General features: G+C 33.0%; 7 protein-coding genes and 1 long non-coding RNA gene across 21 annotated transcripts in view; 6 read left to right on the top strand and 2 right to left on the bottom strand.

Moving 5' to 3' along the window:
- Positions 1–24,013, top strand: part of LOC148620977 (T-complex protein 1 subunit eta-like) — a 33,112-nt gene extending 9,099 nt beyond the window's left edge. For all 3 annotated transcript variants that reach the window (XM_088574925.1, XM_088574924.1, XM_088574926.1), the window contains exons 4-12: positions 2,256–2,381; positions 4,016–4,068; positions 12,202–12,373; positions 13,803–13,967; positions 15,899–16,032; positions 18,742–18,894; positions 20,508–20,659; positions 23,043–23,231; positions 23,708–24,013. In XM_088574925.1, the coding sequence (XP_088431051.1) occupies positions 2,256–2,381; positions 4,016–4,068; positions 12,202–12,373; positions 13,803–13,967; positions 15,899–16,032; positions 18,742–18,894; positions 20,508–20,659; positions 23,043–23,231; positions 23,708–23,928 (1,365 nt within the window). In that variant the 3' untranslated portion in view covers positions 23,929–24,013. The remainder of the gene's footprint in view (positions 1–2,255; positions 2,382–4,015; positions 4,069–12,201; positions 12,374–13,802; positions 13,968–15,898; positions 16,033–18,741; positions 18,895–20,507; positions 20,660–23,042; positions 23,232–23,707) is intronic.
- Positions 19,338–47,627, bottom strand: LOC148620976 (protein FRA10AC1 homolog). 2 transcript variants are annotated; one of them, XM_088574927.1, is made up of 13 exons: positions 47,556–47,627; positions 43,702–43,763; positions 42,831–42,917; positions 42,306–42,351; positions 41,604–41,680; positions 41,217–41,300; positions 40,663–40,747; positions 39,472–39,517; positions 37,355–37,468; positions 36,391–36,433; positions 35,449–35,543; positions 34,097–34,211; positions 19,338–19,611 (listed from the first exon to the last, which is right to left on the bottom strand). In XM_088574927.1, the coding sequence occupies exons 1-13, from the start codon at positions 47,580–47,582 to the stop codon at positions 19,515–19,517; spliced, it is 978 nt and encodes a 325-aa protein (XP_088431053.1). In that variant the 5' UTR covers positions 47,583–47,627; the 3' UTR covers positions 19,338–19,514. The 2 variants fall into 2 exon arrangements, with proteins under 2 accessions (XP_088431053.1, XP_088431054.1); XM_088574928.1 differs by lacking the exon at positions 19,338–19,611 and adding an exon at positions 27,151–31,012.
- Positions 47,594–56,536, top strand: LOC148620975 (exosome complex component CSL4-like). 2 transcript variants are annotated; one of them, XM_088574931.1, is made up of 8 exons: positions 47,594–47,644; positions 49,075–49,196; positions 50,546–50,617; positions 51,459–51,547; positions 52,675–52,708; positions 54,297–54,347; positions 55,102–55,183; positions 56,402–56,536. In XM_088574931.1, exons 1-8 carry the CDS (start codon positions 47,623–47,625, stop codon positions 56,515–56,517), a joined length of 588 nt encoding a protein of 195 aa, XP_088431057.1. In that variant the 5' UTR covers positions 47,594–47,622; the 3' UTR covers positions 56,518–56,536. The 2 variants fall into 2 exon arrangements, with proteins under 2 accessions (XP_088431057.1, XP_088431056.1); XM_088574930.1 differs by lacking the exon at positions 47,594–47,644 and adding an exon at positions 47,817–47,863.
- Positions 56,537–62,197: 5,661 nt separating this feature from the next.
- On the bottom strand, positions 62,198–63,478 carry LOC148620974 (uncharacterized). Its single transcript, XR_015920830.1, has 2 exons — positions 63,253–63,478; positions 62,198–62,454 (listed from the first exon to the last, which is right to left on the bottom strand). It is a non-coding gene; the product is annotated as an uncharacterized LOC148620974 (long non-coding RNA).
- Positions 63,479–65,240: 1,762 nt separating this feature from the next.
- LOC148620973 (serine protease HTRA2, mitochondrial-like) lies at positions 65,241–81,398 on the top strand. Of its 2 annotated transcripts, none has more exons than XM_088574923.1 (8): positions 65,241–65,309; positions 67,530–67,891; positions 68,590–68,788; positions 70,778–70,972; positions 71,905–71,937; positions 74,239–74,353; positions 74,836–75,028; positions 81,085–81,398. In XM_088574923.1, the coding sequence occupies exons 2-8, from the start codon at positions 67,566–67,568 to the stop codon at positions 81,248–81,250; spliced, it is 1,227 nt and encodes a 408-aa protein (XP_088431049.1). In that variant the 5' UTR covers positions 65,241–65,309; positions 67,530–67,565; the 3' UTR covers positions 81,251–81,398. The 2 variants fall into 2 exon arrangements, with proteins under 2 accessions (XP_088431049.1, XP_088431048.1); XM_088574922.1 differs by having other exon boundaries at positions 65,306–65,447.
- A 2,119-nt stretch (positions 81,399–83,517) lies between these two features.
- Positions 83,518–108,794, top strand: LOC148620972 (galactocerebrosidase-like). Of its 9 annotated transcripts, XR_015921049.1 has the most exons (19): positions 83,518–83,697; positions 85,502–85,570; positions 85,989–86,052; positions 87,835–87,923; positions 90,578–90,742; positions 91,512–91,550; positions 91,832–91,959; positions 92,917–93,034; positions 93,664–93,701; positions 93,971–94,095; positions 95,133–95,272; positions 95,709–95,798; positions 97,202–97,288; positions 100,808–100,949; positions 101,316–101,493; positions 102,174–102,329; positions 103,816–103,985; positions 105,388–105,464; positions 107,230–108,664. XR_015921049.1 is itself a non-coding variant. In XM_088574914.1 (18 exons), the coding sequence occupies exons 1-18, from the start codon at positions 83,554–83,556 to the stop codon at positions 107,437–107,439; spliced, it is 2,073 nt and encodes a 690-aa protein (XP_088431040.1). In that variant the 5' UTR covers positions 83,518–83,553; the 3' UTR covers positions 107,440–108,794. The 9 variants fall into 9 exon arrangements, 8 of the variants coding, with proteins under 8 accessions (XP_088431040.1, XP_088431041.1, XP_088431039.1 ...); XM_088574914.1 differs by lacking the exons at positions 101,316–101,493; positions 102,174–102,329 and adding an exon at positions 102,776–102,953 and having other exon boundaries at positions 107,230–108,794; XM_088574915.1 differs by lacking the exon at positions 101,316–101,493 and having other exon boundaries at positions 102,174–102,342; positions 107,230–108,794.
- Positions 108,795–127,864: 19,070 nt separating this feature from the next.
- LOC148620971 (uncharacterized) lies at positions 127,865–129,730 on the top strand. Its single transcript, XM_088574912.1, has 2 exons — positions 127,865–128,703; positions 129,312–129,730. Exons 1-2 carry the CDS (start codon positions 127,942–127,944, stop codon positions 129,354–129,356), a joined length of 807 nt encoding a protein of 268 aa, XP_088431038.1. The 5' UTR covers positions 127,865–127,941; the 3' UTR covers positions 129,357–129,730.
- A 5,110-nt stretch (positions 129,731–134,840) lies between these two features.
- LOC148620970 (uncharacterized) lies at positions 134,841–139,295 on the top strand. The gene is made up of 3 exons (XM_088574911.1): positions 134,841–136,433; positions 137,713–138,003; positions 138,543–139,295. The coding sequence occupies exons 1-3, from the start codon at positions 135,266–135,268 to the stop codon at positions 138,815–138,817; spliced, it is 1,734 nt and encodes a 577-aa protein (XP_088431037.1). The 5' UTR covers positions 134,841–135,265; the 3' UTR covers positions 138,818–139,295.
- Positions 139,296–144,179: the final 4,884 nt, after the last annotated feature.

Genomic DNA, 144,179 nt, shown 5'->3' with positions numbered 1-144,179 from the left:
GGCGTGTTACATGCTGGGGTTGTCAGGCTATAATACGGAAAACCTGACCACAAACCATAGTGGTGCACCGTGTTGGGAAAGATGCCACGTTCCTCGCACGTTAAAGAACCCTACTGTGGTATTCTCCCGGAGTAGGAACCATAGGGCTCCACCACAGGAGGCTAAATTGCCCGACCCTACCCACCTCTCCCTATTTCCAGTGGCAATCAAAATTTGTCGACCCCATTGTCCTTGTGTCCTATCCCTTTTTCATTTCATCATTTCATGTTCATTTTGTCATCCATTTCATGTTCATTGTCTGAATATAGCTGAAATATTGCTGCTCGGACGTTAAACCCCAACAAACAAACAAACAGTTGGAAGTTATTTAATAATTAAACTCGTATAGGGAATTGTGTTTTTTGCAGTTTTATGTCAAGAAACATTAAATGTAACAAGCATGATCCATTTAACATACTTATCAGTCAAAATCTTCATCCTATCATAAATGTTTTATGATTAATAAACAGGAAGTGAACCGTAGTGATTTTAATCAAGTAAAATGGGTGGGAAAGTTCTAGTTTATAAAAAGTGTCTAGTTAAAGAAAATCTTGCGTTAATCAAGAAATAAATTTCTAAGAGAAAAATTAGTTATCGTAGAGTACAGTGAAGGATAAATACTCATTTAAAATAGTTTTTGAATGTAAATGCAAATTAACTATTGGACAGGTTTAAAAATATGGGTGGAAAGGTGAAATGAGAGACCTTTACATACAAGAGATTTGCAACTAACTGAAATCTTGTATTACAAAAATGTAACATGCGACATAACAACTAGACTTTTAATGATCAGAACTAAAACAGAAGTATTGCAAATATTGAAATAAAGCCTTTAGTTTTCAAATCTATGATATCATAGCTTTATGTTCATAATACATTTTTCTTTCTACCAAACAAACAAAAAAAAAGTATGTACTCCTTTTTCATAGAAAAATGAAATTAATTCAAAACTTAATTCATACTTTTACCTGTGCACCTGGTCCATGCTTCCAGTTTTTAGTGGAGTCCAAGTTGTTCATTTGCTTTCATTACTTTGTATGTATAATTTTAGTTATTTGTTGTGTATGTCTGTTTTCATGTCTTTGTATTCTTTTGATTACCACTATAACCTTGGTTCCCTTGATTACTCTTTACCTATCACAACTTTTTTTTCCTAGAGGTCAGTCAATAAAAACTTCAGTTTCCATTTTTACGTCTTCCGGGTGTCTGCTATAATTTATTTTAGATCATTTCATCAAAATGGGGGGGGGGGGGAGTTTGAATAAATTAATGGAAAAGATTAGGGAATCTTGTTCTTTGCCACTTCATAATTATATAGATAAATTGGCTAATTAACAAGTTTCTTAACTCTGTGTATTATATGTCACTGGTGAAATTGAACAATATTTGTGAATTGAGATAATGTTTAAATAGTGAAGACAGTGTTTACTTAGAAATCAGAAGTAAAGATTGACATTTAGTTTCTACAAATTGAAAAAAAAACAATTCTAAATAATATGGGAAACATAGATATATGATTTCAGTTTTATTTTACATCATGTAATCTTAAGTTTGTTCATGCTATAATTTTTCAATAGAATCAAGAACTTCCAGTGCTAACAGCATTTTTGATTAAGGGTTTAATATTGGACTTAAGGAACTTCAATTTTGGCTACATTTTGCATTCTTTGTTGACAAATTTATTGACACTTTTATTTTCTTAAAGAATTGTAGCATTAAACTTTTAATTAAATAATAACCATAGACCAGTCCGCGTAACTGAACAAACAATATCAGGGGTTTCATTATTTTATTTGCAATGCAGGTACCTTTGGTTTTGTAGGAGGTACATCATTTTGTTTAATAAAAATGTATGAAATTTTAAAATTCTGGCGGTACCTTTCAGTAGTTAAAAATGGTAAAAGTACCTGGTACCGCCTCTTATTGAAAGGCCTGCAATATTAGTTTTCATGTTAAATCTGTGGTACTTTAAATGTTAGTTTACACAGATTGTTAGATTGGTTGTTCCGATCAATTACCGTCATCACTGTTCACCAACCAGATTTCCTGAGATTTGCTTGAAATCTTATGACTTTTAACTTAGTTTGTACATCATTATTGCATGTCTTTAAATCTAAATAATGAAATATGTTTTAAAACATATGTTGTTGTTTTCTTGTCTGTCAAACACTTAAATTTTCAGTTTAAAATGTGTACTTTTTTTACACACTCTAAAGGTTGGTGATGGTACTACATCTGTGACTTTGTTAGCTGGAGAATTTTTGAAGGAAGCAAAGCCATTCATTGAAGAGAAAGTCCATCCTCAAGTCATTGTCAAAGCATTTAGGAGAGCAGCTACTGAGGTATTGAAAAAGATGCATGAATGTTCGATTTTTACTATGCCAGTGTTCCAGCTAGGCTGTTTTCATAAGGCAGTCTGCCAGCCAAATTTCATTGTGCCCTGCCCTTTTTAGCTCACCTGGCTGATGGCCATTTAAGCTGTTGCCATCACTTGGCATCCGTCGTCATTAACAATTTTTCATAATTCTTCTCCTTTGACACTACTTGACCAATTGGACCCAGACTTGATGTGAATATTTCTTGGGTATCCTGCATAGAACTTATGCGGGAATTTTGCAGGAAAACATAGCCATCATTACTTAAAATAAAACATGGGGCTCAGACAGTAATTTTTCGCATATATCTCTTTAATACAGTTAGGTTTAGCTAAATTCTGACTGGCTTAAATTGTTCAGCATGATGAGATCAATCTGTGGTCAGATTTTTTATTTAATCTGTTAAGCCATGTTGGAGTTATTGCCAATATCTTTAAAACTTTATTAGAAAGAAAATTTTAATTGATGAAATGATCCTTATGATAAGTCCTATCTTCATTTCTAAATTGTTGGCCATCCACTTGTTACAGTTATTGCTCTTGAAATACAAAAAAATATGATTTTTGCCGTTTTCAGCTAATATCTTGGAAACTATAATCAAAAGGATGAAACTTTCAATCAATGAAATGATCCTTTAGACAAGTCCTATCATAGTCTTCAGCAAGTCAAAATTGTTGGACAACTCATTAGAGTTATTGCCCTTGAAAGGCAAAAATTTAAGCAGGTGTGCAGATCGGGCTACTGGGAGCCTCTTGTCTGACTCGCTGACCTTATTTACCCTTCACAATACATATAACGAAATTAATAAATTCAAGAAAATAATTTTATGCACATATAATGAGAACAGCTGTAGTGTTGCATCTTGGTTCAATAGAGGTAGTGAGGTGTTTTCTCCAGTCCAAATGTTGAACTGTCATGTGGTCATAGAAAAAAGATGAAACAGATCATGTTAAACAATACTGAACATTTTTTAGAACCTGCACCCTGCCCCTTTGAAATCCTTTCTTGAACACTGTTTGCTAGTTTGTTTTGTCAAGGAAGTTGCCATTATACACATATTTTAGTTGGATGTTCAACTGTTTAGTAAGTTATCTTGTAAGAAATTAAGATTAAGTCATATCATGAAATTTGGTAGAATAACACATTGTAAATAGAAAAATAAATTCCCTGCTAACAGAGTTTAGATAGGAATCCCCTTGTCAGTCTGCCCATCCATGTACACGTATCTAGTAACTTCTACTTCAGTAGTTTTTTGTTACTACTTGTACATGTAAGTTTAACTCCTCTTCCACCACTGAATGTATTTGTTGAAGTTTTATAGGAATGTTAGGCATGTTTTGTATATTTAAGACATAAATGATATGTATTTTGACTGATGCCAATAAAGAGATATACTCAATTTAAAGTATTCATGGATAAAACCTCATACCTTCAACTCCTGTGTATTTATGGTTAATTACTGTATGTAGATGTGATAAGTAAGTAAGGTCCCACTGTGGGTGAGGATTATCAAATTTAAGATTTAACACGACTAAAAGGGTGTATTCTCTTTCATTAAATCTGCAATGATCATTGTTTACATTGTTTCAATATTATTCCAGGCAGTAAAGAAAATAAAAGAGATATCAGTGAAAATCAATAGAAGTGATCCAAAGTAAGTATGATATACTACCAGTGTTATGCTTTAAAGAAATATTCAAGAATGAAATGCTGAATTTATTAGGGGTTATCAATATTACTAACATCAAAAAACATTTAACAAGTTTTTTTCACTGATATACAAAAAAATATAGTAGCACTTGCTGGTTCTATTCCGGACGACTTTTTATGAGCAACTCAGTGGGTGTTGGTAGAAAAGTAGAGGACGCTTACCCTACCAGTGCACCTGGTCCATGCTCCCAGTTCTAAGTGGAGTCCGATTTGCTCATTTGCCTTTTGTTACTTTGTATGTATGATTTTAGTTACTTTGTGTTCTTTGTTGTGTATATGTCTGTTTTCCATGTCTGGTCTTTGCCCCTGAATTACATTCTTTTGATTACTGCTATAACCTTGGTTTCCTTGATTACTCTTTCTTTATTAAAAATGGTAATGCTCACCCAGTTTTAAGCTCACCTGGCTGTAGGCCACTTCAGCTGTTGCCATCACTTGGCTTCTGTAGTCATTATAGCGAAAGGCCACCTTTGCATTTAGTTGGGCACTTATGAAAATTCATTCCTAAGCAAACGAAAATAAATAACCTTTAATGCAAAATGCACTTTTGTCAAATACTCTTGGCTATTCATAAATAGAATAGTATCTTTGAAATATATGCGGATAGCTGTCTTCCAGAACTCTCCTATCTGAAGAAAGATCATTAGCAGTCTTAATTGTTTTTTTTTTTTTTCTGATAGCTTCCAATTAGCTGATGATGTCACTAAGTCTTGTTTGGTACCGATACAAGTACTGCATATAATATGTAAACAAAGAATATTCCGTAAATATATGATCCTGTTTATCTAAAAACATGCTGTCTTGTCAAGCTTACGATTACACAAATGATAAAAAAAGTAGTATCGAAAGAGTTTTTTTTACCAATAACACAAACTTTCTTCAGAAGTAACCATTAGATTTTCCTCAGACATACCATATTTACGAACTACAAGTCAATGTGGAGTTAAAGTCGATTTGCCTAATTTTGACCAAAATCAAGGAAAAAAACATAGATAAGTCAAGGGTCAGACGTGTGCATGTATATCGCAGGTGTCAGCTGAGTTGATCGGCTTGTTTTCAACAGCATATTATTCCAGCGATGTTGCTGACAATAATATTTCTGAATTAAATGAAAAATTATGTTTTTGTTAAGGTGTACTTTGTCCGGGAGTTCAATTATTTTTATTGAATGGTGTGTCAATGGCTCTGAAGCCTTAGATCATCAGGTGTACGAAATCGTAAACATAACAAACGTGGGCACCCATGTGTGAAATAAGCGAGAAATTTGTTTGATAAATTGGTCATAATTACGAACAGTAATTAATAAACAATATAACCTGGTATGACGAAATACAATAAAAGATAATTGTTACCTGCTAATTTGGTTGCAATTAGCCATTTAGACACTTTAACTAATTATGGTTTGAGCCACGTGAGAATGTGTTATAACATACCGTAAATGGGTATAAATTTGCATTTTCAAGGACCGATAACTCCAGAACACTGGATAATGTTTTTCCAGTTAAAAAGAGTTTTGTTAACATATCTTCTATAGTTTGTTTATATATTTATGTAGCTGTCTTTGTAAGAATCATGCGAAATCTGAAAAATGTGATACACCCTAAAAAAGGCTAAATATTTTTATTTTTGTAATTAAATTGTTTTATGGGTCTATACTATGAAATGTGTAATTATTCATTCAAATCTGCCTGCTCTTAGCCAGCAGTCCACAGTATTGTAGAACTGCCTAATTTTGGTCTTGTAATCTGATGCTTTGTAACATTTATCACTTTAAAAAATTGTCAAGCATCTGTAAATCTATACATCTAGAAATAGCTCAAGCCAAGGCCTTCAGGATGCAGTAAAAATTTTCTGGAAAAAATTACCCACAGCATATAGGGTTACCATAGAAACCATGCAAAAATATGCGAAAATTTGCAAAAAAGTTCATAAAATCAGGTTTAAAAATATCAAATTTCCCGCAAAATATCTGAAATGTTTATTTCAATCCCTGAAACTGTTCAAACTTTTCCCTTCAAAAACCCCTTCCTCATATGGGCATCGCCGGTTAGATTTTGAGCTATTTCACTTTGTAATCCACTTATTAAATTTAGCATGGTAAAAAATTGACTTACTTTCACTTTCACAATGAAGTCAAATTGTCATTGAAAAAAAGCCCCTTCAACATTGAAAATATATAAAACATTGCAAAATACTTTTAAAAGTCCCCTTTTTTCAGAAAATGTTTTATCAACAATAGATTCTTCATTTTTAATCACTATAGCAACCACCGGTTTCCATTTATGTCATTTTTCATCCCTAGCCAAAAGTGCGAAACTAAACTAAACTGTGGAGTGCTGGCTTAGGAGATAATAAACATTGAAAATCCAATAGATTCTATTGTATTTGAGCTTCATTTACAGAGTTATCTCCCTTAATTTTGAAATCAACAGTGCATTCTGTATAATTTTTATCTCCTAAGAACACGGATTATATGAAAAACTGAATGTTAATTTCTGTTTACTATGGCAATTCAAACAAAATGTCAAAAATAAAAATATGTTGGCTTTTTACCCATGAATCACATTTTGCGTGATTCTTAGCTGGAGTGCTACTTAAACAGTTTCAAAGTTTTTATTAACATTGTCGTTCATCATAAAGGATAGCGGCAATGATCAATAATATTCGAATTCAATTGCTGATTTGACTGTTTGAGTGATGGCTTTCGTTGATTGCAGTTTACCAAAAAAATTTTGAATTTAAGCAATTAAAAGTAAACTAAACAAATCTAATGAAATGTATTGTAGATGAACATCTTTTCTTGAAAAAATCCTTGTATAAGTCGAAGTGGACGATAAAAAAATATTGACATATAGTCCGGAAAAGATGATACTAGTCTTTTTGCTACAGTCACGTTGTTCATCAATGTTGTCTGACTATTGCTTACACATTGTGCCTCAATCTCTGCTTCTGTATATTTGGGGTTGAAATTTTAAGGGGAAAGTCCCAAATTTGTGCTTTCTTTGAACTTCTGAATCATTTACCTATTTACTTTTACTTTACAAACCGACTTTGTGACTCATAGCTTAACCAATCTTTGTAGTGCCCATATGTGTGGAAATTTAAATTCCATTATTATAAATCGCAATTAATTAAGTTAAGAAAAGGAAATTATTTTGTTTCAATTTTAATTTTCATGAACATTTAGCAGATAAATTTTGATATTTATGAGTGCACAATAACATGGTCTTCTCCTTTAGCAATTCTTCGAACATCTTATCTGAAATTGGATGAAACTTAACATGATTGTTCCTTAGAGTATCATGCACAAAATGACCATTTGAATATTTGATCTGTTGAAAAACATGGTTGCAGTTACTGAAAATAGAACAGTTTTTTTGCATATATCTTCAAAACCTCAAGGTTTAGCTTAATTCTGACAATGGTTAGAAGTATTCAGCATTATGGAATATATCTGTGATCAAATTCTCGTTTTAATCCACTAAGCCATGTTGGAGTTATTGCCCTTTGCAACATTTTTTTGCTATTTTTAATATTATTTTTTTCAAAAATCTTCTCTCACACTACTTGTTTAGCCAAATTCTTTCAAAGCCGAAATGATCCTTATAAATAGGACTACAAAAGACTTCAGGGATAAAAGTTGTCAGATGACTCCTCATAAGAGTTATTGCCCTTGAATGATGAAAAATGACCAGATGAGCGGTTTAGTCTCCTGTGAGCCTTTGGAATTTGGTTTTTATTATTATTTTTTTTTACAGTTTTCAGTCAATCTCTTGAAAACTGTGATAGAAAGAAAAATAATTTCAATTGCTGAAATGATCCCTTTAAGGCCTACAATTAGATTAATGTTGTTGGAACAACTTCTTGTTAGAATAATTGCCCTTGAAAGTCAAGAAATGATATTTTTAGCAGTTTTCAGCCGATATCTTGAAAACTCTTATTCTGTGAAAGTACTTTGATTCATGGATACCCATTTTTGTAGATTAGGGAAAAACACAAATTTGGTTTTGTGGTTTTCAGTATACACATCAATGGAAACAACCTTTTCTTTGGAACCCAAATTTTGTGGTTTGGCCTTTCAATGAAAACAATGAAAATTGGTACCTAACGAAAGATAGTACTTTCACAGTAGGTAGAAAGAAACTTTATTGGTTAAATGATCTTTATGATAAGTCCTACCTTAGCCTTTGTGAGTCAAAATTGTTGCACATGTTCTTATACAGGTTACTGCCTTTGAAAGGCATAAATTTAGTTAGATGAGCAATTCAGGGTCCTGAAAACCTCTTGTTGCTTGGAATAAAGCACACCCTTTCCAACAAAATCAAATTGATTGATGAACTGCCATTTATAGATTTATTGTTAAGAAAACAATTTTCAAATCACTCTCTGTTCTTTGAATCTTGTATATGCAAATATGTTTTTGACCCTTAATTGCATCTCTACATAAAAACTAAGTCATTTTGAGTATTGTGCTACATCAACTCATGTCTATTAAGTGCCGTACATTGCTATTCCAAATCCAGCCCACTGGTATTGTAATGGCTGATTATTTCTAATGCTGGTAGTTTAGATTGTCCAGTCACTCTTCAATATGTTCTTAGCTAGCTTTCACAAGTACTACAAGCATTTTTTTTGAAGATATCTCTTTTTATTTAACCACAAAAAATTTGGGGTTGTATAATGGTATGGGGCAGTTGTCCTCCGTCGACACTTTTATAATTACTAGAGGACCCCTGCGCTCTATATCTTAAGAACGGTTATGATTTCAAAGTTTATACTTGACACGTATATTAACCAACACCAGAGAGTGTGTCATAATGTATGTACAACTTTCTAGGTCAAAGGTCAAGGTCAGAAACTTTGGTTTCAGTTGACAACCCCATGTCCTGTGGTAAAGATTGTGTCCGCTCTATATCTTGAGAACTGTTATGATTTCAAAGTTTATACTTGGCACGTATATTAACCAACACTAAAGAGAATAATGCTTCATATCAGCTTATTTACCACATTATTGACAGCAGGGCCCTCAGAGATGGCTCCCATTTCAATGATATCTGGTTTTTTTTAATGGTTGAATTGGCGAGAAAAGTCAAAGGGGCCCTATTACAGTCGACTCCACTTAATCGCATATCCCTTTATTGCATATTTCGGTTATTAGCATAATTTTTTCCTTCACAAAACCATTTCCCATTTTTCTATTAGGGAAAAAATCGCTTATTTGCATAGGCCTTGCAGGTGCATTTCGGTTTATTGCATAGAGAATTTTCTCATCCAGGTAAAGACAGGTTTTCCCAAATTCTATTTTAAGCCTTCGGGTCATAAATATGTCAATCATATTTATTGTTGTAAAAACTAGATTATCATCAATCAGGAGGTGTTAATAATGGATTAAAAACATAATGGACATAAAAGACAATTTAAATGATTTCAAATTACATTAAAATAAACAAGCACCTAGGTCAACAATGACTTCTGACAACATGCCAAACATCACCTTATGATGCGGCTTGGGGTTCGGTTTGGGGTATTTTTTGTCCCTATTTAAATTCTTCCGACTACAAATGATTATAAATGTAAATTTAATTTTCTTTAATGGAGTCGACTGTACTAGGAAAGGCAAATCAATTTCAATATATATATGTTTTATATATTACATCAAATGTCAGAAATTTCTCTTTTATCTGGATACACTTCATTTGTAAACCAGTCATATGTTGAAAACTCAGGACAACTTTGAAAAAGTAGATTTTTTCTACTGTCTGCCCTTTTTATGCAAATTTGATGATTTTTGGGGTACTTGAAATTGAATATCTTGGAAATGTGTCATAGCACATCCCTGAAAGTTATCTGTTATTTAGACAATATATATAGACACATTTTTACATTTAAACCAAACAGCTAGTCCCTTCTTTTTGCAAGTTTAAAGCAATTACAATAATTTGCTTAAAAATGTGACCCTTATCATGCACTAATCCAAATATATTCGACCTTGTATGGTTTCAGAGTTGCGTAGTAGAGTTAGTAGTATAGATTGTATACTGCCTGGTGAGAAATTTAATTATTTTTCAATTTCTACAACTAGCTGAGTAACTAATATAAAGAAGAAAGGTTCAAAGACATAATAGTTTTGAAACTTAGGTTTATTGTATTTAATGTGTTTTTTCAGTGGATTTTATTGTCTGTTCGTTTCAGCTTTTCATTTACCTTAAATTAAAGGATTATAAAACCCACTGCATATTTCATGCACCCGTCAACAGTTAGATGTTGGTAGTTAATGTGTTTTGGTGTGGTTATATTACCTTTTAGTTCGTTTTTTTTTTTTTTTTTTTTTTTTTTTTGAAGAATTGTCATCTTTCTGATATTTTTTTTTAGTCTCATTTTGTTGATTTTGACTGAAGGGAACTTCAGATTTGTACTCAGTCCGCCAAATCAGTTTTCCACACTTTTTCATTATGCTTGCAGTATCCATATGATATTTGGTAGTTGTATAATGATTCCCCTCTGACAAGAATCAATACATATCATGATTCTTGGTGCTCAAAACAGTCTTTGTGGTATAAATTTCTGACAACAAGCCCAAGCTCAAAAATTTTAAAGAACTTATATAGTTATCATTGGCATGTTAGCCAAATTCTGCAAGCTCACCAGCGTTTTTTAGCATGGTTTTGACGTGGCTGTTGGTCAATTTCTGTGACTGTCAAAATAGGAAATAAATTGTTTTGTGATTAAGAAACAAAAGATGTAGTTGTCTTATTCATGTTTTTCACTTAGGTTAAGCTAAATGAGAATGTGATCAGAATTGTAAAAATAGTCCCAGTATTGATTTCCAAATTGTAACTGAAACAATTGTGATTCATCAGTGGATCATTACCCCTTTATATTTGGTGCATTAACTACAGGTCAGGTTCAGATTTTGTAACTGTTGAGTTATGTTCCTTGGACTTACAAAATTAATGCAAACTTTTCTTGTTTACAAATTATGCTTAAAGTTTGCATTTTCTTCAACAGATTTTTTTCCAGCAGGGTATTTTTTATTGCCATGCAGTACTCTCAAATACTTATGTTTTTTGTCCGAGCTTTCAGATGATGCTTATAGGTGTGTTTACACTTAGTGAAGATCTTTTGGTGATCTCTGAAGATATTTACTATTTTGGATTACAAACAATGTAGGTTATGTTTGAATATTCATAAACATGACCGTGATTGGAGTTCAGTTCCACAGATTTGGCAGCAAGATTAAATATAATAGTTGTTAGTCTTCGTGTTCCATCTGTGGTACATTAATGGCAGTATCATCGATATTTGCCAGGGTTACTGAGAGTTGTTGGAGATCTAGAATTCTGACATAGTTAATGTAACCTACATAAATAACAGACATTTTAGATCACATGGGTCAGTAGTCAGAAGAGTCACCACTTTTAAAGGGATCAAAATAGGTTGTGAGGGTTTGGTAGCCAGCTGGGCTACCAAACTTAAAAATTTTGTAGTTGAGAGAAAAAACTGGTAGCCCAGACCTTTTCATTAAATTCTGACTCTTTTTTTACAAGACTAGTCTACTAGGCATGCAATTAAAATCTTAGGACTTCCCATTCCAGTAAATACTTTCTCACACTTTTCATATTACTATATTCTTTATAGTAATCATTTTTATTTGTTATGGTAGAGGGGCTTTTGCCCCTAAAAACGTATTTCCACATGTAGAGTGGAATAAACTGGATATAAAAATCTTCACGCAAAATACAATAGGTACGGAAAAGGAAGGAATGAAATCCAGCGATATTATGCTGGTCAAAATTGTACTAATTATTGACCTGTTACCAATAACAAACAAAATTTGACAACAGATTGCCAGCTAGGCAAGCTGACAGTACAATGGCCATTTAGAAAATTAAATTTAGTAGCCACACTACATTTAAGTCGCCCTTAGGGACTGCTTATTTTGATCCCTGTTTTACCACTTCACAGGTACATGTAATTTATAACTACAAAATGAGATTACCTACATGCCAGTATGAATTCAGCAATTTATAAGCTGTAATAGTAAAATTGTCAAACTATGTGTATTTTTTTTCTTCAGGGAAATGAGACAATTATTGGAGAAATGTGCTGCAACATCATTAAGTTCAAAATTAGTAGCTCATCAGAAAGATTTCTTCACAAAAATGGTGGTTGATGCTGTGATGTTGTTAGATGAACTTCTTCCATTGAACATGATTGGGGTGAAAAAGGTTACTGGAGGTGGTCTAGAGGTAATATTTTGTCTACCAGACCTCATCTAGTATTATATTCTTTGATGCTGCACATTTAAAATTTGTACTCTTTCAATGCTAAGAAATGTTTGAATAAAATGAATAATCAGAGCTGTTTGCTTGTAATGAATGTCAGTATTTCACACAGATTTTTAAATAAAATTATGCAATATGGATTTTCTATGGAAAAAAATTGTTGTTGCTTCTAGTTTTGGCAGTCGGTGTGTTTAAGGCACTTTTTTTAATGGGAATGAAGCAGACTAGGCACCCAAGAAAAAAGGCCTTTAGAAGAAGTTTATGGGTTTTTTTTTTTGCAATTAAACAATGTTTCTTAGCCGTCTCTTTTCTGTTTAAACTGTAATAAGACACTTTCGGGAACATTTTATATTACAAACCTGCCATCTTACAAGATTTAATCGTATTTTCATGATTTTGACCATTTGTCCAGCTAACACGATTTTTCAGATCAAAATTGACCCAAACCCGATTTGGTCAAATTTACCTAAAAAAACTCGGAAATCTAACCCCTTAATTCTTGTATCAATTTCATTTCTTTGATTTAGAAGAGTCATAAATCTAACAAAAGGTGTTAGTTACTGTTAAAACAGGTTAGGGTACGTTTTATAACAGGTAAATAATCTCCAAGGTGCTATAAGCTGATCAGGGTTTGACGCTCAAAAGTGAAACTTGGCAATAAAAGAAACACTTGCTAAAATTTGCCGGCATGATGTAGGTTCAACTCACTAAATTGAAATTCCACTCGCATTTAGCGAGTATTTCCAGTAAAATTCGATCCCTGTCATTTTGTAAAATTAATTTCTACTCCACAGTTAATTTGTTAATACTGTCATTTAAACAGGTCTAAAATTTGTAGAACCTATGTAACAAATTTTAGAATTATCATTGTTTATACAAATGAGTTACCTCCCCTGCAGGCTTAACATTTTCTGTAATTTCAACGGTGCAAAGCTTTGTTTGCAATAGTTAAAAGAAAGGCTTTTTTTTTTTTTTTTTTTTTTTTTTTTTTTTGATATTTGTTATATTTCCTCATATATTGTACCTCATGGTATGCATTTACAGCTAGTTGAAAAGGACCAGTTCCAATCTTGATACAAATCTTGGTAGGCTACTAAGTAGTTAAAATAGCTCTCTCTGTAGAAATCTACCCTACATTATACCAATGTGTCCTACTTAACTACCACATAACACCTGTGTGATCTTTTGGACACTGTCTTTTAATTTTGAATAGCTATCAATTATGATGACCTTGACCTTTAAATTAGCCATCCTCCATCATAATTGACAGCTATTCAAACTTAAAAGGCAGTGTCCAAAAGATTACACAGGTGTTCTGTAGTAGTTAAGTGGGACACATTTGATATTAAATCATTTTAATTTCAATTAAATGTTATCTTTAAATTCTTTGTAGGATTCTGTACTTATAGCTGGGGTAGCATTTAAAAAGACATTTAGTTATGCAGGATTTGAAATGCAGCCAAAGAAGTACACAAACCCTAAAATAGCCTTGCTTAACATAGAATTGGAATTAAAGGCTGAGAGAGACAATGCTGAAGTTAGAGTGGACTCTGTTGAGGTTTGTTATGACTAAGTGTAATCATAGACGGGACAAATAAATGTGAAACTACTGTTGTTAACTGATTTTTAGCTCACCTTCCTCTGACGTTACTTGACCAACTGGAACCAAACTTGGTATGAATGTTCCTAAGGGTATCCTGCATACAACTTATATGGGGACGTTGAAAAACGTGGCTGTCATTTCTTAAGATAGAACATAGGAGTCAAGACTGTAGTTTTTTTGCATATATCTCCAAAACCCTTTGGTTTAGCCGTACTCTTTCAATTGATGAAATAATCCTTATTATAAGGCCTTTAAAAGTATTCAGGGATCAGTGTTATCAGGCGACTCCTCTTAAGAGTTATTGCCCATGAAAGAGGAATAATGATGTTCAGTTTTCATTAATATCTTGAAAACTATAATAGATAGAAAGAAACTTTCAATCGCTGAAATGATCCTTACGATGAGTTGGATAACTAACTCCTTGTTAAATTTATTGCCCTTGAAAGACAAACTTTTACCAGGTGAGTGATTCAGGCTCCTGGAAGCCTCTTGTTTACTTTTTAATTTTAGTAATTCTGATTTTGCAAATGTGGATTTTACCATATTTTTACCATGTTTCTTTTTTAACTGTATATTTACTAACAATTCTGTCAATTTCCGATTTTTTATTGTCTCTGTCAATATATTAGTTTAATCAAAGCATTAGTTAAAATTTGTTACAAAACCAAAAAATCCAAGTTTTGAAGTTGTATGAAACAATCCTCATGTCTTTTTGTCACTCACTGGGTTTAGAATGTTAATAAATCTGCTCAACATATAGTGAAATACAAGTTGTTAAGTACTGTGAAAGTACTTATATTCATGGGTATCAATTTTCATGATTTAGGAGAAATGCACAAGTCTTGAATTTCATGGTTTTGATGATCCAGTCAATACAAAGAAAATAATCCTTTTTTCGTTTGGAACCATATTTCATGGTTTACCATACACTTGAAATCCATGAAAATTGGTATTCCACAGTAAATAGAAGTTGTAGTCTATCATATGTGTAATTTTTGGTATGTGAGGGTGTCCCCTGAAAAACTAGTTTTGATGTCGGTCATCTACAATTTTTTCAAACTTCTTCTCCACAGAAAATACTGAATAGATTTGCATGAAACTTAAGATGATTGTTTCTTAGAGTATACTGCATGAATTTGTTGACCTATGTTGGAGTTATTGCCCTTTTTGGATGTTTTTTGCTGTTTTTGATTTTATTGCATTCAAAAATTTTCTCTTCAGAAACTACTGTACAGAATTCACTGGAAGTTGGTATTTTTGAATTTTAGGGTATCCTGAACAAAATGACAGTTTGGACTTTTTATCAGTTCAAAAACATGGCAGCTGTCACTAATAAGGGGTCAGACAGTACTTTTTTGCATATGTCTCCATAACCATTCAGACGTCTCCATGTAAGAGTTATTGCTCTTGGGGAAGATAAAAATTACTTTTTTTTTTTTACATTTTTCAGACAATGTCTTGAAAACTGTAATAGATAAAATATAACTTTCAATTGCTGAAATGATTCTTATTATAAGGCCTACAAAAGTCTTCAAGGATCAAAGTTGTCAGATGACTCCATGTAAGAGTTATTGCCCTTGGAAGGCAAAAAATTAGGCTTTTAGCTGTTTTCAGCAAATAACAATAACAGAATGAAACTTTAAGTTGATGAAATAATCCTTATGATAAGTCCTACCAAAATCTTTATGAAGTCAAAATTGTTTGACAACTCCTTGTTAGAGTTATTGGCTTTTACAGGCAAAAATTTAACCAGGTGGGCGATTCAGGCTCCTGGGAGCCTCTTGTTTAGCCTGAACAACTTGATTGCTGCTCTTGTTATGTCAGTTGAGGACATACTGCTTGTTCTTTTCTAATCTTAACATTGAAAAAAATGTTTTTCTTTGCAGGAGTATCAGTCAATAGTAGATGCAGAGTGGAAAATTCTGTATGAAAAGTTAGATATATTGCATAAGAGTGGAGCAAAAGTAGTATTATCCAAACTGCCTATTGGTGATGTTGCTACACAGTATTTTGCAGACAGGTAAATAATCTTGGATAATGATACTCTAAACAAGAACTATATTAAAACTTAACTTGGCAACAGCCATAGATCAGTCAGCAAAACTGAACAAACAATGTTAGTTTTCGTGTTACATCTGTGGAACATTAAATGTTGGTGAACACAGATTGTTATTGGTCGTTCTGATCAATAACCGTCATCACTGTTCTCTGATAAGGTTTCCTGAGAGTTGTTAGAAATCTTGTGACTTCTGACTTAGTTTGTGAAACCTACACCATCATAGCATTTCAATATTGCTGTTCTTGATAAAATAATATGTGCTTTTTACCACTTTAAGGTTGAATGATGGCACCATTTCAAAAGATTTTGATACCTTTTTTTTGACAGTTTAGACACAGTTTCAATCTGTGCCAAATTGTCAGAGGGTCTGTCTGTCATTTGGTCAGACAGGCTGATTGGTTTTGTCTGTCCGAAATATTTTTACTATAATAGTACAAGTGGGCGATGTATTGACATTTACCATTTTACATTTGTTGTTGTATTTTGTAATAATGTATGGTGCACAACTCATTTGTTGTTTTTAATTTCTGTATTGTCTCAGCCTTTTTCGTGTTACTTTGTTAATTTGTTCATGTGAAATGTTGAGAAAGTTTGAATAAAGTAGCATTTTTTTTTTTATTAAACTTTTATTCTTGGGCTAAAGAAAAAACTGCATCCCAGTGTAAGAATAAACGTTTCCATATTCCTATTCCATTAAAACTCAATCCCAATGCCTATCGAAATTGGTTGCATTTGTTTAATTAGATAAACTGTAGGAATAAACGTGTCCATATTCCTATCCCAGTTATTACTGAATTTCTGATCAGGATGATTTTCCTCCTATCTCTGTTCAGCCTCTGTTATTGAACGTTTTAAAGACTTTCCAAGGATTCCCCCTTTCACAATTTTGAGTTACACTTTGGTATGAAACAGGAAATGAAACGGTATTTAATCGTAATCGCACATGCCCCAAGAAATAATTAATCCCGGAACTGATCATGTGACACGTCAGACATTTGGTCCGGGAAAATATCGTAGTTGGTTGGTCCGACAACAACTTTACCTGTCCGGGCCAACGACATTTGGGAAAGGCTGCAGTTTTTTTAGGTTACTCCCTTGTTAATTTGAATGTGCTCTTATGAAGTGTAGATGTGCCTACTATATTGTCATTTTGGTGAAACAAATTTTGTAAAAGTAATGGAATATACTATTATCAACATTTCTCAACAGTAGAAAACTTTGTTGATGCATCTCCTTGGAAAATGCTTGGTGATTTATATGTTGAGAATGTTATAATGTGAAGATACAAATGTTGTAGGAGTTAATGGACATAAGTCACTTAGATTCACATCAGCGGTTGGGAAAACTTGACTACATAAAACTTTATTTATTAGATGTCATTGAAAACTTGATTGACAGTTTTATGTTCTTGATATACTGTGTAATTCAGGTTTTAACTTAATATATTGATAACCACTGATCAGTCAGCAAATTTAAACAATTTAGTTTTCATGTTACATCTGTGGAACATTAAATGTTAGTGAACACAGGTTGTTATTGGTCGTTCTGATCAATGACAGTCATCACTGTTTTCTGATGAGGTTTCCTGAGAGTTGTTAGAAATCTTATGACTTTTGACTTAGTTTGTGAAACCTACATAATACCCTTTTGTGACAGTCTAGACAGAGTTTTTTTGTTTTTTTTCGGTTACTCCCATATTAATTTGGATGTGCCTACTATATTGTCATTTTGGTGAAACAAATTTTGTAAAAGTAATGGAACTTACTTTTATCAACATTTCTCAACAGTAGAAAACTTTGTTGATGCATCTCCTTAGAAAATGCTTGTTGGAAAGTCCAGATACAAATTTTGTAGGAGTTAATGGACATAAGTCACTTAGAATCAAATCAGCAGAAGGGGACACTTGGCTACATAAAGCATATTTACTGGATGTCATCGAAAACTTGATTGACAATTTTATGCTCTTGAAATATTTCAGCATTCTGGTTGTAATATATTAATATCCACTGATCAGTCAGCAAAACTAAATGAACAATTTAGTTTTCGTGTTACATCTGTGGAACATTAAATGTTAGTGAACACAGGTTGTTATTGGTCGTTCTGATCAATAACAGTCATCACTGTTCTCTGATGAGGTTTCCTGAGAGTTGTTAGAAATCTTGTGACTTCTGACTTAGTTTGTGAAACCTACACCATCATAGCATGTCAATGTTGCCGTTCTGCATAAAATAATATGTGCTTTTTACCAATTTAAGAGTTGAATGATGGCACCATTTCAAAAGATTTTGATACCTTTTTTTGACAGTTTAGACACAGTTTCAATCTGTGCCAAATTGTCAGAGGATCTGTCTACACCATCATAGCATGTCAATATAGCTGTTCTGGATAAAATAATAATGTGCTTTTTATTAATATTAACAGTTGAGTGCTGGCCCCCATTCCAAAGATCTTAAGTTTGTGAAGCCTACATTGCCTCCCATAAATCAGGATTATACCATTATACTTACCCTACCTAGATTGATCTACTTATAAAAATATATGAAAACTTTCCTTATTCGTAGTATGCTTTATTTTGTGTACTAAAAATTAAAAGATGATTAGTAATGAATTTGATGGAAGTTTAGTTTTTTCAAAATGGGTCAAGAATTATGTAATATTGTTGTGATTTAGAGATATGTTCTGTGCCGGTCGTGTAGCAGAAGAAGATCTGAAGAGAACAATGAAAGCCTGTGGTGGCTCTATTCAGACAACAGTCCAGAATCTTTCACCAGATGTGTTAGGAACTTGTGCTGGATTTGAAGAAAACCAAATTGGAGGAGAAAGGTACATTTATAGTTTTGAAACAAAAGTATAATTATTATCATTTTAAAAACATACTAAATTAGTGCATAGAAAGTTTTTGATAATTGTCTAAACTTCATATTTGTTCACCTACTGACTTAAAATCCACTGGAAATGCCAGATGAGTAAATGCTTGCATCAGCCACAGGCATTAGTTTGCCATTCTAATTTTTATACGACCTCAAAAAATTAGTGGTCTGATACTGGTACGGCACTGTCTTTGTCATCCGTAGACACTTGTGCAATAACTTTAGTTGTGGTTGATTAATTGTTATGAAATTTTTATATGATTTTACTCACCCATTGTTTAATTTAAAGTTTGTGCTGTATTCCCTAAAGGAATTAAAATAGCTGGTTTTTTTTTTCGTTTTTTTTTTTTTTTTTTTTTTTAACTCAAGTAGAATGCTTGTTTTTTTTTTCTTCTGATATTGCTCACCTGGCTGAAGATCTGTCTGCGGTCAAATTTTCATTTTAATCTATTAAGCCATGTTGGAGTTATTGCCCTTTTTAGCTCACCTGGCCATGTGAGCTATTGGCATCACTTGGCGTCCGTCGTCATCATAAACAAATTTTCAAAACTCTTCTTCTCAGAAATTACTTGACTAATTTGAACCAAACTTGTTATGAATGTTCCTTGGGGTATCCTGCATAGAACTGATGTAGGCATTTTTCATCCATTGAAAAACATGGTCGCTGATACTAAAAATAGAACATAGGGGTCAGACAGTAGTTTTTCGCATATATCTCCAAAATGATTAGGTTTAGCCAAATTTTAACATGGGGGTTAAAGTGTTCAGCATGATGAGATCTATCTGTGGTCAAATTTTCATTTTAATCTATTCAGCCACATTGGAGTTATTGCCCTTTTTCGACATTTTTTTGCTTTTAATGTTCAAAAATCTTCTCCTGACACTACTTGACCAATTTGAACCAAACTTGGTTTGAAGGTTCCTTGAGGTAACATGCATAGAACTAATGAGGGGATTTTTGATCCGTCAAAAAGCATGGCCACCATTACTAAAAATAGAACATAGGGGTCAGACAGTAGTTTTTCGCGTATATCTCCCAAAACAGTTAGGTTTAGTCAAATTCTTTCAGTAGCTGAAATGATACTTATTTTTAGGACTACAAAAGTTTTCAGACATAATATTTGTCATATGCTTTCTTATAAGAGTTATTGCCTTTGTCAGGGGAAGGTTGTTTTTTTTTTTTTTTTTTTTTTTTACAGTTTTCAGCCAATGTCTTAAAAAGTATGATAGATTTAGTCTTTCATTTACTGAAATGATCCTTATGATAAGTCCTATCAAAGGTTTCTTGACTGCGGCTGTATTACACCACACTCTGCAAAGCTTTTTATCTGTTGATAGCAGCCATGCTAAGCATGTATTCAATTTATTATATCACCTATATATGAGAAGTTAAAAATACCCCCACAAACAAGGTAAGGGTAATATACCTTTTGTCCATTTTGGTTGGGCCCCTGTTTTACTGCAACAGTATTCTAGTTGATCATTTTTTACTATGAACTTCTATATTTGATAGAATTGAGTTCAATTCAAAGTGTCAAGCAAAATACTTATCAATAATTTTTTTAGGTACAATATGTTTACTGGATGTCCACAGGCAAAGACGTGTACCATAATTCTTCGTGGTGGAGCAGAACAGTTTATTGAAGAAACAGAAAGGTCTTTGCATGATGCCATAATGATTGTTAGAAGAACAATGAAAAATGATGCAGTTGTAGCAGGTAAGCTTACTAAGAATTTGTTCTTCCACTATGTTGCGCATACTTTACAATTCTTACAAGGTTTGGATTAGTATGCAACATATTGCTGCCATTTTATATTCAATCATTTATATTATAAATTTTCCAAGAAGTGCTATTATGTTTTAACCTTCATCAGTTAGGTAACTAAAAAATAAATCACGAGAACTCCATTTTATCATTGTTTTACCATGGACTGGTCATATATGTCACATTGTTTTACCATGAGCAATAGTTTGGGGTTAAAAATCTACGTAAATGGCCAGCCCGTAGTAAAACAATGATAAAATGGAGTTTCAAAGATTTATTTTAATTCTAATAGGACTATACTCGGCGTCACATAAATATCATACTGTTAAAATTTGAATAAAAATATTTTCTACGACTTTATTGACACCAACCGTCGTTTAAATTGTCTTAAATGACTTGCTCATTCGTTTAGCCAAACAGCTTCTCAAAAACAAGTCACTTATTAGCTTAAATCATGCGTAACAAATCCTTACGGGAAAATCCCATACTAATATCCGCCATGTTGGTTTTTACGGGACGATTTGTTTACAAACGAAGTTCGTAAGTTCCCGTCAAACTCCGGTGACAATCGTCTGCTTGATCAACTTCTTGGTATTGTACGTTATTCACGTAAAATAGATCCGAGATATCCGAAATAACGCCGAAGTGCATTCTGGGTTCTTCGGTTTTTGGACAAACCATTTAAATGTAAACAACATCTCCTAGCAACCCGATCACTGTAAACATGGCCGACTTTTTACAATGTAAATATTGCCACCTAGAATTAAAATCTGACCGGAATTTAACGATTCAATGTTTAGGGAGAAGCCGTTTGGCTAAACGAATGAGCAAGTCATTTAAGACAATTTAAACGACGGTAGGTGTCAATAAAGTCGTAGAAAATATTTTTATTCAAATTTAAACAGTATGTTATTTATGTGACGCCGACTATAGTTTCTTCATATTTTTTTTTTGGACACAGCCTATGAGTTGCAAGAAATGTTGGTCATGTGTTTATTACTTTTTTTACCACAGCTGTGGTATAAATAGTTTGAAGCACATCATATTAGAATATGCAAAATATTGAAAAAAATTAATTTGAAATAGCCTAACTTTGGGTATACTTACGACATGAAAGTCCCATGTCTATGCAGATATATTTTCCTGTTCTATGTTCTTTTTGTTTTGTTTTTTTTGGTGCTATTGTCTGAGTATATAAATCTTAATAATTTTTTTTCAAAATATTTTAACTTTCCTACTGCACGCCCTTTTTATAGTAAATATGAACTCAATGAAACCTATGTAGAATTTTTTTTTTTTTTTTCATCTTTAATAATACCCTTTTTTATCCAATCGGAACTCCTCATTACACAAAAGAAAAACATTGGAGGCACAAGGCGGAAGAATATGTCTGGAATTTTGACTGATCTGATTCAAAAATTATAGTTTTACTCGTTGAAATATTTACCATTACCTTTTTTCCTAGCTCCTCGCTTTGTGCCAAAATTCTTGACTGATTTATTGTTCTTTATTTCTAGTGATATATAACCAAATTTTCTAGCACCACCTGGTGAATAGAACTACTTTGAGTCGCGTTTGACTACATTTCCAGCACTTTTTTTTACCTAGAAATTCTCCTTTCTGCATCTGAGGTTATTTTTTAGTGTAGCGGAAAGGTCTGAGTAGTTCCAATTGCTTTTTTTTTTTATTGTGTACCTCATTTGATTCTGGTAAAACAAATGTATCAATTTCAGTTTTTTAATTTTTGGCCTGAATTCAGATTTTTTTTTTTTGGGGGTTTCCTTATGAAAATTCCTGCCTGCATTTTTCAATCAGATAACTGATAAATGGTTTTCCAGTTATAAGGGGTCAAAGGAACCACATCCCAGAAAAACTATTATTGTGTTCACTCTTGCCCCATCTGTTTGAATTTTAACCACTGTGGTTGTATCATGCTGTGCTCTGAGAAGCTTATTATTGTTTATATGAACATCAAATAATAGCTGTTCCTAACTTCAAACAGACAAATCAAATTAAAATTGGAATTTATTAGGTTTTGTTTCGATAAAATTCTGAAAACATTTTCTCGAAGGTTGTATGCACTATAGAAAAGCAAATGCAGTTTATAAATTCAAGTGGACTATTATGCTTTGGAATTTTTTTTAGGATTTCATGGTTATGCCCAAGACCGGAAAATTTTGGTTTTTGTAAAATATTCCCCAAAATAAGAAATACATGTTGTTGGAACTACATTGTAACATGTCTTGACCAGCATAGGGGGTTATGTAAAAAAGTGACTCATGTTTCCATTCATTTTGCTAGTCAGATTTATTATGATAATCAACATCTTTATCAGGTGGTGGAGCCATTGAAATGGAACTGAGTAAACATTTACGGAATCTATCAAGAACAATAGCTGGTAAAGAACAATTACTGATGGGGGCCATGGCAAAAGCTTTGGAAGTTATTCCACGACAACTGTGTGAAAATGCTGGCTTTGATGCTACCAATATTCTCAACAAATTAAGACAGAGGCATGCACAGGGTAGGTTAAATTATAATATACCCAATTGTTAAAACAAAGTTAACATGCATAAAAAAGAGGATTTTATGTATCAATATGAAATCACCAACTGTGAAAGCAGGTCTAGTAGCTGCTTGACTCAATTCCTTAAATACATTTTGAAGATGTGCACCTCATATTACAAATAAATTTGATAAGATAACTTTTTCCTACATTTTTTGCATGCTGAACTTAACAATTTTTGTCACTTCATCTTTTGAATGATACCTACTTAGTGTAATATGAACCCACTTAGATTAATATGTTACTCAAAAAGTATTGAACCAACATTACTTTATAGATAGCATTGTTTTGTGGATTGTTTCCAATGTAATAATAATACGATAATTAATTGGAAGAGTGAATAACCAAAATATGATCACGATTTCTGAAGAAAGCGTTGATTTAATGTGTGTTTATGGGTTAAATCCTCAAATAGAAATCTTTTTCTTCTATAGGTGGTACTTGGTATGGTGTAGATGTACTTAATGAAGATATTGCTGACAACTTCGAGAATTGTGTCTGGGAACCTGCTATAGTGAAAATAAATGCATTAACTGCAGCATCGGAAGCTAGCTGCTTAATTCTTTCAGTTGATGAGACAATTAAAAATCCTAAATCACAACAAGATGGACCACCAGGTGGTGGAATGGGGCGTGGTCGTGGACGGCCAATGTGATAGTGTTGTAGAACTTCAAATTTAAATTAATATTTATGTCTCGTAACAAACCATTCTTGCTCTTCGTCATAAAAATAATCCTGTGTTCTTGCATTTGCTTTGTATTTTTTCATAAACATAGAAAAAAATCACATTATAAAAACTAATAAAAATTTTACAAAACAAAATGTTTATTTATCATAGGATTGAACAGTATTTTCGGCCATTCATGCATGTATGAACGGATCTCGGAGCTCCCAAACTCAACCTTTGGCCGTTCATGTAATGTTTAGGAGTGGAGAGATAGTTGGCATTGAAAATACGAGATAAAAACAATTCAACAGGAATAAAAATTTTAAGGAATTACAATAAGGAAGAAGGAAAATTACAATAAGGTGTTTTCAAGGGTTCAGTCAAGACTCAGTTATAAGTTTCTTTCCTTGAGCTGAAAATTACTCTCTGTAAGCAAACTTCCGGTAAAATCAATGTGCATGTAATAAACTATTATTACGGCTATATTATGCTGTTCAGTTTGTTGCCTATCCTCCCAAGTCAGGGTTTTGAGTCCACCCTCGCTCCCTCAAACCCCTGACATCACTCATTCATATTTAGCAGGTATCGTCCAGCCAATTCCGATTGGTTGCTTCTCCGGGTGAGAAGCACCAATGAAAATCTATTTAACATAAAATTTCTGTGGAAAGGTAAACAATAATACGAGGTAATGGACGATCAGATATAGTAACTAAAAGTTGTATGATGTCACAAATGATGCAATATGAACAAAAATGATAACTGCAGATTCTGTTTAGAGTCTTTACTGAAAAAAAATGACGTTATGTGTAGCCACTTTGTAAGTTATATCGAAGAGTTTCTGTCATGAGTGATTTGATTGGATTTTGGATCCGTGTTAAATTTAAGTAACGCACTAGATGGCGCTGGATGATACCCGCTAAATATGAATGAGTTATGTCAGGGGTTTGAAGGAGCGAAGATGGACTCAAAACCCTGTCTTGGGAGGATGTCTGTTGCCTCACTCTTTCGAACTACACAGCCACCATATTGGTTTCAAGTTGAAACTTGCATGTATGAACCGTCTTGCGAAGTTCATTCATGTATGAACTTTCTGGCAACGACGTTCTCGACCAATCAAAAACGGCTATAAGCATGAAGAATTTCATGATTAGAATTATTTGTTCATGAAAGATGGCAGGAACCAAAAGTATCTGTCATTGAAGAACTAATTTTTAATGGGAAAACAATTTAGGTTTGTTCTTTCGGCATGTCATAACTTTCCCAAAATGCTATTCAATAAGGCAAACTAAATATGATCCATGGGCCAGGTGTCAAAACCCTTCCCAGTACAGATTTTCACAGACCTATATAAGGTGGTAGATATTTAAAAACAACTGTGTTGTCTCTTTGCCAAAAAGGCATTGCCATTGTTGGAAATTAGGTTACAGCTAGTTGAAATAGACCAATTCCAATTTCAATACAAATCTATTTAGGTTACTGAATAATTTAAATGGCTCTCTAGGTATAAATCTTCCATACATTATACCAATGTGTCCTTATCTACCCTAGAACACTTGTGTGATCTTTAAAGTTTAAATAGCTGTCAATTATGAAGACCTTAACCTCTATATTATACCAACCACCAGTGTGTTAGGGTAGCTTGTACTCTACATTTACAGCTATTTGAAAAGGACCAGTTCCAATTTCAATACAAATCTTGGTAGGCTACTAAGTAGTTTAAATAGCTCTCTAGGTAGAAGTCTGCCCTACATTATACCAATGTGTCCTACTTTACTACCACAGAATTTTTGTGTGATCTTTTGGACACTGCCTTTTAAGTCTGAATAGCTGTCTGTTATGATGGGCTTAACCTCTACAGGTCAAGTAAATACTCACTGAGGCCATTTAAATAATTGTTCAATTTTCGATACTGGTACATTTTCAAGTTTATATTTTATGGCATCTTGTATAAATGGTCACTGTAAACCAAAGAATAAAATAAAAATGATAATCACTTTACAACATTTCTTAAACATTTTTTTTAAACTGTTTAATATTACGTGTAAGGAGGACTGTTGCATGCATTTATATTGCAAGCTGAAAACATGACCATTTTGCATAAGTTTAATGAATGTTACCATAATTTTAAGCTCTTTCAACTACTTCAGCTAGAGAGAATCTCAGTTTAAGGCCTGTGTGATCTTTTGGACACTGTCTCTTTTAAGTTTGAATAGCTGTCAATTATTATGGTGGATGGCAAATTTTAAGGTTAAGGTCATCATAAATGACAGCTATTCAGACAGTGTCACACAGGTGTTCTGTGGTAGTTAAGTAGGACACATTGGTATAATGTAGGGCAGATTTCTACATAGAGAGCTATTTAAATTACTCACTAGCCTAGCTGGATTTGTATTGAAATTGGAACTGGTCTATTTCAATTAGTTGTAAAACTATTGAAAAGAATAAGATGCACAAACATTGTTAAATTTATTTTTGACTTAAAAATTCATTATTACAATTTTGCAAAATGGCCAGGTTTTTAACTTGCAATTTCCCTTTAGTGGAGAAAATCCACGTCTTCCTAAATATTGAACCAGTGTGCATTTTCTAAAGAAATCCCTTGAAATTTATCTCATTGTGTCTATTTTCTTTGGTTTCCTGTGAAAATATATTTGAGATGCCCCAAAATGGAACGATAGCAATACAAGTTTTGACAATGATTGGAGTGGCCTCAGTGACTTGTATTAATTGAATGATTAGTGAACATCTAGGACTATCTCAAACCTTTACAACACACAGTATTGCTTGACATTTACATATTTTTTAGAATTTCAAGTATGAATGTGCAACAAATTTTTTTAAAGAACTTTTAACATTTCAATTAAAACCTCAAAATACGCTTTGTTTAACCCATTAATACCAACATTTAAATTTTAAAAAACAATGTTATTCAATCAGAAACAAGTAAATCATTTAAATGTAGAGTACAAACTACCTAATCACACTGGTGGATGGTATAATAGAGAGGTTAAGGCCATCATAATTGACAACTATTCAAATATAAAAGACCTGTCCAAAAGATCACACAGGTGTTCAGTGAAAAATAAGGAGGACACATTGCTATAATATAGGGCAGATTTCTACCTAGAGAGCTATTTAAACAACTCATTTGTATTGAAATTGGTCTATTTCAACTAGCTGCAATATATTGTGGCAAAAAATACTGAAGCATAAATAAATACATGTGTAATTGGACAATTCAAATACATGAAAACAAGAAACAAAGTCTTGAAACTTTGTAGTTGCACAATTACAAATAGATATTAACACTGAAGATAAGAAAAATAAGAGATCACACAAAAAACTAAAAGAGTAGCAATATTACTCCCATAAACTAGGAGTGACTTCAGGTGCTCCAGAAGGATAAGCTTCAGGCTCGTAGCTGCCGTGACGCAAAAAAGCTTTTGCCTGCACTTAATTTTGCCAATTTATTTTTTTTTTGGAGATAAAATACATCCAGGAGAGGCATAAATGATGCTCTAAACGCTATCTCCGCGGACCCCCTGCTATAATTTTGCCTACACTTCAATTTGGCCTCAGCTACGCACCTGAGCTTGTCCTGCTATGCCAGGGGTCCATCAAAAACAACAGTAATTCTTCCAGGTGAAATTGGCAATTTGTTACCACTAACCAATAGTAACAGATGGTCAGTTGATAATGCTTACCAATTGGACAACACTAATTATTTTGTGGTATTTTAAGAATCACCCTGTCTGTCAACCTTTCTTGTAAGCAACACCTCTTAAACTACAAAATGGATGATGTTGAAGTTTGACAAAATGTTTCAACAGCTGGGCATTATAAATAGATGAACATGAAGGAATATACATGTAGTTAAATGTCGGAGGACTCCAAACTTGAGGATTTAAATTGTGAAGGCTACTCCCTCTGCCATTCAAGATATTTTGATGAAACTTTATAGGAAGGCTAGGCATTAATTATATTCTAACTCCAAAGAGAGACAATCAAACTTGAGGGTTTAACACATTAAAACCTCACATTCACAACTTGAGTGTTACTGCTATAAACTACCATTTGGGGAGCTTCGATCAAATTTGAAAAGAAAGAGCAGGATTGAAATTTTCAAGAAATAAAAAAGCATGACAGCCCATAAAAAAAAAAATAATAAAAAGGCTTATTATTGTCCTAGTACCGGTACTTTTTGTTATATTAAATAATGAAGTTAGAGTGCTTTGTGCGGAAGGAAAAAAAAAGCAGGAGCAGGTCCTATACTTTCTCAAAAATAAAAAAAGCAGGATAAAAATCTTATTCTAGCTCCTCCCTTTAAAATTGAATGGTTTCCCCCTTAGCACTGAAGTTTTGATATTATTGAACTAGAGTAGCTCAAAATGTTCCTAAGCCTCGATGAGTGGATTTATCTATTTGAAACAACAGAACTTATTTGTTTCTTCATGAAAATTTTAATTGACCCTTTGAAGCATTAAATGGCCAAATGGATTTTTTTTTTCGGAAAATTGCTTTCACATTCTGTCGTTGTGTTATCAACAGCGACAAAAATAGTACTGATTGTGGTTTGGAGTAGTGAACTTCAGAAATGGCAGCAAAATTGTTCTAAAAAGCTTAGTTAATCTCCCATAAAAAGTGTCCAATATGATTTGTTTGTCAATATTGGTCCCATAATGTACATGGTTAAACAGGCTGTGGGGTATTAGTCCCAATGGCAATGTTTGGTTTGCATTACAAAAGACCAAAAGTAAGAAAATACTTCTCAATTGCATGAATTTTTTTTTCATAAAGTACTTTAATGGGTAAAACAACAATACATTAGTGAAAACCCTCAGTTTTCTTGAAAAAATGTTTTCACAAAAGTATATTTTCTTTCTTTCGATTATACACTGAAGCAGGAATTTGACATGAAAAAAAGAGTGCATTCCACGAACATTGACGACATAGGGTATTTTGACTCCTGTTAATTACATTTTTTTTTCACAAATATGTGATTAAAAGGTTTCTACTGTACAAGTAGTTGGATCACCTCACAGCCTTTTAAAGGAAAGGTATGGTAAGGCCCATATTTTGCCCCTTGCATGACTTGAAATTTGATATGAACTTTTTTTTCTGTAATTTAGACTTCAATGATTGAAAAACAGTTGGAAATCTGCCAGTTCCTAATCAAATTTGCCAAAACTGGGCACTTTTTGTAACATTTTAGCAATTTTTGAGTGCCTCTACCAACTTGTCCAAAAATGGTTGTTCATGATTTCTTAATGCCACTTTGATAGGTGTCCAAATCAGTTAAAATATGGGTCACGTTGATGGAGACCTTTGAAATTGGCATTTTATATCATTAAATACATCTTTTATAACCTGTAAATATGTTTGTGGCAGTTATCTCTATAATATTCCATTATTTCTGCAAATAAAATAAAGACCTAGCCATCAAATGAACTGAAGATTTGAGGGACACCTTTTTGGATGATTAGTAATAAATTAGCATTTAGGAAATGAAGTTCTAGCAGTAATGTGCTAAGCATGTTCCATTTAATACAATTCAGTCAAAATATCCATCAATATTTAATGACTAATAAACAGGAAGTGAAGAGCAGTGATTTGAACCAAGTAAAATTGGTGGGAAAATTCTAACTGATAAAAAATGTCTTAATCTGTTTGAGAATGTTAAGGGAAAATTCTGACTGATAAAAAATGTCTTAATCTGTTTGAGAATGTTAAGGAAATTTTATTCTTTAGCTGAAATTATAGTTCCATTAGAGTATAAATACAGTGTAGGTTAATACTCTGTTGAAATACTTTTGATTGTGAGGAATATGATTGCAAATTAATTTTGGACCAGTTTGAACAAAATGGGAAATAGGTGAAACAGAACAAAATTTGTAAATGTGTGTGAAGTTTGATACAGTTTATCTATCCATTACAGTTTTCAGAAATAGGTAATTGATTGATATTCAGTATATACATGTTAGGAAAAACAGCTCTAAATGATATTGGAAATGTAAATTTATGATTCTAGTTTTATTTTACATTGTGTAATCATTTGAATTTTATCCATGCTGCAATTTTCACAAGAACAAAAAAAAAACAGTGCCAACAGTACTTCAATTACTTCAAAATTATTTTTTTCTTAAAATAGGTGGCCAAATATGACCCTTATCGTACCTTATACTTTTCAACCATGCACTTGGTATAAAAAGTACTGCAGAATTTTAGATTAGGAGGGTGCATAAAAATTTTGAGGTTAAATTTTTGAAATATTCTTCTAGATTGGGTGCAATATAGATATCTTTCGTAGTTAAATTTGCGAGAAATTAAAGTTTCAACCTAAAACCGCCTAAATCTACCCCAAATTTTAGGGGGGAGCACACACCCGCCAAGCCCCGCCTGAATCTGCCTCTGGTACCTACTTAATTTATGATACCATCAACTTTTTTTTTTTTTAAATTAATGCTATGGGAATTAAAAGGCTATAGTGTCAATGAACACACAAATTGTACCTGTCCTATATTTAAAAAGCCAGTATTAAAATAGTGGAAATTATGTGAGTAAATACACATTAATGATTTGTCAAGTTCCACCAATATAGGAAAAACTTAGTAACAGTTTTCACATTAAACAAGTATTTTGATGCTGGACTGTATATATCTCTGTTGAACAGTGGTGACAAAACATGTAGCATTTGATAAATCTAAAGGACAACTGGTACCCTGACAATATTTCCACGACAGTTGTGTTTAATTTGCTAAGGCATGTAATCTGACATGAAACAATACCCTGCCATGTTGTGTTGTATTTTATATCCAAGAACTCATGCTAATCTTCAAATCTAGATACTGCCAAGGAATGGATAGATGGAGAGATAAAAGCAGGGATAATATTGTTTCTTAATGCAACTCTGTGTATAGAAGTAACACTGACAATTTCCTATACTACACCATGCCAAGTCAAGATCTCTAAGTTGGTGTCAGCACTACAGGGGGTCATTTCAAACAATGTAGTTTTAATTAGCAATGTGAATTATAAAAACATATCCTCAAAGTAATCATCAAACTCTTCTTCCCTGTAAATGAAAAAAAAAAAATAATTGCAGAATATCAGAGATCAATGTTGCCTCATGTGACACAAAATGTATTAAGAAAACTCTGCAATTTTGTGGTATATGTATCATAATAATGTACAAATATACCAGGCAGCTTAAAAACACAGTCAAAAGGTAGGCTAGATCCTTCAATACAGTTCAATATACATGTGCAGGAGGACCTCAATGACCAAATGAACTACTGTCCACAACTACAACTGTATAATGATAGTTTGCTACATCCAAATTTAAAGTAAAGTTCCTCTTCCATTTTTGGGTTTGGATCTTTCAGGATCAAAATATCTATAAGTCACCAGTCTATCACTGAAACTTCCCTACTATTTCTGAACACTACAACAAAATATAGTTCAAATGTAATTCCTTTTATATCATCCAAAACCTCTTTTATAACCAGAAAATTTCTTTCTTGCAATTATTCAGCTCAATAATATTTTATTATTCTGCAAATAGAACTGAGACCTAGTCTTCATATCAACTGAAGATTTGAGGGGCTCCTTTTTGGCCTTGAAAAGATATTTTAGTATTAAATTTGCAATTAGGAAATTTATTTCTTATAGTAATGTGTCAAGAAGCACAAAATGTGTTAAGCATGTTCCATTTAACACACTTATCAAATTCTCCATCATTAATAAAGAGGAAGTGAAAAGCAGTGATTTTAACCAAGTAAAAAAGGCGGGGAAATTCAATTTGATAAAAGTGTCACATTTTGGAATTCAATCATTGATTACCAAAACTTGACAATGTTCATCAAGAAAATCATTTTCTTAAGCTGAAATTAGTTTTATTTGAGTATAATAACCTTATACTATAGTTTTTGAATTTTAATGCAAATTAACTTATGGACAATTTTAAAAATTTAGGAAAAAGATGAAATGGAACAAAGTTTGTATTTGTGTGAGAAGTTTGATCAGAAGTATGGATTGATATTCAGTTTATACATGTAATGGTATTTTACATCATGTAATCTTTAAAATTTTGTTCTTGCTACAATTTTCACAAGAATCAGAAACCTCCAGTGCTGACAGGACTTGTTTCTGGCCTCTAATTCCTAAACCGTTCAAGTTCAATCCCAGGCCTCATTTTGTCGTATGGCACCTTGTGGTATAATTTCATAAAGATCTCTACACTTATAATGTTATACAAATCATTGAACGGAGATGAAGCGTCTACAGAAAACAACAACAACGATGATGACAGCATGATATCATTATTTCTTGATAAAATATTGGTGGAGCGGAACGAAACTTAAACTTGATTTGTAACTATTCATACTTGACCCACATACAAAACATCAGCCCAATATCTGCAAGCATATTGAAAAAAAGTGCGGACAACTGATTTTGTTACAGACGCACGCACGGACGCACGGATGGACAGACTGATTACTATAGGGTGCCCGCCACTTAGTGGCGGGGCCCTAATTAAGAGAGGGTAGCCCCACTTCAGGGAATGATTTTAAGTCCATGTTTTTTATGTGAGACCTCAAAAAACTTTGGATAAAAATATATAGTAGGAAGAGCAGATATTCAATTCTAAATTACGATTCTTTTAAAGTTTCATTTTTGTCATTTAGTGGTGTTTGAGGGTGTAATAGATAAGAGATGACTACTCCCATGGCCCCATGTTCAAAATGACAGAATATGTTTTGTATGTGAAACCCCAAAATTGATCTGAATCAAAATATAAAATAACAGGTGCACAGAATTCATAGAATTCCATTCAGTGGTGCAGGAGAAGTAACAGATAAGAGATGGATCCTTCCTGGATGCAGTTATCACCAACATGATAAATCTTAGTCTGACTTTGGCAGCATGGAACCTTGTGATACCATTTTGTAAAGATCCATACATATATACCTAAGTTATCTCTTTTATACTCATGCAAGTAATTGTTTTGAAAATAAATGTTTAGGGACAATGACAATACTGTAAAAACATGTCTTTACATTTTAGCAGTTGTATGTAATCGAAATTAAATTCTTAGTTGGAATATCATGCATATGTAAAGGTAGTTCCTTTGTAAACCTTCTACTTTGTTTGCAGGATGTAAAAACATTAAATGATACTGTATGGAAGAACCTAAATAAATGTGAAGTATCTCCATCTCTATTAATAAGCCCTTGTTACATGTGCTTCATTCATACTTTTTTCCCTAAATTGTGTTGAAAAATTTACAAAAGTGATTCTGGAGCATACAAGAAACATCTGGAATTATTTATAGGGTACTAAGGGTGCACTATACAGTTACATTTAGGCACACTGTTTTGCACACAAAGTTACCCCCGTCAAATTTTGTAAAACTTAAAATTTAAAGTTGAAATTTGGTGGATATATTGTTTAAATGTAGATAAAGCATTTATAAATAGACAGATGTAATATATGTTATGGTAAACAGGTGTAATTTAAATGAAGAATGGTATCCGGAACGTTTCAGTCCCCTGCCGCATTAGGTTGTCTCCTCAGCATCAGATGGCTGATTTTCAAAATACCTTATTTCGCACGAACTTTTGGGATTAAAATAGTGAGAGAATGAATCGAAAAGGGTCTTATTATTTTTACCTTTTTTCCACCTACACCATGCATGCTTTCATCCTATGTCTAAGTGCCTGATATTTTATAAAACATCGTATTTGGCTGTTAGTTTTGGAAAGGCACCCCTGACTTGTACTAAAATTCAGTGTTACCATGGCTACAGGATTTCATAAAAATAATCACTAAATTATTTATAAATGACTTGAACCTCCACACACCAAGAATTTCAAAAATATGCACTTTTTTATGACAAAACACTAGAAATTTCTGTGCGGACTGCCTCAAAACAGCTTTATTTCAATAAAATGAGACCAAATTTTCAGAAATGACCTAACTGTATTGTACTACCTAAAGTACGCTACAAATCACAAACATTGATTACACAATCAAATTTATATCATGAACATGTTTGAGATTGGCTTCATAAAAGAAACAAATGACATGTTTTTTTTTTTAAATAATATGATCTTCAAAGTCCTGATTGTATGCCATTACTTCTTTACTACAGGCTTACCTTGACTTTTCATCAGGCAATTTAGCTGGACCACTCCAAACCGATTTATCTTCATTTGTCGTTTTTGAAGCTGATGGTTCTTCAGGTTTTGTCAAAACTTCTTTCTCATTTGAATCTGCAATGAAGTAACAAAGTGAAATATTTCAAAATTTACAAGAATAAAAGGTAAAATTTTGTGTTTTTCAAATGTTTATAATGAGAGTAATAGAGAATAAAGGAATTTTTCTTTTTATCTTCAGCATACTAATTCAAATACAAGTTCTCTTCATGAGTAAAGTACAGTTATTAACATAAATTTGTATGATTTATATCAAAGGCATGATTTCCTTCTGTACATTCCAATTATGAAATTATTATCATTTTCTCAGTATCTCCTGACACCATGTGGAAGAGAAAAGTCTTTTTCATGAATACACAAACTACCACACTCATGTAATATAACTGATAAAACTTTGAAAGCAATGCTAGCCCAATTCTGTGTTCCTCAAATTAATATACATTACATGTGCTGTATCCATATCTGCGAATACGGAATTTTTCAGGTTCTTAGCATTCTCTTACGCTTTTGTACACTTCCTGTCGGAAACACGCAAAAGTCAAGCAATTATTTTTGTTGTTCCTAGCCATAAATGAGCACAGTGTAAGTCATTTTATGAATCCTCAGCATATATTTGTATAACTGCAAGTGTTTATTAAGTCCTGTTTCAATAATTCTTATAATACCTTCATTTATTAACTTTTACATGTGGGTACAATTTTAAGGTGTACCTACGATTTGGTATGCGATCCCGGCTTCGTTGCCTATTATTCGTGTATAGGATTTTTTAACTATATTTTGTTCTAATGACAGTCATTTGTAATTTTTATAATTATTTTTTATTATGTTTAAAGATACAGGATACTAGTTATTTTTGGTGTAGGCTGTCAATTTCCCATTCCTTGGCGGGTGGTTGTCTCTTTGACATATTTCCCATTTCAATTCTTTATTATAATGTTAGATTTTCAAAATGAGGATTTTTATCATGTATTTCTCAGCAATTTGATGATTTGGTTTTCTTTAATTTTACTAAAAAACATGGATGTAACTTAACACTAAAGCATTCTCAGTGAAACTTTTTTATTGATATTACAAATATTTTTATGCACTCAATTACACATGTGTTTATGTACAATGTATGTTTAAATCAGTGAAGTCAAAGATGGACAGTATTGTAAAATTTGTTTAATTTTTCTCTTTGTAGCTTTTTACCATATGTTTATGAATACCATAAAGAATATCGGGTTAACTGTCTGCGTTGATTTATTTGCCCCGCTGCAATACATGTAATCTAGAGGCAGAACATTACAAAGACCTTGATTGCAGTACTGTGTCTCTTTTGTCCTCTGTTTTTTGTTAGATTCCTGAGCTTTATCTTTATTTTTAGGCTTTTGTATAACCTCTTTCTTCCTGTAAAAAGTATGTTGTAAACATTAAATACACTTTGTTAATATTCAGTGTCTTTCCTACGGCTTCCATTTTATGCATATAGAGTATAAGCCAGCTTTCAGCTTGATTGATCCATACGATATATTCTCTTCAACTTAATATTGAATGTGGTAGTTACGGTATATACAGGTATTACTTCTATAGAACTGACCATAAATTAAACTCGGAATGTTTCATACTATTCTATTAAAACACATGTTCAACTATGCATCATGTAGAGAGTGAAAAGTCTTTATTAATTGTAAATAATTGGGGTAAATGTATTTAGTACATATCATCAGTGATTTTTGTATACCAACATGTATTGGTGTGTATTAGGAATACAACTTTCTGAAAACTTTACAAACCACTTTAGAAATTTGACCAAAAAATGTTTTCAAATAACCTCTTTTTTCTTGATTTATGAGTTTAGGTTGCCCTGTAAACACGAATATCAACTTCAGGTAAATTAAATTTACTGAAAAAAAAATCATTCATAAAGTGTCTCTAATATTAAGACTGTCATTAACCCTATCTGACCTTCAAATTAAATTCATTAAGATTAACCCTATCTGACCTTCAAATTAAATTCATTAAGGATATATATCTAGATCTGCAATGGAGGTTTTTTTTCTAAATTACTATAGTTATTATGATTGCAGATATAAATTGCTTATCAAACTGGCAATAACAAAATGTTACAATACTTCAATTATGATTTTAGAATGGGTCTTTCTTAAACTAAAGTTGTGATAACTACATGTATTTCTATATATTTTCCGTACTATATACGTGAGCATGTTAAGCAATCAATTGACATAAGACTTACCTATGATGATAATTTAACTTGTAAGAACAATCTGGGCAAAGTCCTGAAATTACAATACAGTTATTAAATACAATATAGAGTAGGATTGATTATCTAAGTTAAGAAAGGTTCATTTATAAACAATCAATAACTTACAGTACAGATTCTCTAGTGCTTGTGAAGAACATGTTACATGTACATGTATTTCTATTTATTGTGAAAGTACTATTGTTCATAAGGTACCAATTTTTGTGGTTTTCGTGTGTAGGTTAAACCATGAAATTTGGTTCCCAATGAATAGTAGATTCCCATTGATGTACACTGAAATCTTCAAAACCACAAATTCAAGAATCCACAAACTTGTGTTTCTTCTCTGATCAACCAAAATTGATATCCACAAATTGAAGTACTTTGACAGTACAACAAAAATTTAAAAAAAAAAAAAGAAGGGAAAAATATAATAACAGGACAGGACTATGCTTATTCTCCATCCAATAGATGTGCTGAACTCATTTATTCTGTTGCTGTTATAGAATACTGTAAGTGTAATGGGGGAGCTAAGTTATACATTAACCACCAAGGATCCAATCCTAGACTCGTTGGTGACAGTCCAGTGACAAACTGATTCTGCTTTCATATTATGAATGACTAACTCAATAACTCTCTGAACACCACCATGGTTTTTGTTTTAAATGGGTGCAAAAAGTTATTGGAGATCATAATGTATCTCACAAAATCATATCTTTGCCATCAAGGATTGACCCCTTAGACTCCTCAGTGACAAGCCAGTGACAAACTCATTCAGCTAAACAATTATTCTTTAACCCAATTAAGTCAACTAACTGGCTATTTAAAGCAACTACATCTTAAATGATATGCTGTGCTGCCAAAAAAGTTTGACATGACTGGATGTCAAGACCTGGCTATAAATTTTGCATATGCAAATATACAATATACTCCAGCCATGTGATCTAACAGTACATACTTAATTTTACCAATGCATTTTTCTTTTCTCCATGTTCCATGTAACCAAAGTTAACTTCCCAGCTCCTTAAGCCTCCACATTCATTACATTTCTTATTCCCACAAGAAAATTGTCCTAAACAAAGACACAATAGACAAATAAGTATATTATGTTAGTCATCAGATTTTAATCACACTTTGGCCAAGAATAATAAATGGTCCATGAAAAAATATTGAAGTAAAATGATACCAACTTCATCAGTTTGAACAGTTGGTTTATTGATATGGGAACTTCCATCACAAGTTTTTTTTCTGATTTTTTTTTTTTTCAATTTCACAGATCCCCCAAAAACATTGATGATGATGACATGTTTAAGTACACGATAAAAGCAAAGTCCCTCTAAAAAGATCATCTGAAAATGAAGTATTTGATGCACTGAAAAAATTGGTGATTAATTTGTTTCTTAGAGGTAACAGTTTAACTACTCAAACAGTAGAAATATGATCATACACCATTCATAAAACAATACTCTATATGTAAAGGTAATTTCAATTAATTAATATAAATAAACATAAGGTGACTAAAATAATATTAACATTTGGTGCCTTTTTCAAAATGTCTCTCACAGTTAGAAAAAAAGAAAATATGCAAAAATTTGTACAAAAAGGTCCAGGTTATTTTTTCTAGAGAAGGCCCAAGTGGTATTTGAGGCAATTTTATAAATTTTATTTTTATTACTTCCGGTAGTTTTATTATTTTTCATCAAACTGATTTACATGTAAAATGGGCAATTACATAAAATATAATTAATACTTGTATTATATCTATAAGGTATACTGGATAAATCTGGAAATGAAGATTGTCCAGTTAGTATTATATCACAAGACCAAGAATAGAAGAAATGAACCCACAAGGTTGCGTACAAATATTCAGTGAGAACAGATTCAAAATATGTATTTTGTTTTAATACAAGGATTTCAGTGCTGTGCTTTTGAAAGATATTTAGGTCTTTAAATATGTTATGTTCAGATATATTGGATGTACACAGAGTGTTTTTAACTGTTGAAATGGACTTATCCTGCACCAAATTCTACTTCTAACTACCCACAGTAAAAAGGGGAGCAGTTATGCACATGTCGTAAAAAAAATAAAGAAGTATATATTGATATTGATAATAAAATGTTGGTCAGTTGTAAGTCTCACAATAAAAATGGCAAACTGTAGTTAAAACGAATGGAAGTGTACTACGGTAGTACTCCATTACAGTTGTGGTCAAGTATTGTCATTTTCATCATTAAGAGGAAAAGCTGAAGTGTAATAATGTTGCTCATAAATATTTTTTAGGGGATCATAAGTAAAGATATGTATATTCTTCTTATATAAATCTAAATTTTACCATAGAGAGAGGAGAAATATTTTAAATCAAGAGCAGGCTAAAGGAGAATCAGTATCTCCAAAGTATTCTAAAGGATTCTGTACAAAACTTAGAAAATAAAAACCACATTTTTTGTCTGTGTTTGGCATTATGAAACCAATTAAAAGTTTATTTCTTCATCCTCAGGTACTTTTCATGATGGTCAAAGAAGTACAACTGCATTTGTTTCTTTCGATATGGTAAAAAAAAGTGCTAAAAATTGTCTAAAGCCAGAAAAAATTATGAAAAAGATGTTATTATTACTTAGTGGTGATGTACAATTAAAATAGATAATTGAGGGTAAAAAAGAACTACTCCGCCTTTTCTCAATACACCCAAAAAAAAAAACAACTTCAAATGCAGAAACAAGAAATTCTTAAAATATTTGGAACAATGATAAAAGGACCAAAGTAGTTCCATCTAACAGAAGCTGAAATTTTAGTAAGATATCTCTGGATATAAAGAACAGTAACTCCTCTTAGAATTTTTGTGTGAATACAGGAGCAAAGAAAAATGTGAAGGAAAAAAGTTCACCTAATTCAACTATAATTTTAGAGCCAGACCAGACAAATGCCATATACCGGGTAGATTCCCTTTGTCTAGTGTATATAAAGTATTTCTTTTGTACAACAAAAAAGACTGGGTAGTACCCAAATATTTGTTGGGGTTGAGAACCAAGAAATTATATTCAACTGTCCATCCTAAAAAATTACACATTTTTCACCTTTTCCATCCACAACTTCTTTTTCAATTCTCCATCTCATTGCAATCTAAAACAAAAATATAAAAAACTGAAAATGTTAAACTGTGAAGAACATTTCATTTTAATGTCTTCTGAAACCTGTGCATCTAACAATGATATAACAAAATCATATTTATTTCCTCGAATATACAGGCTAAGAAGCAATCACTTCATTAAGGGATTCAATTGCATTTAAATGAAGAAGACAAATGTTGTGACACTGCAATGAGATGGGGAAGGGGGTGAAACAGCTTACTTCATTAGACATTTTTATCTAAGGAAATACAAAGAGCATGTGCCAAACTCCTAAATATCTACACTACTTTTGCCTATAGTATTATAACAACTCCTGGCAAAATATTTAGTTGTACAAAGTATGCCCTTTCTAAAATATGTTTTCACTTAAAAAATATTTTTTTTAAATTTGTCATTTCTGAAAGTAAGTTGAAATTTTCACAGAAGCTAATGTAAGTGAATCTTCCTCTTTACATTAATTTGAGCAACATTTGGTTAAAAATACAAGTAAACCATTTTTTAGTTGCAGTTATTGAATAAGCATGCACATAATTAAGCTGAATGAAACTGAGTGTCATGGATGAGGTTGGTGATAATACAATAAAATGTATTTAACTTACAAAAGTGATTAGTACAAGTCATTGAAATGAAAACAAATATAAATAATGATATAAGTGCCTTGAAGTGTCATGGACCCAAATTTTCAATTATTCCGGATGCTTTCATTGGAAATGAGATGTTATTATTTACACCTCTGATAAATGACCATATATGAATTTTGTTGTGATCAAATATAGAACTTATTTTTGTATTTAGTTGACAAAATCTACTGTTTTTTCCAGTTTTGTTTACATTTTAATTAATTCAATTCTTATTATTATGTATTTCTATTTAAAGCCATAAATATGTGATGAATAAGCTATTACATGGCATATTGCCCTGATACCTGCCCTTAACTGTCTCAGGTGTCATATTGCCCTGATACCTGCCCTTAACTGTCTCAGGTGTCATATTGCCCTGATACCTGCCCTTAACTGTCTCAGGTGTGATATGGGAGTCAAAAGGCTGACACTATTATGTAGATTGCTGTGTAACAACCTATAATCATTATCATGCTAATCGCATGTTATATAAAAGTAAACAAAAGAATAACATCACCTTATTCTCCTTGTACCTGCTGAGATCTGTGATACAATACTCTTTAAATAATTTGTCATAATATTTCTTTGCTAACTGCTTTTCCCTTAAATATATAAATCAAATATCACTGCATTTTTTTCGTTCATTCATCTGTAACAATCTTAGTCCCATAACCTTACTTTCAGCCATGGTTATTTATTTTTCTTGTAAAAATAGAGACCTTAATGTATTGATCATGAATACTTCATGTTTACATGTATACACAAATGTAAATAGCATTTAATTTAAGTTTAAAAAAACGTAAAAAATCAAACAAGCCAAAAAATCTCTAATTCAAGTACAGATTCTAAATGTCCCAAATTATATTATCCACCTGGTAAAACCACCCTGTACATCAGCTTCTCACAATTTTGGACACTGTAATCTAGGAATTTCTAATTCATACAAAAATACAGTCTCACGAATGGATAAGTGGTCATACATTCCTATAAAACATGCTTTTATACATCAATCAAGTCCTAAATATAATATGTAGGCCTAGAGTATGTGTATAATTTGGAAAATGAGGTTACCATGTCTCCTCAGATTCATCTTCTTCATTCCATAAAAACCTGTGGTTTTCTTTGATGATGTCGATGTCTCTTTTATCCCTAGAACTAAACAAAAATTATCAAATTCATCTACAAAGTAAATATATCATAACATTACTTCTCAAAGATACAATTATTAGTGGATTTTTTTATGCTCATTTCTGCATGTATGTTTTACCGTAGTTCTCTTCACAGACTTGTTTTGCTTAAGTTGTCTTTTTTGGTATTCCTATCTATGTTTTGTCCATGATGGATATAATTTGGAATTCATTTTATTTGTAATATGCTTTACAAATGCTTTGTGACTCCTTATTTTAATGAAAGAAGGATGGATCTTATCAACTTATGTCGCTATATTTTTAAACCAACCCATCTCTTTTGAAGTCAGACTTTGATCCTCCATAATATAGTATGTAGTCATTGATGAACTTCTTGTGACGTGCAAACTAATATAATGTCAAGGAAATGTTCTTAAGAAAAAAATACAGCATGTATACATTTGTATATTAAAATGAATAAAGTCTGGAAGCCTATTACATAGCAAATCCTTATCCAGAGTTTTTGGTAAGGATGAAAGATTGTTTAAGTTGACGACAGTACATTTATAAAGAATTGGGAAATCGATGGAATTTTCTATTCAAATATGTATCAGTTATATATCTTCAAGGATTCAAATTTACTTTCAAGAGTGGCGGGTCCTGAATTTTTCCAAATTAAAAATCAATGGTTTACTTTATTAAAGTAATGAGTCAACAATGAATTGTCAATGAATAGGGTTAAAAATCAAGGATATACAAATATAGGTGACTGAAATTACAAAATTTCTAAGGTCAGAAATAGGAGGTCTAGAATCTCAGACCTACACTATACTTCATTCCTTGCTCTCCACTACATCACCAATTTGAAAAATAGGATAAAAATAAGAAAAAAAATTTAGTACTAAAAAAAATACATTTAGATCCAAAATGAAAAGGAACAGAAAGTGTTTCATTGTGAGAGTGTATTTTCATGTTTTTTTTGTATTTTTGGCTTCCGGTTTTAAGTCTGAAGTGACAATTTAAACAAGGATACAGCATCCATACTCAACATGTGAAATCTCTGGTTCTTCCATTCTTCCCTGTAGATAAAAAAGACATTATACTGAGAAATATACAATAACAGACTGGTTACGAAATTTTTAAAAATAAAAAATATACAAGGTCCTATGACCAACAAACAAAATGTGATTATGGCTTCAATTTTTACTTGTATAAATTTCATGTGATCAACTTAAAGTTAATGAGGATTCAACACTTTCTTTATCACAATTATAAATATTACAATGATTACTTTTGCTAAATGAACTATATAAATATATATATATATATATATATATCATTTCTTTTTCAAATCTTGTCTTTTTTTTTTGTTAGAATGATTTACAATGGTTTATCTTATAACCACTTTGTTAGTGGTGCAGGTTGTGTTATTTATTCAGGTAAGACTTCTTGAAAGTTAAAAATTTAAATTCATCATTTTTAGTGATCATATTTCTTGATCATTTTTACTTTAATAACAGCAATACTAATGAAATAATTAAACAAACAATATACTTACTTGCTATATTCCTCTTCTAAATGTCTTTTGTTAACTATCTTTTCTGCTGTTTTCTTTTTTGTAGGAATCAGATCATTTCTTGTTTCTCTATATAAAAAACAATGATGGTGTCATATAATATTTTAACCGCTGCAAAATATTGACCCTGGGGTTATAAATATCATATATTCTACCCCCTACTGCAATATTTTAACGTCCCTGTTATAATATTGTACCCCACCCTACCCCCCATGCCATAAATTAACCCTTTACTGCAATATTTCAACCACTTGGTCCAATAAATTAACCCCCCTTAATGACATTTTCACCCCAGCTTCAATATTTTAACCTCCCTGTTATATTTTACCAGGGGCGGATTCAGGCAGGGGCATGGTGGGTGTGTGCCCCCTAATATTTGCAAAGCATGGGTTGTCAAGGGTAGATTTAGGCGTTTTAGGTTGAGTTGAAACGTTAATTTCTTGCTAATTGTACTGCAAAAGATTGCACCCGCTCTAGAAGAATATGCCAAAATATTAACCTCAAAAAAAATTTATGCCTCGCTCCGCTGCGCTAAATTTTAAGTGTGCACCCCCCCCCCCCCAATCTAAAAAATCCTGGATCCGCCCTGGTTTACCCCATTACATTTCCCCCCTGCTGTGATATTTTAGCCCCTCTGTTGTGATAATTTAACCCCTTTTTTCATTCAACTTGCATTAGGGGGTTCAAAATATCTGTGAGGATTAAAATATTATACGGGGGGGGTCAAAGTTTCGCTATGAAATTTTAACCCCATGATCAATATCTAATGTATCAAATGACATAAGTATCACTATAAGTAACATATAATATACATGGGATTTTCTAGACTTGATAAGTTTCATCAAGAACATACCTTATCCTCTCAGCTTCAGAATCTGTCTCAAATTCTGACCCATAACCTCCACCTTGGTGTATCTAAAAAAATTACCATTTTTCAGATTAGACCTCCTTAGTATTTACAAAAATGCAACAAATTTTAACAAAAATGGACAAACTCAATTTTAGAGGACAAACCACAATAGACATTCTGATCATGCATGTGTAATTAGTAAAATGAGATGATGACTCCCTGTTACATTTTTTTTGTTTTGACCTCCATACAGCAAACAATAAACATGACATATTCAGTAGAAGATTTGATAACTGTTTTTTTTTCTACAATGACTTGTGCTTTTAGTCCTGAATTGCCTCTGCTCTCAGTTCAACTGATGGTCTCCAATAGGTTTATATATTTTGTTAGATGAATTTTTATCAGTTGAGCTGATTTCAGCAGTTGGCATTTAATTCTGAGCAATCTTTTGACCTTTGCTCACAATAATTTTGGCTTGTTAGCAAGTTCATAATCATGGCAGTGTTAGCACCCATATTTTTGCATCAATTTTTCTCAACAAACTTTATCATCAAAGACTAATGGTAATTTATTATAAATCTGTCTTCCTTGTTTATAATTTCTTTATTCTATAATTTGGTTGTTTTAACTACTTCTTGGACAGCTAGGTGTTTGTGATATCACACCATGGATGATGGGTTATAAATTAGCCATATAAAATGCATCATTGCAATTGGTTGTTGTGTGATTATGTATTATTTCCTATAAAACCTGATTGGTCGAATGCACATTATGATGTTTCAAATGTTGTTCTCCTCAGACACTATTTGTGGCATCATAAACAGACAATCGCTTGAATTTTTCACCATGACAGAATGTCAAGCAGCCAAAATATTCTGAAGAAATCAGAGAGAAAAGGGTTTAAAAATTTGTGAAGGTTGAACATCACAAAATATCAACTCTTTTTAATTTCGACATCATAACAAACTTGCCAAGGATCGTTTGTTATGATGTTGAAATAAAGTAACTCGAGTTAATATTTATTTTGCAATATTGAACTTTCACTCATTATGAAACCTATAATTATAAAATCAATATCATTTTCATAATAGTTTAGTTGCAGTTTTGGCACTTACAAAGTGTTAACTTGATAGAAACCTGTTCTGAAATACCCAAATTACAACTGCATTAAATTTTACCATAATTTTTCCTAAAATATATTAATCTTTTAGCAAAAATTAAATCATGTTTCTGTCATCTCAAAACTAGGCACCCTGCTAATGAACAGTTTCCAGATATCTTGGTTGCTACTGCTACAGATTAATTAGTCAAATTAGTACCTTGTAGATATTTCTATAACTGATTGCAGCACAAAGGAGGAGTTACTTCTATATACATAATTCAAACTTCAGATAAACACATATGTACAGAAATTTGTTTTTAATGATTCTGACTGAAGTGATTAAACTGAGATGCACAAGAAGAATTACAATGTAGTGTCAACAGCTAGACTTCTTTATATGAATGAATAACATGTTGAATTTCATAAGGCTAAAGCCAGAAGTCTTTCCCTCTAAATTAACTTCTTATGTACAGATTGAGAGAAGTGCATGAATCCAAAATACTTTTACATCTGTAACATTTCAATATCTTGGGAACCTAGGTGGTTAGGTACTCAGAATTTGGAACAGTGGTAAATTTTGGCAAGCTGAACAATACTATTCCAAAATACCGGAAAAGATATGATGCCCATAGCCACTGCAACCGATTTTTCCTACTAAAATTTCAAAATTGTGCAATTTGAATTAAATTTGGTTTTTAGGTTGAAACTAGTATGCCTGCTCTAAATTTTGAGGTTTCACGATAACTTATTTTCCCCACCAATACTTCAAAATGCTGCAATTTGGAAGAAATTTGGTTACGATATGCAGAGTCTGAAATTTAAAGTTTCAAGTCAATGTGTGCATGAGACTTAACCCACATTCTGAGAAATGTAAACTTTAATTATGATCTTTGCATATGTTTTCAACTGGCATGTGAAATTAATAAAAAAAAAAAAAAAAAAAACATGTACAGCACGTGCTGAATTACTTCCTCTAATTCATGTATGTATGAAAACACTGTAATGCAGCAGAGTTACATGTGTACTTTATGTGAATATCAGACTTCTGGATTAGATCCAGACACTTTGAGAAGAAGTGATGCCAGCCAAGGTTCCTCAGAAATAGGGGGTGCTGGGACATTTGCCAATTTTTTGTCAATTTTACACATGAAAATGACAAATTTTCCATTAAAAAGGGAGTGCTAACCCCCTGCACCCCGTCTGGATCTGCCACTGGAATTAAACGGGTAAAACACTTAATTTAATTCTTCCCAAGTGTTTAACCACAATTTACTAAATCTCTTTCTATTTGTCTCAATGCTCTGAACTTTCTCCCTCTGTTTGTATGCAAATTTACTTAGGTAATGATGTCAAAAAAGCATAGGACAGTTCTGACTAGTGAACTTTTCTTTTTTCAACAAGGATCTAAATGAGAAGGATTATATATCCTCATCTCAATCCCTAAAAAATCTAGAAACATTTAGAAATATGGAAATTCAGAACAAAATCTTTATATGAGTATAAAAGAATTAAAAAACATAGATATCATAATTATCATGGATTATCTGTATCTCTAGGCCATTGGATAAGCCTTAGGCTTCTACAGACTCCTCATTGTTTAAGGTATACTGGTGATTTTTCTCCATGCATATATAATTAATACAAGTACTTAAAACTAGAAAAACATATATGGGTGTGCACCCAAACCTGAACAAATAAATGTTAGGATTCCAATCCTCATCATTAAATGCTGATTCAAATGAATTCACTGATTTCACAGTTACTGTAGAATCGGATTAACTGTTCCATTGATCCACAATTCTTACAGAGATGGAATGTAAACGTTGTAGGGTTCCTTTGGATTTCTAGTAGAACTCAAATCCGCTAATGAGAACATATTCATCAACTCTATGAATCAATTTAAAATGTATCATATATTGTATCTACCTCTTAAGTGGATAAACCTAAGCACATAGGCACTCTTCATGACTTAAGTACCTGCCTTTGTAAGAATCATGCAAAATCTGAAAAATGTGATACACCCCAAAAAAAAAGCTACATATTTTTATTTTTGTAATTAAGTTGTTTTATGGGTGTATATTATGAAATGTGTAATTATTCATTCCAATCTGTCTGCTCTCAGGAGATAATCAACATTGAAAATCCAGTAGATTCTATTGTATTTTAGTGTCACTTACCAAGTCTCCCTTAATTTTGAAATCTACAGTGTATTCTATATAATTTTTATCTCCTATGATTACGGGTTATATGTAAAACTAAATATTAATTTTCTGTTTACTAAAGCATTTTAAACAAAATATCAAAAATAAAAATGTGTGGGCTTTCCAACCATGTATCTCATCTTGCATGATTCTTAGCTGGAGTGGTACTTAGGTGACAAATGTCTTTGACAAGTTTTGTTGCAAACTATATGCTACACATAACTTTCTTCTATAGACACCAGTTGTGTATTCCACTACACTTACACCATAATATTATTAATGAAAATACATGTATGTTAATCCCTTTTGAGATTCGGCGCTGGAGATTTATTTTTGTTTTGTTTTGAGCAACGGTGGTGGTCAAAACAAAAAATATCTCCAGCGCCGAATCCCAAAAGGGATTACATGTATGTCCGTCATAGTGTCAATACAATCAAACGTATGGTTAATCAATTACAAAACCCGTTGAATTTTACTAATAATGTTGGTACATTGTCCTTATATGTTAATCAAACTTCAAATCTAAGTCTTGAATAAATAACTTAATTAGATACCTCAGCTAAATTTAGTGTACGCTCCATCGAAAGTGAAACTGAAAGTAGAACAGGATATTCTTTGGAAATGACCTATTTTCATACTTACGGTATAATGCCTTACGTCTATCATCCGATTTATATTACATATGCAAAAGATAATTTCTAATCATTAATAAAAGGTTAAGGATATGAAATATTGTGTTCAAACGATATATATTTAATAATTACATAATCAAATTGCGGTATTTGAGATTTTCAATTCATTAAATACCCCTTTGCCTTGATAAACTAATCCATGATGGCTGCGCCCAGGATTTGTGTTCCAGGTTTAAATATAATTTATTCGAAACTTTATTAAAACCTAGGTCTTCTTGAGACTGGTTTTGTTTTTACACAGAAGCTTAAAAGTTCATCAATGATTGATGTGTGGGAGAGCTTTTAGCATCTCTTAACTGTGAAATATTCTTGTTTAGCAAAAAATCCACACAGAGCGTCTAATGCATGGCGTATAAACTTTAATATTGTCATAACTTAATCATTTTTTAAGATAATTGAAAAATTCTTTTGGTTCTTAAAATTGAAAGTAATGGGCGTACATAAATATTCAGTTATTTAGATATGCACTTGTAATGGGGGAGCATGATTTGACTCACAAAATTATACTATGCCATGATCAAGGATTTCCTCTTTCCCTGCAACCCTCCTCTTTTTTATTTGGATATTGATATGTCGGGGTCAGAATGATGTGCCATACAAAAAGTTGGCGATTCAGCAGTACTGCGGAGTACCACCCTTCAACCGCTTCTAACAACTTTCAAGTTAAAATCCTGCACGTCACACCTATCTAGTTTGATTCCGGAATCATTTTCCAAGATACCGATACCATATATGCTACTAAAATTACATTTTTTATTGAAGTTTTGATCATTTTTCATGAGAGACCCTACTTTGTTGACATTTTGAATTGTAATACATTTGAAGCAGCGTGAGACGAGATTAGGCAAAGAGGAGAGTTGCAGGGTCAGAGGAAATTTGGGCAAATCCAACCCTAGAGGGCCAAGTCAATTAACTGGCTATTCAAATCTCACTACTTACTACAACGCAGGTACATGTAGGGTGTCCTGTCATACACTTTTGAAGACTATTTGACAAAATTCTGCATGAATTATTGACTTAAATTTAAATATAGACTTATATATTAGTGTATAAATCACAGAAATGAAAATTTATACCAAAAGTATGAATTAATTTATCCTTTGAATACTCTTCACAGGTCCATAATTTGTTTTGGTATAACAAAGTTATGAAGATTTTAAATTTGGGAAGTGGTCTTTGTTTTATATTGTTTATTCACTTACCGATTTGACACATTTTTTTTGTAGCTCTGAAATATGGGTCAAGTTGTCTTATGGTCTTAAAATAAACTGCTCTCTGCTTAGTTTTTCCAGTGACAGTGCTGGTAACTGTTTCAACTTTACTGTACAAATATATTTGTATGTAGAGTATTGATGAATGTGTTGTTGTTTTTTTTTATTAGGACAGAGGATTTGTCATGTAGATAGCGGGACATCTGGTGGCAATGGTACTTATCAGAGAAATGGATTTATTTACTCAAGCTTAGCTGGTTATCTAAAAACAGACAAAAATGAGAATGGGCAGGTGAAATTACACTTCTGTCAGTGATGGCAGTTACTTAATATGAGGCAGGTGTAACCCTGTAAGAATGAAGTTGACTATAGTGATTTTTTTTTAATAACTATACTTATAAGTTTTACATCAACCAGGATTTATTTTTCTTCATAACTTAACAAAGCTTTAAGATGTAAGGTTTAAAAAGTTAAACATTTTGTTTTTGTTAAATAGGAAACTAGTAAAGATCAGACTAACTCACTGTCAGACTGAAATAGGGCTCTAAGTACATCTAAGGTCGCAGATTAAATTTGTTTTGATTATCATTATCTTTACTTTATACACTATAGATAGTAACTTAAAAAGAAAGGTGGAGTATATCACTATATAGAGGCAACTATTTCACTGTATTATGGTGTTTTGGGGCAACATGCAGCCTGCCTAGTGGTGTGAGGGTGTCCTCATTGTTCATTTAAGATCCATGGGTGGCCTTGAGTTGACATTTTCATCTTGGTTTTTCACCATATACATTCATCACTATATCTTTTCTGTATTTTGATAGTTGATGAACATGAATTCTTCATTGTAATGTAAGTTTTTGGATTTGCTTAATTATCCTTGTGTAATAAATTAATGGATTACGAGCAACCAAAGTATATATATATATATGTATATATATATACCAGTATATATAGACTAATGATGAATGAACATTTGATAAGGTTATGTTTTTATACATACGCATTTATATAATGGTGATAGGGCTGTCCGTTAATTCCTTCCTATCGTTACACTTGCTAATACAATGACAAGGGGGACCCATCTCTTATCAGTTACTCCTCCTATACCACTGAATGCAATTGAATGAAACTTTCACAGAATGTTTATTACATGTTCTTTAACACATTCCTATTGTAAAATTTTATCCAAATTATTTAGTGTTTTTACATGGGCATCATTTGTTAATACATGTATGGGGATTAGGGAGACTCATCTCTTATATTTTACTTTTCCTGTACTTCTGAATTGAATTATATGAAATTTTCACAGAATCTTAATTACATACTCCCATTGTGCACCTCCTATTTTAGATTTGATTTGAATCAATCTAGGGGTTCCACAGCAAAACATGGAATTTGTCATCAGAATATGGGAACATGGGGGTCCCATCTCTTATTTGTTACTCCTCCTTTACAACTGAACTGAATTTAGTGTAGTTTTCCCAGATTCTTTATTGCATGTTCTCATTGTGCATTTCTTATTTAAGATTTTAATTCAAATCAATCTGGAAGTTGAAAGGTGCATATGATCAAATTGCAAGTGAGGGGGTATCAAATTGGTGAGCATTGGTTTATGTATACAAATGTATATTGTTACAGGTTTTGATTGAAGTAAAAACAGATATTGAACAGAATGTTGTACCAACTGTAGATGCTATAGTGACTGCCAGAGTAGGTTTCTTTACATTAGATACATGTAATATGGCCTGTTATAATATATTTTCATATTTCTTTAATAATCCTAGGTAGAATATCAACCCTAGGACCTGTGCTGATATCAATGGTGGTGGATGTACTAATTCATGTGATATGAAAAATGACATGGAATATTCTATATTTCCTTCCATACTGATAGTTTAGCACACACGTGTGCATATTTGAGCAGATAATGGTCTGTCAAGAAACATTAGTGAAATGAATGGGTTCAGTATACTAATCAAACCCATTCAGAAATAAATTTAAGTTTTCATTCTGCAGTGAAGATATTTTCCATATGAGTATATATAAAATATTTGATTCCTTATCAAATATTTTAAGATGATTTTCTTATAATATACAAATACCTCTATTCAGTCCACCCAAACACACACATATATTGACTAACACAGATGTAATTCCTCTTTCATGCATATTATTACTTAAAATAAATCTACATATTTTAATTCAAATATCAGTGTATATTTTAAATTTTCAATTTGGGTATTTTATATGTAGGTGAAAATGTTTATGTTGTAGATTGTATCAGTCAGTTAATGAACTGAGCTCTGACTAGGGAAATGCTTGGCAAAGCCTAATATTTTAAGCCACATACTAATACAATGTAGTTTCTTTATTCTTTTACACTAGGGTAATAAATTAAAATGTATTTGATTAGATGGTCATGGATAACAAATCTCATTTAACTACCAATACAATCAATTAAGAGACATAATACAACAAAATGTATGCTGCTTTTGAGAAAACAAATACAGAGCATACAAGTACAAATGTCCTTTTTTTTTGTGTATTTCAGATAACAAATGTAAATCCCAGATTCTGTAAATGTCTTATACTCAATGTTGGTAAAGTTGCTTTAAGAGAACCTTTTAGAGGACAGTTAAGGTAAGTTAGAATTTCAGAAGTTTTCAGCAGGCTGTAAATGCCAGCAATCAATTTCACAAAAAGTTATAAAATCTACTGTAAGTTTTAATGATTCAATGAGATCTTCTGTTCTACAATAGAACTTTTGTCTAATTTTAAATGTACAACTTTTGGTAAAATCCACCCATGCATCATTGAAACTATAAGTGTTTTGAACAAAATAATCGCCCTTATGGTATTTCAGTTCAAGTAAGGGCTCCCAAAATGACCAGTATTTTCTGTGACTCTATAGTGGCTTGGGCATCTAGTTTTTTCCCTTTGTCACTTCACAACAAATAGTTTTCCATACTTTTTTGTACTTTTTTCCCTTTGTCACTTCACAACAAAGAGTTTTTCATACTTTTCTGTCCTTTTCCCCTTTGTTACTTCACAACAAAGAGTTTTCCATACTTTTCTGTCCTTTTTTTCAAGATGCTTGTAGATGTTGAATTGAGTTTTGACTTTAAGAGAAAGTTACTTAACATTTTTTGCAGAATTTTTTTAACTAGGACCCTTTGATTTCAAAACAATTATATTTTACCCGAGCCCAGGTTGCTCATTTACTTTTGTTACTTTGTATGTATTATTTTTTACGGTAGTTTATGTTCTTTGTTGTGTATGTCTGTTTTCCATGTTTGGTCTTTGTCCCTGGATTACATTGTTTTTATTTCCGCTAGAATCTTGGTTCCCTTGATTACTCTTAGATGCTTTCATAATATTGAACTGAATTTTAGAACCATCTCCATTACAAATTCCACACTGATCCAAAATGGCGTCGGTTTTTAGTTCATATAGTTTCAGATAGGGGTGAGCAGCTGCAAAATCTATTACCATATCATATATCAAGGATTTTCAAAATGTATACCTTATCAATTATTTATTGATATACAAAAAAGATCACGTTTAACCATACAGTCTTGTTGATGCTTGTTGAAATAAATTATATCTTGTCCATTCACACAATTTTTGAAATGATTTCTTGACAATAAGGTCTAATATCTGCTTCAGATATGCTCATACACATCATTGATTTACATATGTACACTTTATGAGCGTTGCACTTTTTGTTGATTTCAATTAATCTTTTTTTTGTTTTTTTTTTTTTTTAGAAAAGAAGATGTAAGAGCAACAGAAAAAGACAAGGTATTAATCATTAGCTACTAAAAATTCCAATCACCTCCCAAAGAAAACAGGTCTTCATTGTCTAGTTGCAATGCTTCATTAACACCAAACTAGACAAAAGTATCAGTCTTTCAAATTTTATATGTGTATTAATATCTAAGTAAGAGCCTAATAGTTCTAATTTGGTAACCAAATAATGCGTAATATACATATAGAAAGCAGTAATTAATTGGAATCTTCCATTGTGATGTATATTAATATTTCTTATGTGACATGATTTTTGTTGTTTTCAAAAAATCTTAAAGACATCTTCAATATTTCTTTCCTGGGGTATTCACAATATAAAGTCTAACAACACCTCTCTGGGGCTCACTTCAGGGGTGAACATGTGAACTGATTTGTTTAGTTGCCTTGGCCTGAGATATTCCCAAATCTATTAATGTTAACCCCAGACTTGATCTCCAAATGGAATATTGATAGATCTTTTTTGCCAAGATAATCCTAAATCTAACCCCTGATGACCAAATGGATTATTCATAGATCTTCTAAGTGAGATAATCCTAAATATATATTTATATAAGCCTCAGACTTTACCTTCAAATGCAATAGTGATAGATCTGCTTGGTAAGATATCCCAAATTTGTTAATATTTGCCCCTGTCTTCACCTCCAAATAAAATATTGATAGATCTTCAAGTGAGATAATCCCAAATATATTAATGTAAGGCTTAGACTTTTCAATCAAATGAAATACCGATAGATCTTTACAAGATACCCCAAATCTATTAAGGTTAACCCCTGACCTAACCTACATATGAAATATTGATAAATCTTCTAGTGAGATAATCCCAAAATATTAATGTTAGGCTCAGACTTCACTCCAAAATGAAATATTGATAGATGTTCTTGGCAAGATATCCCAAAATATTAATGTTAGGCTCAGACTTCACCCCAAAATGAAATATTGATAGATGTTCTTGGCAAGATATCCCAAATCTATTAACGTTAGCCCCTGACTTATCCTCCAAATAAAATATTGATAGATTGTATAGTGAGATAATCCAAAATACATTAATGTTAGGCTCAGACTTTACCCCCAAATGGAATACAATTAGGGCTTCTTGGTGAAATATTCCGTAGTCTATTATGTTAACCCCAATACTATTTATGTTAACCCCTGACTTGACCCCTAAGTGGATTATTGATGAGATAATCCAATATATGAATATAAGGCTCAATTAACTTTAAGCCCAAATGGAATATTGATAGATAACCCAAAATCTATTAATGTTAGGCTCAGATTTGACCCCCAAATGAAATATTGATGGAGCTCTTGTCAACTGATTGGGGACAAAGCTTAGACAACAGACTAAACACTATTTATAACACTAATTAAAAACATACACTGAGAAATTAAAGAAAAAATAAGCAATTTAGACTCCACTAAAAATTGGGAGTATGGACCAGGTGCACAAATAGGGTAAGGGTCATCTGCTTTTCTGGAAACACTTGCTGAGTTGCTCCATTGGCTCAAAAAGTTTTACTATGCCTAACACATACTCATATAAGTGAGATTACACTATGCTTGCAGAATAATACTTTTTTTTCAGATTGAGATGTACAAATGTTTTAGACCAGGGGACATAATAGTTGCTAGAGTAGTATCCTATATTTGTATTTAAACATAATGTATTGATAATTTAGCTGTAAAAGAATGGTAACTCAACAATTGAAATTTCTAATACATGTAGTATTATTTGATTAAACCTTGTCTTTCCAGTTTGACTTCATGTTAAATTGTTTATTTCTATCTTGTTAAACCAGAAATTTCAATGTATTTTGGGAATTTGACATCTCCCTTTTGAAATTATAATTGCTGTGTATTTTTTTCACAAAACTCAATTCAGAGAGTCACATTTGAAAATGTGTTTATGTAATATGACAGTCTATGGAAGAGCACACTTTTTGGTGCATATTGGAAAAAAGTAAGTACTAATATAAAAATCATTCAACATCAATGAAGAAAAATATTCTTATATACAAAAACCTAAAAATTCATTTACTGATTATTATTTCAAGGGGAATTAATTTGTTTGGATTGCACTGTGAAAAAAAATTGGCTATTTAACTCTCAAAAAGATCATAGTCATACTTTTGATATTATTGAAAAAATCTATACTTTATCAATTCAAAACAAAATCTTTTTTTATAATTTTAATTCTATGGAACTAAATATTTTATCTTCAATATATAGCTCAAAAGGTGCTACTATTTTCCCAAATTTCTCTGCATAATGTATTTCTTAGATGGCAAGCCATAGATATTTTATTCTACCAGGTGTAACAAAGAGGTAATAGCAGTAAGAGCAATGGCTTAAAGTCATATTCTTTTGTACTTTTCCTTATCTAATAATAGCTTTCACTAGGTGATGCTCATTCTTATTTATTAACAACAGCAGAGAATGAATTGGGTGTTGTCATGGCAACCAGTGAAGCAGGTACTATTTTATTTCTTTAAGCAACTTCTGCTTCACAGAATCTGTAAAACGTCAGGGATCCAGAAATTCCAAACAGAAAGGTGGCATAGTCAAGTGTTTTCTGGTGATTTCTTTATAATCAACAAAATTTTCCCAGCATGAAGGCCCCTCTTGGATCAAATAAAGGGAAAAACTATTGTTTTTGCATTGCTCTGCCTACTTTTTTTGGTCAACAATTTTAGTATTAGTTTGTTGATATTTATAAAATTTTATAACAAGATTTGAAACTACAAAAGGAAGACTGGATATGAATTTTTAGGTTATGACATAAACAGTTTTGAATAAGGGGCCAAAAAGGGTGTCTTAAACGGGCATTTTCCTTATGTCCATAAAAATAGTTTGAGTAAAAGTAATTGAATCTTGTATAAGTTTTACTACAAGGTGCCATACCACAAAATGAAGTCTGGGATTGATTTTTGGGGTTTTGACTTGAGCCAGGCAAGTATCAGGGTACTTCAAAGGGCCAGAAACAAGTTTCTCTGATTTCTGGATGATAACTAGAATGAAAGGAAATGGACTGCTTTTAAATTGTACCACAAGGTGCCACATCCCCACAGGAACATTGGGATTGATTTGCAGGTTTTGACTGAAACCATTTAGGAATAAGAGCCAAAAACTGACTATTTCATTTCTGGTCAAACTTTTATCCTGTTTCAAATGTCTTATCATAATAAAAATTCAAAGCTCTGTCTAGTTTGAATGGTGCTTCCATACTTGCCCCAACCATTCAGGGTTTGACATCTTAGGTTGTATCAAGCTGCCACTGCAAACCATTTAATTTTCTTTTGTTGAGAATAGCCATGTGACAATACCTGAAAAGACTGGTAAAACAGTTTTTAAAGGAATCAAATATTCACAGTCAATGCTATATATGCATGTCTTTCAAAACAAATTATTAAGATATTTCAAATAACTCATTTAATTATACATGTACTAGTTTAAATCATTCTTTATACCAAATGATTAAACGACCCTATTTATTAATGTTAGAATAGTCTCTCATTTACTTGAACTGATAAATGACCACCTTTTTCAATGTACTGGTCTAATCTCCTTATAATGGATCTGTCAGTTTTTGTACCTACGGTAATATGTTTGTGGTCATAATGATTTTAAAGGGAACATCTAAGATATTGGTTCATGAATAACAATTATTTTTAGATCTTTCTTTATTTTCAGGTGCTAACATGGATCCAATCAGCTGGTGTGAAATGAAATGTCCGAAAACATTAGTAATAGAACACAGAAAAGTGGCCAAGGCACAATCTCAGTACATTCAATATACAGATACCTAAATAAAAATATATTGATCAATATATGATTTTTTTTTTTAAATAGATGCATGAATTGCGTTTTGTTACTTATTCTTTCAGAATGACTATTGTCAAGCAAATGGAACATTAATGTTATCCAAAATACATTTTATGAAAAATTCAACACATGGGTGGCCCCTTATGTTACCACTAGTGCAAAGTTGGAACAATGTATTGGTAATTTAGGAATGTAAATTCATCAATTTTCACAGCCACTTATTGTGCTCAGTTAATGCAACAAACTATGGTAAGAAGAACATCCTTGACATTTAAAGGTGACACATATTTCAGAACATTTGTCAAAAGTTAACTTTTCAGCTCACCTGGCTGAAGACTGTGAGCTATTGCAATCACTTGGTGTCCGTTATCGTCGTTGACGTATGTCGTCGTCCGTTGTCATTAACAATTTTTCAGAACTCTTCTCCTCTGATAGTACTTAACCAACTGGAACCAAACTTGGTATGAATGTTCCTTCAGGGTATCCTGCATAGAACTGGTGTGGGGATTTTTGATTTGTCGAAAAACATGGCCTATGTTACTAAAATTAGAATATTGGGGTCAGACAGTAGTTTTTCGCATATATATCTCCAAAACAGTTAGGTTTAGCTAAATTCTGACAGTAGTTTAAGTGTTCAGCATGATGAGATCTATCTGTTGTCCATTTTTTGTTTTAATCTGATAAGCCATGTTGGAGTTATTGCACCTTTTTGACATTTATTTTGCTATTTTTAATGTTATTTCTTTCAAAAATCTTTTCCTCTGACACTACCTGAGCAGTGGGAACCAAATTTGGTATGAATGTTCCTTAGAGTTTTTTCTCAGAACCGATGAAGGGATTTTTTGATCCATGGAAAAACATGGCTGCTATTACTAAAATAGGACAAAGAGGTCAGTCAGAAGTTTTTCTCATATATCTCCAAAACCTTTAGGTTTACATTTAATTAATTCTTTTTATTGCTGAAATGATTCTTATTATAAGGCCTAGAAAAGTCTCCAGGTATTTGGTCAAAGTTGTGAGAGGACTCCTTGTAAGAGTTATTGCCCTTGAAAAAAGAAAAATGATGGTTTTTTCTAATAGTTTTCAGCCAATATCTTGAAAACTATGATGGATAGAATGAAACTTTCAACTGCTGAAATGATCCTTATGGTAAGGACTATGGGTCAAACTTGTCTGATGACTCCTTGTTACTGCCCTTGAAAGGCAAAAACATATTTTAGCAGTTTTCAGCCAATATTTTGAAAACTATAATCTTTCAATTGTTGAAAATGACTCTTATGATAAGCCCTACCGAAGTCTTCATTGAGTTAAAATTGTCGGACAGCTCTTTGTTCGAGTTATTGCCCTTGAAAGACAAAAACAAAAATAACCAGGTGAGCGATTCAGGCTCCTGAACGCCTATTGTTTATTTCTTATTTGGTTCTACAAAAAGTCACATTTTAAGAACCCCAGGCACCGATTTAAACGAGCAGATACCCCCTAATTAAATACGGAAAAAAATTGTATTTTCACAAATTCTACTCCCGAAAATGACCTTGCTTTTGCTTTACTTGGCCTATAATTTGAATTACACCCTCCCCTAATCTGAAATCATGGATCCATTTCCTGCATAGGAAATATAAAAAAAACTTTTTCATTGGTGAATTGATGTTGAAGATTTAAATTTATTTATGAGTGCATAAATAACAATGGAATATTAATCTGTTAAATGTTTATACGCCTGTCTTTCTAGATGCGTGTAATGTGGTGTACCAGCGTACATGTCCTATCCATGTCATTCACACTTCGCATAGTAACTCTAAAATGCTGCCTTTGATGAACTGTTTTTTTTTTTCTATTGATATGAGCTCCATTTTGATTGATATAAATTAATGATTTTTCATTATTAAGTTATGGAGTGATTTTCTGTTGTTGGACTATTACTTAAAACCCCCGCAGCAATATCAATTCAGTTTTGGTGAGTTGTTTATTTTATATTGATTTCATCTTTATGTATTTCCAATTTTAGGGTTTAGAATTATTAACTTTATTCACAAGATAGAGGCTCCTAAGGGCCTGAATCGCTCCACTTGGTTCATAATTGCCTCTCAGGGGGAATAACAGTAACAAGGAATCGTCTTACAACTTCAACAAAATGAAGACTTGTGCAGGCCATTTCATCAATTGAACATTTTTTTTTCTATCATCATGGTTTTCAAAATGTAGGCTAAAAACTTTTGAAAAAAAAACGTCATTTTTCACCTTTTCAAGGGCCATAACTTAAACAAGGAGTCTTCGAACAACTTTGACTACAACTGAAGACTTAAGCCTTATCATAAAGGTCATTTCATCGATTCAAAGCTTTCACGGTCTATTAAAGTTTTCACTATATTGGCTAAAATGTAATTTTCCCCTTTCAAGGGCAGTAACTCTAACCAAGAGTCATCCGACAACTTCGGCACCATCTCATATAAAAGTCATCCTTTTCTCAACCATCAGTTTTTGAGATATACCGTTCATCCCTCTGTTCCATAAATAGATGTTTTTCGATAGATCACTGATAGATTGATTGGTTGTTTATGTTTAACACCCAAGCTGCAATATTTCAGCTATATCCCACAAGTCATTGAGACCAGGACTTCTTTTAATTACATAATGTTAGAGACGAAAAACTGGGCATAATATAAACAGCATTAAATAGCAAGCGGACATGTCTATGAACAGACATATCAATTCAAATATGGAAATGAAATGATTTAATGATATTTTTTTGTAATTAAAAAAATTCTGGTCCCAAGGGCCTGTGCTATATCCGGGAGATGATCATGAAATGGATGATAAAGATTGCCACTGGAAATAAGGAGAGGGGTAGGGTCGGGAAATTTAGCTTCCTGCGGCGGATCGCAAAGGTTCCTACTCCTATCGAATACCACAAGTCTGTAGCAGGGTTTTTTTATGTTCGAGGAACGTGGCATCCTTCCCAACACGCTGCACTACGATGGTTTGCGGTCAGGTTTTCCGTACATTGGCCTGACGACCCCAGCATGTAGCATGCCAGGGGTAACCCCACCTGGGGCACACAACCCAGTTGCTCTGTGGGCAGATCGCCCTAGTTTTCCAACCAGGGTTCTGAGTACTATTTAGTCGCCATTTGCGATAAGCTTAGCGATGGTGCGGGGCTATTCTTTTGACACCCGAATCCGCACGGGACGATCACTGACTGAACTGTGGTCTAACCTGTGTTTTAAATCATTGTTACCCTTCCGGAACACCCGATGTCATGAGTTCATATTACAAGTGGTTTAGTTTTTTTTTATGTTGTGTTTTTATTTCCTGTGCTAAATGAGGTTATTTTTTGTGTTGCATCTTGTTTTCTTTATTTTCAGTTGTAATATATGTAATCTTTTCGGTTGCATTGATCACGTTCAGGCCATGCACTTGAATTTTGAGTTATCTGATTAACTCGTATCAGACACAAATAATATAAAAAAAAATGTTGGCCACCGATGCTCACGGTTTTTACCAATCGTATGATGACCGATAATTTATTCAAGCTATAAAGTCGCCTCTCATTGTTAGCTCAGGTGACCTATTGCCATCACTAGGCGTCCGTTGTCGTCGTAAGCAATTTTTTTTTAATTCCTCTAGCCGAAACTACTGGACTAATTGGAACCAAGCATGTTATGAATTTCCTTATGGTATTCTGCATAGAACTGATGTGGGAATTTTTGATCCGCCAGATGAGTGATTCAGGCATTTTAGAGCTTCTAGTCTGTAGTAGCTCTAGTAAAAACCCAGGTTCATATTATGGAAAGAATTGGGGATTGATTTTATGTACAGTGATGGCATAACTTTTTGTAGGTTTTGACTGGTGTGGAGCTGGTATGTCAGATACACACCGTACAACCACTTTGTATTATTTTGATCAACAGCAGCATACGTTCAACATTGTTTGCTTACCTGTGACGTGCATATTCGTTGGTAAGTATATCTTTATTATTTACTTTTAATATGAAAGTTATGAATTGGGATTTGAGTGAGAATGATGATTATATGCTATTTTATAAGACTACTATTTCTTTTCTCTTATCATCGGCATTTTCGTAGACTTTGAACCACTTTTTGTTCAAAAGATCACATCAAACCTTAACGTAATGAACTTCCACTAATTATATTATAAAACTACGTACTTTCCAAATTATCAGTATTATGTATAACCTTCATTTTGAGGTATGAAACATTATCCTATCTTCAACCGTTTTAGTGTAATTCGCTCTTATATAACGACTTGTGCGAAAAAACTGATATCATCGTCCAATATATTTTCCTTCGTGATACATTCAACAGCAGTGTTATGATACGGTCAAAAGTTTTCTGTAAAATTGTGAAGATATTGAATGTTTTGATTGACACGAGTCTTAAGTTTTTGTTTAGTAATAACAGTTTTCTGTACCGTATGCGGCTCGATGGTAGAATTTCTTTGGGAAGAGTATATCTGTCCAACTATCATTTCAAACTTTTTTTCTAATTTCCACTGCACTATGAGGCATTGAATGGATTGCTTATTATAAATGTTGATGGGTCCAATCTTCCGAAAATAAAGTGCAATACATCAGCAGATAATGCGATTAACTTTGAGGGTCAATAATGATAAATGAGAAGGGTGTTAATCATCAATTCCCCATAATCAGTAAAAGTGATGATCAGCAACGAGCACTTTTTGACCTTTCTTTCCAAATTCTTCTTTGTATGTTGAAAAATTGGCCAACAATTTTGATGACTATTTATTTCAGTTTTATTCGTTTGTTTCTACATTATAGCGAAACGGGATAGCCAGAGAAAATGTGAGGTTTCGGTACCCATAAAGAGAGTTTGGGAAAAGAATAATTTTATGTTAGTCATTCGGACTTTTTGTCAGTTCCTTCCATAACTTATACAACAAAATCCCAAATTTTGTGTTGGACTACGGACTGACATGGTGGCAAATTGTGTCAGTCAGGCATGATTTTTTGTCAGCAAAAACCTTCGGACTGACTTCTCAGGAAGGCTGCATAAACCGGTTCAACACTAACACCGCCTGCACAAAGTCCAGCACCCTAGACCACTCGGCCAGCTAGGCTATAAAATATAGCTTTCGCTGACCGGGTCATTCCTCCTCGTAGGATTAATCTAGGGCTGTAACTTAGTACATGTGGTACGAGCGGTACGAATTCGAGTCCCGCGGAGGGAACGACCAAACATTTGCATCGCAAATTTGACAGTTCTAACATCGTTGAGAATTTTTCAGACCTTTCTGTACGTTTACATATCTTCCCTGTATCTGTTTGATCCGATGGAGCAGTGTAGCGAATAGAGTCGTCACATTCTGAGACGTTTTTATATATATATATCTGTTTGTTGTTTTCACTGTGTTTTTGCGGAGTTTTACTCGGTGGGTGGTGTTTTACGTGGTGTGTTTGGTCATTGTGAGAATTTACTGTCATCTCTTGTTTACAACACGTATATGTCCCTCGGATAGATAAGAAACTAATTTCTGTCGGACACCGACTCTTAATATCATTGGCTTAGGATGTGATCTGTATTTTCTTTATTTTGTTCTATGTACCTTAGACGCCGTGGAGATTTCAACAATTTATTCCACAGTCATAAATTCAAAGTCCAGTTAAAACTTTATTTAAACTCGGGTTAGCGACATATAATTTTTTAATATAACTGTACATAAATTTCAAGTTGTTATAAAAGGTAGTAAATTTCAGACAGCTCCATTAGTGACAACTCTGTTCCGGGTCCCAAGATTCATTTCAAACTATTCAATTCCTTTTCCCTATACTTAGTTTCTTTTTCATTATGTTTGACACTTAAATGTTCAATTAGGTAGGAAAACTCATCTTAACCATTTTCACAATAGTAGCATATGTAGTTTTCCATGACTCATCCTTGATCTGAAAGGAACGAATAAGACAATTCGTAATAAGTTTTTGTAAAAGTTAATTTATTACATCTATTACTCAAATTTATTAACCAAGTTGGTCAGGGGCAATTATATCGGGATCATTCGTCGTAAACTTACAAAAAAGGCAGAGAAAATTAAGCCACGCCGAACTTGTTCGATAACTTTGAGTAATAAATTCTCTTGAAAGATTATAATACTAATTTATAATTGCTAATATGGTTATATTTTAGTTATGTCAGATCACCGGGTCTAAACATTGTTCTGCATGCGATGAGAGTGAATATCAAAAACTGACATCTGAACATTTGTCTAATATAATTATAGTTTCCTGTTCATTATCAAAATTTGTATTTATTATCTTTCCTCAACGGCAGTTGATCGTATCATCACTAAACGAATATCTGCTGTTGATTGTATCATGCATCGGACGTTGATCGTATCATGTATTTCACACGAGCGGTAGAATAAGAGTGAATTGCACAAAAACAATTGGATGTGGAACGATGTTTCATACATCGAAATAAAGCTTATATATAACGCTTTAAAATTAATCTTGATTGACTAGTGAAAAAACTACCACGTTTTTTAATATGGTCGATTGATGTCACCAAGTAGAATTTTGTACGGATTTTTCTGAAGAAAACAGACCAAAAAACAACGAAAAGGTCAATGATGAATAAAATTAAACGATACATTACTAAAACAACATAAAATCATCATTCTAACTCAAAACCCAATTCATAACTTTCATATTAAAAGCAAATACATGTAATAAAGATTTACTTACCAACGATAATGCACGTCACAGGTAAATAAACAATGTTGAACGTGTCATGCTGCTGTTGATCGAAATGATACAAAGTGGTTGTACGGTGTGAGATAACTGTTATTTGTGCATTTGTATAACGTATACTAGTAATCACTTTCTTTATTCTTGTTTTAAAAACATATGTTCCCATGGATATTTAAATGTTCTGTTGGAAGACTTGAACTTGTAAGTCGACACAATTTTGTTATCCAGATATTAAAGTATTTTTGATAGTACTATTGATAAATTTAAGAATTTCTTACAAACTCTAGTGTTAAGGTAGATTAACCTTACTGCATAGAACATTATTTTCTGTCGTCTTGCAAAATCATACGGAAGTATTTACATGTATATCAATGGGCAAAAAATGTTTGAACTTATTATCATGTAAAAAAATTAATTAATGAAAAAGCGTTCTTGACAAAAAATTGTGGGGGTGGGTGCTAGAACATTACTTGCCATTTTTTTGCCATATGTAATGACAAATTTTCCAATAATAAAGGGTTTTGATTGATTGATTGATTGATTGATTGATTGGTTGATTATCTTTTATTCCTCCATTAACATGAAGAGCATATTATTGTAACACCAGTATAAACAACTCAAACTAATTCAAGGAAGCAAACAGACAAAACATATTTACGCATGAAAAGGTTTACACATAAATTAAATTCAAAGTAAAGTCAAATCATCATAAAATATTTAATACATCTAAGTGAGGTCGAATATAAGACAGTATAGGGGGGTGTTGAATTCACCATGAAGCTTATACATATAGTCAGCTGTGTGACGCATCAATTCAGTCCTTAAGTTAGCAGATAACGCTTTAATACTGCCCGTCATTCCATCCAAGAGCGAAATCATAAGTTCGCCATCATCTTGCTCGAAATAACTGATGGAGTCTCTGATCGGTAAAATGTCGACTATTCCATAAAACATTTCAGTTCGAGTATTCATAAAATGTTCACAACTTAGGACTAAGTGTTTAAGTATATCAAGTGAATAAATGACTATGTTGCATAAAGAACAGTTACTACCATAATCTGTAAAGAACATAGTTTGACAAGTATCGACAGTTTTTCGTTATTGTTTGGATAAAACCGTATAATAATAGTATATGTTCAGAAAGATTTGTGTGTTAACCCCCTGCACGGTGCCACCCCTCTGGGTTCGCCTCTGGAATCTATCTAGAATGTTGTAAAACATCACCAACAATACATTAATTAAGTCTCAATTATTTCGAATTCTTTCGGTGACCTATGATTTACATTATGTTCGTTCATGACAAGGTCATTTTTGAGGAAAAAAATAATCTTTATGCTTAAAACATACCTGTTAACCTTTGGAAAAAAACTGACACTATCTCTTGTGGGAGATTTTTACGCAGGAGCATTTTTTATGCAAAATTATTTCGTATTTTTAACAGAAAACATAGTAATTTTAACCCAAAACCTTAGACAAATCTTACATTTTTAGGTGGGAAATTCTAACCTCTTCATTGATTTTGTGTGAGTCTCCCTCTGATGTGGTAGGATTAACAGGTATACTAAAAAGATATTAAGTATCAAGAGATTTCAGGTAAGAGAACGCATGTCATAGGTACTTAGAGGCCGAGCGAATCGATTCAAGAGAATTATGTTGTAGAATTTGTGAAATCTAGATTTTATGGAAAAAAAATAGGGGACATACGTCACGCCTCCCACAGGAAAGACTTAAAACTCGATCAATCCCTGGCCTGATCGGTCACGTTGATTCATAAAAGAATTGTCTTATTGCATAAATGCTTTGAAAATTGTTTGTTTTACAAATAGTTATACCCCTTTATAATAATACGAATAATATCTTTAATGCATATCAGTATTAAATCTTTGGTCATTAATTGCGAAATAAATATCGGTATTCATATCCACGGAACGAAGTCATTTTGGTACAAATTAACCTTGATCAACACGCTAAACTGGGTTACTGTTGAAATAGACCAGTTCAACTATTCTTATTATTACTGAGATGAGTGAATGAATGTGAACAGAGTTATTGTACTATTTTTGAAATATATTCATAAAGGGCCCAAAAGGGAATATGGCAAAATTTAGTTACAGTAATGATCTCATTCAGTAGCACTAGCAGCATTAATCCAGTACAAAATAAAAAACAAACCTGGCTGTAGAATACATGTACGTAGAATTAAATATGACGTGATTCAAAATTAAAGTTCTTTACTACTTTAGACCACAGCCATGGTAAAAAAGTGATAGACACATTTCATGCAACACATAGGCTGCATCTACTCTAAAATATGAAGACACTAGCCCTATTAGAATCTAAATAAATCACACAAAAATCCATTTTCCATTGTTTTAACACAGGCTGGCCATTTACTGGTATGGGAAATCACAGCAGGGTGGACCTGACGTTCCCCCACTAATATGTTATTGATAAAAATTATATGAAATTACATGTCAAACAATTATTATGTGACCAGTTTTTACAAAAATGGCATAGTGATGTCAAGCAAACTTCTTGAGGTCAATTCTATCTATCACTCAAAGTGAATTTGGAATGAACAATATCTTGTAAAACTTAAAAGGGATAGAAGATGATTCATTTGTAAATTAGGCACATGGAATGTGAAATTTCCTATTGAGACAGGTCGCTGGAATAAAGTCGAAATTTCCTCTGACCATGCAACCCTCCTCTTTTTTTTTTTGGATATTGATATGCCAGATTGGGGTCAGAACGATGTGCCTTACAAAAAGTTGGAGATTCAGCAGTACTGCGGAGTACTGCCCTTCAACCGCTTGTAACGACTTTCAAGTTGAAATTGTGCATGTCACACCTACCTAGTTCAATTCCAGAATCATTTTCCTGTATGCTGATACCAAATTTGCTACAAAAATTACATTTTTTATTGAAGTTTTGATCGTTTTACATGAGAGACCCTGTTTTGTTGACATTTTGAACTGTAATAGAGAGTAGGCGGAGCTTGTTACTTTTGGTACAGAAGGGTAGCGGACGCGTAATTTTTCAGCAGAATTTTGAAATATTGTGTTAAATTCCGGTTTTGGAAATCGTTTCTGTTCTGTTCCATTCCAAAACTTGAAATTCTGGTTCTGCACCTGTTGTATCTCTCACACAATGTAGACAAATGATGAACCTTTAAGAAATAGTATTAGGGAAACTGTTCAGTGTTCTCAAGCAACTGTAGGTAAAAATTAATTGAAATTATATTTTTTGTCAGCCTAAGAAATTTCAGTAAAATAAATTTGATATGGCTTTAAGTTTAGATTCCTACTGGACCAGAACAATACATCCACGATAGAATAGGCCTGTTTCATATTTCTCACCAAGGAGACTTAAGTTCTATTTACTCAAATGAGAGATAAAGCCGTTGTGATTAAGCTAATTTATTCAACAAATCTCATGTTATGAAATATGAGTATACATGAAAATGGTAGAGAAAGTTGTAAAAGTTGAATAAATGACAAATTAAGCAAAAATGCCCCTACATTTACATATATAGAAAAAAGGCTCTGTGGCGAAAAACTTATACCCAAATATAACGAAAAGATGAGTCAAAAATTAAAATAACAAATTATTGTTTGATGTTGGTGTTTTTTTTCAAATTTTTTTATCAAATAAACATGGAACCAAAGAGTGTCTAAAAACATAGACACCTGATTGAAGAATGTCCATGCTTCCTAAATGGTTGGCCTACTGCCAACTTACCACATCAGTTTTGTTGTTTCAAATTATTTAATTACACTAAACAGATAACTGACCACATCTGATAAGCGATGATTGGTTCATCGCAACACCTTATTTGGGCATGCATTTTGCAACACATGACCTAGTACCCACTGGTTCTGCACAGCTTGGGGATAAAGTGGCTATAGTAGTTATGTGAATATACATGTTAACATTTTTGCTCAAATTTTTTGTTCGTAATGCAAGATGTATCTTCTTATATTTATCAAACAATTTTAATATGTATTTAAAGCTTCAAAAAGATGTTAGTCACAGCTTGTTTCCAAAGCACAATGTATATACAAGATTGGGTAACCAAACAGTTTGGTGGCTTCGAGTCAGAATAATATATTCAGGTTAGGTGACATGCCATCCTGTGTGCTTAACATTGCTAACATATTACAAATATATCTTAGCATGTTAAAAACTGGTTCTGTCTAATTGACTGTAAATCTGATTTTTAAATGAATGAAATATCAGGCATTGAGCATTAAACAACTATTTATTTTCAGCTGTGTGAAGACTGTTTGGAATAGATCAGAGACAATATGTCTAGTTTCAGTACTGTCTCTAGAAGATGTCTGTTCTTAGTAAGAGTGGCATTATTCAAAACTCCACCAACAAGAATTTCTACTAGGCTGAATTCAAGTACCAGTTTTCAGGAGAACCGATTTTTTCAGTCTTTATCGAAGTTATGTGCTTGTGCTGTGTGTGGATTTCCTACATACTTGTTACTTAAAAGGTCATTACTGACTGATATGTTCACTGTAAAGGCATTAGATGCAGACAGACCAAGACATTCAGGAGTTAACTTTTTAGCTGATATTGTTGAGGAAGCACAGCCTGCATTGGTTACTATTGAAGTAATAATTAGGTAAATGAACAATTCAGTTTGATATTGAAATTTCTAATTTCATGCATATACATGTAATATCACACTTTATAGAAAGATGAAATTGCAAATGTTCTCAATCAGTTCACTTGTTAGTATTTTCACCTACAGAAATAGTATTGCTCATAATTTTCTCTGCTTCTACCAAAACAACAAACAAAACAAAACAAATTCAGCATGTTCCATTTACAAGATGAGTTTTTATCATGTCAGCTGTACCCTAATTTTTTGTTTGAATGAATTGATAAGATATTAAACTTAATACATGCAGAATATTCCTCGCACAATTTCATTTGCCACCCCTTTGTTAAGTTCACATAATGAAACAATTTTGAGAAGATTTGTCAACAGCTTATTATTAATCCTGAAAATAGCATATTTTCTTTATACAAGACATTTTTTTCAAAATTATGCGGTATGGTTAGGACAATAATATTCAGGTCAAATTGTTTTAATTTGTATACATTAGACTTATCAGAAATAAGCTTTATAATGCTTATAGATCAGACATAAGGCAATAATGAATTATTTATCAAATTAAGTGAAATATTCAGTTTCATTGGCTAAGTCTTTGGGACCAATTTAATCCATTATCAAGTTAGCACCATTTTTTGGTACAATAATGCCAATCAAATTAAAATCAGATTGCAATAATTATATCTTAATTTTTATGTTTTTAGGCATCCAAATTTTATTGGACAAAGTAAATCTGCTGGGTCAGGGTTTATTGTAAGGGAAGATGGACTAATCCTAACTAATGCCCATGTTGTAAGTCGACAAGAGCAAGTTCAGGTGAAACTTCAGGATGGAAGGGTTTTGACAGGACATGTACAGGCTGTTGATCCTGTCACTGACTTAGCAACTGTCAAAATTAATGAAGTAGGTAAACAAAGTCCTCATAACATCTTTAATAGATTTTCTTTCTGTTGTTTTCAAATTATGTTTCATAAATGAGAAACTTTAATTGTTTATTGTCACTTAACATCATGTGTGTTTTGTTTGTTACATGTAGTGATTCTATTTTTCCCCTGCGGCAATGCAGAAGGTGACATAGACACACTGGTGTCTGTGCTTGTGTCCAAGTGTGCTTGTCCCTGTCACACTTTGTGGATGCAAATCCTTGGAAACTTCTCAACAGATTTTTTGTCAAATTTTGTAAGATTGTTAGTCACTATATGTTATTGATCATATTGGGCCTCAATTTCAAATCGACAAATTTAACAAATCTAGTAATAGTAATCTTCTCAGAAATCATTGTAAGATGTATGGCATTGTACACAGCTATGATGTATGGCAAAACTGCTTCAAAATAAATACTTTTGGTTTGGCACAATTAAACTTAATCAGATTTACCATTATTTTAAGTTCAACATCTCTTACAGCCCATTCAAAGGTGGGGTGCGGAGGTGCAACCCCACCCACTTTGAAAACTTGCACTATTAAACTAATTGATTTGATTCAACTGTGACTAAAAAATGTATTAAAATTGACATTTTGTTTGAACTATTTAGTTTGCAACCCCCTTTGGAAAATCCTGTGTACAGGCCTATCTTAACCTTCTTGTAAATGCTTGAAACTTTGCAAGATTGTTAATAATGTCTATAAATTTAATGTAGGTGAATTTTACAGCATTATATGTGGATTCTGTCGGGACTTCCACTACTTTTTAAGCTATTAAAAAACTAATAAAAAGAATTTCTTTAAAATTTGTATAAAAAAGCATTTATCTGACATTACTTCACACTTTTGTATTGAAAAAATATCACTTCATTTCTTAGAACATTTTATCTTCAATTATTTTCCCCTTAAATGTGCTATTCAACATTAATGCTTGAACTACAGTGACTTACAGTTATATGTCAACAAATCATATACCAGTAATGTAAAGATTGCCCAGTGTATAAAATATGATCTACCTTAATACATAAACTAGTCTAGTCATTCTCACTTGTACCTTCTGTATAAGACCAAAAAGGGTAGTCAAGGATGTTAAAAATTCCTCATTCACTCCCATTTTCATTTCAACTGTAATGTATAAAACATACAGAGATAAGCTAAAAGTAATCAGTCACTCCTAAATATCCTGCAGGAGAGTTTGCCAATCTCATTTAATTGTGCAATCATGAAATGTCAAATTGGTTGACAAATAAACAACTAAATAAACAATTGGCAATTTCATGATTAGAATCCCTATTCTCAAAACTTTATAATTGTTATTTTATATCCAGTTTTGGTTCTGTAAAATATTTCATTTGGATTAAATAATTCATATTTTGTTTGTGAATTTATAACTCTTTTTCTGGTAACATAAATTTGAAATGATATTTCCTTGTAAGCCTCCATTTTCACATAAAAATATTTTTAAAATTTTATGCTCATATTGTCTAATTACTGAATATTTATTAAAAATTTCCATGGATATAAAGAACTTTTTGGCAGTGTAGGGATCCAAAAGAATTTTTCAATTATCTTAAAAAATGAAAAAGTCATGATCATTTAAAGTTGATGCTCCATGCCACTCAATGGATTTTTGCCAACCAACACCAAATCATAGGTAGGTGATGACATCACCAAGAACTCTCCCATTATTTTTTATGTAAAGTCATATTTAAAAAAAAAATTGTCAATGGAAAACTTTTCAATTTTAATGAATCTTTTACCAATTAAAAGAAAATGTTGCATTGAAAATTCAAGTATCATTTTCAGAACTTTCAGATAGTTTAGTACAGAAAAAAAAATTAGTGTCATAAATTAAGTTGGAAATTTTTTGCATAGAAACAAAGGAAAATTTACAAATGACTAGATACTTTTGATTGTTTCTGTAGATATTTGATTCTAGATAATAGTATTTCTCCACTTTTTATTCAGAAAAATTTACCAACTTTAAACCTGGGTAAGTCTTCAACCTCTAGACCTGGAGAATTTGTGATAGCTATGGGAAGTCCTTTATTTCTTAGTAACTCTGTAACTCATGGTATCATCAGTAGTGTACACAGAGGAAGTGAAGAGCTAGGGATGAACAATAGAGATATGGAATATATACAGACTGATGCTGTTATTACAGTAAGAGAGTGTAGTAATATCGATTGTATGCCATCAAAGAGTAATCAAGGGAACGAAGATTCTAGCGGAAATCAAAAGAATGCAATTCACATAAAATAACCAAAATAATACATACAAAGCAAAAAAAGGTAAATGAGCAACTCAGACTCCACATTAAATATCGGGAGCATGGAACTGTGCACTGTTAAGGTAGGCGTCTACTGCTTTATTAGAAAAGCCCCCAGAGCTGCTTATAAAAAATGAAGTCCAGGATAGATGAGTGAGAAAAGAAAAAACTATGACTCTTTGAACAACTCACCTCTCAGGTGCTGATGGATACACCGTAACCATCCACAGGTCAAAACCTGAAAAGATATATGTAAACACTTTTATTCTAGATACAGTTGCAAATAATTTATCAGTGCAGTTGTTACCTTTAAGCAAGAAATATTTCCTTACACAACACATGATTTTTTTTTTTTTCAATGTAGGTAGTATTGAATTTGTGATACAAAAATGTCACATTTACTATACATTGTATTGTATTCAAAATATCAGTTGATACGTATACTTATGTTCTTTGTTCAAGGACCCAAAAAAAACAAAAATCAGACTCACTTTACTTATTGTTTAAGGAGGTAGACCTAGGGAAAGGGACATAACTCTTGAAATCAGTGATATGTTTGAATCATATTCAATTTCATCAAAGCTTTTCAAGCATTCCGTTGAAACAGAATGAAATCAGTCCAAGTTAATTTAATGCTTACACAAGATTGATGTAAAATGTTGAATACAAACATTCCAATGATTTGTAAGAGTTGTGCCTCTTACCCTAGGTCTACCTCCTTAATTCATCCAATCCAAAGCCTACAGTAAATAATAAAGCAATGATATACACTATTTGGCTGAAAAAAAAAAAATTTACTTGTATCTTGTCTTGATCTTTTCTTCAGAAAGGTAACTCAGGAGGACCATTAATCAATATGGTAAGAGACTTGTTCTTTAGTTTTGTATCAATATTGAAATATAGTGTAAAGAGATTCAAATGGTCTCTTTTGAAATAAATTTCATGTGTTCATTTGAACCAATGCTATTTTTAACTAATTGACACCTGTATATTACCCTGGTAACATAAAATTGAATATACAGTTAGTACAATACAAAATGTCCATGTATTCCTCAGAGACAAATACACATTTAGTTTTAGACAAATCAGTACGACATAAAGAACTAGTTAGTCAATACATGTATAATTTCACAAGATTTTCCATTATTCAGTATTAAACATTGGCTGAGCCTCAGTCCAATATGACTTTGCTCAGAGCAATAATTATAAAAACCAAAAATTTTATGCAATGGTACTATATTGGAAATAAAGTCAACATTGATGTCCAAGTTTGCCATACCTAAAGTAATTATTCCTGCAGGTCCTATAAATAAAATGCTTACCAAATATTTAACTTCATCTTTTGTAATTTTTTTTAAGTCCACATGATATATGATATGAAATTAATTTTTTTTACAGATATATAGAATTTCATTTGTTCATAATAACTTCAATACTTGAAAACTTGATATGTATTTGCCTGCTATGTAAATGATTGCTTGTATTAGTCATTATTGGTTTAACATAGTATCCTGTGAGTATTTTAGAATGGTGAAGTTATTGGTATAAATACATTAAATGTAACATGAATTGAGATTTTTCTTTTGTTCTTTTTTCCCAAATAAATATGAGATGAAGACAAAGTGTACTGTAACTAGAAATCTTGTATGATATCGCATGAAAGGTCAAGTGTTCCCATAGAATTCAATTGGAAAACAGCCATGCAATATCCAACCTCATAAGCATAAAAATATTACACATGGACAATTCCATCTCTGATGAAAATAACTCTGCCTTTTAAGAATTGCCAGTTTGAAGAAAAAAAAATTCAATCTATGTTTCAAATATGAATTAAAGTTTGCTTTATTTCCTAAAAAAAAACTAAGGTCTTCCTCCCATTGCCTATTTTGTGAAATAAATTAATTTAAACGACTATAACACCAACAAAATTCAGCAGATCATAATTCATGGTAAAATGCAAAACTACATAAAATGTTCTTGCTGTATACAAAGTTTCATTAAATCAGTTGGATCAGTAGTTTCACAGTGACGGATCCACAGGTTTGGCACCCCCTTTTTTATTTGAAAATTTGTCCTTTTCATGTGTTAAATTGACAAAAAAATGGCAAATAATGTCCTAGCAGCCCTCTTTTTATGAGGAACCTTGACTGGCACCCCTCCTTTTCAAAGTGCCTGGATCAAGCCCTGGTTTCCAGGGAATTGCAGTCACAAGATGTGTAATGGACAAACGGGATGGTAACAATCTTATTTGGGGCATGAGTGATAATAATTTGTGAAGACCTCTGAATATTTCTGTTGAGACCTCTGGATATTTCTGGTAAGGCTTGAGAATTTCTATGATGACCTTTGAATATTTCCATGAATACATAAGTTTTTATGTGAAGACCAAAATATTTTCTCAAAGACCTCTTTGTATTTCCCTGAAGACCTGAGTATTCTCTAAAAGAGAATAAAAATAATGTATAGATTTTTTGAATTAATCAACAAACTTTGCAACAAATATCCATTGTTCACTTTGAAAAAATTGCTGATTACAATAGGACAGCATTCCTGCAAAAGCACCAAATCGTACATCTCAAGTCAATTGGGCAACAAAGGACAGCCATCTGCCATGATAATCAATTTTTAGTTTTGAACTGAGGCTGACTGGGCTGCAGGAGCTATATGTTTGCCTCCAAACAAGATCACAAGCTACCCATACCTGTAAATTTCTTATTCATCAATTATCAATTAATGAGTGTGGTCGATTCATGCCACAAATCATTTCACAGCTTTCCTCATTATCCAAATAGATTTCTCACCCTGTGGGCTCAAAGTCTATTTGAATAACTCATAAGATCCTGCTAGAAATGTTACTTATATCTAGTTTCCTTTCCTCTTTTGTCTTACCCAGACTTGACTTTTTATGAGCAACTAGGCAGGTGTTTCTAGAAAAGCAGAGGACGCTTACCTGTTCCATGCTCCCAGTTTTTAGAGGAGTCCAATTTAAGTTGCTCATTTGCTTTTGTTACTTTGTATATTTGATTTTAATAACTTTATATTCTTTGTTGTGTATGTCTGTTTTCCATGTCCGGTCTTTGTTGCTGGATTACATTCTTTTGATTACTGCTATAACCTTGGTTCCCTTGATTACTCTTACATTTATTCTGGTGTATTTTAGAATGGTGAAGTGATTGGTATAAATACGTTAAATGTTATATCTGGGATTTCATTTGCCATACCTTCTGATAGAGCCAGTGAATTTCTTATGAAGGCAGAACAATTAGAAAAAAAAGGTAAGTGTAAATATATTTGAAAGACTCAGTGAAAAAAAACTTTAAAATGGGTTCAACAGTGTTTATAAATTTTCTTGCCTTTCTGGTCAGTAAATAACAGAATTAACCTCTTCACAGCTTATTTTAGTGTTCTTGTTAAACATTTTCAGTTCCCAAAGGGAATAGTTGTAATCAACTTTTCACTCTCTTTAGGCAGATTTTTACATCCCAAAGTGACAGGAAACGCTCTCTAGATAGATTTAAGCTTATAGTATGAAAAGCTCACAGTGTGCTTAGAATACCACAAAGTAGACTACTAATTAACAATGTTGGATGTGAAGAAAGGAATTTTTTAAATTTCATTTTGGTACTTTCTATTGAAATCAATTTCAAAAATGAAAGATTTTGTTTTACCTTGAGTATTCAATATAGTGATATTTGAAATAAAAGTACTAGTATTACAGTTATATCAATAACAGTATTTATGTCTTTTATTTATTTAGCATCAAAGAAAGGATCATTGTGGTTTTTCAAGTCTGGGACAAATGAACAGAGAATGAGATTTATTGGAATAACAATGTTTACACTGGATAGAAATTATATCTCTGAGATACAGGCCAGAATGCCTAATTTCCCTCAGGAAATCAAATCTGGTGTCCTCATACCATCAGTAATGCATGGATCACCTGCCCATAGGTAAGATATTAATTCATACTGATAATTAACACAACATTGATCTGCAATTCACAGGTACATTTTACACCCTCAATAACCAGATAATTTTACTTTTTATTGATTAAGTTTACGCCTGTAACTATGAAGTGGCAACCAATGAGTTAAGATTAAAATGTATTGCATCAGCAGTGCAATAACTCTTATACATAATTTGACTTTTTTATGAACAACTGGGCGGGTGCTTCTAGAAAAGCAGAGGATGCTTACCTTACCAGTGCGCCTGGTCCATGCTCCCAGTTTTTAGTGGAGTCTGAGATACTCATTTGCTTTTGTTACTTTGTATGTATGATTTTAGTAACTTTATGTTCCTTGTTGTGTATGTCTGTTTTCCATGTCTGGTCTTTGTCCCTGGATTACATTCTCTTAATTACTGCTATAACCTTGGTTCCCTTGATTACTCTTCAACTTAGTAAGGAATGTAAAATCAAACATGTTACATACAAAATATCTTTGTATCCCTGATGCATCAAAATATAAAGACCATTACTGTTTCCCCATTTTGTAACAGTCAGGCTAAAAATGTCCTTTCACAGAGTAAAAAGATTTATCAGTGTGATTAAATAGTCCTACTTATTGTTTTAAACAATGAGAGAAAGAAGATCTTAGGGAGAGTTGTTAGATCCTACATTCAGTAGAATGGAGTGTTGTTAGATCCTACATGCAGTAGAAATGAGTGTTGTTAGCTCCTACATGCAATAGAAGGGAGTGTTGTTATTTCCTACATGCAGTAGAAGGGAGTGGTGTTAGATCCAACATGCAGTAGATGGAGTGTTGTTAGATCATACATGCAGTAGAGGGGAGTGTTTTTAGATCCTGCATGCAGTAGAAGGGAGTTTTGTTAGATCCTGCATGCAGTAGTAGGAAGTTTTGTTAGATCCTGCATGCAGTAGAATGGAGTGTTGTTAGATCTTACATGCAGTAGAAGGGAGTGTTGTTAAAACCAACATGCAGTAGTAGGGAGTTTTGTTAGATCCTACATGAAGTAGAAGGGAGATTTGTTAGAACCTGCATGCAGTAGAAGGGAGTTTTGTTAGGTCCTGCATGCAGTAAAAGGGACTTTTGTTAGATCTTACATGCAGTAGAAGGGAGTATTGTTGGACCCCACAACAGTAGAAGGGAGTGTTGTTGGACCCCACAACAGTAGAAGGGAGTTTTGTTAGATCTTACATGTAGTAGAGGGGAGTACCGGTATTGCTAGATCCTACATGCTGTAGAAGGGAGTGTTGTTAGATCCGGCATGCAGTAGACGGGAGTTTTGTTAGATCTTGCATGCAGTAGAATGAAGTTTTGTTAGATCATGCCTGCATGCAGCAGAAGGGAGTTTTGTTAGATCCTACATGCAGTAGAAAGGAGTGTTGTTAGATCCTACATGCAGTAGAAAGGAGTGTTGTTAGATCCTACATGCAGTAGAGGGAAGTGTTGTTAGATCCTACATGCAGTAGAGGGGAGTGTTGTTAGATCCTACATGTAATAGAAGGGAGTGTTGTTAGATCCTACATGCAGTAGAACAGAGTGTTGTTAGATCCTACATGTAGTAGAATGGAGTGTTGTTAGCTCCTTCATGCAGTAGAAGGGAGTGTTGTTAGATCCTACATGCAGTAGAGGGAAGTTTTGTTAGATCCTATATGCAGTAGAAGGGAGTGTTGTTAGATCCTGCATGCAGTAGAGGGGAGTGTTGTTAGATCCTACATGCAGTAGAAGGGAGTTTTGTTAGCTCCTACATGTAGTAGAATGGAGTGTTGTTAGCTCTTACATGCAGTAGAAGGGAGTGTTGTTAGATCCTACTTGCAATAGAGGTAAGTTTTGTTAGATCCTGCATGCAGTAGAGGGGAGTGTTGTTAGATCCTACATGCAGTAGTAGGGAGTGTTGTTAGGTCTACATGTAGTAGAATTGAGTTTTGTTAGATATTGCATGCTGTAAAATGGAGTGTTGTTAGATCCTGCATGCTGTGGAATGTAGAGTTGTTAGATCCTGCATGCTGTAGAATGAAGTTTTGTTAGATCCTGGATGCTGTAGAATGAAGTTTTGTTAGATCCTGGATGCTGTAGAATGAAGTTTTGTTAGATCCTGCATGCTGTAGAATGAAGTTTTGTTAGATCCTGCATGCTGTAGAATGAAGTTTTGTTAGATCCTGCATGCTGTAGAATGAAGTTTTGTTAGATCCTGCATGCAGTAGAAGGGAGTTTTGTAAGATCCTTCAGCAGTAGAAGGGAGTTTTGTTAGATCATACATGCAGTAGAATGGAATGTTGTTAGATCTTTCATGCAGTAGAAGGTAGTGTTGTTAAAACCAACATGCAGTAGTAGGGAGTTTTGTTAGATCCTACATGAAGTAGAAGGGAGATTTGTTAGAACCTGCATGCAGTAGAAGGGAGTTTTGTTAGGTCCTGCATGCAGTAAAATGGAGTTTTGTTAGGTCCTGCATGCAGTAAAAGGGACTTTTGTTAGATCTTACATGCAGTAGAAGGGAGTATTGTTGGACCCCATAACAGTAGAAGGGAGTTTTGTTAGATCTTACATGTAGTAGAGGGGAGTACCGGTATTGCTAGATCCTACATGCTGTAGAAGGGAGTGTTGTTAGATCCGGCATGCAGTAGACGGGAGTTTTATTTGATTTTGCATGCAGTAGAATGAAGTTTTGTTAAATCATGCCTGCATGCAGCAGAAGGGAGTTTTGTTAGATCCTACATGTAGTAGAAAGGAGTGTTGTTAGATCCTACATGCAGTAGAAAGGAGTGTTGTTAGATCCTACATGCAGTAGAGGGGAGTGTTGTTAGATCCTACATGCAGTAGAAGGGAGTGTTGTTAGATCCTACATGCAGTAGAACAGAGTGTTGTTAGATCCTACATGTAGTAGAGGGGAGTGTTGTTAGATCCTACATGCAGTAGAGGGGAGTGTTGTTAGATCCTACATGCAGTAGAAGGGAGTGTTGTTAGCTCCTACATGTAGTAGAATGGAGTGTTGTTAGCTCCTTCATGCAGTAGAAGGGAGTGTTGTTAGATCCTACATGCAGTAGAAAGGAGTGTTGTTAGATCCTACATGCAGTAGAGGGGAGTGTTGTTAGATCCTACATGCAGTAGAAGGGAGTGTTGTTAGATCCTACATGCAGTAGAACAGAGTGTTGTTAGATCCTACATGTAGTAGAGGGGAGTGTTGTTAGATCCTACATGCAGTAGAGGGGAGTGTTGTTAGATCCTACATGCAGTAGAAGGGAGTGTTGTTAGCTCCTACATGTAGTAGAATGGAGTGTTGTTAGCTCCTTCATGCAGTAGAAGGGAGTGTTGTTAGATCCTACATGCAGTAGAGGGAAGTTTTGTTAGATCCTACATGCAGTAGAAGGGATTGTTGTTAGATCCTGCATGCAGTAAAGGGGAGTGTTGTTAGATCCTACATGCAGTAGAAGGGAGTGGTGTTAGCTCCTACATGTAGTAGAATGGAGTGTTGTTAGCTCTTACATGCAGTAGAAGGGAGTGTTGTTAGATCCTACTTGCAATAGAGGGAAGTTTTGTTAGATCCTACATGCAGTAGAGGGGAGTGTTGTTAGATCCTACGTGCAGTAGTAGGGAGTGTTGTTAGATCCTACGTGCAGTAGTAGGGAGTGTTGTTAGGTCTGTGTTGTAGTAGAATTGAGTTTTGTTAGATATTGCATGCTGTAAAATGGAGTGTTTTTAGATCCTGCATGCTGTATAATGTAGAGTTGTTAGATCCTGCATGCTGTAGAATGAAGTTTTGTTAGATCCTGCATGCTGTAGAATGAAGTTTTGTTAGATCCTGCATGCTGTAGTATGTAGAGTTGTTAGATACTGCATGCTGTAGAATGAAGTTTTGTTAGATCCTGCATGCTGTAGAATGAAGTTTTGTTAGATCCTGCATGCAGTAGAAGGGAGTTTTGTAAGATCCTTCAGCAGTAGAAGGGAGTTTTGTTAGATCCTGCATGCAGTAGAATGGAATGTTGTTAGATCTTTCATGCAGTAGAAGGGAGTGTTATTAGATTCTACAGCAGTAGTAGGGAGTTTTGTTAGAACCTGCATGCAGTCACTAAGAATTGAGTTTTGTTAGATCCTACATGCAGTAGAAGGGAGTTTTGTTACAGCCTGCATGCAGTAGAAGAGAGTTTTGTTAGATCCTGTATGCAGTAGAAGGGAGTTTTGTTAGATCCTGCATGCAGTAGAATGGAGTTTAGTTAGATCCTGCATGTAGCAGAAGGGAGTGTTGTTAGATCCTACATGCAGTAGAAAGGAGTGTTGTTAGATCCTACATGCAGTAGAAGGTAGTGTTGTTAGATCCTACATGTACTAGAGGGGAGTGTTGTTAGATCTACATGCTGTGATTAAATGAATCAATTAGTAGTTCTAGGTATAATTACTACTGGACAAATGATTTGTCAACAGTGGTCTTGTTAAAAGGGATATAGAATAACAAAATATCGTGAAAGATTGTCAGATTTATCTTCATCCTTATGTTTTTCATGCCCTCGCGACAAACTGTCGGGGGGCATATTAATATACCCCTGTCCGTCCGTCCGTCCATCTGTCTGGATTACACGTGATCATGGCTTGTCCGGCTATCTCCTCGTACAGTTTTTGAACTGCATCTAAAATATTTTACAGGATATTTCTACACATGATGAAGGTGTGCAGGGCCAAAGGATTTTGATTTTCATGAAATATTATGGAAATTGGTGATAGTTACACTTAGTCATTTTCATCAAAAATAGGGCTATATGGCTTGTCCAGCTATCTCCTCATACATTTTTTGAACTACATCTAAAATATTTTACAGGGTATTTCTACACATGATGAAGGTGTCCAGGGCCAAAGGACCTTGATTTTTGTGAAATTTTGCGGAAATTGCTGATAGTTACAATAAGTCATTTTACTCACGTACAGAACTGTATGGCTTGTCCGGCTATCTCCTCATACAGTTTTTGAACTATATCTAAAATATTTTACAGGTTATTTATACACATGATGAAGGTGTGGAGGGCCAAAGGATTTTGATTTTCATGAAATTTTATGGAAATTGGTGATAGTTGCATTTTGTCATTTTACTCAGAAATATATGGATCATGGCTTGTCCGGCTGTCTCCTCATACAGTTTTTGAACTACATCGAAAATATTTTACAGAATATTTCCACTCATGATGCAGGTGTGCAGGGTCAAAGGATTTTGATTTTCGTAAAATATTACGGAAATTGGTGAAAGTTAAACTTACTTATTTTCGTCAAAAATAGGGCTACATGGCTTGTATGGGTATCCCTTTCTGTAGTTTTTGAACTACATCTAAAATATTTTTTGCATGATGTTTCCACACAGAATGATGGTGTGCAGCATCATAGGATTTTGATTTTTTGCAAAATATTACGGAAAATTGGTGAAAGTTAGGCTTAGTCATTTTCATCAGAAATAGGGCTATATGGCTCTTATGGCTATCTCTTCATCTAAAATATTTTTGCAGGATGTTTCTACACATAATGATGGTGTGCAAGGTCATAGGATCTTGATTTTCCTGTATTACGGAAGAGGGTGATAGTTAGACTTTATTATTTTTGTCAGAAATATATCCCAAGCAACAAAGTTATGGATGTGTTATGGGGGTATTAACATTGTTTATTTGTCCATTAATACGTCCATTAGTCCTCTTTTTCTCATCGCAACTAGTCTGACACAACCAAACAGAATTTCGTGACACTATGTGGCCAGGATACAATATGTGGATATGCATGTATTTAGGAATTTCTGATCCCTAAATTGATCCCCAGACCATGAGTAACACAAGTCTTGGAAGGATTTCGGAATCTGCAAACCATGTCTTCATACAAAAATAAAAATGTTCCTAATTTGGCAAATCTAGCGAGCAGGGGCATCATTAGTGTTTTACAGACACATTTGATTTACTAAAGAAAAACATCACTACTAACAAACGAGGCGGGGGCTCCTGTGATAAACAGGGCTTCTAGTTCTATTTTTTTTCATTATGCTAATATTTATACATGTATCTTTGACAATTTTGCAGAGCTGGATTACTTCCTGGTGACATTATAGTTCAAATAAACAACAAAGCCATCTCTACTTCCAGTGATGTACAGGAGATGTTAAAGTCTAACAATAAATTAATAATAGATGTCTATAGACAGAACAGGAAACATCAGTTTACAGTGATACCAGAAGTAATGGATTGATACACAGTGGTCAATGTCTTTTCTGTGATATAGAACTTAACAATATTTTTGTACAATAGAAAGTTTAAATTTGTTATGTATTGTGAAATAAATTCTATGTGAGACACTTTATAGCAGATGTTCTTCAATATAGAAACTTAGAAATTTAGAGCATTAATGTTGTGTCTATAATAGCTTTACATATTTTGGGTTTGACCGCTGCAGTCATATCAAGTTGTGAAACATTTTTTAGTTCTGCTTTTGTTTTAGAGTTCAAGCCAAGAACTAGTTCTATCAATTTTTATATTTTTATATAATATATAACATACATTTATCTGGTATATGCAGTCTTTTAATCCACCGTTAAAACTGCTTTGAGTGATTTTAGTTTTTTTGGGTAGGAAGTTCCACTTAGTTTACAACTGTATTTCCATTACATGTTTTCAATTTTTTTGGGACTTTGAATGTCTAAAAAATGGATACAAAATTGTCATTTGCTGTAGGGCAGTAGATCAGTTTTAATTCATCATAAACCCAAAAATACACAATATATGTTCTTGTTATATAATTTCAAATTTGGTGTATGGCTTACATGGAGATCGGGCATACATGCTCAACTTCCTGTATGATTGGGTGTGTTGCTCAAAAAATCTTTCTGTCAAAATGTTTGTGTGGCTTCATCTTCTCTCAAACTAATGTAGCTCATTTTGTAACATAGCTATTTTAAGTACACACTTTCAAAAAAGTGTCCAGTACATGTAATCTAAACAAATTGACCATCATAAGTAACCACCATGAAGGTCAACCTAAAGTTGGGTCATATCTTTAAAATGAAACATACATTGTACTTCAGATACAGCATCAAAAGTTATTCAATTGGCATCATTTGGTAAAACTGTTTCTTGGTAAAGTTATTGTCTTTTTTATGTAGAAATTGACAATTTTCACTTTTTTTACTTTAAGAAAAAAAATTCAAACAAGAAATTGTGCTGAATCATTATGGTTACAATTTATTCTACAAATCGAGGTTTTATTACAGACTTGGAATGGATCTTAATGAAATCATACTATGTTGCACTATGCGCCATAATACCACAAAAAGAAGGTTTTGATGGATTTAGAGGGTTATAGCTCTAAGGCCAAAAAAGGGTGAAATATAAACATTTTCTTCAACTTTGTATTACTAATAATTTATATTGTCTAATTTCAAATTATGTCTCTGGAATATAGCAATGAAGCAAATTCTAAGTGGGCATGCAAACCCTTTTAAGAATAAAGGATACTACAGACACCGTGAAGTCAGCCTCATATCTTGACCTACACTTAAAAATTGATGGTAAAGGAAAACTATTGACCAAACTTTATGACAAACATGGTGACTTTTCATTCAGAATTGTCAACTTTCCTTTCTTCTGTGGCAACATCCCTTCAGCACCTGCAGATGGAGTGTTCATATCACAACTTATACGTTATGCCAGAGCTTGTTGAAACTACACAGACTTTTTGTATCGTGCTAGAATTCTAACAAATACCGGTAGGCTTCTGGAACAGGGTTATGTGGCTACAAGATTGAAGACATCACTACAGAAATTTTATGGTCGTCATGAACTCATGGTTCGTTATGGTGTATCCATCTGGGCCATGAAAACTTCAATGTGTCATAGTTTTCCTTTCCTCTTTCGTCTACCACGGACTTGACTTTTAATGAGCAACTCGGCAGGTGTTTTCAGAAAAGCAGAGGACGCTTACCCTATCTGTGAACCTGGTCCATGCTCCCAGTTTTTAGTGGAGTCCAAGTTGCTCCTTTGCTTTTTTTACTTTGTATGTATGATTTTAGTTACTTTATGTTTTTTGTTGTGTATGTTGGATTTCCATGTCTGGTCTTTGTCCCTGGATTGCATTCTTTTGATAATGCTGCTTTAACCTTGGTTCCCTTGATTACTCTTTCAGGATCCACATTAAATTAATAGGTCAACACAGAAGTAACAAGTGTCATGGTGAGAATGGAGAACCTCTTTGACAGCTGTGAGTATATTTTAGTAGAAGTTTAAAGGAGTGACTTTATATACACTCCCTGTTTCAGGTTATAATAATTTGAAAATTTGAATTTGGGGTTTCCATTCAAATCTGTATAATCATTTGTACAATACTGATATATTTCCCATAGAAAGACTTGATTTTTGCATCGATCTATATTTTTACCTGAAGCTCTTTAAATATCTCGCTACGCTGGTGCGAGTACGCACCACTGGCCTTGAGATTTGGACCGAGTTTTTCCTTGGGACGAGTTGTCTTGATAAAATCATGTGATTGTGGCATTTACCATGAAGTTGTTGTTACTTTTACTTTTAAGTTGCATTTTGACAGGATATAACACTGTCAGTTCCATTGAAGAAGTGTACAACATTGATGATTCAACTGGATACGGCAGGAGATTTGATGGCGTTGGCGGACTAAGTGGAGGAGGAGTAATTTTTTATTTATGAAAAGTCGCGAAAGGTGGAGGGGATCATCACTTGGTCACGAAAAGTAGACATTAATACCAATACTTTTCAGGCAATACTACAGTTGGGAGAACTGAATACAAATGTCAATAGTCACTCACTTATTGGTTGCCCCCTTTGATGATCTCCTGCATCCTTATAGGTGTGTTTTATTTTCTGAAAACCCAGGTTAATCTTTAACCTTTAACTGTTAAAGCTTAAATCTTTAAAAAAAACAATGTTGTTTCAAGATAAATCATGCAATAAAAAAGTGTTTGTCATCCAGGAAAGGACTGAAATGTGCTCTCGATTCCGGTTGATGGTTTCAAATTCATTAACCAAATACCCAAATGGTCAAGACTCAATAGCAGAAACAAATAAAACTTTGTTGTGAAAAAGGTAAGGTTTATACATGTAGTCAGTCTTAATCAGCTGCATTAGGGAATTAACTCATAAGCTCAGTTGGTTAGACTGCAAACTATAGAACAAGAGGTCCTGGGTTTGATTCTCACATGCAGCTACCACCAGATGGCTTTTCACTATATAATGGCCCTACAAGCACCTCTACTGTAGCAGGAATTTAATAGAGGTCTGGAAAACCAAGTAACACAGGGTGCAAGGAGTTAAGTTGGTCTTGACAGAAGAGTTCCGAGTAGAGTAGTGTATGCCACATGGTTTTCTGTTTGTCAGCAGTTACAGCAGAGAACCTGTGTGTAGTTCAGATTTCCCTGTGGTACATGTACCTGTCCCTCAGAAAAGAAAAGGGAGTGGGGTTTGGTGAAATAGGTTAGTAATATTGCCATCATTAATCTGCTGCGCTAGGGGTTAACTCTTTAGTTCAGTCAGTCAGTGTGCTAACTAGAGAATAAGAGGTTTAATTCCCACCGCTACCACCAGATGACTTTTCACAATAACATCTAAACATTAGCCATAGTTGAACCAGGTTGATATTTCAAGAAAATAAAACATGCCTTATAATACCGGTAGTCAAAAGTTAGATCTTTATCTGTTAATTGGTATTTGATAAGACAGAGGTTGGATAGGTTGGTTTACTCTCAAAATGTAACCCTAACTATAGGCAGGTCCAGGATTCAGGTTAGGTGCATAAAAACAATTAAAGAAAGCAAGGCATGCACATTTTTGGAGGTTGAATTTGAAAAAAAAATCAAGGTTTCATGCCAAAAAAGGAATATTTGCCTTCAATATTTGAAGGGTAGCAGTGCAGCTATATTTGCCCCCTTTGTCTGCTAATCCAAATGTTTTTGTTATGTCCAGATAAGGTGAGACAGTCAGACTTATTATGATTGGGTTGATGATGGCCACATTAAATAATGTAGATATAAGTACATGTAACTTAAGTGAAAAAATTAAGAAATGTAAGAGTTACACTCAGGTTTAAGATAATTAAAGCAACTATTTTATGCATTCATATTGATCTGTTTGCACGACTTTCTTTTGTTCACACATGTTACATTGAAATCAAAAGCCTTAATGTATAAGCAGACACAAATATTTTTTTAAAAACATTATCATATCCAATCTGTTTAATTTGATTCTTTGAAATGTATTTATGGCTGTGTGAACTGTATGATCAATAAAAGCACTGTTACATGTATTTAAAATTTGCTACTTTTTTGTTATTGGTCATGCTTGAAATATCGAATGCTTTATGTAGACTTTGAAAAATGTTTTAATTTTGTCCTTTCATAATAATGTAAAAAACACTTAAATAGAACATGTCCATGTCCAGGCATGAAGTTTTGCTCTAATGGATTTTTATCTTCTATAGGCAACCTCAGTGCTGTTACAAAATTATCCTGAACAACAGAGGAATGAAATATTAGATTATTTATTCAAGGTACACTACTGTATTATAGATTTAATTGCAGTGATGATCAGCGTTAGCTTTTTGATATTACTGGTCAGAACTTGAATATGTGTTGATATTGCTGGTCAGTACTTGAAAACATCTTGATGTTATTACTGGTCAGAACTTGGATACTTGTTGATATTATTGGTCAGAACTTGAATATTTGTTGACATTATTGGTAAAAACTTGGATACTTGTTGATATTATTGGTCAGTACTTGAATACTTGTTAATATTACTGGTCAGTACTTAAATACATCTTGATATGACAGGTCAGAACTTGAATACTCGTTGATATTACTAATCATACATTTTATATTAAAGTATAACTCAGCATAAATTTGGAAATATAAATAGATTAATAGAAATTAAATACAATAACATATTGATTTATTACATTTTCTCAGCCAAATTTTGGAGCCAGTTTACATCTACTAAAAGTAGAAATCGGTGGGGATGCTCAGAGTACAGGTAAATAATTAATGTTACAAATATTAGCATCAACCAAGACTGTACTATGTTAATAATGTGTTAAAAAAGATCCTATAGACTAAAGCTTAAATATTTGGATACTAGGTATTAAGTTTACCCAGATTCTTTTTCTAGGGATAATGAATCAAAAGAATGTATATATATTGCCTGACTTTTTTTCATTTCAATACTTAAGGATTTAATTTTATTTTATATATGTCAATACAGAAGATTATTTGGGGCACCTTTTCTGAAACAAGATGTCCTTTGATGTCTGTTCTGTTTATTTGCTATTAGTTGGGTTGAGCCATTAAATATATCGAGAATGGATGTGGTGAATACTATTACTACTATGTCAAAGAGAGAACTCCACCGGGATGAAAAATGTCAGCTCAGGGCCACCCATGGGTCTTCAGTGAATGACAAGGAAACCCCTATATCACAGGGTAGGATACAGCTGGCCCCAAAACAACATGATACACAGGCACAGCAAAATAGTTGCCCCCATGTATTCCAGCAACATAGAAGTAAAAGTAAAAACAAAACAATGCATACTGAGGCCAGAACTTCTGACTTGGGACAGGCACAAAAAGTGTGATTGGCCTGATCTCAACCCTCCTCGTTGTAAATCTGACCACTGTGGAAAAAAATATTACACAATTGAAAACACCTAAGAATCTTTTCAAAAAGGTCTGAGTCCCTTGTTAAAACAGAAGTAAAGAAACTCTTTATATGTTACATTAATGCACAAACAAAGGACTACTAGGAGTTAACTGACGTACCAGCTCCAGATCAATTTAAACCGTAAAAATGTTAAGTCCTTATCTTACGTAATATCAATCCCAGTTCTTCCCATGCGGGGTGAGAACCACAGTACTTCATGATTCATACGGTAAGGACAACCTTTGTTATTCTGAATACTGTTTTTAAATGTAGTGTGTTATTTTCTATGTAAAGACCCTTTTAGGGAATCAATGTTAGTACATTAGTACAAATGTACCAAAAAATGCTGTCTTTAACAATTTGGCAACAATATCATAACTTTATCCCTTGTTGATTAGCTAATGCAACAGCTAAGTCAACTTATTGGGTGAATATTGAGTTTTTTGTGCTTTGTGAAGAATATTACTATGAAAGATAGGGTGGGAGATACACAAACATATTTTAAGATTGTTTATTGGAAATTTTGTGAATGATTTTATTAGTTTGAAATTGAAATCCTTGATGTAGTAAATTTCTCATTTATATAAAGATTTCTTTTGTTAAAATCCAAATCATTGTTATAGATACAAGCAAATCGAACTACTTGTAATATGTAAACACCATGTGATGGTGACAAGGGGATCTAAAAATGGATAGTTAACAATAGGAATTGAAAAAGCATCCCTTTTATCATAAATTTTAATATTTAAAGTTTACCATTATTGATATGAATACTAAAATCAAGAAACAGCCATTCTTTATTATCATTTCTTGCTTTATTCATAGAAAGGTTAAGTTAGTATAAATACTGAAGTCTGTAGGATATATATCTTTAGTATAAATACAGAAGTTGTCTTTGTTTAGAGCCAAAATATTGTCCAAATGTTATTTTTATGTCTTTCATCACTGAAAAATGATCTGAAAGTGTTGGAACATATATATTCACATCCGGATTTATCAAAGGACCATTTTATAAAATATGCAAATTTTTGTTTTTTGAGATTATTTGGAAGTGTAGTGTATAGGGTAGAAAAACTTTTAACAGACTAGTCCAGTAAGCTGTAATTATTTGTATTACAGAAGGAACAGAGGCATCTCATATGCATAATAGTTGGGAAGAGAACTATCAGAGAGGATATGAATGGTGGCTAATGAAGGAAGCCAAAAAGGTATATATCAAATACTCAGTGTATCTTAAAAATTATCTTATATTGGAGGAATGATGATCTGAATAACTTGATTGATTTAAAATCCAACAAATGAAATCATTTTTGTTACACCTAGGGTGTCAAGTCCCTATAAATTCCTATATTTTCCTATAAATTTGAAGGTCTCTATATTTTTCCTATAATTCATTAAAATCCCTATAAAACCCTATATATTCAGAAAAATCTGTGATATTTTTTCCGAAATAATAAAAAAACACTGATATATTAAGCCGGTATGAATCATTAATGTGCAATCTATCTCTTTACTATTTTAAATCCAATTAAGATACTCGTATATATTTATTAAATAGCTGTTTCTGGGAAGATACCTATGATGTACTATCTGGTGTACTCAGGGCAGCAAAATTTAAGTCATGCTTATTGATCATCATATACTCATTTTAGTAGAAAGACTTTACAAAAAGATATATCATCTTTGATTTTGATCCTTGTTGAAAAGTTAGTAGTTAAGTCATAGAATCCTTTTGAAGAATTTAACTTTATCTTTAAGAATGATTTGCTTTAAAGATTTTAAAAAAGGAAATTTCATAAAGCCAGAACTAATTGAGGGCAAAACAGGCAAGAAATAGTTGAGCATTGATGTCAGTAATGTAAAGAATTGCTTAAGTGATAAGGACATAGTAACCGGTGATTAAGTGAGACATGAAATAGTAAAGTTGAGTTCTGAACAGCAGAGAAAGCAAATGCTAGGAATTCGTGCATTTTACCGTAGATCAGTTGAGCACTTACAGAAGAGACTGCCACTAGGGAATGCCCTTATCATGAGTCCTAGTTGTCTCAATCCATTGAAAAAGACTGGAACAGTCAGTGAGTCTGTCAGATGTATTCAACAAATAACCAGACAACTAGAACCGACCATTGATCTTGTTTTGGTTACTGATAAGTAAAAATGTTTTTAGCATGATAGGAGCAAAGAATTGACCACTACTGGAAAGAAGTATTTGACTTAAAAGGTGATCATGGCAAAATTAAGTACAGACTATTGGAGAAAGTAATTAAAACAGCTTTTGTATTGCCACATGGAAATGCAGATGTAGAAAGGAGTTTGTCAGTGAATATTAATGTGGCTGATGATTTGATCAAAGGAATTGATCAAAGCTTTGAAAACTGCACATGCTTGTTACCAAGCAAGTCTTGAAGAAGAAAGGAACAAAAAAGAACTGGCTTTGTAGCTTGTAGATAAGCAAAAGAAATGGAATTATCCAAAGAAGGAAGAAAGGGAAAAGAAAGATAAAAGAGAAAACAAAAAGAACTAGCAGCTACCAAAAAAATTGGACAGAGAGCTACATTTGTAGAACTGTCAGAAAGAGAAACACAAGTAAAGATTGATACAAATGCTGGCAATGCCCTCCTTAAAGAAGAAAAATGAAACTAGGAAAGATAATGAAGGAAAAGGACATAGATAAATCATCTCTTCAGGTTACCCAAATGATGATGGATACAGGTTTAAGCAAATCAGAAAAAGCCTTAAAGGAGCTGAAAAAAAAATCAGAGAGAAACAAAAGCGTTGAAGAAGTGGAAAAGCTCAGTGTTACAAAAGATCACGTTTATTGGAGAAAAAGATGACACAACGCAAGCAAAGCTTGGTACAAAACATCATGAACACCATCATCTATCAAGTTAAAAAAAAGTAGGATGACAAGGAAAGCAGTTCTAAAAGCAAGGGATAGAAATCATTACTAAGAGAAAGAGTGAAACAACTTTAGCTCATGAAGAAGATAGAAAGAAACAAAAGCATTAATGACATTTTCATGTATTCATTAGATATTATGAATATTTGTTTCTTTAATTTTATTGTGATATAAAGAGTAACTTTATAATTGCTTAACATAAATTAGGAAAAATAATAAATGGGAGGAAAGGAAATGGCTGTAGGGGAGGAGAAGGCCATAATACATGTACTTAGAATTGAGGGTTACATATAGGTTTTGTATTGGAGATATAAGAGCTGGACATGAAACTAATCAAAATTTAATGTATTTTAAGTTTACAATGTATGTTGTCATATTATTCCAGTTTTTGTTAAATACCAAATTTGCTAGGTTTGTAGGCTGAAACCATAGACTTTCAACACAAATCCTTCAATAAAAACCCTATATATCGCTATTAATTTATTTTAAAATTCCTATATTTGCCCTATAAATTGAAAAAAAAATCCCTATAATCCTATATTTTTTAGGCCATAAGTGGCTTGACACCCTATACACCATATCCGTGTTATTTGATATCCCCAAAACTAGATCTTCTTGTAGGGAATTGAACATCAACCTAGTGTCACCATTGTTTTCCATAATATATACACAACAGTAATCAGTTTGTTAGCTTACATTATTTTAATTTGGTAAAAAAAACTGGAGAATACATGGGAATTTGATTAATACCACACTTAGATTTATATAGTCATAGACCCAATCTTACATTAAGTCAAATGCAGTATGATTTGTTTGTTACTGTAAAATGTGGGTATTTTGAAAAAGGTTATTATTGACAACACTGATACTATTGACAATGTACTTGCAATTGTAGAAAATTAATCAAATAATATATCAAAAGTATTGGATTTCATTGGTGTTTTTTTCATTATTTAATTACAGAGAAATCCAGATATTCTCCTGTATGGGTTACCATGGGCTTGGCCAGGATGGATTGGAAAAGGAACCAGAAATCCTTACCATGATATTAACACTGCTGCTACTTATATACTTAAATGGATCCTTGGTGCCAAGAAGTATCACAGCCTGACCATTGATTATATTGGGGTACTTTCTTTGATATCAATGTACATTTGAACTGCTTATAGTATAAATATATTTTATTTCAAGTAGAAAAAAATCAAGTCTAGTTAGGCAAACTTACATGTTCCTCGTGGTTTGAGTATATATTTGTAAAGTAATTTTGCCTATGGAAGTCCTTAATTATACAAAATCTATTGTCATGTTTCAACCAGAAGGTGATTTTTACAATAATTTTTGTTCCTCCAGGACAGTTGTTTTTTTTATATACATCTTGCTTTTGTTTCTTCACTTGTGCATCTCTTTAAGGAGTTTGATTGATCATATAAGTATATAGATAGCAGTGCTTTATCAAATGTTCTCAGTGTAATAAATTTCGATAATTCACACTTTGAAATAAATTCGGTAATTTTACTCTCACGCTTTCTCCCACCAAAATGTATTAACTTTGATATCAATCAGCCAATCACAGATTTTAAAATTGCTATCAAAAATATCAATAAATTATGAAGAAAATCTATATAATGGAAAGGATAATCAATCGGTTATCGTGAATAACTAAAATATTATCACCCGTCCCACAAACGCTTGAGGAATTAACTCAGACGCGGAACAAGTTCCGCACACTCGTTAAATCTAGACATTCTTCTGAACTCATGATAATATTTTGGTTATTCACTCTTTCCAGTTATTATCCTATTAGTATTTATTCAACTCTTTGCCGATTATTTAACTCACTAAGTTACAAATTTTGTGCTAACATGAGTAATATGTTAGTTAATGTTGGATGTTTCAGATATGGAATGAACAAGCCTATGATGTAGATTATATAAAGGTAGTGTTGAATTGGCGATAATTGAGACATCCATGATAAAAAAAAACGTTAACAGCTTTAACAGAAAAATATTTAGGTCATTAATTTGTCTGCCCACCTTTTCTTGTTTGACAAGTATATTTGCTATAATTAGATTTATCATTTTAACAGAATTGTTTATAATTGTATTTTCATTTCTTTGAAAAGAGTTAATGCCTTTTATTATTTCAATAAAATTCTACAATAAGGAACAGAGAAATGTTTATACCATGTTTTACATAGATTTTCTTGTTTATTCGTAGTTGTTGAGGAACATGCTTGATACAAACAATCTCCAACATATCAGAATTGTAGCCCCTGATGGAGGATTTAGTATTGTGAATGACATGAATAAAGATGCCAATCTATCCAAGGCTGTAGATTATATTGGGTATGTATCATGTATTGTGAAAGTAAATAAACAATGTACAAATTGAGGTAAATACTTCTAATTACCAATATGAGTAGTTTAAGGTGCAATTACTGTATTCTTTCATGCGTACACACACTTTTTCAACTTTTTCTTTGTTCCAGCAGGGGGTGCATGGTATACACCAAAACAATGAGATTCTAGATATTTTCTGGAGACATAAATTCTGGAATCAGAATGCAAGACATTATCAAGCCATTTTGTATTTTTGAGAACAGTTTTATGTGAAATAAACAAATAAAGTTTTACTGCTATTCAATAGTTGTTTTATCCATCAATGCTGTTTTCTTTCATTTCATAGTTAGTACAAAAAACCATGACTGGCTTCTTATTTTTCTCTCAACACACTCTGTCCTAATTATAAATTATTCTCCTGTGTGTGGTGGAGTGCTAAATACACAATAACGGGAGTGCCAACCTGTCCTCAGGCCTAATGTCATTTAATAATCAAATAACAAAAGATCAATTTAAAAGGTGAAAGAATTGTCACTAATCTTTTAATCCGCTTTACAGTTTCCTGATGTCAGATATCAATACACAAACTTGGTAAATTTAAACATCTTTTTTTTTTTTATAAACAGTCCAACATGACATCATTGTTTTAGTGAAATACCTTATTTGCATACAAACAGGAAATGCAAACATTTTAGCTGACCTTTGAATGGATAATTTTTTCCTTTCAATTTTTTACCTACAATGAACACCTTGTATATTACATGCTTATGTACATATTGAAAATATATTTTTTAGACTTCAAACATTACATTTAAGTTTTGAAGAATAGATAAGAGATTTTGGACTAAGACATCCAGGTATAAACTTCATGTTATCTGGTTTGATCAAACAATACTCATTAATAGAAAGAAAATGTACAGTTTTCGTTGAATTTTGTTCAGTTTTTTTCATTTGGTGTTATAGAATTCATTACCCTGGAACAGAATCAACATCAGCTGCAGTTAAGACAGGGAAACAGTTGTGGGCTTCTGAAGATTACAGCACATTTAATGATAATATTGGGGGCGGATGTTGGGCAAGGGTAAGACTGGTCTGTTATAGTATTTCAAATATAATGCTACTTGAAACTTTTGCAGCAAATGTGCTACAATCTTAAATTGAATATGGTAGATTGTAGTTGACTATACGCCTCTCCTCACTAACAAAGTTGCACTGCTGTGAACATTGTAGAATTTACATCCTCAAGGAATTAAGCATGTTCTCTTGTTCTTATGAATGTCTAGAACTCAATTTATTTTCAAAATCACAGTCCAAATATAAAATTTAAAGTCAAAGTTTTACTGGGTATAGGCATTAAACTTTTTTGTGATTCTAATTGTTATTGGATAAGGTTCAGTGTTTCAAGAAATATTTAAATACGGTATTAAAATAATTCAAGAGAGATTTTTTAGTTGCTTCTTGTTAATCAACCATCAGTGACAGTCAGACAAAATAAAAACAAAAAAATGTTAGCAGTTGTTAAGTCCACATGCTATTTTAATTTTCAATATGACCTCTTGAATTCTATGATATAAAGTATGAAATTGTCCTTGTGATAATCAAGTAATGTATTTTGTTGTTTTAGAATTGTACCTCCTTACATAAGACTTACTTAGGTATATAATACTTGTATTATAGTTTGCCTATTACAGACATACTATTTTTTTGTAGATTTTGAACCAGAATTATGTGAATGGGTATTTTACTGGGTATGTAGTAATATGTTATACTAATTCTAATCAAATAATCAATTCTAGTGACTAAGTAGAATAGAAAAAAAGCTATTGGGCAAATTTGAAAAATAGATAAAACCTTAATACAGAGACAATAATGAAATTAATCTTACAGGGTATGAAAGGATAGGCTGTATTTGAGGCAATATAAGATTAAGGGCTTGTATTTTAGAATTTAACTGCAATCAAGATTATGTATAAGTCTGCTGGAGAAGATGTGTATTTGATATACTGTTTCATTTCAGTACAATATCATGGAACCTTATTGCGAGTTATTATGATGCATTACCTTTTGCCAGAAATGGTTTGATGACAGCTAATTCTCCATGGTCTGGCAATTATGTTGTCAATAGCCCCATTTGGATGTCAGGTAAATTGTCAAGTTTGGACTCTGGTAAACATTCATTTGTAGTCAAAGGGAAGTAATTCAAGAAAACTTGAACCACGAAAATTCTGCATAAATACAGTAAATTTATTTATATTTGTGATTGCTAATTTTTGTTGGTTCTGTCAATTAAACATATTCGCAAGGATCAATTTACACCATTCCAAAAAAATTTTAGTGTAATATAGTATTAACCCTTGTCGTGCTACGCCCGGACCTTTCAGGATTGGACCATGTTCCACTTTATCGGTTCTGGCAGTGTAAATCTGAGTTTAGGAAAGTGCAATCTGTGTCCATCTGCAAGCAGCATGACTGTGCTTTAAAATGAGGCTATCTGATATAGAGTTTGTTAATAAATAATGACTTTAAAGCTAACAGAGGAGGTCAGGAGTTTCCGCTGTTGAAAAAAAATTAGATTTTTTGGGGGTAGGGTTCATTTCTCGGACCCTCGCCAGAGTAGAATTAATCAGTAGTACTCTCTTTCGCTTGGAAACTATTAAGACTGATTTCTGTCTTCACCATTTTGATGACAACCCCTTGTATTGACTACTTACGATTTATGGACAAATAGAGGCCAAAAATTGGAAAAAATCCTCATTTTTTTCCACACGAATGAACCTGCAGGGGCTCCTGACCCCTCACTCGTGACAGTAACACATTTTATTTGGCTTCAATAGCCTTCACGGTCTTCAGGCTGAAGAATGAATGTGCTTTGATTCCTGATTTGTTCCCGTTGAATCCCTCGGGTAGCAAATAATGACCTGAAATAGACAAAAATGACCATTTTTGAGTGACAGGCCTATTTTCATGCATGCACAACAAAGGTTAAAATTAATTTTGACGTGTTCTATTTTTCATGCTTTTTTTCCATAGCGAAAAATTAATTAATTCACACTACATTTAATACAGTGTATAATCTCAGAAAACATTTAATTTTCAATTAACCTTATGAAATGCACAGTATGGTTGGTTTGGTTTTTTTTATAGGAATGATGTGTATTTATGATTTTTTATTTTCTCAGCTCATACCACTCAGTTTACTTTGCCTGGTTGGAAGTATTTGAAACATGAAAATGGAATTGGTCATTTAAAATTTGGAGGAAGCATTGTGTCACTTACCAGTCAAGATGGAAAAGATCTCACTATTATTTTAGAAACGATGGTAACTGCAATAGAATATGCTTAATCATAGTTAAGAATATAGGGTCAGATGTAAGAAAGTCATTGAGCTTTATAAAAAAAAATTTCCTATGTCTGTGTTGAATTGTGTTAAAAATTTGAGACAGTCAACTTGTGCAAATAGACTTCCTGAAAATATTTGGTGTTATCCATTGAAATTCCTTAGTACTGTAAAAATATTTATTTAGGTACGTTACATGGAAATCAAATGTACTTTGTAAAACATTTTATGGAGTTGAACTTACTTTCTTGTTCTTTTAAATATGATTTGAGTAGCTTTCTATTTTTAAAAATGAATTGGTGGGAAAATCTGAAAAATTTCAGCTATTCAGTATTGTACTTGGTTTCTTTTTGCATTGTCAATGTTAAGTCATGCTAAGTAATGTTAAATTATATTATTTTTATAAAATATTTTGCAGAGCCATGACCATTCTATATGTGTGCGACCCCCTTTGCCTGCTTATACAGTTGTGCCACAAAATATTACCTTGAGATTGTCCGGAACATTTGTAAGTCTTTGATAAACTTTTATTAAACTTAAGTTCCATCCTTTAATTAATAATAGTAAGTAGGAATTTTCTCTGATATAAATACAACATGAATTTTCCTGATATTTTGTTGGGATAATTTTAGAAATGGGAAGACAAAAAATTCAATATAATATTTGATTGCTGTTTGCATTATTCATAACATAACAATGTAATTTGTAGTTTTCAAGGCTTTTACTTACAGTAAAAATTATATTTTGCATTTCAATTACAACTGTAGAATCTGATGGAACACAAAAATTGTGCCTTAATATGCTAGCCCTTTTTTTTAACAATTGTAAATGTATGAATTATATTCTGTTCAATTTATGTAAGTATGAGTAAGTTTTATTTTTTTTCACCCACCACAAGTAGAGTATGGTATGTACATTTAAGTCATAATCATTGAAACTGAAAAAAAAATACAGCTGGAAAATTACCTGGAAAGGAAACTGAAGTAGGTCTTATATTGAAGTGTTTTTCAAAGGTTGAAAAATACATTTAGAACAGAAACATTCCCTAATAAATTTTAAAACTGTAATAAATAAAAATGTAGGATAAGTTTTTACTTACATTTACCCATCATTTACAAGCAGTCAAAAGTGGTCAGAATATTTTTATTATTTTAAGAAAGACATATCGAACAGAGGCAAAAAACTAATGATATTTGATTTAATAATAATCGTGAGGTTTTTGAATGGATCATTGTACCATCTTGTCATTTGGTTTACAATTCGTTTTTCATTTGATTTTTCCTGCTGTCAAATGAAAGATCTGATACTGTAGAGAAATTACTGTTTGTAGGGTTCAAACTATCACAATTTTCATGGTTTGGTTAAACCACTAGTTTAAATTCCAAATGAAATTTGAATTCAGATCATATAAATATAATCTTAAAATTCAAGTCTCTATGAACTAATAAAAGTTTTGATAAGCCACAAAAGCTAATACCACAGCAATAAGGGCTGTTCCATTTAAATCTACATGGGATTGGGGGGATGTCGATTTTTTTCTTGGTGGGGGTTAAAAATATTTTTTTTTATTTATTGGTATGGGCATGTTTGATAAATTAAATTATGTTGGTAGGGTGAAATTTCATCTCTGAAATTCAATACACCTGGGGGTTGCAAGATTTTGATGCTCTGATTTCCCAAAATTTGATACTACATTGTTTTTTTTCAACAGATTGATAATTGTTTTTATTTTTTTTTCTGTTAGTGGTGGTGTTGTGGAGGGGGAGGTAATGTTAAAAACCTATAATATGTTGAGGTTGGGGGTTGGCAACATTTTAAATTTTTTTTATAACCCGAAGTATCTTCAGTTGCCTGTTATGCATTAATCTTTGGTATGTGGTTGTAGTACACCATGAAGACTTATTTATTCAGGCAAAGATAACAGAGATAACAGCATGGTATAGTCAGTTAGGATTTGATGGGAAGAATGATACCTTTATGCAGAGAGTTGATGTTAAGGTATATCACAATGTTAGCAGTAGTTGATATAGAAATGTGATAAGGGTTGATGTCAACTTCTCATGCCTCTATCATAGAAAGAACTCTGAACCATTGAAGAATCTAACACAGTTATCTCCACTCATTGTTTATACATTTTTTTTGACAAATGCATTGGAGTATACTGCTATCTATCCTAAAGTTTTATCATAAATAGTGAATGCCTTGAGAAAAGTGGATGAATTTTTTATGTAGTGTTCTGTTAAAAATTCCAGTTTTTAAGTTAATTATCCTAATTAAATGCAACATTGAAAGTCAGAAGTTGTGACATGCAAATATAAGAGAAAGTATTTGTATTTATGCTATTTTATACAACCACAAAAAATTGTGGCTGATATTGGTATGGAGCTGTTGTTCTTGTCATTGTTTTCTGTAGACACTTGGTTTTCGAGTAAGTTGGTTGTTCTTTTAAAACTTTATAACAAAGTTCCAAATTACAAGTGGTAGGTTGATATTGATTTTTGTGGCTATGGTCTTAACCATTATAAAGTATGGGCCAGAAAGGGACCATAAAATTAAACTAAAAAACTCAAGTGAAGCGTTTTGATGTTCATGATATTGTTCAACATTATTCTATACCACAATGGTCAGACTGGGTTAAGACTTGGACATTTTAGAAATTAATGGTCAAAAAGGGGGCCAGACACAAGCATTTTCTTAATGTCCAGACATTTAATTTGAGTAAAAGTGAATGAATCTCATTTAATTTTTAGCTTATTTGGCCAAAGGCCATGTGAGCTATTGCCGTCAATTTGCATCCGTTGTTGCTGTCAACACATTTTCAAAACTCTTCTCCTCTGACACTAATTGACTAATTGGAACCAAACTTGATATGAATGTTTCTTGGGGTATCTTGCATAGAACTGATTTGGGATTTTTGATCGTCAAAAAACATTACTAAAAATAGAACGTAGGGGTCAGACAGTATTTTTTTGCATATATATATATCCAAAACCATTAGGTTTAGCCCGATTCTGACAGGGTCAAAGCGTTTAGCATGATGCGATCTAACTGGTTAAATTTTTGATTTAAACGGTTAGCCATGTTGGAGTTATTGTCCATTTTTGACGTTTTTTGCTTTTTTTAATGTTATTTCATTCCAAAATCTTCTCCTCTGACACTACTCTACCAATTGGAACCAAATTTGGTATGAATGTTCCGTAGGATATTTTTCATAGAGCAAATGTAGGGATTTTTTATCTATGGAAAAACATGGCCACTGTTATTAAAAATAGAACAAAGAGGTCAGTCAGAAGTTTTTCTCATATACAGTCGAACCTTGTTAAGTCAAAGTCAAAGGAACCATGCAAAAATATTTGAGTTATCCGAGGTTCAAGTAATCCGAGGTCGAGGATAAACCGGAATTACTAGTAATTTGGTCAATGCATGTTTCTGCATTTACATCATTTGTTGTGCTTGTACATGTACATGTATTTTACTTTACACGGTACTTTGTAATGTCTTGCATTTCATATTGGAAGATATTTTTTTGTATGTTGTATATCATTTTGAAATACTGAACAGCACCAAGTGTTTTAGTGAAATTTCCTTTTTATTTTTTTGTACATCGAAAACGTCATCGTTCAAAACATGCTGCTTTGTTTGACTCACAATCAGGAGTATCGTCAAACCATGTGCTGTACTTTACTACGATAAAATTTCAGATTCACTGGCGGAGCAAATGTGGTCGTTGAAATATACTTGCTATCGTCTGTTTGATGTTTCATTAAATAGTCGGATACCATCTGTATTTTTTTTTTTAAATTATGAAAATATCAAAATATCAGATATCACTGTTAATGTGTAATTAATGAAATTTGTTTCTTTTCATCACATGCGCAATTGTAAATTAATTAAATACACAAATCAAGCCATCAAGAATTTCAAATTCCACGCTAATTGTTTTTAAAACGAACTTCGATCATGGTTTGTAATGAGGCAATCAGTTTTCCGACTAATTAGTTGATTTCAAGACATCAGCGTTAATTAACCTTGAAGTCCTGTTGATGGGACTTACTGATTACCTCGAGTTATCTGAGGTTTCGATTCATCCGAGGTAAAATTGTGTTGGAGTAAGGGGAGTTTTGCTGGGACTTTGTAATAAGTTCGAGTTATCCAAGATTTCGACTAATCAAAGTTTGAAACATTGAGGTTCAACTGTATCTCCAAAACCATTAGGTTTAGCCCAATTCTTTTTATTGCTGAAATGATCTTTATTATAAGGCCTACAAAAGTCTCCAGGGACCCAAGTTGTAAGACTTCTCCTTATAAGAGTTATTGCCCTTGAAAGGTGAAAGTTTTTTATTTTACAGTTTTCAGCCAATATCTTGAAAACTTCGATAGATAGAATGAAGCTTTCAATTGCTGAAATGATCCTTATGAGAAGGCTTAAAAAGTTAAGGGGGATCAAACTTGTTGGACGACTCCTTGTAAGAGTTATGGCCTTTGAAAGGGCAAAAAATGTGTTTTCAGCAGTATTCAGCCAATATCTTGAAAACTATAATAGATAGAATGAAAATTTCAGTTGATGAAATGTTCCTTATGATTAGTCCTACCAAAGTCTGCATTGAGTTAAATTAGTCAGACAGCTCCTTGTTAGAGTTATTGTCCTTGAAAGACAAAAGATTAACCAGGTGTGTGATTCAGGCTCTTGGGAGCCTCTTGTTACTACAAGCTGCCATACCATTCGTGATAAGAAGGGGATTGATTTTGGAAGTTGTGACCTAAGCTAAGTATGAATTAGGGGTCACAAAGGGACCAAAAGTTTAATTTGTTCCGATTTCTGTATAATTATGTAAGTAAAAGGGAATGGATCACTTTCCACAAGGTGCCATACCCCAAAAGGAAGGTTAGGATTGATTTTGAAGGTTTTGACTGGAACCATTTAGGAATAAAGGGCCAAAAAGTGGTCAAATTCTTATTTTGTGTCAAATTATTATTGCAATCAAAATTTAAAGCTGTATCAAGTTTGAAAGGTATGTCCAAACTTGCCCCAACTGCTCAGGGTTTGACCTCTGCAGTCATATCAAGCTGTGCCCTGTGAAGCAATTGATTCTAGTTTCAATGATTACATATTTAAGTAGCTGTCTTTTTAAGAATCATGCAAAATCTGAAAAATGTGATACACCCCAAAAAAGGCTACATATTTTTATTTTTTTAATTTTGTTTTATGGGTCTATACTATGAAATGTGTAATTATTCATTCAAGTCTGCCTGCTCTCAGGAGATAATCAACATTGAAAATCCAATATTCTATTGCATTTGAGAGTCATTTACAGTTATTTCCCTTTAGTTTGGAATCTTCAGTGCATTCTATATAATTTTTATCTCCAAAGAACATGGGTTATATGAAAAACCGAATGTTAATTTCTGTTTACTATGGCTATTAAAAAAAAATATCAAAAATAAAAATATGTACTCATGATTCACATTTTGCATGATTCTTAGCTAGAATACTACTTAAATACAATGATATTTCAGGTAAAGAATGGATTAGTCCATTTAAGATTGGATGTGGATCAAGTTGTTACATTAACAACATTAAAGACAGGTCAAAAAGGGTCATATGCTGTTCCCCCTGCAAGTAAACCTTTCCCTGTTCCATATAAAGATGATTTTGAAGGTATTTTATTGTAATTATGGTGAGGATATTAATATCTATGGTGGTCATGTATATTTCATCAATAAATTTAAAATATTATGAACTCAATGTAGAATATATTTTTATTTAAATGATTAAAAAAATATATTTCAAACTTATTGTGCTGCACCAAACAACTTAAAGGCATAGTTTTGTTATTAAATACATTTTGGGTGAAATTTGTTCCCATATTTTATAAAAAGAAAATTTAATGGCTAAAGATACGAACATGTAATTGAACTTAGAATCTCCATCTTATAATTTCATGGTACCAGTATACAAAATTTGTAATACCCGGTAATGTAAATTAAATCCTGTGATAGTTAGATTCAGATATTTAATTATCAGATTATGCAGTGTCTTCCCAGCCAAAATACTTAACACAACAGATGGGATCATATGAAATCCATAGATTTCCAGACAGCCATGGAAACGTCCTTCGTCAGATGGTTTTACAAACTCCTGTTTACTGGTGCAAAGCTGATAGTATTAATACCTCCCTAAATGTAATTGGAGACTTTGCCTGGTATGGAAACATTTACTTATAAATGTTGTTTTTAACATGAACCCTTCTGTCAAAAAAAAAGTTTAAAAAAAAGTGAAGTACATCCTGTTCTTGCCTTGTACATTCTGGGACATACAGTTAACACTAAAGTGTGAGAAAATAACTTTTTATGGCAATACAATTAACTACTTAAAAAAGTTATTGCTTCAGGATTTTTTTCTGCTAAGTTGGCAATTCATTGTCTATTCAAATATCCATTTAAATGAGTAAACAATAAAAGGAGCAAAATTAACTGGGTAGGCTTTAATTTGTTGGTGCAGCATAAGTATGTTATGAGTAATCAAGGGAACCAAGGTTATAGCGGTATTCAAAAGAATGCAATGCTGGGACAAAGACCAGACATGGAAAACAGACATACACAACAAAAAACACAAAGGAACTAAAATCATACATACAAAGTAACAAAAACAAATGAGCAACTTGGACTCCACTAAAAACTGGGAGCATGGACCAGGTGCAAATAACCAGTTATAGTATTAAGTTTTTTTACACTTCTAAAATTATCAATACAAAACAGCTTGAAACAGAAAAGAAATTAATATTTTTCTTAAGCCCTAGATGCTCAATTTTATTTTCATGCTTCAAGAACATGTTAAGTATTGTAATACAATGATACATATATTTGCTTATTTGACATGTAGGGTATGAAGAATTTTCCCCTTCAAATAATTTTGCTCAGCAAGTGGGTGTGTTTGAAGTGAGAAAGTCATTACATGGAAATATTTTACAACAAGTGATTATATATCCTCCAATAGAATCCTGTCCGTACTCCCTTTGTTTTCCTATCAACCTGATAGGTAATTATGCTTGGTATGTTCTATTGGTAGATATACTCATAAATTAATATGTTTGGTGTTCCAATGAAATACTAACATCATAGATGAGCATGTGGGTGAATGTGGAATATGTTATTTCTCTGAAACTTATTTTATTTGGAACTGCTGGCATTTTATTCTTTACGGTAAGGGGAGATAATTCAATTTGTTGTACACATGACCATGTACCTCTATTATATCTTAAACATAGGTATTTGATATTGAGGTCAGTTGTTTGTAATTCCGTTTTTCATCATTTGTAGAAAATGCAATTTATAGGTTCACTTCATTGTAAGAAATTCACACCACTTATTGGGCAAAATTATTTCTTCTCAAGTCATTTTGAATGTAAAATATCTTACATATAGTGAAGGCATTTACTTAAAGCTCATTTATCTATTTCCTGTGGTAATTTGTTCCTTCCAAAGGTTATTCAGAAGTGTCTCATCCCAATAATTTTGCCCAACAAGTGGGTGTGTTTGAAGTAAGACAGTCAGATGATGAGCAACATGGCAAAGTTCTACGACAAGTTGTCCTACATTCACCTATTCACTGGTGTCCTAATAACTTGGTCTTTCCAATAAACCTTATTGGAAATTACAGTTGGTATGATCATTTGTAGTGGTACATATTGATATGTCTTCTGATACACTTGCTGAAAAATTACCTTCAACAGTTCACTTGCACTGACAACTATTTCATCTATCACACATGGTTAAATTAAACAACTTTTTCTCCAGTCTTCTGTAATTAAATAAGTGACTAAAATGAAAATAAATCATCTGCTTACATTAGTATACTTTTAGATATCAGATTTAATGTTTAATTTTAGGTTTTTAATATAATGGTAGAAAATATGCATGATTTAATGGCTACTTAGGTGATTTTCAGATAACTTAATTTGATTTGTATTAAAAAGCCTTATAATTGAATAATTCTTTTTGAGCAACAAAGGTTAATTTGAATAAAATTATTTGTTAATTTGGTGTCAATAACAATTTGTCCAAAGTCTACAATCCAAACTAAATATTGTTTTGATTATTAGAACCAAATCTGAATTTGGATTGGAATCCATTAAAAATTAAGTTACAAGTACAGTTTTAATGTTTTACCAAGATGTGTGATGTAACCATCTATTGGCAGTTAATGCTTCATGAACCTTAAATAAATCACAATCATGTACCACCTGCTTTGTAAGTTAAACCGCTTTCCTCCAAACTTCTGTTGATATCTTGTATGACATTTCGAATGACCTATAAATTATACTTATCCACAGATATGCATAATGACAAGTCATCAGTAATAAACACAAGATCCTGAAAAATTACAATGTCGTTATTTGTGCTTTGTTCAGTGATGTACAATTTATAATTTATAATGCTAATCAATTAAGTGTACAATGGTTTTAGCATTGCAATTTTTCATACCTGACAATAAAGATGTACAAATGTTATGTTGTGTTTTGCAGGACAGATATATCAGTATCAGTAGATGTTCGGTTAGGGTCTGTGAATGGAACTGATGGAGTTTTCCTGGCAGCCAGAGTAGACAAAGGCGGCTGCCAATCATTCTATGCAAATGGTGTATTTTTCTATATTTATCCTGCACAGAAAATGTTCTTTTTGACGTATGATTTAGGTAAGAATTACTTCAATTAAAAACTTATGAGGAAATCACACATGAAACATTTGTATATGCTACTGTAAACTGTGAAATTTCATGACATTTTTATTTTTGCTATTTTCGCATCAAGGTCTGTGAAGCAAAAATTTAACTGTCCTGTATATTTTCTTCAAAGAATATTACAGTACAATTTGATAAAGACTGCAAATTTAAAACTTTGCAAAAGCAGATTTATAGCAGAATCGGCGATGAAAAAACGGCATGAATTATTTTCAGGTTTACATTTTTAATATTTATTGATTTTAGTAATTTCCTTCTCCAATGCCATTCATCACAAGATTCAACTTTTAGGATTACACACACCGGTTTAAACCATTCGCATGCCTATTCATCAGTCCAATGATCTGTAGTAAAATAAATAAAATAATAAATAAATAATTAGTTTATTGTAGTGTCACATATTTGATCATACAAAGAAATATTTACCATAAAACATCACATTTATAAAAGGTCAAATATCCAGCAGTAGTAGACTTATGAGACACTTATTTACAAACAAAACTAAAAATATTTAAGTTATAAAAATAATTTCTGATATCACAATGTCACTAAAGCATCAGACTGGTTTAAAATATTTCAAAAATATATCTACATATCATAATTTCAAATCAAAATTTAAATTTAATTTAATTTGGGGTATTGTGTATTGTATTACACATGGGCTAGGTCTTAGTTTTATACCAAGTGTTCGGGAGGTATTAAATGCCAATATAAAAGCCAACCTGTATGTAAATGTCATTTATACAACATTGTACTTAAAATGAATTATTTTTATTCTTTTATGACAAAAGGAGTATTTCTGCATGTAAATTGCTAAGGTGAAGATATACAGGGTTATATATTATTTGATGTTTATAGGAAGTCATATTAGAATTTAGCACTATGTTTCTATTGTTAGGTTTTTGTATCATCTGATTTGTTAGGAATATATACCTTGACCACAAGTCCATGTATCCTTACTTCATAATGTCATCTGTGGTCATCTATTAAATATCCTTCTCTCAAACCATAGATCAAAAGAAGCATATTTTTTGCAACAACTAACTTTTGCTTTGTGTTGTTTAAGAATTATATTTGTCATGTTTTTGACACAGACAGTATGCCCTCCATAGCGATCAATAGAACACTGTGAAATCCTATGTTAGGTTTTTCTGAAACCATATAACATTCAGTACCAAAGTAGTAAAGTATCTTATGTGGTGGAAAATGGTGACATATGTCTGTCAACTAATTTTCATTAGGTGGTCTTGTATTGATAGCTGCCATTTAAAAAAAACATTTAATTCTTACTAGTATGTTGAAGTCATTGATTTCTTTAAAAATTTTAGTTTTTATACTTGCATGCTTTATCTTACAGCAAGAACACAACTTCTTACCATGGGAGCCATTAATAACCTAAATGATGGATGGAATAACCTACAACTTATAGTAGAGGTCAGTTATGGTTTTTTTTTTCAGAGCAATACATTGTTTAGGAAAGTGTGCATGTATCTTTTTTATAATCCACCTTAGGAAGTGGCAAAGTTTTATGTGATACCATCTAAAAATTTTGAAGTTAAGTGTCCTTCCCTTGATTATTTCCAGATGATAACTTTTGAAGAAATCACAGGATCATTTCAAACTTTGTCAGCCATTTAGTATTTTACAATACAGATCCTATGTTATGGTCATTTTAAATTGTGTTATGCCCAAAATTTTTAATGAAATTGGAGTTGTCTTTCTTGGACTTGATGAATCATGAAAGTTAGTTTTTTGGTGGTATTATGGAGTATAGGTAAGGTTTATATTTTTCGTGTGATTTTTTGCTGGATGAACTAGAATTATATAATAGGTAAAATTAATTTTTGTTTCTGATTAATTGGAGTTATCTTTCTTGCATTTCTGAAAATTTATATAAAGTTGAGTCGTCGTTCCTATGTGATAAAATATAATTTTCATGGATATTTAGTAATATCCAACTTTAAAGGGTACATTTAATGTTCCATTGGATGCCATATTTTGAAGTGATTTAATGCATCTGTGATCATAAAAATTATCTTTCAATTCTTAGTCCCATTTCATTAAGTTTCAGGAAGCTTATAAATTTTCATTTTACCATAGTTCCATTTTGCCGCCTTTCATGCCTTGATTCAGGTTTGGGTTTTTTGATCCTTTAAGATCAAAATATCTTATGTAGCCAGTTTATGCTAGGAACTTCCTTACTGTTTCTGAGTACTATACAGAAATATAGTCCAAATGTAATTAGTTTCATATCATTCTATACATTTTTTATAACCTGTAAATATGTTTCTGACAATTATTCAGCTCAATAATATTCATTATTTCTGCATATAAAATTAAGATCTAGTCCTCAAATTAATTGAAGATTTGAGGGACTCCTGTATGGCCTTGAAGGATGTTTAGTAATAAATTTGCATTTATGAAATGAAGTTCCTTCAGTGATGTGTCTTGACAAGAAGCATTAAATATGCTAAGCATGTTCCATTTAAAACAATTATCAGTCAAAATATCCATCCTATCATCAATATTTTATGATTAATAAACATCAAATTGATTTGAAGTGTCTAATTGTGGAAAATCTTATGTTCATCAAGAAAATTATTTTCCTAAGCTGAAATTGGTGATGTAGTTACGGTGTATGATAACACTCTGTTTATATATTTTTGAATGTGTTTGCAAATTAACTTTTGGACTGGCTTACAAATTTGGGAAAATGTTGAAACAGAACAGAATTTGTAAATGTGCATGAAGTTGGATACTGTTGAACTATCATTTACAGTTTCATCTTCAGAAATCGGAAGTATTGTTTGACATTCAGTTTATGTGTATTAGGAAAAAATAATAATATGAGAAATACAAATGTATGATTATAGTTTTATTTTTCTTCATGTAACCTTTGAAATTTTGTTCATGCTACAATTTTCACAAGAATAAAAAAAACCCTGTGCTAACAAAACTTGGATTTTTTTCAAACAAGATGGATGACACTATAACGAAACCTGATATGTATGTTCATCATGATATGAATTTTCTAAAATCTATCTTATTTTTAAATGCTTTTCAGGTAATCAGTCTCGTGTGGACATATTTTGATAAATCGTGAAATTTATGAATTAAAAATTTTAAAGCAATATTAGGCTGTAAAATACGTCTTTTTCATAAATATTTTGTTAACACTATATTTGATTATGGATTTCAGGGTTACCAGTTACGTGGAAGTGTTAATGGTCATTTAACATTTGAACACACGATAGATAAAGCACCAATGAGTGGGTTTATAGGAATTGGTACTGCTACTTATGGGATAGCTGACTTTGATAATTTACATATATTTAATACAAAGACAGCTGAAGTTCATACTAATAATGATATTAATGATAATAACCTTTATTTTGTTCCACATCATTGAGATAAAAATTCTGTTGGGTTTAATTATAATACTCAGTGGTGAACTTAATCATGTACTAATCTGCTAACAATGTTTTTGAGAGACAATACTCAAGAACTCCTTACAACTGTGTACATCTTAAAACATCTTTTTCTGATGATTCAGTTCTGGGTAAATTTTATAATAATTAGGTTAATAAATGCATAAAATATTTTGTTAATTATATGAAGAAATCCCAAATTTTTTATATGCACAATTGTAGATACCAACTTCTACAAATAGTTCTGCATTTAACAGACTATATATACCAGTATAATAGAGGGAGGCACAGGAATTATTTACCTGAAATGTAATATTGATGTTATCTATCCAAAACACAGATCACCTGAGACATCATTGATAGCTTTGTACACATCATCTATGACATCTTAATTATAGGTTATAAGAATTATTGAGGAGTTTAATATAGGTCTCACTAACCACTTAAGGGTCAAATGACCATCCCCCTATGTAGTACCAAAAAGACACTGATCCTAGATCTATGCATTGTAAATGCATTATTTGTATGTATTTTGATAAAAAAAAGTCAAAAGAAAGCTGAGAATGTGTAATACAAAAGTGTATAAATATTGTTTATATGTGAGTAATTTGACTCCATGCTGTCAATTAGCAGAAAAGGTAAAAATGTGGATTTTCAGTATTATTTATTAAGGTAAATTTTGTGAAGAATTTCTGTGATCTTCGTACCATTAGCATAATGATTTTGAAAGCCTTATTTTCCAAGCTTTGCAGTGGTATGCAATTTTAAGGTGTCATTTGTCCTGGGAATTCACAGTGAAACTTAGAAAATTATTTGTTTAACATGTAAAGTAATGGAAACAGTAGAAATGGTTATTGAGAAGACACAATGTATAAAATAAGTTCATGTACATTGATCCAACAAATCCATAAAAATTTGCCTTTTCTGAAGAATATATGTTACCCATTATTTTGAAATGATTTATTGACTTGTTTTAAGTTAGTATCAACTGTAGAAATTCTCTTTAATGATAAAAGTTATTGTTTACTGAAAAAAAAAGTAGCCCTTAAGTCTTGCATGTATGGTCTAGTTTTATACAATGTATATCCATCTCGTTTATCTGTTTGAAAAAAAACTGATATTGATTACACTAACAGTATGTGTGGCATTATAGTGTTTGTGGTGTATTTGATGACTTACTGAAATATAAAGTCACATATTTGTAGACTGATTCTTATTCATTTTTTATGGGATATATTTTATAATTCTAGATCCAATTGTTGGGTTGATAGAACTATGTTACTACATTGTTATCCTGTTTTTATTCAATAAATTAGGACACATTTTTTAAAAAAAATTGTTTGGTTTACAGATCTGCCAATCTAATTTTGGAACAGGATTATTTTGCTACAAGATTGAAGTCATCACTACACAAATTTTATGGTTGTCATCATGAACTCGTGGATTGTTACTGTTTATCCATCTGCACCAAGACAACTGATTTGTTCAATGTGTCTTAGTTTTCTTTACCTCTTTCATCTACCCTGATTTCAACTTTTTTTCTTCAGGTGTTTCTAGAAAAGCAGAGGGTGCTTATCCTACCGGTGCACTGGGTCTATGCTCCCAGTTTAAGTGGAGTCCAAGTAGCTCATTTGCTTTTGTTTTTCTGTACATATTAATTTGGTTGATTTATGTTCTTTGTTATGTGTGTCTATTTTCATGTCTGGTATTTGTCCCTGCATTGCGTTCTTTCGATTTCCACCAGAATCTTGGTTCCCTTGATTATTCTTTCTTGGCAAAAAAAAAAATACATTGGAATTTCTGTTTTTCTTAATTTTTTTGTGTTTTGATTTTTCAGGATCGATATTATTGATTACCATTCAGTTTCAACATTAAAGAAACAAAAAACAAAACAGTTTAAATTTTATGGAAAATGTATAACTAACCATTTTTCTTTGTCAATTTTTATGGGTTTGTTTTGAAGTATAAATGGAAGTTTTGATTGATGTTGGAGATTGTTGTCTCAACCATATGGGAATGATAATGTAAAAACATCTACAAATCATGTATATAAACTACTTATGATGGTGCAATAACATAATTTCTTGACATAATCTGTAAGTAAAGTCCCTGTTTCAAGGGATGTCTTTGATGGATATCACATATTTGTTAATGAAAACAGTTTCCCGTGATAATGTCATTAAAAAGCCAAAAAGCCTAGCGACCTTTAACTAAACAGTCATAAATCTGGCCATTGTTAAAAACTCTACAGAGCTAATGTTAATTGTTGACTTGTACACGCACCTGTATTCACCAACTTTAAAATAAAATTTACCATTGCCTTTGCCTTAAGGGGAAGTAACCTCAAATATTTTTAATGCCCATCTTTTTGAATGGAACAGTTATATTCTTTAGGTCTCAGTCTTGTATTCTTTGCCCCATAGGCTTCTAGAGTATACCTTAAATTTTCATGATTTTTTTAAAAAATAGACAAGGAGTTTCAGTCTAACTCTTGACCATGTTTTTCAATTAAGGAAATGTCAAAAATAATTTTTAGGTCCATTTTAGAAAAAAAAAAGGCACGGACTTTAGTACAGCAGGACAGGTCAAACTAAAAATAGACCCCTTTTCTGAAGCATTATTTTTCATGAACATACTGTTTTTTCTCAAAAACAACTTTTTTGTGTCATAGATTGATATTTACCCTGTACTTGTGATGAAAAATGATAGTCCTTTGCCTAGAAACAAAAACAGGAAAAGGCAAAAAAGAAGCACACTACATTTTTTTAGCCGCCATGTTTTGACGTACACCCGCTCAGGAATATATGTAATACAAGATTGATACCTTTAGGTCTATTCAGAAATATCCTCAGTCACTTGTTATGCGGGTTATTACAAGTGCACATTTTTCGTGGATATTGGCCTATCAAGGTCAAACTCCAGTTTTTCACTAAAAACTTGTTTCTGGTCTGTAACTTTTTTGTCTTCCAATGTGCGCTTTTGATATTTGGCATGTGGGTAGATGATAAAAAGGTTGATGATGTCACAGACACATACAAAATTAGGTCTGTGAGATGATGAACATCATTTTTATGGAACTTGAAATCAAATTCCCTTTCTTTTTGTTTCAAATTTTTCATGTTGATCTTTATTTGTATAAAAATGTAGTGATTTTCTGTTTTCAGACTATAACTTAAAAACCCTTTTTCATGAAAATTTTGGGGGAAACTTTATTTTTATTGATGTAAGCTACCTTTTCAATTGTTATAATTTCTGATTTTCCATTTTCAAGTTATGGGACTTATTTCATAAAAAAGGGGTTTTCCCCTTAATTACACAAAAAATTGAAAACATATTAAATAATATTAAAAATTCAATTGAATTTCTAATATTAAAAAACGATTTTTTTTAATATAAGAAATTGATTTTCTAATATTAGAAAATGGATTTGTTGTATTCAGTTGCGATTTTTTAATATGAGAAAATCATTTTGTAATATTAAAAAATGTGACTGATTTTCTAATATTACAAATTCAATTTGTAATATTGCAAAATTTGTGATATTTTATAATATTACTAAATCAGGAATTTGTATTTTGTAATATTAGAAAATGAATTTTTAATATTATGAAATAAATTTCTAATATTAAAAATTCATTTTCTAATGTTATAAAATATTGATTTTTTTGTCCACTTTGGCTTCAAAATGGCAAAAAAGAAAAAGAAGGTTTTTCGCCACCTTATCCTAATATATATATATTATTTTTTTTTAAGATTCAAAGACTTTATTTAATAACTCAGGCACAGAGTTCAACATGAGAATACAATACAGCATTTTAACTACAAACATATATACATTGATAAAGAACAAAATACAAACACATAAAGGGAAAAAACATGGTTAACAGAGATGGTACGGTATTACACAAATAATTTGCTCAAACTCTTTAGAAAAAAAGATACATTTTTCAGTAAATCTACATGACATAATGCAAAAATACCTGCCATTTTCTCGACACTGCTATATTTGATATAATAATCGGGAATATATTTAATTCTGAGGTTACTGATTTCTGGATTAGTACATATAAAAAGATAGTGGAATTCATCTCCTATATCATTATTTAAACATTTTGGGCATTTTCTGTCTTCCTTTGCTATATTTAGCCATCTGCCAGTTTCGATAGGTATTTTGAAATTACTCAATCTGAATTTAGTAATATAACATCTATAATTATATTGAAGACGTAGTAAATAAGGCTCTAAACAAAAGTCTTGCTTAAAGAGAGAATAAAAGTGTCCACGAGATGAATTAGCTATATCACTACGCCATTTTTGAATGAATTGATCAATAAATATCTGTTTCACATAATTTTTTATCCATATTGGATTAACTGGCATCTGGCTATTAAATATAAAACTTAAACCAGTATCATCAAAAATGTTTGCAATATTTTTCACAAAAGCTGACTGATATTGACCATCTATATACAAAGAGTACAACAATTTATAAATTTTTGACGATAACTTATTAGTTACTAACAATCTACTCCAAAAGCACATTTTAATCTTAATATTAATGTATAATGGGTATCGACCTAATTCACCATATACTAGAAAATTAGGAGTTGTAATTCTGACTCCAAGTATTTTCTTCATAAACTGTAAATGCACCTTTTCTATATTATCGTTTTTTCCAATACCCAAAACTTCACTACCATATCAAAGAATCAAAAATCTTTAACTGTAAATCTATTGGTAGTCGTAAATTTCGTATTTTATAATAAACAGCATATAAAGCTTTTTGTGACTGTTCGACCAGTTTCTTTTTTGCAGCATTAAAACTACCATTATATTGAAATAGTATGCCCAAATAGGAATAAGTATCAGTATAATCTAGTTCTTTCCCATTCAATTTCAGTTTTACATCTGGTCTAAATTTTCTTTTTGAAAAAACCACAACTTTAGTTTTTTCAGTATTTACCTCAAGCTTCCATAATTTGCAGTAATCATCAAAAATATTTAATGTATTTTGCATGCCATCCAAAGTTTCCGAAAAGAGCAAAGTATCGTCCGCATAAAGAAGGAGAAAAACCTTCATGAAAATATTCAAATGTTCGAAAAATAAATCGTCAACTATGTGTAATGAATCAGCATAATGATTTTCAAAATATGATTCTAAATCATTCATGAAGATTGCAAAGAGGAAGGGTTTAAAGATTTTCCCCTTGCCTCACACCTAGTTCACAAGCAAAAAAATCTGAATTAATACCCCCTTTAGTTACACATGACTTTATATTTTGATACATATTCTTAATGATATTAAAACATTTTCCCTGAATATTAGATTTTATCATTTTTGACCAGAGACCACTTCGATTCACCTTATCGAAGGCTTTGCTAAAATCTATGAACGTGCAAAACAATTTATTCTTTGTATGCAAATATAAATCAATAAAAGAATTCAAGATGAAAATATTATCAACCGTTGAATGTGATTTTCTAAATCCACATTGTACCTCCGAAATAAGGTTAATTTCGTCAGAAAACGAAGTAAGCCTGTTATTTATAATAGTAGTAAAGACTTTACTGAAGCAGCTTACTAGGCTTATAGGACGGTAGTTTTTCGGATCCATCGAATTCCCTTTATTTTTATAGATTGGATGTATATTACCTGTTGTCCATGATTCGGGGACAATACCCGTTTCAAAAATTATATTGAATAGTTTCGTATAAACAGGAAGCATAATAATGAGTGTGTGTTTTAAATATTCATTAGTAATAAAATCTAAACCAGATGCTTTATTACTATGTAATTTTCTCACCACACGCTCTATTTCTTCTGCCGTTATTTTACCATTCAGTATACGGTCTGAAATTTCAGAATTAATATCGTTCTGCTCATCAGGATTAAAATCTAATTGAGTGTCGTCACCACGATTTATTTCTTTAAAATATTCGTACAAATCTTTTAACGGGACATCAATATCTGACTTCTTGCTGTTGGTACAGCGGCGAAGAATATCCCAAAATTTCTTTGGATTACTCTTAGAAACGCTTCTTATTTCACCCGTCATCTGGTTTTGAAATTGATCGTATGCTTTATTAAGCTCTTTTTTGTATTCTCGACTAGAAGATTCATTCGCGCTTTATTTAAATCGCTTTTACAAACGTTATATTTTCTTCTAACTGTATGAAAAATTTCGCGCTTATCTTTACAAGCGGTATTAAACCACGGGGTTTGTTGCGAATTATCACTATTAGGTCCATCTCGATTTGTAGGACTCTTTCTAATCCCGAACACAGATTTTGCTGTGTCATTAAAAAGTTCGCTGATGTCGTCAACAATTTTGTTAACACAGTCATCTGTAATAATTTCTCCGTTGTTATGCTTTTCATCAAGTAAATCAACAAAGCGATTTATATTTTCAAATCTCGAGTCTGACAGAAAACATTCTATATAGTTTTCAGTTTTATCTTCGGACCAAGCGCGTGGACGTGTGGTCGGGATACTATCATCAGGTGTCTCGGATTCGGTAATCGTCCGGTCGCGTTTCAACATACCAAGGGAAATGTGTAACCGTTTATGTACGTCGGAAAATAATGGCGAAAAATCTTTTACTTCAAAATCAATAATATATGGAAATAAATTTGAAGATGCTAAAAAATAATCAATCAGTGATATGTCACCACTTGTGCATTCACCTTTCATATTATCTTTACCTACTCGACCATTTACAATATAAATATTATTTTTTCTACAAAAATCAAGTAGCCTGTGGCCGTATGCATTTGGTCGACATGTACAAGAATTTTTTCTATCTAATGGTATACCTGCTTTTGTTAAATTTTCATAGTCATACATGAACTTTATCAAGTCTACATCCTCATCTAAATCAAACAGATCTAATAATGACTTGTCTGTTTCTACATAATCTAGTAAAGTACCAGTTTTTGCATTATAATCACCAAGAAATCCAATATAATCACCCTCTTTCACCATATCAATCATCTCAGATTCAATTTTATTGAATGCTTCGGGAGAAGAGTATTTAGTGTTTTCGGGTGGGACATAAATACATCCAAAAATAAAATTGTGATCAGATTGTAATAAGGATTTATCAATTTTCACCCACTGAACATAATCGGACTCTGTTTCTGGAAATTCCAGAAATTTGGATAGATAATTTTTATAAATAATTATAATACCACCAGATTTCTTATGACATGTTTTCCTGTGTTTGGCTTTGTAACTATAACCTTTTGGTAAACACAAGTGATCATATATATCAGTTTTTGTTTCTTGAAAAAATAAAATGTCATAGTTTTCAATAAATTGCAAAAAATCAGTGTTTTTTAATTTTGAAATTAAACCACATACGTTAAGACATGATAAATTAAGAAAATGTTTATTACAATTTTTATTGTACTGTTCTTTTGCACCACTATGCCGCCTGGCCTAACTGAAATGTACTTGTCTGGAATCCGGAACTGTACCGCGCACATTTTGGGAATTCATTCCTTCCTGTTGCATCCTGTTAATATGGTTAAATTGTCTTGGTTCGTCTGTGATATACGGTCTACCATTTACGAAAAGTTTATCACGTACTATATATGCCCTTTGGTTTTGTTTGCGTAGTTCCTTCATGACTGGCACTAACTGCCTTCTCCTATCGCTAATCTCCTGCGGGTATTGCTGGTATACTTTATACGGTTTTCCCGACAGTTCGGTTCTAGCAGCGGTGAGAACTTTTTCCTTTTCGTTGTTGTAAAGAAATTTTGCTACAATTGATGGTGGTTTTCGATCACGTCGTGGCTTTAAACGATGAACATTATGAAACGATATGTTAGAGTCAATTTTCATTTCATTTTTAATAAAATCGATTAATACCTTTTCTGTATTTTCAACTGTGGTAGGATCAGGCTTCACTTCGGGGATGTTTTCAAAAAATAAGTTGTACTTCATCGCACGGGTTTTTTGGTCCAAGAACGATTCGTGCATTTTATAAGTAATGTCCTCAAGCTCCCCCTTTGCTGCTTCTAGGTCGCGTAATCTTGTATGAAAAATTTGCATATCACTATTGTTCTTTTCAAAATTGTTTTGATTATCCGTTACCGACCTTTTGAGTTGTACAATGTCATTTTCAACCACATTAAATCGTTGTTCTATGTTTCGTAATCTATCAACGATACTATCCAGTAGGTTTAATTTTCTAAGTTTATTTTGAATGTCGTTCAAAACAACACCGATGCTATTGTTAATAGGAAACTGTCCCATTGTTGACAATTGTGTGTATTGTCCTTGACCCTGTACGGAATTTATATGTTGTGGCGGTGGGTTTGATTGGAAATTACTGTGTATTGGCGTAGATGATTGACACTGTGGCCCTAATTGATTTTGTTGCACTCCTTGGACGTTAGGGTTTATTGGAGATGTGCTTTAGAGGTATGGTGGTGGACCGTAAAGCATATCATTTGCATTTTGGATGGCGAAAGTCAAATTACCCATCTGCTGTTGGGGTGTGCTCGACATGTTTATGAACGATCCACCCTGGGAACTAAATGTTCATGCGCTGTCTTTTGTTTTTACGTCCCATGCATGTGCTTTTACTGCATTCTTCATATTACAGGCAGAAAATACAGTTGAATTTCTATATTGGTGACCTCAACAAAACCCCATTTGACAAACAAAATCAAAAACTGACCTCTGTAAAATACACCCGTCCATCCATGTCCGCCATGTTATTCTTTTTTCTTATAGTCTGAGTGATCGTGAAAAGTACAGTGTAATGTCAGAAAAATGGGTAACAGTTCACCATTATAATTAAGGCACAGACCATTTTTATACCGGGTGTTGGGCTGGGATTTTCAATGTTGCTAAATAATTTGTTTCTGCTCTTCTTGAAATATTTTTTTTTTGGAATAGCAATTGAATTATAATTTTTTTTCAGGAATACGGCAGTTTTTTTTTTTTTTTGCTAGTCAAATTTACGATAAATAATAAATGTAAAATATTATGTAAATATCAAGGGAGGACATGAAAGTAAAGACTCAGATAATCAGGTATTGTATTCTTGTTAAGAGCAAATAAAATTAATTAATAGGTTTACATTCCTTCCCGCTCCTAAAAATGACCTTTTTTTAAATGGGATGGAAATATCAAAATCAGGATTTTTTCACTCCAGTTTGTTGTATTTAGGCACTATAATATACAAATCTTTCAATTCTTAGTGACCAAAATAATGTTTCTTCTCTGAATCTGATGTGGCTATGGATTTAGAACATGTCTATACACCAAAAGGATAAAATTAGGCCAGCAAATATCTGGTAAGGATTAAAAAATAATAAAAAAGTAAAATCCTGCCATCTGGTGAGGGTTGAATGAAATTTACTTGGCCTAAACAAGACATGGCTTTGTCTGAAGCCAGGAATTGATGAGGAGTTGCTTCTTTTTTTCTAAACCATACAGAGCACCAGAAAGTCTGGGACTGTTGCAGGGAAGCAGCCCACGTCACAATCGTCATAATTGTTAATTAATATTCTTGCACACTTATATAGAAAATAATGGATGACAGGTGACGACCTTGGAGTATTTTTTGTATGTTCATTGACGGATGGTGAGAGTGCTGAATTGTGGATGACTTGACATTTGGTGTTTTTGTAGAGTCCTTGGATAATCTTTACAATTTTACAGGGATTCCACAGTGTCTAAGTACTTGCCGAAGTGCGTTTCTGTTAACTATGCTAACGCCTTCTTGAAGTCCACAAAGTTTATGTAGAGGGCTGATTGCCATTCTATTTACTCCTCGATGATGACCCGTAATGTGGCAAGGGTAATCAAGGGAACCAAGGTTATAGCGGTAATCAAAAGAATGTAATCCAGGGACAAAGACCAGACATGGAAAACAGACATACACAACAAAGAACATAAAGTAACTAAAATCATACGTACAAAGTAACAAGAGTAAATGAGCAACTCGGACTCCACTAAAAACTGGGAGCATGGACCAGCTGCACCGGTAGAGTAAGCGTCCTCTACTTTTCTAGAAACACCCGCCGAGTTGCTCATAAAAAGTCAAGTCCGGGGTAGACAAACGAGGAAAGGAAAACTATGACCCGTTGAATAAATCAGTTTTCATGGTGCTGATGGATACACCATAACGATCCACGAGTTCATAATGACGACCATAAAACTTCTGTAGTGATGACTTCAATCTTGTAGCAACATAACCCTGTTCCAGAAGCCTATTTGTTAGAGTTCTAGCGCGATACAAAAAGTCTGCGTAGTTTCGGCAAGCTCTGGCATAACGTATGAGTTGTGATATGAACACTCCATACGCAGGAGCCGAAGGGATGTTGCCACAGATGAAAGGAAAGTTGACAATTCTGAATGAAAAGTCATCACGTTTGTCGTTTGTTTGTTTGTTTGTTGGGGTTTAACGTCCGAGCAGCAATATTTCAGCTATATTCAGACAATGAACATGAAATGGATGACAAAATGAACATGAAATGAAAAAAAAGGATGGGTCACAAGGATAATAGGGTCGACAAATTTTGATTGCCACTGGAAAAAGGGGCATGGGTAAGGTCGGGCAATTTAGCCTCCTGTGGCGGAGCGCAAAGGTTCCTACTCCTATCGAATACCACAGCAGGGTTCTTTAACGTGCGAGGAACGTGGCATCGTTCCCAACACGGTGCACCACTATGGTTTGCGGTCAGGTTTTCCGTATTATAGCCTGACAACCCCAGCATGTAACACGCCAGGGGTACCCCATTCCACCACCTGGGGCACACATCCCAGTTGCTCTGTGGGCAGAGCGCCTAGCCCCCGGCTAGGTTTCTGAGCACTATTTAGTCGCCTTTTACGACAAGCTTAGCGCTGCTGCAGGCCTATTCTTTTAACACCCGGACCTGCACGGGGATCGTTTGTCGTAAAGTTTGGTCAATACATGATCGACTGCATCGGAATCTGGAGAGTAGCTGAATTCTTCTCCAGTTTTTTGGCAGTTGCTCAGGTCGCCCTTCTTTGGAAGCATAATGATGTAGCTTAAACTCCACTCTTCAGGGATTTTCAAACAGGTCATGCAAGGTGATGTAGGGCCCCGTGCAGATCCGAGTGTCAACAGAACAGGTGAAATATTGCTGCTCGGGCGAAAAACCCCAACAAACAAACAATCAATCAATCGAAATGTAGGTTTTTTCCAGGTTGATCTTAAAGACCTCAGGTGGAAATTTGGTTCATTCCTGGGCTTTTCCAGTCCTTATTCGTAGAGCTTTTATGATTTCATCCTTCGAGATTGGGCCAGTATCAACATCAAGGTCTTTTTCTGGAGGTGGATAAGGAGCATCTGATATATCTTCTCCATTTAAAAGTGGTCGATCTAGGTTTGTTATCACATTGCCATATTTGTCTTTCACTGGTTTGAATGTGTTGGTCTTTCTACCTGTCAGTTGGCGTGTGATGTTGTACTCGGCTTTTGTCTAATTTCTACCCATTATATTCTTTGCTTTTGAAGCGAGCTCGTTGATGTAGGTTTTTTATCCTGTCTGTTCCTTTCTATATACCTCTATGTTCGATCGTCAGCCATCTTGTCTTGACCTGGTCAAGTTAAATTTTAACAGACCTACACTTCTCAGTTGTCTCGATTGTATCGTCAGATAACCATGGCTTGTATTCCTTCTTTGAGAATTCTAATTCTTCTTGGCATGTGGTGTTATGTGTGGATTTTACTCTTTCCAATTGTTTGTCTACTGCGCCTCTTCCTCATGTTATACTTGATGGCACGAGACCGCAATTAATTTTCTAGTGCATTTCAATATACACATTTGAGCAGATTAAAAAATTTCACCAGGGCAAACTGAATAAAACTTCTCTGGCCTAAAGATATGTATTAACAGGATTTTATATATAAATTGTAGAAAATTTTACCATCATTTTCTGAAATTAATACATATAATTCGGAGATAAGGTAAACATGACAAATGAACTGAGTTGAAAGTCCTAAATTTTAACCTTCTTCCACTGAACCAAATCACAACTTTTAGTCAGAATTGATTAATGAAAAAAAATCCCATGTAATTTTAACCTATTTTCTACCAATTAGAGGCAAAACTTCAGCAAATAAGTTTCCAGTAAAAATATGAAAAAAATGTGGAAGGTACCTACTACCAAAGTTGGAACTATATTCGTAATTGTGTTCTCGTACCTGATCTGATCTTGTCTGGTTACCATGGCTATCTTGATCTTCAATTTAGCCACCACAAGTTGATGATCGGATGCTATATCAGCGCCTCAATAAGCTCTAACGGCTGTCATGTTCTTTCTCCATCTCCTGGCAACTGTAATGTTGTCTATCTGGTTTTTAGTTTTCATCCCTGGAGACACCCGGGTTGTTTAGTGCATATCCTTGTAAGAGAGTTGGAATGTCGTACCTCCTATGACCAGATCGTTCTGGGAGTAAAAATCTGCATTCTGAGTTCTCCATTTTCGTTGATGTTACCAATTCATTCCGTCCCCGTGATGAGTTATCTCCCTGTGTAATCTTTTCAAATTTTGGCATTAATGTCACCCATTACAATCAAGATGCTCCAAGTGTTATTCAATCTTGGGTAGCTTGAAGCTGGTTGTAAAACTCTTCTTTGTCTTCTTCTGCTACGTTGGTAGGAGGTAGCATTGAATGACTGTTACTTTTTGTATCTTTGACATAAATCTTGCCACGATAAATCTTTCACTTACAGGATTCCATTCAATGAATGATGATTTGGCCTTCATGTTGAGCGAGATTTCTACTCTGTGTTGATGGTTGCCATCCTCGTTTTGTGGTCCAGAGTACAGTAGAACTTAATTTCCCTGAAGATAGTACGACCGCTCCAGATGATGTCCATCTAACTTCGTCCCAAAATATCCTGGTTGTAGGGCTCCATTTCTCTTGCAGCCTGAGCACCTTCTCCGGTTTCGTATAATGTCTCCACTCTCCAGCTTGCAATCATTGAGGCAGTCTTAAGGGAGAAAGTTTATCGGCGGATGAAAAATTATAGTTAAGTGAAAGCAAATGTATTTTGTAATACATATACACATATCACAAGTATATTTCAGGAATGTTGCTTTGGCTTCAGATCATATAGTGAAAATATTAATTAGTTTCGTAATTAAATGTATTATGTAAAAGATGCATATTTAAAGAACGGTATATACATGTGATGATTTTATCTTCAACAGATAAAAAGTACTGTGGAGTAACATTAATAGTTTAATTGCTCATGAAAGACGTGCATTATAAAGGTTTGACCAGCGTCTGCTTTAGTGGTGGTTCTAATAGTTGAGAGCATTCAGGGTCATTATCTATATAAGACCAGTGCTTTCGTAACAAATACGAGATTGCGTGTAATGTTGGATAGTATTTGTTACAAATGTTGATAACTTATAATTTTTTTTTATTGACTTCAAGACTGAGAGCATACGCTCTGCTAGTGGGCAGCACAAGCTGTATATTTTGCAGTCGGTAACTTTTTAATGAATTGAAACTTTTGAGATTGTGCATTAGGCACACTGGACTACTATTTAGTCTTAAGTGTCGTAAGGTTTCACCTTATTCCAATTGGATTTAATTGCTCTTTCTCTAAGAAATTAACTGAGGACTTAGATTACGTATAAGTAAATTTGAGCGGTTCATGTTCTTATTAGCCATGTTAAATAACATTTGAAGTTGATCAAAAGTCCCATTTAAGACAATAAAGCCATCATCTTGGAGCTAATTATGTTGTGCTTGTTTCGAAACTTTTCAACCATAAAGTTGATAAATTCTTACACTTGTATGTCGCATATGTCAGAGCAAGGCACTGTCTTATTGCACATCGCATTAAGAACTAATTCTAATATAACAAATTATAATATTAGAAGTAATTTCTCATTACTCAAAACTATAGCATAGTCTCTTTTTTTTTCATTTCAAAGTGAATGCTTTCAGCCGCCTTAATTAGTTCATTACTAAACATGCTTGTGTACATGCGTACTTAAGTTCCTTGGTCTTAACATATAGGAAGCAAAAAATAGTCAAGAGGTCTTCGCAATTTCCCAAATTGGGAATAATCGGACGGCATGGTATTCTCATCTCTTCTCTACTGGAGATAAAGTCTATATTGGTTATAATGTTTAGTGGTAGTTCGTGTATTTTTTGCATCCTTCTAATAGTTTGTTGAATAAACTGGATTAATATAACGCAAACATCTCTGGATATTGATATCCATTTAGTTGCTCATTATTACATTATGAAATTTTTCAACTATAAACCGTAAAATGTTAATTTTAAAGACATTTGTTACATACTTCTCCATACATAATTTAACATGTTGAATGGCAGTTTATGGTACACTCAATATATGTACATGAGATTCCTCTCCTCTCCTTTCCTTTCCTTTTTTATGAAATACAGATTACAACATTATTTTTTCCACCATTAAGCAAGATCATTTATTTTTTTCGTGCCACAACAAAAATTTTATTTTTATTTTTCTTCAAAGTGAAATTAATATTTTTTTTACAAAAATATCCCAGCCCCCTCGTTCAATATAAAAATGGTCGGTGCCTAACCTACCATGTATGGATTGACCTGATAAAAATGGAATGTATGTTAACACCATTCCATTTATTCATAATTCATTCATGACACGGAGAATTAAATGTAACAAATGGATCATTACCCAATACAGATGTAAAAGAGTAATCAAGGGAACCAAGATTTAAGTGGAAAAGAATGTAATCCAGGGACAATGACCAGACATGTAAAACAGACAAATACTATAAAGAACATAACGTTACTAAAATAATTCATACAAAGTAACAAAAATAAATGAGCAACTCGGACTCTAAAATTAGGAGCATGGACCAGGTGCACTGGTAGGGTAAGCGTCCTCTGCTTTCAATCTAGAAAAAAACGCCGAGTTGCTCATAAAAAGTCAAATCCAGGGTAGACGAAAGTGTTTGTTTGTTTGTTGGGGTTTAACGTCCGAGCAGCAATATTTCAGCTATATTCAGACGATGAACATGATTGATGATAAAATGAACATGAAATGATGATGAAATGAAAAAGGGATGGGACACAAGGACAATGGGGTCGACAAATTTTGATTGCCACTGGAAATAGGGAGAGGTGGGTAGGGTCGGGCAATTTAGCCTCCTGTGGGGAGCCCTATGGTTCCTACTCCGGGAGAATACCACAGTAGGGTTCTTTGACGTGCGAGGAACGTGGCATCTTTCCCAACACGGTGCACCACTATGGTTTGCGGTCAGGTTTTCCGTATTATATAGCCTGACAACCCCAGCATGTAACACCAGGGGTACCCCATTCCACCACCTGGGGCACACATCCCAGTTGCTCTGTGGGCAGAGCGCCCCAGGCTAGGGTTCTGAGCACTATTTAGTCGCCTTTTACGACAAGCTTAGCGCTGCTGCAGGCCTATTCTTTTAACACCCGGACCTGCACAGGGTGGTAGTCGAAAGAGGAAAGTAAAACTATGACACGTTGAACAAATCAGTTTTCATGGTACAGATGGATACATCGTTACGATCCAAGACAACGATCATGATAACGACCGTTAATCTTGTACGTATGAGATAAAGATATTTATTACATGAAAGATGTATGTTTGTTTCGTAGGATCTTCGATTCACGTTCTCCGTTTGGCTGGTGTATGTCCATCTGCCTGTTGCATTTACTTTTTTACGCCTGTCCCAAGTCAGGATTGTTTGATCCCTCTATAATTTTTTTTTCTACTAAAGTCTTCTTTCATGTTGCTAATGTAATCTGAAAATGCATGTACTAGTACAATGTATTTCGCTGGGCCTGCGTGCAATGTTATCCTTTTTTGTGAGGCTTTCCTCGGCAGAGCCGCCGTTCATTGAAGACACGTTACGTTTCTTGCCTTGGATTGATGTTTTTCACCGTGGATGTTCGCAGCTACAGGCTATCCATGGGTGAAAACAGGGATCTATGAAAAATTGAAAAAGCTCATCGGAGCCTTGTGGTAAAGGTAGTCAAAGTCATTTAAATTGTGCGTATCGACAAAACAACATTTAGTTCAAAAGATGGATTGATATAGGACTTTCATTCTTGTTTCTGAATCCTGTAATTAATTTACTATTGTTCACTTCATTCTATTGTTTTTGACTATTGTTTTGATGTTAAAATATGCAAATTACTTAATAAATATGTTAAAAATTACATTTAGTTCAGTCAGAGCCTTAATATACTCATATCAGTCAAAATTCAAATTGAGTCTCATGAAATAATGTTAAAAATTACATTTAGTTCAGTCAGAGCCTTAATATACTCATATCAGTCAAAATTCAAATTGAGTCTCATGAAATATATTTTTTCTAACATCAAATGAAGTGCCAGAAAACGGTAATCGGCTCCAGGCCCTCTGTCGTAATGCCACCTCTCTGAGGTGGGTGCGATCCTAATGATTTGTTTTGAGTACACATAATTTTGGCATAGCTACGCCCCTGCCATTGTCCACCTATTTTAGATTTTGATCCGGACCAATTTGGGGGTTTCACATAGCAAAACTTGGGCTTTGTAATTTGTGAATTTGAGGACATGGGGGGGGGGTTCCATCTCTTAACCGTTAATCATCCTATATCACTGAATGGAATTGAGTGAAATTTTCACAGAATCTTTACTACGTGTTTCCATTGTGCACCTTCTTATTTAGATTTTGATCTAAATCAGTATGGAGGTCAAAAGGTGCATGTTATCGAATTGGGCAGTGGGGTATTAAGTTGGTGAACATTGCTCAGTTTTCTACGGTGGCAGAATGCGGCCATGAACAAAAAAAATAATATGTTGTTCCTTCAAGAAAGTATGTAGTTCACACAAGATAAGTTTCTCGTTCCCTCAAGAAATTATGTCGTCCCCTCAAGATACTATTTCTTTCCCACAAGATACATATATCGTTCCCTTAAGATATTATGTCGTTCCCACAAGATAATATATGTCATTTCCACAAGGTAAATATCTCGTTCCCACAAGATAGATATCTCGTTTCCACAACATAATCAATATTACGTTGTTCCCTCAAGATAATATGTCGTTCCCACAAGAAAATATCTCGTTCCCACAACATATTTATAATTCCGTATAGACAACTCTCATTCTGCATAAGGGGACTACGGAGTCAAGACGTGATGGTCACAGTGACTTCAAGAGATTGATCCCAAAAAGGTAAAGCGCCTCTTAACGCACACTAGCTCACTATTCCCTAACCCCCAAACATTAAAATCTATCGTTGGTTCAAATTACAGACAAAAAAATGTAACTCCTATTGGAGTTAGGGTCCTTGAAAGTGTCATGTTTTGTGTGTGAATTTTTCCAGTTTTTCCTTATTATTTAGAAAACGGAAGCAGATTGGTGTTCAGATAACATTTGAAAATTGTTGAGCATTGTAAGATCTATTCCTGGTGCATTTTTCAGAAATATGTGTTGATCCTTCTTGGACCATTGAAAGAGTAATTCTTGGTAATTTTTCCAGTTATAGCAGATTATTAAGAAAACAATGACAGACTGATAATTAATGTAATTGAGAAAAAATGGTTGGAATAATAAGGTATATCATTTGTTAAAATTTCAGAAAAATTTGGTGATCCTTTTTAGAGTAATAGCTCATAAAAGTGTCATTTTGCTGATTATTTCGGAAATAATAGCAGATTAATTGAATGTAAATAGAAAAAAATAATTAAAAGCTTAATCAAATAAGATCTATTCTTCATGCAAATTTGCATAAGTATTTGACCATCTGTAGTTTATGCATGTGTTTAACCAGGTGAGCGATTCAGCTCTCTAGAACCTTTAGTATCTGACGTTGAAAAACACACCTATCTCAACTATAAATGACCATTGTAAACAATCAAAACTGTGATTATGTGAAAGCTATATACTATTGGAATCTGAACTAGTAATAAGTTCTGAATATTTGTCACAAATGGTACTTCCTATTCTTTATAATCAATTAAACTTTCCAAAGACCCGTAAAAAAAACGTCAAAATTCCTTATGTCAGGTGTAACACAGAGGAGGTTCAAAAAAGCTAAAATAGTGAATTGCGTATTGCAGAGGGTATCAAATTTGCCAAATTTTGCATGGAAGAATAATTTCATATGTTCATTTTGAGATAGTTATCAAAATTGCGTTAATTTTAGACAAAAAAAATATTCAATGCAAAAATGAAAGTGTTTGTAAATGGGCAGATTTCTAAGAGCGTTCAGTAAATATATTCTGTTATTAATGTAAGAACTTATTTACACACTATTCTTTTCCGATTAATATTTCCTAAAAATGTACATACTTTCAGCAATTCTACGTCGGCATTTGATGAAATTTCCAGTACAAACAAAAAAGTTACATCTTTTTTGAAAACGTCTAGCGAAATGTCGGATGTCAATATTATCCGGGTAATTCGTTGAAAAAATGTCACGCTCCAACGCAATTCTACAATCCATTGGCAATTTCTTCTATGAAATAATGATACTTTGTAATTGTACATACACTTAGGAATTCACATATTTCATTTATTATGGTTTAAACCATTTAAAACGGATAAAATTCGACCAAAACAAATGTCTAGCGATTTGTCGAATTTTCACTTTTTGAACGTTTGGAACGTTTTCCGTCGATCGGGTAATGTAGAAATAAAACGAAATCATGAATTTCCGCTTAAGATAACAAGAACTAGACACTTATACGCATCTCTGCAATTACAACATGCAACTGAAAGAGACAAAAAATCGAAATCAAAGGGATATAAAAAGACCAAGAGTATCTGTATTCTGTGTTAATAACAAACGTAAGAATAAACCAAAAAGAAAATAAAACAAAGGGGGTTTTTAACGTCCTTGACTACCCTGTCGGGTCTCGCACGGACGGCCCAATTTGGTGAGCTTTAAATAATTTTGCTACTTATTTAAATTGTATTTTTAACCAAAAAAAAAGTTGTTTAAAAAGTATAGGAAAAAGGTAATATAAATTATGAATAGCTGAAATGTTAGATATTAAATAGTAAATAGTAAAAATAAAATTTGAAAATGGACCATGTAAAGGAGGAAAATGCCAAGTTGGATGGAGAAAAGCCAAGGATAACCAGTCGGACCCAGAAGGCAGGGGAGACCTGTGTGATTTAGATTGCCAAAAAGTGTATGCGTTTTAGAGTCAAATGGGTGTGGTTTAGTGAATATCCAAATGTGAAGTGCAAATTTAATAGTTGATAATGTTGGAGTTTCAGTTACAAAAGGTGTATGCTTTTTTAGAATGCCGAAAAATTTATGCCGAGCCAAAAAGTGTATGTAAATTTAGACTGTCTTGTCTAGCCGGGCGTATTTCCCAGACTTTACCGTGCTAGCACACGACGTTAGTACGCAATTTTACTAACGCCACACAAGACCGTTCATGCTCATGCTTCTGGTGAATGGGTTGACCAATTTTGGTTAGATTGGTCAACTTTTAGAATTTAACAAGTGTAAAATGTAAATCCAAAATTTACACGTGGATCTAAGAATGGCCAAAAGTTTAGCCATAGAAGCAAATAAAAAATGTATTTATAAGCCAAGGTAGGAAAATAAGGAAAATAAAAAAAAAATATTATTTGGGAGTTTAAGCATGTGCACATGATTCACAAAAGTAAAAAAAATAATAATAGTAAAAAATAAATAAATAAAATGAGAGATTATGTGTATAAATATATTGCATAGTTTAACTCCATATCAGGTGATTAATTTTACTTTAATTCAATTATATATTATTTTGGGGTTTTTTTAATTAAAAAAGAATAGAATAAATTGTTATATAGTTTACTGGAATTCGATCGGAGTAGAATGACTGAAACGCAAAATAGGGCTGACAGAACTTTAAAAATGTATAGAAAAGCAGAATGCTAATAGATCAAAGGAATGCAGAAAAGGGAGTCATGAATATTTTTTATTTTTGAAAACGCAAATGAGCTAGTGAAAAAATAAATCAATGAGCGGCTATCTGATGGATGTTGATGAAAGCCCTATTTTCTGATAGATAGAAAGCTCTTTCAATCGAAATACTAAGTTGTGAAAGGTCCAAATTCTGCTATTGGTACATGTAACATAAAATCAAACATGTATATCAAAATGCACATTTTAACTTATCGCAGGAGAAAGTTGCTGTTCCCTCTCTAGACACACAGAGTGTGCATATGTGTGGCGGTTGCATTCCATACTGTAGTGCACATGCATGTGCAAATTTAATTTATCAGTAGTTCTGTTAATCAAATTAATTAATCTTTTCGATTTTTTAAGAAATGTTCAAGATGTTTTAATTGCTACCAATAAAAAATTATTGTATATTTTGCTTTACTGTACCCAAAAAGTCCAGCGCCGATGTAAACATATTAATATTTCTTTTTTCAGATTTTTCTTAGAATGTGGAAAAATGGTGGCTTCCATCTCTGTATTCCTATTTCAGACACGGATATTCTTACTCAGAAATGAAGCTTTTACTTCAGGATAAACATGATATCTCTATTAGTACACGGCATTTACGTCGAATTACAAATTCTATTGGGCTTTATATACGCAAACAATCAAGTATAGAAAGATGCTATGATTTTATTCAATCGTTTCTGACGAAGACAAATGGATCACATGGATATTGCTTTGTTCATCAACAGTGTATAAAGAACAACTTAGTGATTAGCATGGAGAACGTTCGTGTTATTCTGAAAGCTTTGGATAGGCAAGGTGTTGAATTTCGGAAAAGACGCAAGTTAAAACGCAGAGCGTACATATCTTGTGGACCCAACAGCATTTGGCATATAGACGGGTACGATAAACTCAAACCTTTCGGCATAACCATTCACGGATGTATAGATGGTTTTTCTAGAAAACTTATATGGTTGAAGGCTGGAATAACGAACAATGACCCAAAAGTTATAGCAGGATACTATATCGAAGCTGTCGTAGGACTGGGAGGTTGCTCGAAATCGGTCAGAAGTGACTTTGGAACAGAAAATAAGTTTGTTGAACATATGCAGCGATTCTTCCACCGAAATAGTATCCATTCAGTTAAGTGCTATATGTATGGCTCAAGTACACACAATAAGAGAATTGAATCACTGTGGGCAATGTTCCGCAAACAGTGTACGGAGTTTTGGATAAATCTGTTCAAACTGCTGAAACATTATAATCTTTTCAACGGGTCAATCTTGGACGTCAACGTAATTCAATTCTGTTTTATGGAGCTTATTCAGGTATGTATAAATCTTAGTTCTTGCAAGTTCTAAAAGTTTTCACGAGTGCAAGAGAAATCCCATTTCTAGATGATCCTAGATACATTTTCTATAATGTTTTATGGGGGTACATGCTGGTCATGATTGTAAATGATTTGTCTACCTCCCGTGCACAATATAACGTCTCCTTCATAGTTTATTTAACACATAATAGACCATTTTGTGGTAAGTTGATGAGAATGCTCAATATACACTTCCACGAGGCAGGGCTTGGGTAGAACAAAAACATTTTCGTGGCAGAAGTTTATATTGAGAATGCTCTACGCATGCTCATCGACTAACCCATTGTTAGCAAAAAAATGTCTATTCGTGGAAAGGTAAATTTCTGGGGATTTTACTATGGGTAGTCAATTTATGCCTAAAATTTTACCATGAGCGTTAGCGATAAATTATACGAAGCACGTTTCAACTCTTACGTGGCAAAAGAATGATTTTTTTTCTTCGCTTCGTTTCGCATTTTACAGTTTCGTTTCGCAATTTATAGATTTCGTTTCGCATTTTATAGCTACCCCAGCGGATTAGGAAATTAGTAATCTGATTATTGATAATATTTGCTTATTTTTTTCTAGAAAGATATAAAAGCTATTGTATTGGCACAAATCAGCACAAAATAAGGCACAACTCATCAACAGCCGCACCTTCAGGGAGGCCATACCTATTACACAGAATGCCAGCGTTGCTTGATGCTGAAGATTATATCCATAAAGTAAATGAAGACGAAGTCGACGTTTGTTTGAATGAATGTTCTTTTAACAATGATCGTGTATGCGACGTTGACATATATGATTTTTGTAACAATATATTAGAGGAGATAGGATGGATAAGAAACGATGGTCCTTATTCCAATGTTGATTTATATATCGCCTTACGAAATTATATATCTCATGTATTACATTGATTATATAAAGGAGGCATTTTTTGAAGCGAGAGAAAATAAAATTGGTATGAATGCCCTTGTTAATAAGAATTTCAACCAAAAAATCACTTCTAATTGGCGTTGTTTGTCTTATTTTATTTTGTTGGTTGGTTCGTTTGTTTATTTATCTCCCCAAGCTTTGTTGTAGGATATATATATTTTTCGGTATGTTTGTTCGACCGTCACACCTATGTTAAGCTTTGCATTTCAGTTGATTTCTCTGGAGCTGCAAGTCTGATCTTGATGAAAATTTGTACACTTATTCATCATGACAATAACAAATGAACTGCATAAAGGTTAGGGGGTTTCCACAAATAAGTGCCGAGCGGAACATCCGTGTCTTAGAGACTCATTTTCGTGTTTCTATATTCACTCCATTTGGAATTTGAACAATGGAAAATGTGAGCATATGTTGTATCTATGATTGAACGGTAAGTAGATATTCAGGTAAAAAAAAAAAACATTTGCAGACGAGTATGGAAAAGATGCAAAATTTCCTTTCTGTAATATACTCGACAATGTTAGAATGCAATTATAAATTATCAATTAAATATAAAAGTTTCAACCCAAAAAAAAATTCAAAATAGCGCAATAAAATACAACAGTTATTTTGGACGCAAAAACGATGTAGATGTATATGTTGTAGCGGTCAAAAAGAAGTCCTTGTCCATGAACGTGCGTAGCTAATATATTTTTACAAACATCTTCCCTGTGATAATTCCCCGTCGTAATATAATAGCTACACACACTTCTCATTGCTCAGGCTCCCATGGTGTGGTATTGTTTCCTAAATATCAAAACAATAGAAAATGGAGGAATACCGATTGAAAAGTACGTGTGACCACTCATGAAATACATATTCCAAGTTCTGGAAAACATCAAGGTTACTCTCCTGCTCCCCACCCGTCACACATTCCATCTAGTGGTATGCTTAGCGATCTCTAGCTAAAAGCAAAAAGGTAAAAGAAGGGCTTGGTCTTTCTACTAGAAACAAAAAAATATAAAAAGCCACACAAATGAGTTGTTTAAGTAACATGTTCAACTTGACTTGAAATATCTCAACATCTATAAGATATTGGATGGTATTTGGTCGGTGGATCAGGGATGATGTTTTAAGGCTCGTTAACCAAGTGTTATGTGCAAAATGTTAAGCACCCGTCCAACACGAACATAGATATAGCCATTAACAAAAACTTGATCAAATCAATTCTGCGGAAGATGTATTTCAAGATAACTTTTTTCTTGTAAGGTTACTACCTATATGTAAGATGTACCCACTGACTAATTTGAAATGTCAACCTGTCTGCAACTTGTTGCTGAGATGACAATAACCAAAAACTTAAAATCAATCATGCAGAAAATACACGTCAAGGCGACTTTATCCTGGTGCGGATGTTAGTTATTATCCAGCAAGTTTTATCCTCTTTCTGACTGACCAAGTATACATGTACTTCCACCACTGTGGTTGCTAAGGTATGGAAAATCAATCATGCTATCATAAAAACTTCAGGGTGATCTAATTCTCGTAATCATGACATATGTGTAAGTGACTATCCAAGATGTATCCAGTGACCAGTGACCAAATATCAACCCATAACTATGGGTAGTTTCTGAGATATTGAACTTAACTGAAAGCTTGTTCAAAGCCAATAAAATATGTCGATTAAGGTGATCTACTTATGGTAAGGACAGTTTAAGTGCCAAGATGTATTCCCAAAATAAAAAGCATTCCTCGACAATATTGATGAATTATGAAAGGTTATCGAAAACTTGATAATAAGAGTCAGTCATTTAAAACATAGGTAATCTATCGATTACGAGGCTCACCTCGTTTTGCAGTTTGTCTCTCAGCCTATTGATGACAGCATCCCACAAAACAAGCAGAAAGAAACTACTTGGATTGACAACAAACTCAGACTAAAAAATTAAAATCAATATTTCTTTATGAAAAAAAAAACAAGAGTGCTGAATATACAAAGAAGTATAAACATAAAATAATCATCACAAGATATGAGAAAAGCCTACTGATGCTACACCCAAAACTTTATGTTTAACTTAATTGCTAGCATGCGAGCTTGATAATAACAGGAAAAAACATCCAATCTCTTTACTTACATCAAAGGTATGAAAAACGACAACAACGGCATAGCAACACTACGAAATAATGGCACACTCACTGAAAATCCATCTGAAAAAGCAAACATCTTCAACTGCCAATTCGAAAAAAGCATTCCAAACTGAAACTACTGACAAACCACTACCATATCAAGGCAAATCAACTCATCCACTAATGGAAATATCAACATCACAAAATAAAGTGCAATTAAACTCTTAAAACAAATAAGTCCACACAAAGCCACAGGCCTGATCTGATATGTGGACAGGGACTAAAAGAACTAAGTACAGACGTGGCAACAAACATGCATCATTACATGCAAAAAAAAACAACACTGACACCGGTAGAATACCAATAGATTGTGGTAACGTGCAAATGTTCGCCTAGTCTTCAAAAGAGGAGAAAAACACAACGTAATAAACTATAGACCAATATCACTCGAATGCATTCTCTGCAAAGTCAAGGAGCATATCATTGCAAGTAGCGTAATGAAACACCTTGAGTGTAACAACATCTTAAACGGCCTTTTGCATGAATTTCACCATTCAAGATCCTGCAAAACCCAGTTAGTTTCATTTATTCAAGTACTTGCTCAAAATAACTATAGCAACATTCAGACGGATGTAATTGTGGTGGACTTTGCCAAAGCCTTTGACAAGGTCCCGCACAAAAGACTCCTTTATAACCTCAGTCACTATGGCATAGATTATTACAGCTTAAAGTGGATTGACGATTTCCTTTCACTAAGAACACAGACAGTCTTTGTTGATGAGAGTTCAGAAACAATTCATGCCACATCCGGTGTATCACATGGAAAGTACCGGGTCCTATACTATTCCTTGTATACATCAATGACTTTAATGACTACATCAAACATAATATCTAACGGCTTTTTGCAGATGACAGCATCATATCCAAAACTATCAAAAATACACAGATGCTGAACAGCTCCAAGAAGATCTATCAGCTGCAGCTGAATGGGGGGAGGACTGGCTCATGTCCTTCCATCCTGAAAAGTGATCAGTTCTCCATGCAACAACGAAGAAAAATCCAATACAGTATAACTACATGTACACACTCTTCAACATGTACTACAAGAACAAATCGCTATACAATATCTTGGACAACATCAAATGGAACAAACACATAGATAACATAACACCACCAGCAAATACCACAACACTAGCTCCGTAATTGACATGCTGGAACAACTAAATTAGCTAACTTAACAAATACGACGAACAAGAATACGTCTCATTTTCTTTTACAAAGTAATTCATCGCTTAGTAGATATTTATCCTACAAACCTGCTCACTCCATTAGACGTCAATATCAGACAACATACACACAATTTCTCCCTCAGACATATCCAAACACAGTAAGACGCGTACAAATACTCCTTTTATCCAATAACAATAACACAGTGGAACATCTTACTGGCAACTATTGTACACTGCACAACCTCAGAGATCTTCAAACAGCAGACCACAAGATCTACTCTTGAAAGCATCTTCCAACAGTAAAATAAAACAATGTACATTGTTTAACCCTATTTGACTCTTTAGTCCCCAAATACAGAATGAGAGTTGTCTGTACGGAATTATAATTATGTTGTGGGGACGAGATATTTATCTTGTGGGAACGACATATTTACCTTGTGGGAACGACATATATTATCTTGTGGGTACGATATAGTTATCTTGTGGGAACGACATATTATCTTGTGGGAACCACATATTATCTTGAGGGAACGATATATGTATCTTGTGGGAACGAAGTAGTATCTTGAGGGGACAACATATTTTCTTGAGGGAACGAGAATCTTATATTGTTCGAACTACATACTTTCTTGAGGGAACAACATAATATTTTTTTCATGGCCGCATTCTGCCACCGTAGTTTTCCTAGTTTTGTTATTTGCCTTTAAAAACTAGGTCGAATATCTAATCACAATTAGAATGAAGGGATGTGTCAATCGGGATACATTGTGCAAACTTGCTCCTAAGTTTCATGCATTGGGTCTGCAGTTGTATCAAGCTACACCCATAGAGCATTATTAAGTTATTTTATCTTATTCTCTTTGTTTTTGGAAACCTATACCTGGTCAAATATTTAATATAATCCAAGAGCTTGTTTATTGGTACGTTCGTATGAGCTTAAAAGTGCGTCGATCTACTTCAACTCACGAAGTTAATCGTTAAGTAAAAATACTCCATACATTCATACAGATCATCGCCCCGATATCACTGACAATCTAATCCACTCTGGGCATAGTCTGTGCAGAGTAAGATTGGTATGGCTTATCATAGGAGAAAAAAATGTTGTTGTGGCCATTTATTAAAAAAAAAAATACCGGAATTTTTCATGACTGAATATATTTTTTTTTCTTGAAAATTTCTTCTATTCACAAATGCTACGGTGGAAAAGTACTTTATATACACTCTCTGGATAGTATTCATACCGAGGCGAAGAATGATTAAATATATTATTTTCTTTAAAATTGTTTCTATTTACAGTCGAGGAATTCATGTTATATATTTTACAATAATCTCATGTACTGATACATTAGTCATGGAATGGAGCGTACATTAAAACTATAAACGGTGTGTTGAATCGGAGACAAAATTAATTTCCATTTGTCTGATTTGTCTTGCGATAATATTTATGCAATGTATTAAATTGACACAAGCTATATAATGAAAGCCTCAATTGATATAGCAACTTGAGCCTTGATTATCTCGTTGTTGCTGAAGAAAACATTTCAGTCTCCTTCTAAAATAGATAAGTATCACCGGTAACGTACAAACCGTAGCAACCAGGAAAGGCGTTTACATGTTACGAATCGTTCGTATCATTTAAACGATTACATATTTATTGAGATAGGAATGTAAGACTAAATATCATTTATCTCTATCTTCCTCGACCCCCTCCAACTTTGTCCTACTTGACTATTGATATTCATGAATATTTAAATTTCTATGACTGTATGATATGGAATTTGATTGATATGTATGTAGGTATTCCGTGACCAGATGGTTTAATATCAAATACTTCATATCTTGGTTTGTAAGGTTTAAATTGTATATCGTGTTTATTTAGTTTTAAAGGTACTAGCTATCTAAAGTTTGTCCTGCTAAATCAATAATCGATCAAAAAGAGAAAAATTATCTCTGATCTAAAATCGATCACATAATCATACCCAATACACAAAACTTGTCAGGACCAGTCTTTGAAATGAAGTAATATTAGAATGGAAAATGTAAACATAGCCTGGATCTAGTTTTTAATAACAACGTTAACTCTGTCACACAGTACAAGGATTTCTTTATGATCAAGGATTAATTCTCTTTCGTGAAATTACTTGTTAATAACATTATGAATTATAAAATTTCTTGTATGGAAGCCAATGTTTACATTCTCAAATAACGTTTTCAGTTGCTGTCGATGACAAAAATGTTATAGAAAGTTGCACCTGACTTCCGATTTTCAAGATGGATTTTTCCAAATTTAGGACGACGGGGGATTTATCTGATATCACAGTGATTGTTGAAGGAAATGAGTTCAAACTTCACAAATTCCCGCTTTTCGCCAAGTCGGAATTTTTCTGTAAACTCGCAAAAAATACCCCAAGTGAATCGGGTAGGGTAGAACTCTCCGAGTTCCCTGGTGGAGACGAAATATTTGGGTTGGTCGCTGATTTCTGCTATAACATGAAAATTGAGACCACAAAGGAAAACATTGTTCCCCTTAGATGTGCTGCGGAGCTTTTACAAATGACGGGTGCAGCTAATCTGATCGAAGTTAGCGACAAGTTTATTCAAGATACAATAACTTCGGCTAAAATGAGCCGGTCTAGTAGTGCTGTGGCCTCTATGATCCGTTCTTGTGTGTCTATGAGCTCACTCGCGGAGTCATGTGGCATCGTTTCCTCGTGCACTGATGCTTTGGTTGAATGTTGGCTAAAACCACCAACGAAGTTCAGCTCACCAACAAATGTAAAAAAACAGGGCGGTGACAAATCTATAAAGTCTCTGTTAGTCGTACCATTCGATTGGTTTATGAAAATATTTAAAGCAGCAAGGGATCGTGGAGTCAGACATTCTCATCTTGCCGAATTAATGACTCAGTACATCAGTAACGTTATTGAACAAGATGAGACTGGAATGTCTAATAACTCAAAAGGTGCACAGCCATCTTCTAAAGCCAGTCCGAGGGATTCTGGCAGTAAGGTTGTCAAAAAGAAAGTTGACATTGGACATGTCATCGATTCTATCGTCATGGAAATACCAGAGGATGCTCTTTATGACGATGCAGTTACAATGGACTGGATTACCAAAGTTCTCCGGATTGCTACAGGACATGGTTGTGCGTGTCGTCGCTTGCTAGTGAAAGCAGCTGGAGAAATGTTGAATAGACTATCAGCGGAAGATCTCTGCATTGTTTCCCCATCTTTATTGCACGACATCGTACTTGAAACATGTAATGAAAATGGACAAGCAGAAAAGGCGTCTAACATAGTGGACACGTACATGTCGGAGATGGTTCGCAAGGGAGTGTTAACTGCTGAGACCTACAAACTCCTGGCATCAGCTCTGCCTTCAGGTGCCAAAACTAACCAAGACCATATGTATAGTATATTGGAATATGTTTTGTCTTCGGGTAAGTAGTTTTTACATGCTATATATTGTTATATATATAATATAAACACGGTTCTTGCCATCGTGTTGTATGTTCTTGTTATGAAGTTATAAAATGCATCTGCTTCTTTCGAAATGATAGGGTGCGTTCCTAAACTATAACGCCTTAGTAATTGCTAGTTCGACCCGTTAATGTTTTACTATTCCCAATCACATGTTTAAAATGGTAATGGTCTGTTCTTTTGTAATATTTTGACTACAGATAGTTTAAAGTTATAAATTATGAGTACGTATTAGTATGAACTATGTTTTTGTTTATGGATCGGGTCATAACTTTTCATTGACTATATTTGATGTTATTTTACAAGGTATATTGATCATAAAATGGTATTGGGTGAGGTTTAATTTATCAGAATTTCATTTAACAATGTCTGCCATTAATCAACTGGAATACTAAGTGTATATAGCAGATATTTAACTACATGCAAATGGTACCATTTTAGTTCAGCAAAATTTCTCTGACTAATCTTAAGCAAAATCTAATGACAAAAAGGTTCCGTATTATGTATATATAAAGTCAATGTTTGCTTGTGGCCAAGTTCCTCTTTGTTCGAATATATATATATATATCATTAACTTTTTAAGTAAATTAATATTTCAGGCTTTGTTTACTAATCTAAATCTTATTATGAAAGATTGTAATTTAATGCGTTTATGAAACACGTTTAAATATTAATCTTTTCTGGTGTCTGTAATAAGTATCCCACCTGCATCATAGACCTGTAAATCTGATTATTTAAAATGGCTGTGGTCATGTTATACCAGATCAGCCGACTCACTAGAACTGCTTTAATTTAATTAATATTAAATAATTAATTTCGATTTAAATGTTAATTCATTCGTTACTTGATTTCTTCTTTGAAATGCACCATTCACTGTTTGAAAGAAAAAGAACAACAAATGTTCATCTGCAACAGCTAAATGTACAGACAAGCCAGTTGAAAGATATTTTACTGGATTAAATCACTCTAAAACAGATATATAAATAAGTTTCTGTCCAAAAGGTTTATCACAGAGAGTAAATGCATTATACTCCACTGATACCTAAATTTTGAAAACGACTTCGATGTAATATAGGAACCCCCACCCCTTGACAAGATACTTTGTCTTTAAAAATTATGTCAAATTTGGCTTCCCAGAAGAAGCAAAAATATAATGTGTATATGTTTTAACTCTGCTATACCGCTTTTAGATTATTATGAAAAATGTACATTATGCAGTAATATTACTTTTTTGTACAGAAACGGACAACCTAAACGACGAGCAGCGCCAGGAGCTTATTGACACGATTGACTTTAAGATGGTTACCGAAGAAACTCTACAGAGAGCCCTTAATAGTAACATAGTCCCGGCTGTGCACATAGCCAAAGGTGCTCTGTCATTGTGTTCTAAACTACGTACAGAACTTGAGTCCGTGAAACGCTTAACCCAAAAACAAGAAGAGGAACTTAAGAGAATGCAGAAACAGACATCAAAACCAAGAACGTCGACATTGTCAAAGAAAGACGATCCACTATCCCTCAGTGATTTAGGTCAGTATGAACTGTGGAAGAGTAGTCAAGGGAACTAAGGTTATAGTGGTAATCAAAAGAAGTAATCCAGAGACAAAGACCAGACATGGAAAACAGACATACACAACAAAGATCATGAAGTAACTAAAATCGTACATACAAAGTAACAAAAGCAAACAAGCAACTCGGACTCCACTGAAAACTGGGAGCATGGACCAGGTGCACCGGTAGGGTAAGCGTCTTCTGCTTTTCTACAAACACCCACCGAGTTGCTCATAAAAGGTCGAACGAAACATGTTATGTTGTTTGATGCAACATGCATGGTGGGACTCTGATACATCGTATAAGTTCTCCTGTATTAATTTAGCATATGCATTGTTTCATATTGCATAATTGTTTCTATTACAAAAGTCCTTGAAAAAATGGGAAAAAAAAGAAATATTTTCTATATGGTTTGTCTGTTTCTTGAATCGGTGTCTAAATATTTACGTTCAATATAGTATTACATAATTTGATATTCGTTCAACCAAATTACATTTTGCATTTGCTGCGTTTTTTAGACTACCTTGAACCTACGAAGGAGAAACCGGCAGTACAAATGTTATCGGACAGTATGGGGTCTTCAAGAGAGGATTCGTTTCTGTCTGGACAGCGTAAAGTGACAGAATCGAGATCTCCGTATACGTTCCGTTCTTTGGCAGCACCCGAACAGGACACTTCAACTGAGGAGGACTCGCATCAGTATGGCTTCCGACAATTAGATAATTCCAGAACCAAACAATGTTCGCTAGGATATGGTTACAGACCGACGTATTCGTATTCAGGGCGATATTGAAGAAAACGATTTTTGTACCTATTCATTTTGGATTTATTTTACGGAGCTTGTTGAAAGGGAACATTTTTACAAACAGATGTAACGGAGTAGAGCATAAAAGAACATTTTTAATCTTTGTACTAATTTTCTTACAGACTGGGTAGACGTTAGTGTGTTTTAGTAAACGTCATTTGAACTAAATGCCAGTAAATATAACCCTCTAAAAGCAAGAAAAGGATATAATTCTGAAAGAATGGTGCCACTAGATGAATTCCTTTCAATCTGCTATGTACATTTATATTTGTACATTTTTGTACATGTTCATTAGGTCGGAGTGATGATATGTTGTATATATTCAAAGCAGAGCTGTGATAGTTATGTCTTCTTGTTACAAATATAATTGTTTTTGTTTTGTTTATTATATTGGACGAGTAGATATAATGTTCGCGTAGTTGAACAGTTTTGAATGGTTGCATTAAACTTATTTGGTATGGTTTTACATATCGGTCATCATTGAATTAGAAACAAAAACATACAAAACTTATTATGAACAAGTAATATAATTGTTAGAAAATACCAAAATGCCTTTTGCCAGTTCATATGACGTCTATGTATGCAAAACCTGCATGTGCAAATTAAAGTGTAACATGAAATCTAGTATTAGTAAGAAACTGTGATAAAGGAGAGCATGAAAGGTATTTTTGACATTCGTCCTAACTCACCCAGGCTAAGTAATATTTCAAAGACAAGATATTACACACTTGGACCATACAAGTTCTCTAAATTATTCCGAAGAAGGAAGATGTAGTTAATTTAAGCACAATCAAATGTATAAGAAATGGAATTAATCCGTACGAGAAGCAAATAACGACCGATGCCGATAACACATAAAGTGTCCAATACACAGGGTTCTCACTCATTCTATCAGTTTAAAGTCTCACACATACAGGGTTCTAGAAACACTCATTACACAGGGGTGAATCGATGTCAATTTGACATTAAGTTTATCCCGTACATAGGGTACTCACTCAATATACCGGGATGAACCTATGCCAATACGACGTAAGTTTGTCCCGCACATAGGGTTCTCCGGGATCATTTTCTCTTTTTTCGTGCATCGATACGGACAGTAAACCTTAGCAATAAAGTGAAATATACGAGCATATATACATTTATTAATATATAAATTAACTCTTTTATGATGTCAATATAATTAAATGCGGAAACTAATTACAAGAGCTAGTTTTAATTAGAGTGTGGTGATATGTATGAAACAATGGGGAAATAGTGCACGTGAAGTATAACGAAAACATTTGTATTAAATAAATATTGTACTTGTCGGCTCCAGCTATTGATGAGAAGGAGAAAATTTCATCATGACGAAGGAAATTCCTGTTATAAACCAAACATTTGTGAAGTGAAAATGTCAAACATATCAGTTTTCTCCCTGTTTATGCCATTATAACAACCAAATAAATTGATCATACTAACTTCTCTGTTATTGAAAGTTAAAAAAAAACTTGGAGTGGGCAGCCCGACTCAGTCGGTGTAGTAACTGTTAGCTTCGAATTGAAATAACTTTTACAATAATTAATTGACATACATTAAGGATTTTAGTTTATAGACTATAAAATCCTTTCCTACGCAGAATGGGTGAACTTGCATGGTCTTTGCATTTGTTTTCGATCGGCATGTGAAATTGATCATGAAAAAAAACCATACAAATGTGCATGTACAGCGCATGCTGAATTACTTCCGCCAATTTGCGTTTGGAAAATCTGTAATGCAGCAGAGTTACGTCCACATCAGACAAAATTTTTGAATTTAACATTTTATTATCCCCAAGCGTTTTTACCACATTTAACTTGAAGTCCTTTCTATTTGTAATTTTGTGACCTCCAAATACGATTGATTGATTGATTGATTTTCTTTATTTCCTCCAAAAGATGAAGATTTACAAAACAAGAAAAAAAATCACAAATATAATACAAAAGTCACTTGACAAAATAGAAAACTACACGCATATATATACACAAACTGATGCAATACCTTTTATACCATGTAAGTAATACTGTATTAAAAAGTTTTCATAGAAAACTACACACATATATGCACAAAAGGATGTAATACCTTTTATACCATCTAAATAATACTGCATTAAAAAAGAAGATAATACATAATTGTAGGTATATAGCATATATTGAGCATGATACACTTACATGTAATTGAATGTTAAATACTAGTAATGAATCTAAACTCAAATATAACTTTCCTGAAGATAGTGTAGAATTTATGTATGTGACCATAGCATTAGCTGGTAACCTATGTCAGTATAGTTCATAGGCAAATTCGGTAATGCCACCAAGGAATGTTATAAGAATGCCATCATCTTCTTCGTTGGATAAATTAAGTGAATCATGTACTGGAAGCACTCCAGCGATGCTAGGGGTTGTCTGGCAAGCTATTTTCTGACTTGGTTGGGGTATGGAGGAACGGAATTCCAACCTCTTACGTTGTAGGAGTAGTACTGGAAATACGTCTACAATGCCGTAAAACATTAAGTTTCTATCATTCATAAGCGATTCACAATGAAGTATGGAATGTTTGACAATGTCGTCTGTAAATCGGTCAAAAAGAGATCACTGTCCACTTATAGCTAGCAACCCTAGATAAGTTTATACCATAAGTTCATTGCGTTTGCAATGGTGTTTGGAACAAAGTCTAACCAATCTGTGTTCTGTTAAAGAATGGTGGATTTTGAAATATCAGTTCGTTGTTGTACCAATGATTTCCATTTGTTTTCTTCATAACTAGTTATCGTTTTTTGACCGAAGTCTCTTGTCCGGAATGAAAGTTTCTTCAATGAAGTGCTCAAGAAATGATGACATATCATATTTCAATAAAGTTCGAACGAGATCGTAAGTCAAAGATGATTTGTCAGGTTTGCCAGAAATTACATTAGCAAACCTTAGTTTAAATAACTGTTTATGAGTTGTCGTTACCGACGCTCTACATAACCCACCAAAGAATAACATTTTAAACTTGTCTATCAAACCCTCTACAGACCACAGTCCTCAGTTACTTACAGAAGAAGCACCGGGTGAACATTTGTCAAAACACAATATAAACTAAGTAAAGTATCTTTGAGTCTGTTCCAACATAGATGTTTCAGTTTTGTTCAGATGACCCCAAAGTTCACAACCGTAAAGAGCTATAGGTAGAATTACAAGTTTCCATACAACGGTATTTGCCTCTGGTGACTTGCCATTCGAGTTCACACCTACGGTGTGTAGTGAGTGCAAGTTACGTTTCAGTTTTTTACATGCATGGTCAGTTCTATCAAACGTTCGGGCGTCTGTCTATAAGAGTTCCAGCATAATTATGTGACTTCGTCTATCCTGTTAATAGTTTGATCACCAAAATGAAAATCTAAATTACTTTTCTGCAAATGTCTCTTAGAAGTTACTTAACTGCATTGAAAGTTCCTTCTTCATCATCTCAGTCCCTTAAAAAATCTTAATTTAGAAAAACAGAAAATTCAGAAAAAAAATCTCTATATAGAATAAGCATATTAACACTTATCATAGATATCTTGATATTGACTAGACATTCATTCTATATATATCAATCTTATGATTGTAAATTCATTGCAATTCAGTCAACTGAACTGATGTGACATCAAGTCAATCGTGCTTTTAAAATGTGAAATAAAACATTTCAACAATTTGTCTTTAGTTGTGTTCGTTGAAATCTTCATTGAGTATTTATCGGCAACTATCTATCGATCTATCTATCTGTATTATATAAAATACCTGTATAAATCCTCTAGCAACCAAGGAAATTGAACTACCAAGTTTGAGTCCGGACGGGAGTACGCCGTGTTTGTAATTTATAGGTGGAATTAAGTACCATCGAGTCGCATACATAACTATCACTGATATATGACCATTCCCTTTTTTTTTTATTTTTGAGAAAATTATGACAATATTAAATCAAAGTACTCATGTACTGAATCAATTAATATCGATCATTTGAATTTTTACGCCTCAAATTTAATCGCCCAATTGCAAAAAATATGAGATAAAGACGGGGATAAAAGGAAGGTATATATAGGGATCGAATTTATACGTATCTAAACACAAGCTTATTGTTGTAAATGGTCAATATGGAACTCTTTGATTAATATTTAAATTCACCTTTCTGTTTACGAAGGACATTTAATAAACATACAACAAAATACGCGATGAATCGTAGCATGCAGTGCGCCAGTTTAATTGCGAAATTTGATGTTGGTTTACATGGAACCTTGGATAAATTAACACAAAGGATTAATTCTTTAGCTTTGGCTTGTCATCGAGCGGTCTAAGGTTCGATCCTTGGTTGGCGGGTATAATTTTGTGGCTTAAATCATGCTCTTTGAGTACTTGCACCTTCACAGAAGCTGGTGTGGTACGTGTAAGGGGAGTCTCCCGTTACACCACACCAGCTTCTGTGAAGGTGCAAGAACATCAATCAATCAATAATTAATACATACAGTGGCGGATTCAAGGGGGGGGGGCTTAGTAAAAAATGCTGAAAAATTGTTTATTAATTCACGAAAAACACTCACTTCGTGATCCTGTCAAGTAATTGCCCCCCCTTTTTATCTAAAACTCTGGATCCGCCACTGATATATCTAAAAAAAAAACGTTACTCAGGGCTAAAATATTCAGAAATCAATAATAAAAAATTCTTATCTTTCATCAAGGATTTATATGTTTAACTCCTTGTTTTCATCACAGGTAGCTAGGTACACACTAAATCTATACCGTTATCAAGATAGTGTCACAAAAATGTTACAACAACTCAGCTGGCCAACACTACAACAGCGCCGGCAATTTTCTTCACTCGTCATGCTATATAAAATAAACAATAACTTAGTCAACATAAATAGTCAAGTGTACCTTATACCATCAAGAGATCATAAATTTGTACTGCCTTATTCACCAACAAATTACCACTCTTCATCCTACTTTCCACGCACCATAAGAATGTGGAATAATCTACCATCCGAAGTGGCTCTTAGTCCAGATCTACCATCATTTAAGTCTGGGCTGCAACAAATCATCTATAACTAACCAATCTCTACGTTTTTATCTTATAGCAAAAAAAATGAAAAAATGTAACTTATCACTTATAAATATCTTTGCACTAATTATAAACTTTTATTTTACCCACATGCGCCTCCTAGTATTCTTCAACAGATTAAAGTTAAGGAGTAATCCGTAGACGTAGATTTAGGTTACAGACCACCAATTCAACCAATGAGCATTTGGAACGTACACAAAAATAGTCCTACGCAGAAATTACCCCTGTTCCTCATAGTGCTGTGAAAAAAGTTCTC

The sequence above is a fragment of the Perna viridis genome, chromosome 3 (assembly GCF_037379345.1).
Source record: "Perna viridis isolate PV_CMFRI_1.1 ecotype Kerala chromosome 3, ASM3737934v1, whole genome shotgun sequence".
NCBI lineage: Eukaryota > Metazoa > Mollusca > Bivalvia > Mytilida > Mytilidae > Perna > Perna viridis.
Note: the sequence above shows the minus strand (reverse complement) of the source record. Positions and strands in the feature narration are given on the sequence as shown.

Excerpts from the sequence above, each read along its gene's own strand:
- LOC148620970 (XM_088574911.1), top strand. The coding sequence starts at position 135,266 with ATGGATTTTTCCAAATTTAGGACGACGGGGGATTTATCTGATATCACA. Across the intron at positions 136,434-137,712 it reads GGAATATGTTTTGTCTTCGG|AAACGGACAACCTAAACGAC; the intron begins GTAAGTAGTTTT and ends TTTTTTGTACAG. Across the intron at positions 138,004-138,542 it reads ACTATCCCTCAGTGATTTAG|ACTACCTTGAACCTACGAAG; the intron begins GTCAGTATGAAC and ends TGCGTTTTTTAG.
- LOC148620976 (XM_088574927.1), bottom strand. The coding sequence starts at position 47,582 with ATGGAGCGTACACTAAATTTAGCTGAG. Across the intron at positions 36,434-37,354 it reads AAATGCATTGGTAAAATTAA|GACTTTGCCCAGATTGTTCT; the intron begins GTATGTACTGTT and ends TTGTAATTTCAG. Across the intron at positions 34,212-35,448 it reads GACACAGTACTGCAATCAAG|ATTCAAATGAGAAAGAAGTT; the intron begins GTCTTTGTAATG and ends ACTTCATTGCAG.
- LOC148620975 (XM_088574930.1), top strand. The coding sequence starts at position 47,833 with ATGATGGCTGCGCCCAGGATTTGTGTTCCAG. Across the intron at positions 52,709-54,296 it reads GAGCAACAGAAAAAGACAAG|ATTGAGATGTACAAATGTTT; the intron begins GTATTAATCATT and ends CTTTTTTTTCAG. Across the intron at positions 54,348-55,101 it reads ACATAATAGTTGCTAGAGTA|CTTTCACTAGGTGATGCTCA; the intron begins GTATCCTATATT and ends ATCTAATAATAG.
- LOC148620971 (XM_088574912.1), top strand. The coding sequence starts at position 127,942 with ATGAAGCTTTTACTTCAGGATAAACATGATATCTCTATTAGTACACGG. Across the intron at positions 128,704-129,311 it reads GTTTTATGGAGCTTATTCAG|AAAGATATAAAAGCTATTGT; the intron begins GTATGTATAAAT and ends ATTTTTTTCTAG.
- LOC148620973 (XM_088574923.1), top strand. The coding sequence starts at position 67,566 with ATGTCTAGTTTCAGTACTGTCTCTAGAAGATGTCTGTTCTTAGTAAGA. Across the intron at positions 71,938-74,238 it reads GAGGACCATTAATCAATATG|AATGGTGAAGTGATTGGTAT; the intron begins GTAAGAGACTTG and ends GGTGTATTTTAG. Across the intron at positions 75,029-81,084 it reads CATGGATCACCTGCCCATAG|AGCTGGATTACTTCCTGGTG; the intron begins GTAAGATATTAA and ends ACAATTTTGCAG.
- LOC148620972 (XM_088574914.1), top strand. The coding sequence starts at position 83,554 with ATGAAGTTGTTGTTACTTTTACTTTTAAGTTGCATTTTGACAGGATAT. Across the intron at positions 90,743-91,511 it reads TGACCATTGATTATATTGGG|ATATGGAATGAACAAGCCTA; the intron begins GTACTTTCTTTG and ends TGGATGTTTCAG. Across the intron at positions 95,799-97,201 it reads TGAGATTGTCCGGAACATTT|GCAAAGATAACAGAGATAAC; the intron begins GTAAGTCTTTGA and ends TTATTTATTCAG.